We start from the raw sequence: 144,179 nt of genomic DNA on the forward strand, positions 1-144,179 counted from the left end.
TAAGGGAGTAAGTTTACTTTATTTATTAGTCACAAGTAGGCTTACATTAACACTGCAATGAAGTTACTGTGAAAATCCCCTTGTCGCCACACTCCGGCGTCTGTTCGGGTACACTGAGGGAGAATTTAGCACGGCCAATGCACCTAACCAGCATGTCTTTCAGACTGTGGGAAGAAACCAGAGCACCCGGAGGAAACCCATGCAGACACGGGGAGAATGTGCAGACTCCGCACAGACAGTGACCCAAGCCGGGAATCGAACCCGGGTCACTGGTGCTGTGAGGCAACAGTGATAACCACTGTGCCACCGTGCCGCCCCAGAGTAAAATTAATGAGAGAATTTCTTTTTCACCCAGAAGGTGGTCAGAATGAACTCCCAAGAGAGTAGTGGAGGCAGGTTTGATCAAGGTATTTGATAGGGAATCTGAAAAGAAAGGATGTGCAAGGTTACAGGGACAGGGTCGGGAGTGGGATTGGGTAGAATATGCTCTTTCAGCCATCCAGTGCAGACTCGATGGACCGAAAGGCCTCCGTCTACACTGTAAAGATCCTGTGAAATCACTGAGCTATTCCGCATTCCTCTTCCATTCAGACTATCAACCGAGTAAAAGAAAAACTCAGAACCCAGGCAGAGGCTGGGGCATCCAGACAGAAAGGGAATTGGAGAGAGAGCAAGAAGTGGGGAGTGAATAGGATTGGATGGGGGAAATGAAATGAACACATTAACCCGATGGGGGAAAGAAGGAAGGGGAGGGGAGATTGCAGCTGGGATGGGAAATTGTCCAAGTTGGTTTGCAAAGCAACAGGGCTGCTAAATAACTGCAGCATTGGGAGAATGAAGGTGCACCAAAAGGGGTGAGGCAGAGTGGGGTTAGAATGGGATGATGGTGTTAGGGAGAAGGCTGGAGGATAGTTAACTTAATGCAGTTTGTAGGAGGATGGATATAAAGGCAACTGACCAGTTCTCTCTCGGCGGATTCGCTGTGTTTTGTACTTGGGTAGTCTTCTGTCGCCTCTCTGGACTGTCCCTGGCAGTGTAGGAGTGGGAGAGCAACGCATACAAGAAGCAGGAGGAAGCCGGAACTCTCCATGGTGCTGAAGCGGCCGCTGCACTTCCAGTTCCAGCCTCTGGGTAGTCTGTCTCGCCCTCTCTCACTCACACACACACACTGAACTTCTCTGGATAGAGACATCGCTTCCTCCACCTTTTATAGTCACCAACTTGCCCCCACGCCTCGCTAATGAGTAGGAGGGCGGTATCCCAACGGGTTTCTCGACTTTCCACCAAATGTGGGTGGAGAATGCACATGTAACTTTCAACTCATGCATTTGACAAAGTAACTCAGTAGGCGTTATGGAAATAAATAGAACTCCTTCAGTTTCTCCTTTATTTATTAAGCCAACCGTGGTGAGATTAATCGCAATTGAATCCAATCACTGACAGAATTTTATTAGCCAAATCAATCTCTTAGATTTAAATACCATAATCATTTGAGCAAAATGGTGATATTGAATCCCTATAGTGCAAAGTGAGGCCATTCAGCCCATCGAGGCTGCCCCGACTACAATCCCACCCAGGCCCTAACCCCGTAACCCCATGTATTTACCCTCACTAGTTCCCCTGACACTAACGGGCAATTTATCATGGCCAATCCACCCGACCCGCACATCTTTGGACGGTGGGAGGAAACCCACGCAGACACGGGGGAGAATGTGCAGACTCCGCACAGACAGTGACCCGAGGCCAGAATCAAAGCCGGGTCCCTGGTGCTGTGAGGCAGCAGTGCTAACCACCGTGCCACCGTGCCGCCCACTTTAAGTAGGGGACATGTCCTTCACTCTGAGCTGTCATTGTTTGTATCAATCTTGGAAAAATAGCTATGTAACTTCACCTTTTTATTAAAAGTCAGCTAGGGTGGCATAGGGTGGCAATGTTGCCTCACAGACCCAGGGACCTGGGTTCGATTCCCAGTTTGGGTCACTGTCTGTGCATTCTCCTCGTCTCTGCGTGGATTTCCTCCGGGTGCTCTGGTTTCCTCCCACAATCCAAAGATGTGCGGGTTAGGTGGATTGGCCATGCTAAATGGCGCCATAGTGTCCAAAGGTGTGTAGGTTAGGTGGATTGGCCATGTCAAATTGCCTTCCTCCAGGTGCTCTAGTTTCCTCCCACAGTCCAAAAGACGTGCTGCGTAGGTGCATTGGCCATGCTAAATTCTCATTCAGTGTCACCAAACAGGCACCAGAGTGTGGCAACTAGAGGATTTTCGCAGTAACTTCACTGCAGTGTTAATGTAAGCCTACTTGTGACACTAATAAATAAACTTTAAACTTAAGCATCGCGGTGGCACAGTGGTTAGCACTGCTGCCTCACAGCACCCGGGACCCGGGTTCGATTCCTGGCTTGGGTCACTGTTTGTGTGGACGTTGCACATTCTCCCCGTGTCTGCGTGGGTTTCCTCCGGGTGCTCCGGTTTCCTCCCACAGCCTGAAAGATGTGCTGGTTAGGGTGCATTGACCTGAACAGGCGCCGGAGTGTGGCGACTAGGGGATCTTCCCCAGTAACTTCATTGCAGTGTTAATGTAAGCCTTACTTGTGACACTAATAAATAAACTTTTAAACTTAAGCGTCAGTGTGAGCTCACAATCGGAGCCAGTCCCTGTGATAACACTGAGGGAAAGCAGTAACACATCTCCAGTGTTCAGCTTAATTCCAAGCATCACCAACCCCAGAAAAGTTGAACAGCATCCAGTAGCCCTGGTTAAAACGGGCAATGAGGAACACAGAGATGCTATAAGATCCTGAACACTTCTCTCAAACTCTTTGAGAGAGATTTTTATTGAGTCTGAATCATCTATGCCCCAAACAATGCATTGCCATTACAGCATAACCTCAAATCGCACTTAAGAGTTGATAGCAATCAGTTGAGCAAGAGTGACAATGCGATTTGGAGAATTACATTTATTGCCCGGAAAGTGATGCTTCCACTGGCACGGAAAATGAAAGGGAGCGGAGAAATAATAATTCCCACTCCATTCTCCATTCTGTGGCAGCTGCACAGAACGAAACTTGTAAAGACCAGCAATTATAATCAGTTCACTTGCGGATCAGTGCGGCTGCTAATTCATGCAGTGGGATTTGTAAAGCCATGGTCTGGCTCTTTCATCTCTCCGACTTCTTTGCTTTCTTTGTCTCCGACTGGTTAATTTGACATGGGATGCTCAGTAAAGCTAATTGCCACAGTCTGAGCCTCAGTGTTGTCATGTCAGAGTGCGGGGATACAAGAAGCTGCCGCAACAACGTTCAGCAGTTAAGGCAACAGATCGGGCTTTGATGATAGCTTGTTTTGACAGTAATAAGATCTTTGGGGATCTCTATTCTTCCTTGCAGATGCTAAACTCGAGAATCTTCGCCTGATTGTTCCCAGCTGCAACTGAAAGGGAAAACTTGAAATGTCCATTTGCGATTAACAGTCATTATTCCCTGTTCTCCCTCCCTTTCCCCTACTTATCTGGAGTTCTTTGCCGAAGGAAATGTCTCGTGCACCCCACCATCTTCAAGGAGCTGTGTTTCTTTAAGCTGAGGGAGCAAGAGATGGGGCTGGGGGCTTTCGATTTTATTTCTTCCAGCTTTCTGTCTCCTGCTCTGACAATCCTCAGAGATTCACAGAAGATGGCCACACCCTCTGGGAGGCTAGACCAGCATGCTCTCCCATATCTCACTCTTCCTGTACGGGTCTAGACGCACAATGCCCAACCATTGACACTTGAGCCAAGCTTCTCTCAGAACCCATCATTCACACACCCATGCACTGGAGCAGTTTGGGGCGGCACGGTGGCACAGTGGTTAGCACTGCTGCCTCATAGCGCCAGGGACCCGGGTTCCATTCCCGGCTTGGGCCACTATCTGTGCGGAGTCTGTACGTTCTCTTCGTGTCGGTGTAGGTTTCCTCCGAAAGACGTGCTGGTTAGGTGTATTGGCCATGCTAAATTCTCCCTCAGTGTACCTGAACAGGCACCAGAGTGTGGCGACTAGGGGATTTTCACAGTAACTTCATTGCAGTGTTAACGTAAGCCTACTTATGACACTAATAAATAAACTTGAGCTTAGTTCTGTCTGACCATCGCTTGTACATAGATATGATTATTATTGGTTAGAAACCCTTCTTAACTTGAAATCGCAACAAGTCGCCTTCCAAGTTATTACAAAAGGCAAATCTTTCCAACACATGTGAATGGCAAGCTGTATGAGAGAGAGTGGGATAAAGAGGAAGTAAAAACCATTACCATCTGTCGTTCCACACTGCAACATGCAAGTTAAAGTACATGATACCACAGCAACTCCCTGAGTGATCTGTAACCCACCATCTTATATTCATGAGTTACATTTCAAATTTGCTGACCTTGTCTTTACTCCAAAGATGTGCGGGTTAGGTTGATTGGCCATGGTAAATTGACCCTAGTGCCAGGGGATTAGCAGGGCAGATATGTGGGATTACGAGAATAGGGCCTGGGTGGGATTGTGGTCGGTGCAAACTTGATGGGCCGAATGGCCTCCTTCTGCACTGTAGGGATTCTATGATTCTAACTAATGCTATTTCTTAATAAATTCCGATACTAAGCTTAATAATTTCTCAAGAGGAGTCATACAGACTCGAAACATTAACTCAGGTTTTCTCTCCAAAGGTGCTGAGTTTTATCCAAGAATTTTGAGTTTTAGAATGATTCACCCGTTTATCTTTTGAACCCTTCAGTGGAGTTGACCTTTGACCTCTCCCACAACCTCTGCCCAGTTCTTGGTGTATTTGTCTAGACTAATGGTATTTTTCTATCTGAGCTGTGTACACACCTGGCCCCAATTCCCTTGCTTTCCTGCTCTAAGCTTCAGCAGTTTTAACTGTAAATTGTGTTCTGAACTTTATTTCAGACAGTGGGTGGGATTTTATGGCCTCACTCATCCCGAAACTGTAAAATCCCACCTGAGGTCATGGACCTTTCCGTTGTCCGCCCCTCACCCGCTCCGAACCTCATGGCGGATGGGATGGTAAAATTCCGTCCAGTGAGCCCTACTGTACAATACATTAAACCCAGTTTGCTTGCCTTCTCTGATTCATTCTTTCACAGAAGCTCAAACCTGTGCAAAACCCTGCATTTATATAGCACCTTTCACAATCTCAAGACTTCCCAACATGCTTTGCAGAAGTGTAGTCACAGTTGCCATGAAGGAACTTTTTAATCTCTCATAAACCCTAACTTTGCATTCCTAAACAATGCTTCAATAATTGTTAATTTGACACATGTGCATGCAGCCATGCGTGTGCACATGTGCACACATGAATGTACCCACACACGTGCAGACAAGCACATGTGCATGCAGCCACACATGTGCAGCCACACACACACATGCATGTACCCACACATGTGCAGACATACACACGTGCATGCATCCACACATGTGCAGACATGCACATGTGCATGCAGCCACACATGTGCAGACATGCACATGTGTGCACACATCGATGTGAAGATGAGCATGCACAAACATGCATGCAGCCACACATGTGCAGACATGCACATGTGTGCACACATCGATGTGAAGATGAGCATGCACAAACATGCATGCACCCACACATGTGCAGACATGCACATGTGCATGCAGCCACACATGTGTAGACACACACACATGCATGCACCCACACACTTGCAGACATGCACATGTGTGCACACATCGATGTGAAGATGAGCATGCATCCACACATGTGAAGACATGCACACGCACATGTGCCCACCCACGTGCAGATATGCACACATGAATACAAGCACCAGGCATACATGTACACATTCACTCCAGCAGTAGTTCCTGGAGAGTGAACAGAAGCCGGGAGCACTGAATCATTGCTCTTTGCTGTTCCTTAACTCGTGGTCAGGTGTACCACACCAACCCCTGCCCCCACGTGGATCACCAAGAGTTCACTTGTAAGTTTCTAGAGGCTGATGAGGTTTTGGTGGGCGGGGTTAATGAAGGCTTCGCGAGAGGGAGCACGTCTGTGACCTTTGGGACCCTGCCCGATGGATGAAGATGGTCTTTTCCAGTCCACTGTAGTCCTGAGGACAATGGGACATTTCAGCAAGCTGGGTGAAAAGTGGGAGGATGGAGGCAGCTCAGTCAAGTGATTACACCACGAGTAACTGAAGTTACCCAAAGTTTGCTTGCTGCTCTTGTCTTTTCTGGCATTTATCTTGCATTAGTCCAGGAAATGTGTTTCACACTCACACATACGCAGACACGCGTGCACATGCGTGCACACATCGATGTGCAGATGTGCATGTACCCACATATAATTCGTTCTCACTGTTGCCATGAAGAACTCTTTAATCTCTCTTAAACCCTAACTTTGCATTCCGAAACAATGCTTCAATAATTGTTAATTTGACACACATGCATGCACCCATGCATGTGCAGACAAGCACATGTGCAGACACATGTGTCAAATTAACATTTATTGAAGCATTATTTCGGAATGCAAAGTTAGGGATTAAGAGAGATTAAAAAGTTCCTCGTGGCAACAGTGAGAACTAATTATTCAAAATACTAAGGGCGGCATGGTAGCACAGTGGTTAGCACTGCTGCTTCACAGGGACCTGGGTTCGATTCCCGGCTTGGGTCACTGTCTGTGTGGAGTTTGCACATTCTCCTCGTGTCTGCGTGGGTTTCCTCCCACAGTCCAAAGATGTGTGGGTTAGGTTGATTGGCCATGCTAAAATTGCCCTTAGTGTCCTGGGATGCGTAGGTTAGAGGGATTAGTGGGTAAATAGGTAGGGATAGGGGGGTAGGGCCTGGGGTGGGATTGTGGTTGGTGCAGACTCGATGGGCTGAATGGCCTCTTTCTGTGCTGTAGGGTTTCTAAGATCTAAGATCTAATTCCTGCAGTTACAGATATTTTTATTGTGTGGTGACATATTAGTGCTATGAACTAATGTGCTATGGGGGAATAGTGGTGGGATATTGGAATTGTCACTGGACTAGCAATCTCGAGAGCCAGTGTAATGTTCTGGTAGACAGGTGTTCGAATCCCATCGTGGTAGGTGATGAAATTAAATTCAATATAAACCTGGAAATATGAATTGATTGTTGTAAAAACCCATCTGGCTCACTAGAACATAAGAACTAGGAGCAGGAGTAGGCCATCTGGCCCCTCGAGCCTGCTCCGCCATTCAATAAGATCATGGCTGATCTTTTTGTGGACTCAGCTCCACTTACCCGCCCGCTCACCATAACCCTTAATTCCTTTACTGTTCAAAAATCTATCTATCCTTGCCTTAAAAACATTCAATGAGGTAGCCTCAACTGCTCCACTGGGCAGGGAATTCCACAGATTCACAACCCTTTGTGTGAAGAAGTTCCTCCTCAACTCAGTCCTAAATCTGCTTCCCCTTATTTTGAGGCCATGCCTCCTAGTTCTAGTTTCACCCGCCAGTGGAAACAACCTCCCTGCTTCTATCTTATCTATTCCCTTCATAATCTTATATGTTTCTATAATATAACATATAATTAATGTGGCTCGCGTCCAAAAGACGTGTTAGTTAAGTACATTGGCTGTGCTAAATTCTCCCTCAGTGTAGCCGAACAGGCGCCGGAGTGTGGCGATTAGGGGATTTTCACAGTAACATCATTGCAGTGTTAATGTAAGCCTACTTGTGATACAGATAAATAAACTTTAATGTCCTTTAAGGAAGGAAATCTGCCATTCTTACTTGGTCTGGCCTATATGTGACTACTGACCCACAGCAATGTGGTTGACTCTGAAATGGCTGAGCGCGACACTCAATTCAAGGGCAATTAGGGATGGGCAATAGATGCAGGTCCTGCCACTGATGCCCATGTCCCATGAATACAAAAAAACATTTGCTTAATGCCACTTTTGGCTTTGCATCAGAACTCGGAAACCTTTTGCTCTCATTGGGATTTTACTCAAATAACACCAGGTAAGCAGTTTTTAATTCATATTTATTGGGTATCAGTGGCGGAGAATGGCTTCCTACAGAACATTACTCTCATATGAAGCACTTGGTCATTTGACGATAACTGAGTGAGACTTTTTTTTATTCATCGATGGGACATGGGCGTCACTGGCTGGTCCAGCATTTATTGCCCATCCCTAGTTGCCCGAGGGCAGCTGAGAGTCAACCACATTGCTGTGGCTCTGGAGTCACATGTAGGCCAGACCAGGTAAGGACAGCAGGTTTCCTTCCCGAAAGGGACCAGATGGGTTTTTCCGACAATCGACAATGGTTTCATGGTCATCAGTAGATTCTTAATTCCAGATATTTTTTATTGAATTCAAATTCCACCATCTCCCGTGGCGGGATATGAACTCTGGGCATTAGCTGAGACATTAGCTGAGTTTCTGGATTAATAATCTAGCGATAATGCCACTGGGCCACCACCTCCCCCTAGAATAAACACTTTTACTCTTCATTGGAAGTTCCTTGTTGTGCTTTTCGATATGCTTATTGGACTGGACTTTATATCCTCAGTCGTCTGTTTTTGACTAGATTAAGGAGCACAGAGATGATAGTTAATATATTGAATGTTCTATCCTTAATGACCTTAATTAGATTTTAGTAGTTTCAGGTCATAGTTCATGGTAGACTTGCCAGAATGGGTTCGTTTGCAGGTAAATTGATCCTTCGTGTATTCAGAATTGATTGAAGTCATGCAGGCCAAGTTCTGTTTTGATTTAAACAGACTGCAGAACATACTGAGAGGTTTCTCCTGTCAATGAATTGTGATGACCCCAAGACGAGGAACAGAAAAACAGACACATTAACATTAAATTGGCACCAATATTGGCACCTTCACGCAGCAAAACAAAGTGGGCATGCATCCATACACAGTCTATAAAGTTGATTTATTTATTAGTCACAAGTCATCATACATTAACACCGCAATGAAGTTACTGTGAAAGTCCCCTAGTCGCCACACTCCGGCGCCTGCTCGGGTTACACTGTGGGAGAATTTGGCATGGTCAATGCACCCTAACCAGCACATCATTCCGACTGTGGGAGGAAACCGGAGCACCCGGAGGAAACCCACGCAGACACGGGGGGAGAACGCGCAAACTCCACACAGACAGTGACCCAAGCCGGGAATCGAACCCGGGTCCCTGGCGCTGTGAGGCAGCAGTGATAACCGCTGTGCCACCCGTGCCACCCGACGGGTAGCACAGAGGGTATGGGGAGGCAGTGGCATAGTGGTATTATCATTGGATTAGATACCTAGAGACACAAGGGCTGGAATTTTATCATCCCGCCCACCACGGGAATCGGAGCGGGCGAGGGGCAGACGATGGAAGGGTCCGTTGACCTTGGGTGGGATTTTATGGTTTCAGGACAAGTGAGGCTATAAAATCCTGCCCAAGATCTGGGGAACCTGGGTTCAAATCCCACCATGGCAGATGGTGAAAATTGAATTCAATTTGAAACAAAAAATCTGGAACTGAAGGTCAAATGATGACCTTGATTGACCTGTCTGGTCCCTTTGGGGAAGAAAATCTTTGCTTTTATTCATCCATGGGATATGGACATCGCTGGCTGGCCAGCATTTATTGCCAATCCCATTATTTCTAGAGTCACATGTAGGCCAGACCGAGTAAGGACCGCGGATTCCCTTCCCTAAAGGACATTAGTGAACCAGATGGGTTTTTCCAACAATCATAGAATCCCTACAGTGCAGAAGGAGGCCATTCAGCCCATCAGGTCTGCACAGACCACAATCCCACCCAGATCCTATCCCCACGTATTTGCCTTTCTAGCCTCCCGAAACTAAAGGGCAATTTAGCCTGGCCAACCCACCTAACCGGAACATCTTTGGAATGTGGGAGGAAACGGGAGCACCCGGAGGAAACCCACGCAGACACGGGGAGAATGTGCAAACTCCACACAGACAGTGACCCGAGGCCAGAATCGAACCCAGGACCCTGACACTGCGAGGCAGCAGTGCTAACCATTGTGCCATCCTGGTTTCATGGTCATCAGTAGATTCATAATTCATGATTCTTTTTATTGAATTCAAATTCCACCATCTGCCGTGGCGGGATTCGAACCCAGGTCCCCAGAACATTAGCTGAGTTTCTGGATTAATAGTCTAGCGATAATACCACTAATCACCTCCTTGCTGGCCCACAGACCTACAGCAATGTAGTTGACTCTGAAATGCCAGCCCTCTTCCTCAATCTTCTCTCTTGCTTTCTTTAAAAGTAAGTGTTGGCCTGCCTTATATATCCACATCTAAGATAAAAAGGCCCTGATTAGGCAAACTCTTCCTCCATTATATCATCAACATCCTGTTCTCCCTGCGTCAACATATGAGCAAGATATACATTTTTCAGTAATAGTAATTACTATAGTAACTATAGGGGTGGTATGGTGGCTCAGTGGGTTAGCACTGCTGCCTCACAGCGCCAGGGACGTGGGTTCGATTCCTGGCTTGGGTCACTGTCTGTGCAGTCTGCACGTTGTCTGCGTGGGTTTCCTCCGGGTGCTCCATTTTCCTCCCACAGTCTGAAAGGCGTGCTGGTGAGGTGCATTGGCCATGCTAATGAAATCCCATTATGCCAAAGGGTAAGGTGTAATTGGCTAAAGTCTATGACAGGTATTATTATTGATTTGTGTATATTGAAGATGATCGATTTCAAGCTAATGAAAGGTGGGAATAATTGATAAGAAAACCTATGATTGATCTGTTTTGAATTGTATACATCAGAATTCATTAGAGCGGTCTATCTCAGAAGCTGCCCCTTCCCTTTGGTGATTTTTCCTCATGGTCGCTGGTCAAAATAAAGGTTACGTCTTTAAACTGAGACACTGTCTTGTATTGTCTGAAATTTCTGTGATACACGTCCACCTTGGAAACCCCGCCAACAATGAGAAAAGGTTGCTGATTCTTTGGAAGTCAATTCAGCATCATTTTCTCATACGGTATAAATTGTTTCTTGCTTTGAGACTTGACATTCTTGCAAATCTGTCCTGATGAGTGCAAAATGAAAAACTTCAACAGCATGTTTCTTTTTTCAGCAACACTTGATTATGTAAATCCATCCCTTTCTAAAACAAAATCCAATCACATACCTGTCAGAAAGGCAGTGGAGGGGGGGTGGGGCCATCAAAAAATGTTCATGGGTTTTCACAAATCTCTTCTTCTTCAGTCACCCGAGGCCAGAATCGAACCCGGGTTCCCTGGCGCTGTGAGGCAGCAGTGCTAACCACTGCGCCACCATATCGCCACTTCTGTGATAGCAAGGGAATTGCATAAGGGAATTACAAGGGAATGACATGCCCATGTCCTTCCCAAGTGGGTCCCCGAGAACCTGCGTTAGGTGTGACACACCGCGCCCCCCCACTCCCATCCTGATTCCCACTTACCACCACCATGATCATAGAAACATAGAAACATAGAAAACTACAGCACAAAACAGGCCCTTCGACCCCACAAGTTGTGCCGAACATATCCCTACCTTTTAGGCCTACCTATAACCCTCCATCCTATTAAGTCCCATGTACTCATCCAGGAGTCTCTTAAAAGACCCTATTGAGTTTGCCTCCACCACCACTGACGGCAGCCGATTCCACTCGCCCACCACCCTCTGTGTGAAAAACATCCCCCTAACATTTCCCCTGTACCTACATAGAAAAACTACAGCACAATACAGGCCCTTCAGCCCACAAAGTTGTGCCGAACATGTCCCTACCTTAGCAATTACTAGGCTTACCTATAACCCTCTATCTTACTAAGTTCCATGTACTTATCTAAAAGTCTCTTAAAAGACCCTAAAAGATTCAATTTATTATTGTCACGTGTATTGGTAAATAGTGAAAAGTATTGTTTCTTGCGCACCATCCAGACAAAGCATACCATTCATAGAGTACATAGGTGAGAAGGAAAGGAGAGGGTGCAGAATGTAGTGTTTCCGTTTATTAATGTCACATGTATTGGGGCTACAGTGAAAAGTGTTGTTTCTTGCGCGCTATACAGACAAAGCATACCGTTCATAGAGTAAAAGCAAATAACTGCGGATGCTGGAATCTGAAACCAAAAGAAAAAATGCTGGAAAATCTCAGCAAGTCTGGCAGCATCTGTAAGGAGAGAAAAGAGCTGACGTTTCAAGTCCAGACGACCCTTTGTCAAAGCTCTGATACAGAGGATGAAATGAAACTGGGGACAAGGACAGCTTTGAGAGAGAGTAAGATGGTGTTGCTGGAGAGAGATGTTGAGTGTCTTTATGTGGCGGCGCAGGGCACTGAGTGTGGCTTTCAGGATGCGGCGAGAACAGCAGTTCGAAGAATGTTGTATATCCTTGGAGGTACCTGTAATCCTGGAGGTTACACGCGGGGTGGAATTTGAGTTGAAATCTGGGTGGGGTAAATCGGAGACGAAGGCAGTCACTGAGGAAGGAAATGTGGCTGTGGAAGCGAGCCTTGGTAAATACCTTGTCCAACACTAAGAGAGAAATGGAAAGCTTTGACAAAGGGTCCTCTAGACTTGAAACATCAACTCTTTTCTCTCCATTCATAGAGTACATATGAGAAGAAGGAAAGGAGAGGGTGCAGAATGGAGGGTTACAGTCTGATGTAGGGGGGCTAATTAGTCGAATAAACACACAACCATAGATTTAGGAACACTAACACAGTACTAACTTTAGAATGAATGATCTTGGACTATGGGAACCTAAGCCAGCCAGGGCTGTTGCCATAGAAGACAGCTCTGTATGATTAACACATATTTCTCATTTAAAACATGTATTTTGAATTTACAAAATGGACGCGTTTTGCTTTTGGTTACATTTTGCGAAACTCCAGTCAGTGACAAAATACAGCAGGTCCTGGTGGAAGCGGACAAAACAATAAACCTACTGAAGGCAGTAATGCTATCAGCAGTGGTCGGGAACGAGATGGCTACCGATGCCAGCCTCAGGAGTAGGGTCATACAACAAGATGATGCAGGTGGCGAGCAGACATAAAGAATTTCTCAGGGTCAGACGAGAGTCACGTGGGTTCAATTCAGTGGGAATCATTTCACTGTCCAGCGTCCCGTATTGCTGGGCAACAGAAGGGAGGTAACATCCGTAATTAATGACAAATGAAATCCCACGAGGTCAGGATGTGTATTGTTATTGGCTGGAGTTAATGACAGGATGATTATTGACTGATTTGTATTAATGATTATTGGATCATGTCTACTGGAAAGGTGGGCCGTATGTTTTGGTAAATGTATAATTGCCTTCACGGGGGCATTGTTCTTCAGACTGATATCCAGCTGCCCGCATTCTATACCTTGAGTGCAGAGCTTCCTCATATCATTCTCCCATTCGATCGTTTGGTTAAATAAAGTCACGTCTCCAAAATCAATGCACTGTATTTTGAGTCTTTTGTATTAGTTTAAGTTTGAGCAAATACGTAGCCTCGAGAGGCAACCCCTGTCTACACAGTCATAGCTAGGGTGTAGAGAAAGATCAACTTAATATAAGGTAGGTCCATTCAAAAGTCTGACGGCAGCAGGGAAGAAGCTGTTCTTGAGTCGGTTGGTACGTGATCTCAGACTTTTGTATCTTTTTCCCGAAGAAAGAAGATGGAAGAGAGAATGTCCGGGGTGCGTGGGGTCTTTGATTATGCTGGCTGCTTTGCCGAGGTAGCGGGTAGTGTAGACAGAGTCAATGGATGGGAGGCTGGTTTGCGTGATGGATTGGGCTACATTCACAATCTTTTGTAGTTTCTTGTGGTTTTGGGCAGAGTAGGAGCTGTAATACAACCAGAAAGAATGCTTTCTATGGTACATCTGTAAAAGTTGGTGATAGTCGTAGCGGACATGCCAAATTTCCTTAGTCTTCTGAGAAGGTAGATGCGTTGGGGGCTTTCTTAACTATAGCATCGGCATGGGGGGAACCAGGACAGGTTGTTGGTGATAAGAGAAGGTTAAGTGGAGATTTGATAGAGGTGGTTAAAACCATGAGGGGTCTGGACAGAGTCGAAAGAGAGAAACTAGTCCCATTGGTGCAAGGGTCAAGAACCAGAGGTGTAGATTTAAGGTGATTGGGAAGTGGTGAGGGATTTCTCCTGTTAGAAAATTGCCATGAGCTCAAAACTAGGAAAAGGAAAACAGACCCAATAAAATTAAATTGGCTGGGATAAACTGGGATAAAGCCAAACAAAATGGGCATGCACCCATACACAAGCAGACAGCATGGAAACAGACTATTCAATCCACCTGTCCAAACAAGGAAAAACACCCTTATGCAGAGAATGGTTAGGAAGTGGAATGGACTGGCTGAGGGTGTGGTGGGGCAAATTGAATTGAGGCCTTTGACAGGGAGTGAGATGAGCAATAGAACAGGAATAAATTCACAGCATCACAGGGAGCAGGGCAAGAATGTGGGAATTGGCAGAGTTGCTCTTGTAGAGAGCTAGCATGGATCAGGCAGGCCGAATGACCTCCATCTTCTTATTCATTCGTGGGACATGGGCATCGCTGGCTGGCCAGCATTTATTGCCCATTCCTAGTTGCCCTTTGAGAAGGTGGTGGTGAGCTGCCTTCTTGAATCGCTGCAGTCCGTGTTCTGTGGGTTGACCCACAATGCCGTTAGGGAGGGAATTCCAGGATTTTGACCCAGTGACAGTGAAGGAACGGTGATATATTTCCAAGTCAGGATGGTGAGAGGCTTGGAGGGGAACTTGCAGGTGGTGGTGTTCCCATGTTTCTGCTGCCCTTGTCCTTCTAGATGGAAGTGGTCGTGGGTTTGGAAGGCTCTGTCTAAGGATCTTTGGTGAATTGCTGCAGTGCATCTTGTAGATAGTACACACTGCTGCTACTGAGCGTCGGTGGTGGAGGGAGTGGATGTTTGTAGATGGGGTGCCAATCAAGCGGGGCTGCTTCGTCCTGGATGGTGTCGAGCTTCTTGGATCTTGTTGGAGCTGCACCCAGGCAAGTGGGGAGTATTCCATCACACTCCTGCCTTGTGCCTTGTAGATGGTGGATAGGCTTTGGGAAGTCAGGAGATGAGTTACTCGCCATAGTAAAGTAAAGTAAAAAGTAAAGTTTATTTATTAGTGTCACAAGGAAGGCTTACATTAACACTGCAATGAAATTATTGCGAAAATCCCCTAGCCGCCACACTCCGGCGCCTGTTCGGGTACACTGAGGGAGAATTTAGCGTGGCCAATGCACCTAACCAGCACGTCTTTTGGATTGTGGAGCACCCGGAGGAAACCCACGCAGACACGGGGAGAATGTGCAAACTCCACACAGACAGTGACCCAAGCCGAGAATTGAACCCGGGTCCCTCACTGCTGTGAGGCAGCAGTGCTAACCACTGTGCCTAGCATTCCTAGCCTGTGACCTGCTCTGTGCTGTATCCATCACCCCTCTGAAATTCCTGCCCCCCCATTCCCCCCCACACTCACTTGCAAAATGGCAAACGGTGTAAAAAGAACCCCAGGCAGCGAACACTAAGTTTAATTTATTCGAATGTTCGAGGTGTCGTTAGTCTCTCCGCTTTAATGAGCTCGATCATTAAGCCAAAGGAATGGTAAAAGGGAATGAACAAAACATCCGGGGGTTTTTCACTAAGTGCGACATGCAAGAAACAGCAAAGGGTGTTGATTCAGCCTGCCCTCAGTGGATCAATTATTCAACAATGTGATCGCTTACGGAAAGGTCGAGAGAAAGAGAAGACACTTTTGAGCCGAGGCATCATTAGAGTACCAGGTGCTTCCGTTAACATTATTAACAGTTGTAATTTCTAGACAACTCGAGAGTGTGTTAATAAGGCATCAACACATTCAAGCCAATTAACTACCAGAGATGTTATTCCCGTCTTCGAAAAGTTAAATTATTCCTCAAATCTCCGACGGAACAAATGCCTTTGCGTCATCGTTAAAAACCCTCATGTTCTGGGCGACCCAACCCAATGTCTGTTCAGTGGCTTTGCTGACAACGGAAGTGTTTATTGGAACACCTTCCTCCCAGAAATCATTCCAGGACATTTGTTGACGTTCCAGATTAATTGGGAGCTGCCACCTTCATGTCGCTCCCATGTCTTATGACATGTGAAGAAGGCCAACCATACGCTTGTGTTTGGTTGCATGGCTAATCTTCTCTGCAGGTCACTATCCTGTAGCTTGAGGGGTGTCACTTTGACCAAGAGACTCTCCCACTCTTACTACCCTGCCATAGACATTTCGGAATGACAGATTTATAGGTTGATAATCAATCTGTTTGGCTGTTTTACAAACACACCTTCCGTACCCGTCAAGTCCTAATGTGGGACTTGGACCCAAGGCGTCTGGCTCAGAGGTAAGAACACTACGCACTGCACCCCACAATTTGAAGCTTTCTGTTATATAATTATAGAGGACATTATGGCCATAGAGGTCATAGAGGTTTACAGCATGGAAACAGGTCCTTCGGCCCAGCTTCTCCGTGCCGCCCAGTTTTTACCACTGAGTTAGTTCCAATTGCCCGCATTTGGCCCATATCCCTCTATACCCATCTTACCCATGTAATTGTCTAAATGCTTTTTAAAAGATAAAATTGTACCCGCCTCTACTACTACCTCTGGCAGCTTGTTCCAGACACTCACCACCCTCTGTGTGAAAAATGCATTGTAAAGCAGCGTATAGTCTGATTCCATAGAGACAATCGCAGAGTCCTGACAATGCAGAAGGAGGCCATTCAGCCCATCAGTTAGCACCGACAGAGCATCTTATCCAGGTCTTTCCCTGTAACTCAATGCACTTACCCCACTACTCTCCCTAACCTACACATTTTTTGACACTAAGGGGCAATATAGCATGGCAGATTCACCTAACCTACACATCTTTGGACACTAAGGGGCACTTTAGCGTGGCCAATCCCCCCTAACCTACTCATCTTGGGACACTAAGCAGCAATTTAGCATGGCCAATCCACCTAACCTATACATTGTTAGACTGTGGAAGGAAACTGGAGCACTCAGAGGAAACCCACACACCCTCTCCAAAACATTCACATCTTTCTGGCAGTGTGGTGATCAGAACTGCACGCAATTCAAATGTGGCCTAACTAAAGTTTCATACAGAATTTAGAATTAATTAAATAGTTAATTAATTAGAGGCAAGAGAAGTTGATCATCACCCAAGGGGAAGAAATTGCAAGGCTCCGGGGGAAAGAAGGGGAGAATGGGTTTGGCTGAGATGCTCTTGCAGAGAGCTGGAACAATCATGATGGGCTGAATGGCATTCTTCTGTGCTGTAACCATTCTCTAATTCTATCACAGGGGCGGCACGGTGGCACAGTGGTTAGCACTGCTGCCTCACAGCGCCAGGGACCCGGGTTCAATTCCTGACTTGGGTCACTGTCTGTGTGGAGTCTGCACGTTCTCCTCGTGTCTGCGTGGGTTTCCTCCGGGTGCTCCAGTTTCCTCCCACAGTCCAAAGATGTGCGGGTTAGGTGGATTGGCCATGCTAAATTGCCCCATACTGTCAGAAGGGGGGGGGGGGATGTGCGGTGGGGGCGGGTGGTACATGGAAAGGTCCGTTGACCTCGGGTGGGATTTTCCAGTCTTGGGGTGAGCGTGGCTGGAAAATCCAGCCTAATGTTTTCGACAAGCAGTGAGATGTAGCATTTGAGGTGAAGGGGATGAAAGGCTATGGGGGGATGGCGGGATTAGGCTATTGAGTTGGATGATCAGTCATGATCATGATGAATGGCGGAGCAGGCTCGAAGGGCAGAATGGCCTCCTCCTGATCCTATTTTTTATGTTCCATGTCTATGGTTCTCTGACCAGCACAATTCTACGGTTTTATGTCACGGCAGAGGTGACCCTGTTGTGCTTGGTACCTGGAACACATTCCTGGAGAACACAGAGGGAGCTTTCCTCTACATCCGACTGGGCCAAAACTGATCTGGGATTACTTTGATTGCCTGAAAGGGAAGCGGTTGCAGCCCGCAACATCCTGATCCCTCATATCACAGGGGCGGCACGGTGGCGCAGTGGTTAGCACTGCTGCCTCACAGCGCCAGGGACCCGGGTTCGATTCCAGCCTCGGGTCACTGCCTGTGTGGAGTCTGCACGTTCTCCCCGTGTCTGCGTGGGTTTCCTCCGGGTGCTCCGGTTTCCTCCCACAGTCCAAAGATGTGCTGGTTGATTGGCCATGCTAAAATTGCCCTTTAGCGTCAGGTGGACTAGCTAGGGTAAATGCATGGGGTTATGGGGATAGGGGCCTGGGTGGGATAGTTGTCGGTGCAGACTCGATGGGCCGAATGGCCTCTTTCTGCGCTGTCGGGATTCTATGATGATATTGGTGAGCACGGAACAAAATAAAAGCAAAAGCATCACTTGGGCGCGGCAGAATCTATGGAGCAGGAATTGTTTCCGTGACCATCAGGGTTGTGACCCCAGCGCTGAAACAGTTGCCATGGCTGCATCGCAGCAACGTGTTAAAATCACTCGCAAACCTTGTTATTTCTGTGCAATTATAAACACATTTGAAAAGGATAATTTTCCAGCAGAAATACCATCCCAGATTTACAGTGTTGTTATCCGTAACCTGCTCCACTGAGTTTGCAGCTCAGATTGGAAAGTTAGACCCTTGTCAAATATATTGCATGTTTCCCCGTTACCCAAGGGCATATTTCAGACACACAACATTGGAAAGGGACACAACCACTCAGCGGCTCCAGTGAGTCTAATCAGCAGATGCTGATATATTTTATCTTCTCTTCAAATCCTAACAGGAACATTGATGATTCTAATAACAGTGTCCCGTTCTTAATAAGTTTGTGCAGTTCTTGAAGGCTGATCCTTGGCTCACTGCGGCTAATTTTCTTTTTGGCAGCTTTTAGAATCCGACAGTGCAGAAGGAGGCCATTCGGCCCATCGAGTCTACACCGGCAACAATCCCACACAGTCCCTATCCTGTAACTCCATGTGTTTACCCTGCTAGCCTGCCTGACACTAAGGGGCAATTTAGCATGGCCAATCCACCGTATGGCGTATCTTTGGACACTAAGGGGCAATTTAGCATGGCCAATCCACCTAACCCGCACATCTTTGGACTGTGGGAGGAAACCGGAGCACCCGGAGGAAAAACACACAGACACGGAGAGAATGTGCAAACTCCACACAGACAGTCACCCGAGGCCAGATTTGAACCTGGGTCCCTGGGGCTCTGAGCCAGCAGTGCTAACCACTGTGCCACCGTGCCTTGCCTGCCACCCACAGCGGCGGGGGCGAGGAGGGTGGAGTCCCTAGTCACGGCAGCACAGTGGTTAGCACTGCTGCCTCACAGCGCCAGGGACCCGGGTTCGATTCCCGGCTTGGGTCACTGTCTGTGTGGAGTTTGGACATTCTCCCTGTGTCTGCGTGGGTTTCCTCCGGGTGCTCCGGTTTCCTCCCACAGTCCGAAAGACATGCTGGTTAGGGTGCATTGACCCGAACAGACACCGGACTGTGGCGACTAGGGGAATTTCACAGTAACTTCACTGCAGTGTTAATGTAAGCCTTACTTGTGACTAATTAATAAACTTTAACTTTAGTCTACCTCAACCCTGACGGGGAATTGAACCCACACTCCTGCTGTTATTCTGGACCACAAGCTCACGTTCTTAGCCAACCTGCCCCTTAATAACACTTCAAATGCCCTTAAACCAATGTTGTTGCAAAAGAGGCATGCTATCAAAGTTTCCCTTCTTGTACTCAGCAGGACAGAGGCAGGAGTACCAAAGCACAAAGGGAACAACAATTTACACTGCAGGGCTCTGATTGCTCGCCAAGTGGACTCTGATTAGTGGGAGGCGTCGTACATCGTGAATGTACCAGGGAACGTCAACTGTCAAGCTTTCAATTAAATTCAAATCAGGAAGGTCGATTCTGATTGGTCAAGACATTGCCATGAGGAATGAACCAGGCTGTCCAATGAGTTTTGTTTAGTTGAAAAAGTTGCAATGCATTGACGTGATCTTTTTGTTTGCAAGGGGCAGGGTCCTGTGTGTGAATATATGAAGCTTCTAGCACACACAAGTGAGCCATACTGCAAGCTCGACTGGTCATCTTAAACTGGTTGTTAGTATTAAGAAAGCCCACCAACCTCTCTACTTTCTCAGGCGGCCAATGAAATTTGGCATGTCAGCTACGACTCTCACCAACCTTTACAGATGCACCACAGAAAGCATCCTTTCCAGATGTATCACAGCTTGGTATGGGCTCCTGCTCTGCCCAAGACCGCAAGAAACTACAAAGAGTCGTGAACGAAGCCCAGTCCATCACTCAAACCAGCCTCCCATCCATTGACTCTGTCTACACTTCCTGCTGCCTCGGCAAAGCAGCCAGCATAATTAAGGACCCCACGCACTCCAGACATTCTCTCTTCCACCTTCTTCCCTCGGGAAAAAGATACAAAAATCTGAGATCATGTACCAACAGACTCAAGAACAGATTCTTCCCTGCTGCCATCAGACTCTTGAATGGACCTACCTTATATGAAGCTGAACTTTCTCTACACCCTAGCTATGACTGTAACACTACATTCTGCCCCCTCTCCTTTCCACCCCGCCTATGTACTCTATGAACGGTATGCTTTGTCTGTAAGAAACAATATTTTTCACTGTATCCAAATACATGTGACAATAATAAATCAAATGCAAAGTGTAATTCTTAGCACAATCTGGATTGTTTTGCATTAATGAGAGCCAAGACATGCATCAGTCTGTGGAAACAGCTGTGGGCAAAGGAAAGCATTGCTTAATTTGCAGTTCTTTCCCTGTGGGCATTTCTGTCACTTGCAAAATGTTTATTTATACAAGATTAAGAGGTCTCAAGTGCTTGCAGTTTCTGCTATGGTTACTTTAAAGGGGCTGGATGATTGACACGTGCATAGGGTTGTGATAAAAGGCATTTTTCTTACAGGAAGTACAAAGTTATGAATGAATGGCTGTGTTTTAAATTCCTTTTCCCACATGCTGCTGTTACTGTAGGGTTCTGTACAGAGTGTACACTGAACAATTGGACATGGAAGTGCCATAGGTTGGCGTGGAGGGCATGGAGGGCCCATTATGAGTGGAGAGGTACAGCTAAACATGGAGGGTATAAGGAGCAATGGGATTTGTGTGGGATATGGGGATTATTTAGGGGGCAATGGATGAGGGGGGGGTGAGGGATGAGAGGGCTGTTTTTTTTTTTGGTTTTCTTCACTCATTCATGGGACATGGGCGTCGCTGGCTGGTCCAGCATTTATTGCCCATCCTTTGTTGCCCGAGGGCAGTTAAGAGTCAACCACATTGGCTGTGGCTCTGGAGTCACATGTAGGCCAGACCGGGTAAGGACGGCAGATTTCCTTCCCTAAAGGGACATTAATGAACCAGATGGGTTTTTCCGACAATCGACAATGGTTTCATCAGTAGATTCTTAATTCCAAATATTTTTTATTGAATTCAAATTCTGCCGTGGCGGGATTCGAACCCGCAGAACATTAGCTGAGTTTCTGGATTAATAGTCTAGCGATAATACCACTAGGCCATCGCCTCGCCCATTGTATTGTTGATTTGATTGGGCCTGGGGTGATGGTGGGCCTCATAATCAGCCCGCTTTGACACCTGGCACTGGCTGCTTCCGAACTGATCCAAGGGCCCGATTCCAGCTAATACCTGCACCACCGCCCCCCCCCCCCCCCGCCCCCCTCCCATTATGAAAGGATCCGCATTTGAACAAAGAAAAGTACAGCACAGGAACAGGCCCTTCGGCCCTCCAAGCCCATGCGGATCATGATGCCCTAACTAAACTAAAACAAAACCTACTGCCCTTACTCGGTCCGTATCCCTCTATTCCCTCCCTATTCATGGACCCATCCAGATGCCTCTTAGTTGTTGCTAATGTTCCTGCTTCCACCACCTCCTCTGGCAGCACGTTCCAGGCACCCACCACTCTCTGTGTGAAAAACCTCCCCCCGCACATCTCCCTTAAACTTTCCCCCTCTCACCTTGAACCTGTGCCCCCTTGCAATTGACAATTCCACCCTGGGAAAAAAGCCTCTGACTATCCACCCTGTCTGTGCCTCTCAGAATTTTGTAGACCTCTATCAGGTCTCCCCTCAACCTCCGTCTTTCCAGTGAAAACAATCCTAGTTTATTCAACCTCTCCTCATAGCCGACACCCTCCAGACCAGGCAACGTCCTGGTGAACCTTCTTTGCCCTCTTTCCAAAGCTTCCACGTCCTTCTGATAACGTGGTGACCATAACTGCACGCGATACTCCAAATGTGCCCTAACCAAGGTTTTAGATAGCTGCAACATGATTTCCTGAGTCCTGTACCCAATGCCCCAGCTGATGAAGGCAAGCATTCCTCGTGCCTTCTTAATCACCTTGGCTACCTGTGTTGCCAGTTTTAGGGAACTGTGGAACTGCACGCCCAAATCCCTCTTCCTGTTCTCCCGAGGTGGGCCAGCTGAGCAGCTGAAATCTCCTGACATCTTCTCCCCAACCTCCAGGGTTAAAATCCAGCCCGAGACTCCAGCCGAAGTTAACCCCGTGTTTTATATGTCAGCGTGGAGGGGTTCTCCCCCAGCTCCCACTGGGATGGCCAACTTTGGTTGAATACGTCCCAAAGAGCTTGGATTCCATCCAACATTCAACAGCCCCCAGTCCCATCCGCTGCGTCGGTCCGTCCTACACATTCGTCCTCAAAAAGTTAAAGTTTAGTTACTAGTGTCACAAGTAGGCTTACATTAACACCGCAATGAAGTTACTGTGAAAATCCCCTAGTCGTCACACTCCGGCACCTGTTCGGGTACACTGAGGGAGAATTTAGTATGGTCAATGCACCCAACCAGCATGTCTTTAGGAGGAACCCAGAGCAAACCCACACAGACATGGGGAGAACGTGCAGACTCCGCACAGACAGTGACCCAAGCCAGGAATCGAACCCGGGTCGCTGGCGCTGTGAGGCAGCAGTGCTAACCACTGGGCCACCGTGCCACCCAATCAACCAGAATGTTCCTCGCAAAGTCTGTCTGGTGAACCCTGGTGGCGTTTGTTGTTCATTCTCTGAATATCCGTCCTGACAAAGGGGGAGGTTGGAGCCAGTCTGTCGTCAACACAGCCAGGTTTGACAAACCTTTGTAATGTGATTGTAAACTGGGTCTTAAATCTGTGCCCGAACCTCTCCCCAATTAGTCTCAGTTGCTCTTAATTGCAATTCGAGCATGCACTCCATTTGTGACATTATCATTTGCGTGGAGATTAATCTTCTAATAAAAGTTTATTTTATATTCCTAAATCTCAGAAACCGTGCCTCGCTCACTTACTCTCCATTTGTGTAACAATGCTACCCCCACGTGGCCATAGCTGGACACTGCATGTGAATTGCAACACAACACACTGGTTTTTCAGAGGAACATGACAAGTATTGGACTTTAAAATATGTTTGGATGGATCAGAACATTCTGTGCTTGCTGTTAACCTGAGGCCACATTTTTACCCACTCCGCCAGATGTAAAAGAGTCCGTGGCACTAATTCAAATACGGGAAAATGGTGGTAATGTCATAGAACCATAGCATCCCTACAGTGCAGAAGAGGCCATTCAGCCCATCGAGTCTGCACTGATTCTCTGACAGAGTACCTTACCCAGGCCCTCTCCCTATCCCTGTAACCCCACTCATTTACCATGGCTAATCCATCTACCTGCACATCTTTGGACTGTTGGAGGAAACCGGAGCACCCGGAAGAAACCCACGCAGACACAGGGAGAACGTGCAGACTCCACACAGACGGTGACCTGACGCCGGAACTGAACGCGGGTCCCTGACGCTGTGAGGCAGCTGTGCTAACCCACTGTAAAACAAACTGTAAAACAAAACTTTTTAAAAAGCAAATTGCAAAAACTGGCTAACACACAACAGATCTGCAGGTTAGGTGGATTGGCCATGCTAAATTGCTTCTTAGTGTCAGGGGGATTAGTGGGGTAAATAGGTGAGGTTAAGGGGATAGGGCCTGGGTGGGATTGTGGTCAGTGCAGACTCGATGGGCCGAACGGCCTCCTTCTGCACTGTAGGGATTCTATGATTCCATGTACTCTGGAGGTACAACTATCTATCCCTTTGTAAAATACCCCAACATGCACACGCGCACACACGCGCACACACACGCACACGCACGCACACAGACATCAAACAGATAGGGTCTTGGAGGATAGGCTTTATATAATAAAGGATAAAGTTTGCAGGGTTTCAAAACTGTCAATCTGAAGCTACGACATTTGAAGATTGGGTCATTGGTCCTGGTAGATATGTGGTGCTTCTCACCAACGAAGATTTGGCATGGACACACAAACATGTGAACATAGGGGCGTACGAGTTAGGAGCAGGAGTAAGCCACTCAGGCTCGGGAGCCTGCTCTGCCATTCAAGAAGACCATGGCTGATCGGGGCAGCACGGTGGCACTGTGATCAGCACTGCTGCCTCACAGGGCCAGGAACGTGGTCTCGATCCCCGTCTTGGGTCACTGTCTGCGCGGAGTCTGCACGTTCTCCCCGTGTGGGTTTCTTCCGGGTGCTCCGGTTTCCTCCCACAGTCCGAAAGGTGTGCTGGTTAAGTGCATTGACCCGACATGTGGCGACTAGGGGAATTTCACAGTAACTTCATTGAAGTGTGAATGTAAGCCTTACTTGTGACACTAATAAATAAACTTTAGCAATGACTGTAACACTACATTCTGCACCCTCTCCTTTCCTTCTCCCCTATGAACGGTATGCTTTATCTGTATGGCGCGCAAGAAACAATGCTTTTCACTGTATCCCAATACATGTGACAATAATAAATCAAAATCAAAGCACTTAGGCCTGTGAACGTTTATATATCTATTTTATATCAGTCTTTTGAAATATAATGTCCCCCTTTCCTATATTTTGCAGGTATTAACAAGCCCTGGGTCCCATTCACCTCTTCCTTCACATCCCCCCTGAGAGCCATCTGAGTCTGCACTGGGGGTTTTACCTGGGGCAGGTAGACCCCGCCCCCTCCCTGCAGCCATTGGTCCATTCTGTGGACCAGCAGCGCCCTCCTTTGCTGTGATTGGCCGGGCCTTGACTGATTGACAGCAACCTGGGGCCTAGTGCGTTGCTATGGGCAAAGTGAAGCCTGCCTGGGAGTTGTTGTTGTTGTTGTTGCTGCTGTTAATGTGCTTTTCTGCAAATACTACTTGTCCTCAGCTCACCCAGACAGTGAATGTGAAGCCAATCTTGTGCATTGTGCATAAATAGCACCTTTAAAATAATTTAAGGAGTGTGGGACTAGTGATTTTCTGTTTATTTACAGGGCAGAGTTAAGTTCAGCCATGGAGGAGGATTTAGAGAGTGAAGCATCTTCAAGAATATTCTCAGCAGAAGAGGAGACACAGTGAGTTTGTGCCAAAAATATTTTTAAAATCCTGTTTGGAGCTGTTTGCCTCTTCAAAGTCAAAGTTCATTTCCTTCTTTAACAGTCATTTTGTTTGATGTTTTGCTTTTCTTTTGCAATTTGCAGAAATGTGTTTTAACAAAATAGCTTCAGGTCAGATGCTGATTGCCACATTCCTCCTGCAAAACTGTTTGTTTCCACTTTAACATTTTACGTCTGTTTATATTATTATTTGTCATTTAATTATATTAATGGTTCGGATGAGAATTTAGGAGGCATGGTTAGCAAGTTTGCACATTACACCAAAATTGGTGGCATAGTATACAGTGAAGAAGATTATCTCGGATTGCAACGGGATCTTGATCAATCGGGCCAGTGGGCAGATGGAGTTTAATTTAGAGGCAGGTACAATTTTGTCTTTTAAAAAACGTTTAGACAGTTACAGGGGTAAGGTGGGTATCGAGGGATATGGGCCAGGGTAAGTAAGGTTTTGATGAGTTCTTGGCCAATGTTGACCTTGCTGGCTTGAGTTCAAGAAATTTCTGCACTTGATCACTTCATGTACAATTCTACACAGTCCACTAGAAAGAGTGCAAAGAGATTTACTAGGATGCTACCGGGACTTGATGGTTTGAGTTATAAGGAGAGGTTGGATAGACTGGGACTTTTTTCCCTGGAGTGTAGGAGGCTTAGGGGTGATTTTATAGAGGTCTATAAAATAATGAGGGGCATAGATCAGCTAGATAGTCAATATCTTTTCCCCAAAGTAGGTGAGGCTAAAACTAGAGGGCATAGGTTTAAAGTGAGAGGGGAGAGATACATAAGGGTCCAGAGGGGCAATTTTTTCACACAGAGGGTGGTGAGTGTCTAGAACAAGCTGCCAGAGGTAGTAGTAGAGGCGGGTACAATTTTATCTTTTAAAAAAGCATTTAGACAGTTACATGGGTAAGATGGGTATAGAGGGATATGGGCCAAATGCGGGAAATTGGGACTAACTTAGTGGTTAAAAAAAGGGGTGGCATGGACAAGTTGGGCCGAAGGGCCTGTTTCCATGCTGTAAACCTCTATGACTTTGTATTCACACTGTTTACCTAACTTTATAACGTCATAGCCAGATAATCCGATTATTTGGGGCGACACGGCGGCACAGTGGTTAGCACTGCTGCCTCACAGCGCCAGGGACTGGGGTTCGATTCCCGGCTTGGGCCACTGTCTGTGTGGAGTTTGCATGTCCTCCCCCGTGTCTGCATAGGTTTTCTGCTACCAAATTCTGCTACCATTTGCTACCAAATAAACCTGTTGGACTTTAACCTGGTGTTGTTAAAACTCTTACTAGGTTTTCCGCCACAGTCCAAAGATGTGTGGGATAGATGTCGGGGGATTAGCAAGGGTAAATATCTGGGTTTACGGGGATAGGGCCTGGGTGGGATTGTTGTCGGTGCAGACTCGATGGGCCGAATGGCCTCCTTCTGCACTGTCGGGATTCCATGAGTCTGGATAACCCAGACCCGAAACGTGGCTCTATTCTCTCTCTCCTCAGATGCTGTCAGACATGCTTGAGATTTTCCAGCATTTTCTGTTTTTTGTACTGTAATAAGTTCTTGGAGGCAGAGGTCCCTTCACTAAAATCCCTTCACTTACAAGTCTGACAGCAGCATACAGAGTGCTTTCAGTTCGCAGTCTGCACTCGGAGTCCCAGAGGAACTGACACGCCTGGTTAAATACAGGGTAAGAGGCTCCCTGATTGGCCCATCAAATTGGCCCTCAGTGAGGGAGTTCATATTCTAACAGGCCCACCTCAATGGCCTGATTAAAGTTGTGACAGTACGCAGACGCCAGCTTTTTTCTTCCTCTGAGGGAGGCAAACCAATGATGACGAGGGCATAAAACGATTTCACACGAGCGTCAGTGCCTTGAAGGTGGAAACTTGTAGCGTCGCAATTCTAATTTTCGTCCCTCAGGTCCGGATTGTGCGACACCAGCAGGAGTTCAGGGGGAGCGGGGACCCCCAGCACCCTGAACGGGAGTGCTCGAATCCGGCGGAAACACAGAAACGACATGAAGGAAGCGGCAATCATGGCATTGCCCGAGGAGAGGCTGGCACAAGCGGAACAGAGGGCAAGGATGCACGCTGCTAGCCGAGAGGTAGGGTGACAGCGAGAGGGCAAAGGAAGGGCTCTCGGTGAATTGCTCATTTAGAGAGACGGCACAGACACGATGGGCCAAATGGCCTCTTCTGCACTGTAACAATTGCAATTAATCCTTACCTTTTTGGAGGCTAGGGGTTAGGTCAGTGTAATCAAAGCAGGCAACATAATCAAGGACCCCTAACACACACGCTCTGGATGGTGAGTGGCATGGTGGCCCAGTGGTTAGCACTGCTGCCTCACAACACCAGGGAGCCCGGGTTCGATTCCTGGCTTGGGTTCTGCACGTTCTCCCCGTGTCTGTGTGGGTTTCCTCCAGGTGCTCCGGTTTCCTCCCACTGTCCAAAAGACGTGCTGGTTAGGTGCTAAATTCTCCCTCAGTGTATCCGAACAGGCGCCGGATTGTGGCGACTAGGGGATTTTCACAGTAACTTCATTGCAGTGTTGATGTAAGCCTTATTTGTGACACTAATAAATAAACTTTAAAACATACTCCCTCCTTCATCCGTCGGGATAAAGATACAAACGTCTTAGGACACCCAATCGACTCAAGAACAGCTTCTTCCCTGCTGCCATCAGACTTTTGAATGGACTTAACCTGCATTAAGTTGATCTTTCCCTACACTCGAGCAATGACTGTAACACTACATTCTGCACTCTCTCCTTTCTCCCTTATGTTCTCTATGAATGGTATGCTTTGTCTGTATAGCACGCAAGAAACAATACTTTAAACTGTATCCCAATACAAAAGTTAAATAGTGTCCACTCATGAAGATGTCAATAGCTCCGGGTTCAAGGCTCACACCAGGGCTTGTTGACCACGGAAAGAGCATTTATGACACAGTTTGACCGATGAATTAGTCAGCTAATCTTTCAACACGTGGCACAGTGGTTAGCACTGCTGCCTCACAGCGCCTTAGGCCACTGTCTATGCAGAGTCTGCACGTTCTCCCCATGTCTGCATGGGTTTCCTCCGGGGCTCCGGTTTCCTCCCACAGTCTGAAAGGTGTGTAGGTTAGGTGGATTGGCCATGCTAAATTGCCCCTTAGTGTCAGGGGGATTAGCTAGGGTAAATTCATGAGGTTATGGAAATAGGGCCTGGGTGGGATGGTGGTCGGTGCAGACTCGATGGGTCGAATGGCCTCCTTCTGCACTGTAGGGTTTCTATGACTTCCTCACTGTTTGCCCACGGGGAAAAAACTGTGTGTGGAAGGGTTAAAAATCACTGTGTGATGCAGAATTCCCCAGTGAATTGAGGAGAGCAAAGTTCCCCGGGAATCTGCTGTGAAGTTGTTTCTGTGAAGTTCCCACAGCTACAGAAGGGCTGCACATACAAGGTTAAGTTTATTTTAGTTAAGTTTATTTATTTATTAGTGTCACAAGTAGGCTTACATTAACACTGCAATGAAGTTACTGTGAAAATCCCCTAGTCGCCACACTCTGGCGCCTGTTCGGGTACACTGAGGGAGAATTTAGCATGGCCAATACCCCCTAACCAGGACGTCTTTCAGACTGTGGGAGGAAACCGGAGCACCCGGAGGAAACCCATGCAGACACGGGGAGAACGTGCAGACTCCACACAGACAGTGACCCAAGCCGGGAATCGAACCCGGGTCCCTGGCGCTGTGAGGCAGCAGTGCTAACCACTGTGCCACCGTATAGTATTTGTGTACTTAATTGTTGAGAATTGTGCAATCCTTTTATTATTTTATACTTTAGATTTATTTTAATGATTGTCTATAACTACATTATAATCATAGGGTCATAGAGGTTTACAGCATGGAAACAGGTCCTTCAGCCCAACCTGTCCATGCTGCCCAGTTTTTACCACTGAGCTAATCCCAATTGCCCTCATTTGGCTCATATCCCTCTATACCCATCTTACCCATGTAACTGTCTAAATGCTTTTTAAAAGGCAAAATTGTACCCGCCTCTACTACTGCCCCTGGCAGCTCGTTCCAGACACTCACCACCCTCTGTGTGAAAGAATTGCCCCTATGGACCCTTTTGTATCTCTCCCCTCTCACCTTAAACCTATGCCCTCTAGTTTTAGACTCCCCTACCTTTGGGAAAAGATGTTGACTATCTACCTTATCTATGCCCCTCATTTTTTTATAGACTTCTATAAGATCACCCCTCAGCCTCCTACGCTCCAGGGGAAAATATGGGCGGCTCGGTGGCACAGTGGGTTAGCACTGCTGCTTCACAGCGCCAGGGACCTGTGTTCGATTCCCGGCTTGGGTCACTGTCTGTGTGGAGTTTGCACAGTCTCCCCGTGTCTGCGTGGGTTTCCTCCGGGTGCTCTGGTTTCCTCCCACATTGCGAAAGACGTGCTGGTTAGGTGCATTGACTCAAACAGGCGCCGGAGTGTGGCGACTAGGGGAATTTCACAGTAACTTCATTGCAATGTTAATGTAAGCCTACTTGTGACACTGATAAATAAACTTTACTTTACTTTTAAACTCCCAGTCTATCCTGCCTGTCCTTACAACTCAAATCATCAAGTCCCTGTAGCATCCTAGTAAATCTTTCCTGCACTCTTTAGTCACTTGTTTTATGTATATCATCATCATACTTTCACAATCTGCACCCAAGATGATTTTTTAACAAACCAATTGTCCATCTTGCGGATTGCACTCGCAACATAGAAAGATAGGAGCAGGAGGAGGCCATTCGGCCCTTCGAGCCTGCTCCACCGTTCATTACAATCATGGCTGATCGTCCAACTCAATAGCCTAATCCTGTTTTCTCCCCATAACCCTTGATCCCATTCGCCCCAAGTGCTATATCCAGCCGCCTCTTGAATACATTCAATGTTTTGGCATCAACTACTTCCTGTGGTAATGAATTCCACAGGAAGTCATGTTCTCCCGACTGAGACGTTGAAACGGTCATTTCAGATCCTGATGGGAATGTTGTGTATCTTGACGTGGAGTTGCCAGCGTTGGACAGTAAGTAGTCTCAACCAACAGGTTTATTTGGTAGCACGAGCTTTCGGAGCACTGCCCCTTCATCGGGTAAGTGTATTTTGAGCATTTTCCACCTGTTCGTCCCTTGAGTTTGTGGTGCTTCTTTTTCTGTAGGGTGTTCCGGCACTCCAAGAGCTGATACGCTGCGTGGCGCTGGCCAGGATCAGCTTTGGGGACCTGCACTGGAAGATGGCACGGGCACATGTCAACCTAGCGGAAGGCTATCTGGAAATCAAAGGTAGGCAAAGGGCTAGAGACATCTCGGAAAATCCTCGGGTATAGATAGGCTGGAAATTTGGGCAAAGAAATGGCAGATGGAATTCAATCCAGATAAATGCGAAGTGATGCATTTTGGTAGAACTAACGTAGGAGGGAACTATACGATAAATGGCAGAACCATAAAGGGTGTAGATACGCAGAGGGGCCTGGGTGTGCAAGTCCACAGATCCTTGAAGGTGATGTCACAGGTGGAGAAGGTGGTGAAGAAGGCATATGGCATGCTTGCCTTTATAGGACGGGGCATAGAGTATAAAAGTTGGGGTCTGATGTTGCGGTTGTATAGAACGTTGGCTCGGTCGCATTTGGAATACTGCGCCCAGTTCTGGTCGCCACACTACCGGAAGGACGTGGAGGCTTTAGAGAGAGTACAGAGGAGGTTTACCAGGATGTTGCCTGGTATGGAAGGGCTTAGTTATGAGGAGAGATTGGATAAACTGGGGTTGTTCTCACTGGAAAGACGGAGGATGAGGGGTGACCTAATAGAGGTGTATAAAATTATGAAAGGAATAGATAGGGTGAACGCTGGGAAGCTTTTCCCCAGGTCGATGGTGACGTTCACGAGGGGTCATAGGTTCAAGGTGAGGGGGGGGGAGGTTTAACACGGATATCAGAAGAACGTATTTTACGCAGAGGGTGGTGGGGGTCTGGAATGCACTGCCAGGCAAGGTGGTGGAGGCGGACACACTGGGGACATTTAAGACTTATCTAGATAGCCACATGAACATAGAACATAGAACAGTACAGCACAGAACAGGCCCTTCGGCCCACGATGTTGTGCCGAGCTATATCTGAAACCAAGATCAAGCTATCCCACTCCCTATCATCCTGGTGCGCTCCATGTGCCTATCCAATAACCGCTTAAATGTTCCTAAAGTGTCTGACTCCACTATCACTGCAGGCAGTCCATTCCACACCCCAACCACTCTCTGCGTAAAGAACTTACCTCTGATATCCTTCCTATATCTCCCACCATGAACCCTATAGTTATGCCCCCTTGTAATAGCTCCATCCACCCGAGGAAATAGTCTTTGAATGTTCACTCTATCTATCCCCTTCATCATTTTATAAACCTCTATTAAGTCTCCCCTCAGCCTCCTCCGCTCCAGAGAGAACAGCCCTAGCTCCCTCAACCTTTCCTCATAAGACCTACCCTCCAAACCAGGCAGCATCCTGGAAAATCTCCTCTGCACTCTTTCCAGCGCTTCCACATCCTTCTTATAGTGAGGTGACCAAAACTGCACACAATATTCCAAATGTGGTCTCACCAAGGTCCTGTACAGTTGCAGCATAACCCCACGGCTCTTAAACTCCAACCCCCTGTTAATAAAAGCTAACACACTATAGGCCTTCTTCACAGCTCTATTCACTTGAGTGGCAACCTTTAGAGATCTGTGGATATGGACCCCAAGATCTCTCTGTTCCTCCACAGTCTTCAGAACCCTACCTTTGACCCTGTAATCCACATTTAAATTAGTCCTACCAAAATGAATCACCTCACATTTATCAGGGTTAAACTCCATTTGCCATTTTTCAGCCCAGCTTTGCATCCTATCTATGTCTCTTTGCAGCCTACAACAGCCCTCCACCTCATCCACTACTCCACCAATCTTGGTGTCATCAGCAAATTTACTGATCCACCCTTCAGCCCCCTCCTCTAAGTCATTAATAAAAATCACAAAAGCAGAGGACCAAGCACTGATCCCTGCGGCACTCTGCTAGCAACCTGCCTCCAATCTGAAAATTTTCCATCGGAGGGGAAGGCACTCACCACCCTCTGTGTGAAACAATTGCCCCTATGGACCCTTTTGTATCTCTCCCCTCTCACCTTAAACCTATGCCCTCTAGTTTTAGACTCCCCTATCTTTGGGAAAAGATGTTGACTATCTACCTTATCTATGCCCCTCCGAAGGCCTATAGTGTGAACGGAGTGGGAATGGAGGGATACAAAAGAATGGTCTAGTTTGGACCAGGGAGCGGCGCGAGCTTGGAGGGCCGAAGGGCCTGTTCCTGTGCTGTATTGTTCTTTGTTCTTAACTCCGTAGCCATTTGTCTAGAAAGAAAGATTTTTTGCTTTCACAACCCAGCACGCCCAAGAGTCGCACTTCTGAAGAGTTGTAAAAGGCGCTGTATAAATGCAAATCGCAAAAAGTCAATATGCAGGTACAGCATGTAATAATATAGGCAAATGGGATGGTGGTATTTATTGCAAAGGGACTGGAGTATAAAAGTAGAGAAGTGTTGTTGCAGTTGTATAGAGTGTTGGTGAGACCACATAGAGTCATAGTCATAGAACCCTACAGTGCAGAAGGAGCCCATTCGGCCAATCGAGTCTGCACTGACCACAATCCCACCCAGGCCCTATCCCCACAACCCCATGTATTTACCCTGCTAATCCCCCTGACACTAAGGGGCAATTTAGCATGGCCAATCCACCTAACCCGCACATCTTTGGATTGTGGGAGGAAACCGGAGCACCCGGAGGAAACCCATGCAGACACGGGGAGAACATGCAGACTCCACACAGACAGTGACCCAAGCCGGGAATCTAACCCGGGTCCCTGGAGTACATCTGCAGTATTGTGTCCTGTCTTGGTCTCCATATTTAAGGACCAAGTGATGGCATTGGAGGCAGTTCAGAGGGGGTTCACCAGATTGATTCCGGGGATGAAAGGGTTGACGTATGAGGAGAGATTAAACAGTTTGGGTTTGTACTCACTGGAGTTTAGAAAGATGAGAGGGGATCTGATCGAGGTATATAAAATTTTAAAAGGGATTGATAAAATAATCTGGAACAGGAGGTCACAGGTATAGGTCGAGAGGCGGTAGATTTAAAACTGAGATGAGGAAGAACTACTTCTCGCAGAGGATGGTTAATTTGTGGAACTCGCTGCCCCATCGCGCGGTGGAGTCTGAATCATTGAATGGGTTCAAGAGGGAGGTAGATATATTTCTAATAAGACAAAGGATAAGGGGATATCGGGAGCAGGTGGGGAGGTGGATTTGAGACCAGGGAGGCTACTTCTGCTCCTAATTCCTACGTTCCTATGTTTTGTGTCCCACTGCTTTCCCTCGCCAGTAATGCAGCCTTCAATTCTTCTGACGTGTTAGTGTTTATTGGCAATTTATCACCAATGTGTACAAACGATACTAAAGAGAGTGCAGTAATGACTGTGTGCCTTACCAGCTCATATAATCCCTACAGTGCAGACGGGGGCCATTCAGCCCATCGAGTCTGCATCGACTCTCTGACAGAGCATCTTATCCAGGCCCTATCTCCCGCCCTATCCCCATAACACCACACATTTACCATGGCTAATCCATCTGACCTGCACATCTTGGGACACTAAGGGACAATTTAGCATGGGCCAATCCGTCTAACCTTCACATCTTGGGACACTAAGGACAATTTAGCATGGCCAATCCGTCTAACCTTCACATCTTGGGACACTAAGGACAATTTAGCATGGCCAATCCGTCTAACCTTCACATCTTGGGACACTAAGGACAATTTAGCATGGCCAATCCGTCTAACCTTCACATCTTGGGACACTAAGGACAATTTAGCATGGCCAATCTGTCTAACCTACACATCTTGGGACACTAAGGGACAACTTAGCATGGCCAATCCCCCTAACTTATACATCTTGGGACATTAAGAGCAATTTACCATGGCCAATCCCCCTAACTTATACATCTTGGGACACTAAAGGCAATTTAGCATGGCCAATCTGTCTAACTACACATCTTGGGACACTAAGAGCAATTTAGCATGGCCAATCTGTCTAACCTACACATCATGGGACACTAAGGGACAATTTAGCATGGCCAATCTGTCTAACCTACACATCATGGGACACTAAGGGACAATTTAGCACGGCCAATCCACCTAACCTAATCTTTGGAGTGTGGGAGGAAACTGGAACACCCGGAGGAAACCCACGCAGACACAGGGAGAGCGTGCAGACTCCACACAGTCACCCGAAGCCGGAATTGAACATGTGTGTGTGGGTGTGTGGGCGTGTGCAAGTAATGTTACCCTCCCACAGTTGAATAGTCCACTATGACTTTTAAACCTCACATGTAGGTGACACCTGTGTAATGATACCAAAACATGACACCCCGCCCAATGATAACTGTTCCATCTGGAAAATTAAAGCTCTTCTAATAAGCGTGATGTTCCTATACCTTCATTCCTGCCTTTTGTTAGTTTCCTGAAATAAATCATTGCTTTCCCGTCTTAACGACAAACAATTCACCATCTAATTATAAAACGTGACGGTGATAATGTTTTGGAGCAGTGCGTTGTGGGCTGCTGCTAGTTTTCTGACAGTAAGAAGTCTCACAGCGCCAGGTTAAAGTCCAACAGGTTTATTTGGTAGCACGAGCCACAAGCTTTCGGAGCGCTGCCCCTTCAGTTTTCAGTGTCAGTTTTCTGACAGACAGCAGGGGGCGAAGCAGAGCCAGCCAAACTGCTGCTGGCATCTCGCTGGACTTTATCCAGCGCAGACTGGCAGCTGTTTATCTATTGGAGCGCTCCGCGTTGGGGACCTGCCACACAGAGAACAGTTCTTGGGGGAAGCAGTGGGTGGGAGAGTGAAGGATGAACCCACTGCACCCACAGAAACCTTTGCATTGGATTGAAAAATAAACTTTTTGAAAAAAATACTTGAAAAATAAATACAGCTGGGGCACTCCGCCCCATTTGTGTTCACAAGTCCACATTGCACGTTGCTCATCCTGCTTTAAGCCATCAGTCTCAATCACGCTCATGATTTTAAGAACCATTCTTAGCTTGGTTTGTAATTGAACAGGAGACAAGGTCCCCAGTTCAGTTCCAGGCCTGTGCATTGCTAGCTGGGCCTCAGGCGGTTTCAGGCTAGGTCAGCTGAAGGGATCAACTAAAGCAACCTCATGCTTTCCCCAGAGAATGTGAGTGTGGTCTGTTGTGATGCTCAGCAGAGTTGAATAGCCTGCTAGGCACTCACTGTCTCACCACACACACACACACACACACACATGCACACATTCACACTCAGAGCCTGTCAGGCATTCACTGTCTCACCACACACACACACACGCCACACTCACATTGCGCACTCAAACTGCGCGTGTACACACACACGCACACTCACACTGCACACACTCATACTCACTGCTCACACACACACTACGCACGCAGGCATGCGTACACACTGCGCACACATACATACACATATACTGCGCATGCGCACACTCACTGACACTGTGCGCACTCACACTGCGTGCGCACACACGCAGACATGCACACACACACTCACACTGCACACACACACTCACACTGCACACACACACTCACACTGCACACACACACTCACACTGCACACACACACTCACACTGCACACACACACTCACACTGCACACACACGCACGCAGATGCAAACACACTCACCCAATCACAAACATGTGCAGACATGGAGACGTATAAGATCCTGAGGGGTCTTGGACAGGGTGGATTTGGAGACGTTGTTTCCCCTTGTGGGAGAATCTGGAGCTAGGAGAGGCAGACAGACACGCCTGTACACACAGACACGCCTGTACACACAGACACTCCTGTACACACAGACACGCCTGTACACACAGATACGCCTGTACACACAGATACGCCTGTACACACAGACACTCCTGTACACACAGACACGCCTGTACACACAGACACTCCTGTACACACAGACACGCCTGTACACACAGATACGCCTGTACACACAGACACGCCTGTACACACAGACACTCCTGTACACACAGACACGCCTGTACACACAGACACTCCTGTACACACAGACACGCCTGTACACACAGATACGCCTGTACACACAGACATGGCTGTACACACAGACACGGCTGTACACACAGACACGGCTGTACACACAGACACGCCTGTACACACAGACACGCCTGTACACACAGACATGCCTGTACACACAGACACCCCTGTACACACACACACTCCTGTACACACAGACACGCCTGTACACACAGACACGGCTGTACACACAGACACGCCTGTACACACAGACACGCCTGTACACACAGACATGCCTGTACACACAGACACCCCTGTACACACAGACACGCCTGTACACACAGACACGCCTGTACACACAGACATGGCTGTACACACAGACACCCCTGTACACACAGACATGCCTGTACACACAGACACCCCTGTACACACAGACACGCCTGTACACACAGACACGCCTGTACACACAGACATGGCTGTACACACAGACACCCCTGTACACACAGACACGCCTGTACACACAGACACCCCTGTACACACAGACACGGCTGTACACACAGACATGCCTGTACACACAGACATGCCTGTACACACAGACACGGCTGTACACACAGACATGGCTGTACACACAGACATGCCTGTACACACAGACACGGCTGTACACACAGACACCCCTGTACACACAGACACCCCTGTACACACAGACACAGCTGTACACACAGACATGCCTGTACACACAGACATGCCTGTACACACAGACATGCCTGTACACACAGACACGGCTGTACACACAGACATGGCTGTACACACAGACATGCCTGTACACACAGACATGCCTGTACACACAGACATGCCTGTACACACAGACACCCCTGTACACAGACACCCCTGTACACACAGACACAGCTGTACACACAGACACGGCTGTACACACAGACACGGCTGTACACACAGACACTCCTGTACACACAGACACGGCTGTACACACAGACACTCCTGTACACACAGACACGCCTGTACACACAGACATGGCTGTACACACAGACATGGCTGTACACACAGACACGCCTGTACACACAGACACGCCTGTACACACAGACATGGCTGTACACACAGACATGGCTGTACACACAGACACGGCTGTACACACAGACACGCCTGTACACACAGACATGCCTGTACACACAGACACGGCTGTACACACAGACACGCCTGTACACACAGACATGGCTGTACACACAGACACGGCTGTACACACAGACACGGCTGTACACACAGACACGCCTGTACACACAGACATGCCTGTACACACAGACACGGCTGTACACACAGACATGCACACAGACAGACATGCACACACGGAGAATGAAAATATGCGAAAGCTATTGGATGGCTGCTGACATATTCCGGAAGGGAGAAAATTGGGAACCGGGGGGTTGCTGAGTGGAAAATGGTGAACGCTAACGGTCTTTTTAATTGTTATGGATCATCCAGAAAGCAGTAAAAGTTAACAAGCTGCGGCAGTGTGCAAAAGTTGCACAACAGTTCTCTCACGTGCCATCCTGCTCCCACAGGACAGGCCCTGCAAGCGAAACAACACTGCGAAAAGGCCAAAGAGATCATGTACGCCAATACTCAGCATCCCGTTTCCGAGGAGGAGAGGAAAGATATCCTCGGATGTTTGATAAATATGTTCTTCACGCTGGGAAAAGCACTGACGGGACTTCAGCAATATCCTTTTCCAGCGCTGATTGTACCTTACCGACCAGCATTTGAGAGACAAAGCTTCAGTCTGCAAAAACCCAGCCAGTGCCACGTTATGACTTGAGGGTTCTATATTTGGAACTGACGCCTCCACCTTTTTCCCAGTGCTGACTGCTTCACAGTTCCATCAAAACAAATAGAAATTTATAGAACCTTAGTTAGGCCGCACTTGGAATATAGTGTTCAATTCTGGTCGCCACACTACCAGAAGGATGTGGAGGCTTTGGCGAGGGTACAGAAAAGATTTACCAGGATGTTGCCTGGTATGGAGGGCATTAGCTATGAGGAGAGGTTGGAGAAACTTGGTTTGTTCTCACTGGAGCGGCGGAGGTTGAGGGGCGACCTGATAGAAGTCGGCATGGTAGCACGGTTGCTTCACAGCTGCAGGGACCTGGGTTCGAATCCCGGCTCGGGTCACTGCCTGTGTGGAGTTTACACATTCTCCCTGTGTCTGCGTGGGTTTCCTCCGGGTGCTCCGGTTTCCTCCCACAGTCCAAAGATGTGCGGGCTAGGTTGATTGGCCATGCTAAATTGCACGGGATGCATAGGTTAGAGGGATTAGTGGGTGAATATGTGGGAATATGGGGATAGGGCCTGGGTGGGATTGTGGTCGGTGCAGACTCGATGGGCCGAATGGCCTCTTTCTGCACTGTAGGGATTCTATGATTCTAAGATTATGAGAGGCGTGGACAGAGTGGATAGTCAGAAGCTTTTCCCCAAGGTGGAAGAGTCAATTACTAGGGGACACAGGTTTAAGGTGCGAGGGGCAAGGTTTAAAGGAGATGTACGAGGCAGGTTTTTTACACAGAGAGTGGTGGGTGCCTGGAACTCGTTGCCGGGGGAGGTAGTGGAAGCGGATACGATAGTGAGTTTTAAGAGGCGTCTTGACAAATACATGAATAGGATGGGAATAGAGGGATACGATCCCCGGAAGGGTTTAGTTCAGTCGGGCAGCATGGTCGGTGCAGGCTTGGAGGGCCGAAGGGCCTGTTCCTGTGCTGTAATTTTCTTTGTTCTTTGTTCAAATGCCGCCCGGGCTCCAGCGATTACGAGTCCAGATTTAGCGCTCTGGTCTCTGCAGTGGGACTAGAACCCAGGACCTATTGGGAGACACGTGTGCAAAGACCTGGGAAAATGGACCGGAGTTTTACCGTCCCACCCATCACGGGAATCGGAGCGGGCGAGGGACGGACCATGGAGAGTTCCGTCGACCTCGGGTGGGATTTGGGGATGAGTGAGGCCATTAAATCCCACCCGTGGGCCCTGGTTTTACCGGCACGGCCATCCCGAAATCGGGGGCGGGCGAGGCTCGCAGGACGGCATTTCCCCTGTTGGCCCCGGGCATGAGCGGGCAGCCGAGCCGGTAAAATCAGGGCCATGGGGCACGATGTGGGAAAGCTTGAAATTGTCTGTTTTGGCAGGAAGAATAAAGAAGAAGCATATTGTCTAAATGGTGAGAGATTGCAGAGCTGCAGAGGGATCTGGGTGTCCGAGTGCGTGAATCACGAAAGGCTGGTGTGCAGATACAGCAAGTAATTAGGAAAGTTAATAGGATGTTATTGTTTATTGTGAGGGGAATTGGATGTAAAGTAGTGAGGTTATGCTTCAGTTAGGCAGGGAATTGGTGAGACCACATTTGGTTTTGTTTATTTATTAGTGTCACGAGTAGGCTTACATTAACACTGCAATGAAGTTACTGTGAAAATCCCCTCGTCGCCACACTCCTGTTCGGGTACACTGAGGGAGAATTTAGCACGGCCAATGCACCCTAACCAGCACGTCTTTCGGACTGTGGGAGGAAACCCACGCAGACATGGGGAGAACGTGCAGACTCCGCACAGACAGACAGTGACCCAAGCCGGGAATCGAACCCAGGTCCCTGGTGCTGTGAGTATTAACTGCCATTCCACCCCACATGCCCGTAATTTTGTTTGCCACACTGGAAAAGGGACATTAATTTCATTTTTGTTAAAAGACCCAAATTTTGTGGGCGCCACGGTGGCACAGTGGGTTAGCACTGCTGCCTCACAGCGCCAGGGACCCGGGTTCGATTCCCGGCTTGGGTCACTGTCTGTGTGGAGTTTGCACGTTCTCCCCGTGTCTGCGTGGGTTTCCTCCCACAGTCCAAAGATGTGCGGGTTAGGTTGATTGGTCTTGCTAAATTGTCCATCGTGTCAGAGGGATTAGCAGGGTAAATATGTGGGCTTGTGAGAATAGGGCCTGGGTGGGATTGTGGTTGGTTCAGACCCGATGGGCCGAATGGCCTCCTTCTGCACAGTGGGGATTCTATGGATTCTACCCCTGCAAGTAATGGTGACCCCCCTCATCAGGCAGATGTCCAACTGAATGGGCCGAGCCTCAAATCCTAACCCTGGTCACATTAGTAACACTAACCATTGGCACAGCCCTTAAGGCCTCACCTGATTAACCTGACCTCTGACGATGCTATTGACTGGATTCTGAACTCATGTCAGGCTCACCTACTCTCTGGACTGTTACTGCAGAAGTGTGGATTTGTCCAAGTTTGGTTCTGGAGAGGTAGGCCAAGAAAATGGCGTTGACTGAAATGGCCGGCCGTAAGACATAGGAGCAGAATTAGGCCACTCGGCCCATCGAGTCTGCCCCGCCATTCAATCATGGCTGATATTTTTCTCATCCCCATTCTCCTGCCTTTTCCCCATAACCCCTGATCCCCTTATTAATCAAGAACCTATCTATCTCTGTCTTAAAGACACTCAATGACCTGGCCTCCACAGCCTTCTGCGGCAAAGAGTTCCACACATTCACCACTCTCTGGCTGAAGAAATTCCTCCACATCTCTGTTTTAAAGGATCGTCCCTTTAGCCTGAGATTGTGCCCTCTGGTTCTAGTTTTTCCTACTAGTGGAAACATCCTCTCCACGTCCACTCTATCCAAGCCTCACAGTATCCTGTAAGTTTCAATAAGATCTCCCCCTCATCCTTCTAAACTCCAACGAGTACAGACCCAGAGTTCTCAACCGTTCCTCATACGACAAGCTCTTCATTCCAGGGATCATTCTTGTGAAGCTCCTCTGGACCCTTTCCAAGGCCAGCACATCCTTCCTTAGATATGGGGCCCAAAACTGGCCATAGTCTTACTGAGTGGCGGGGCAGGGCCGAGGGGTTGTGTGGGCCTACTCTTTCTCCTGTTTCTTATGTTCTTGAACAATGATGTGCCCGCACACACGGACCGCTTTCCCTTAACTCTTCTCATGCTGAAAGAGGCTGAACAAAATCTGCTCAAGTCGGAGAAAGTTGCCGAAGAGCTTCGCCAGGCCAAGGAGGCACCACAGGAAAAGTTTGGACGAGTAAACATCAAAATTAACTTGTCCTTGGGAAGGTAAGCACTGAGATTTGGAAATTCCTTTTCCTGATGTGTCTTTGTGCCGATATTTTTTTTGAGTAGGGTAGGTCTTATGAGGAAAGGTTGCGGGAGCTAGGGCTGTTCTCTCTGGAGCGGAGGAGGCTGAGGGGAGACTTAATAGAGGTTTATAAAATGATGAAGGGGATAGATAGAGTGAACGTTCAAAGACTATTTCCTCGGGTGGATGGAGCTATTACAAGGGGGCATAACTATAGGGTTCGTGGTGGGAGATACAGGAAGGATATCAGAGGTAGGTTCTTTACGCAGAGAGTGGTTGGGGTGTGGAATGGACTGCCTGCAGTGACAGTGGAGTCAGACACTTTAGGAACATTTAAGCGGTTATTGGATAGGCACATGGAGCACACCAGGATGATAGGGAGTGGGATAGCTTGATCTTGGTTTCAGATATAGCTCGGCACAACATCGTGGGCCGAAGGGCCTGTTCTGTGCTGTACTGTTCTATGTTCTATGAGTCCATTCGAATCTCCAATAATAACATTCCGAAAGGACTGTGAAGCCCAAGTCGCAGTGAAGACATAACTTGAGTGTTAAGGAGCTCTGCCGATAAGCTTTAGAATGTAGAAGAAATGCCTGAATTTATACACGGCCTTTTACGACCTCAAGATTTCCCAAAGCACTTCACCATATGAAATAAGAGGTGCAACTCTAAAGGGTTAAAAATTAAAGTTTATTTATTAGTCACAAGTAAGGCTTACATTAACACTGCAATGAAGTTACTGTGAAATTCCCCTAGTCGCCACACTCCGGCACCTGTTTGGGTCAATGCACCCTAACCAGCATGTCTTTCAGAATGTGGGAGGAAACCGGAGCACCCGGAGGAAACCCAGGACCTGGGTGTATATGTGCATAAGTCATTGAAGGTATGAGGACAGCATGGTGGCACAGTGGTTAGCACTGCTGCCTCACAGTGTCAGGGACCCGGGTTCGATTCCCGGCTTGGGTCACTGTCTGTGCGGAGTCTGCACGTTCTCCCCATGTCTGCGCGGGTTTCCTCCGGGTGCTCCGGTTTCCCCCCACAGTCCGAAAGACATGCTGGTTAGGTGGATTGGCCATGCTAAGTTGCTCATTAGTGTCCAAGGATGTGTAGGTTAGGAGGGTTAATGCACGGGGTTACGGGGATAGGGCAGGGGGTGGGATGCTCTGTCAGAGAGTCTTAGAAATATGGTAGCACAGTGGTTAGCACTGCTGCCTCACAGCGCCAGGGACCCGGGTTTGATTCCCGGCTTGGGTCACTGTCTGTGCGGAGTCTGAACGTTCTCCCCGTGTCTGCGTGGGTTTCCTCCGGGTGCTCCGGTTTCCTCCGAAAGATGTGCTTGTTAGGATGCATTGGCCGTGCTAAATTCTCCCTCAGTGTACCCGAACAGGCACGGAGTGTGGCGACTTGGGGATTTTCACAGCAACTTCATTGCAGTGTAAGTCTACTTGTGACTAATAAATAAGCTTAAACTTTGTCTTAGAAAAATAGAAGCTAGAAGCAGGGGTAGGCCATTCGGCCCTTCGAGTCTGCTCCGCCATTTATTTTGATCCTGGCTGAGACTTACAGCAGCAGCCGTGGCCAAGATTGTCTGATTGCGTGTGGATATTCCTTTAGGGAAGGAAATCTGCTGTCTTTACCCGGTCTGGCCTACATGTGACTCCAGACCCACAGCAATGTGGTTGACTCTTAAATGCCCCCTGAACAAGGGCAGTTAGGGCTGGGCCAATAAGTGCTGGCCTACCCAGCGACGCCCACATCCCACGCATGGACATAAAGACAAATGCCGGAATTGTACCGGCACGCCTGCCCGGAACGGCTTTCTCCGCTGGCCTCAGGCGGAATCTTACGAGCCTCGGGGCGGGCGGGCGAGGCGGTAAAATTCCGGCACAAGCCTCGGCTGCGATTCCCTCCACAGTCAAATAGCCCGCTGCTGGCTATGGCTCCCTCACAGAGGGCTGGGGCTGTTGCCACGCTTGGGACTCTGAAACCAACCGATGTCAGCGCCTGCTGGAGCGGTAGAGAGAAATTGGAGGAAATTGCTTAGTTTAAAAATACTTTTCTGTTTTTAAAATCTTGCCCTGAAGCCTCTGCAAACTTAACAAACTGCCGTTCCTGATCCAGCAACTCTGTTTTGTTGGATTCAAGAACAACCAGTCAGTGACCTTTGAAGTGAGTTTTAGGATACTGGATATTGTAACAGATATCACCATAAACATAAGACATAGTGATGGATTGGTATACACCCAGGCCCAAATTGGTTACTCACATGCCAAAAACTTTGCTTTAATTTTAGTCTTGCCTTCTGCACTTAGTAAATGTTACAAAAATAAAAGTTATTTTTAAAGTTGTTACCCGAGGGGGAGAGGGTTCGCACTTAAATGTTGTGTATTTTGATGATATAACTTCATTTTAAAACACTTTCAGGAGAAGGTTAAGTGGAGATTACTAAAAAAAATGTTCAAAATTATGAATGGAGTTGATAGGGAAAGATTGTTTACACGACCTGGACGAGAACCGGAGGACCCAGTTTTAAAAATAACTGGTTACAAAAATGAGAGGGCAGATAAGGAGATTTTTATTTACGGAGTGAGTTGCGAGCTGTAAGGTTCTGTCTGAAAAGGCAGGAGAAGCAAATCAAGGGAATTGGAGATTTGGAAAAAACATCCTTGAGGGGGGGTTTAACCACTGACCAGAAACTGAGCTGGATCCAGCCATATAAACACAGTGGCTACAAGAGCAGGTCAGAGGCTGGGAATCCTGCGGTGAGTAACTCACCTCCTGACTCCCCAAAGCCCTGTCCACCATCTACAAGGCACAAGTCAGGAGTGTGATGGAATACTCCCCACTTGCCTGGATGGGTGCGGCATGGTGGTGCAGAGCCAGGGACCCAGCTTCAGTTCCGGCCTCGGGTCACTGTCTGTGTGGAGTTTGCACGTTCTCCCCGTGTCTGTGCGGGTTTCCTCCGGGTGCTCCGGTTTCCTCCCACAGTCCAAAGATGTGCAGGTGAGGTGCAATGGCCATGCTAAATTGACCCTAGTGTCAGGGGGATTGGCAGGGTAAATGTGTGGGGTTATGGGGATAGGGCCTGGGTGGGATTGTGGTCGGTGCAAATTCGATGGGCCGAATGGTCTCCTTCTGCACTGTAGGGATTCTGTGATTCTAAAGACACTCAAGAAGCTCAACACCATCCAGGGCAAAGCAGCCCCGCTTGATTGGCACCCCCATGCCAATCCCCCTGACACTAGGGTCAATTTAGCATGGCCAATCAACCTAATCTGCACATCTTTGGAGTGTGGGAGGAAACCGGAGCATCCGGAGGAAACCCACGCAGACACGGGGAGAATGTGCAAACTCCACATAGACAGTGATCCAAGCTGGGAATCGAACCCGGGTCTCTGGTGCTGTGAGGCAGCAGTGGTAACCACTGTGCCACCGTGCCACCCATACATCACCAACCTGCAAGTTCCCCTCCAAGTCACTCAGCATCCTGGCTTAGAAATATATCACCGTTTCTTCCCTGTCGCTGGGTCAAAATCCTGGGATTCCCTCCCTCACAGCACCGTGGGTGTACCTACACCTCATGGGACTGCAGCGGTTCAAGAAGGCAGCTCACCACCACCTTCTCAAGGGGCAACGAGGGAGGGTAATAAATACTGGCCTAGACAGCGACACCCACCTCCCGTAAATTAATTTAAAAATCTTGCAACAGACACATTTGCGGAGCAGTGGGGATTGAGTGAGGAGAGTGGGGCTAAATGGACTGTTCTTCTCACAGTTGGCGAGGAGTGGGGGGGAGGGCGGTGGCTGGAAGCGGCAAGTGCTAAATTTGAACTCCAAATCCTGAGACAATGAAGGGAAGAACCTCCTCCCCACCCAACTTCCCATTCCAAGTGATTAGTCGATTGGCCTTGTTGCAGAGTGCATGGTTGGCACAGGATTCAGCGCATCTGTGATGCCACCTGTAGTTGAATACCTCTGCCAATATCTGCTGTCTACGTCAGGGTGTGATGCTTGGCCATTCAGGCATGGTCCCTGAGTGTGCCTGGTATACATAGAACCACTGGGTCATAAATTGCTTGTCGGGCCATGAGGTAAAAGATTCAGTAGATCATATACAATAACTTGTAGGTAAAAGGATGTGTGATATAATTAAGTCTATTGTTTTCATTTGATTTGATTTATTATTGTCATGTATTGGAATGCAGTGAAAAGTCTTTCTTGCACGCTACACATACCATTCATAGAGTACACAGGGGTGAAGGAAGGAGAGGGTGCAGAATGTAGTGTTACAGTCATAGCTAGGGTGTAGAGAAAGATCAACTTAATGCAGGGTAGGTCTATTCAAAAGCCTGATGGCAGCAGGGAAGAAGCTGTTCTTGAGTCGGTTGGTACGTGACCTCAGACTTTTTGTATCTTTTTCCCAATGGAAGAAGGTGGAAGAGAGAATGTCTGGGGTGCATGGCATCGTTAATTATGCTGGCTGCTTTGCCGAGGCAGCGGGAAGTGTAGACAGAGTCAATGGATGGGAGGCTGGTTTGCGTGATGGATTGGGCTACATTCATGATCCTTTGTAGTTTCTTGCGGTCTTGGGCAGAGCAGGAGCCCATACCAAGCTGTGATACATCCGGAAAGGATGCTTTCTATGGTGCATCTGTAAAAGTTGGTGAGAATCGTAGCTGACCTGCCAAATTTCCTTAGTCCTCTGAGAAAGTAGAGGCATTGGTGGGCTTTCTTAACTATAGCGTGGCGTGGAGGGACCAGGAAAAGTTAAAGTTAAAGTTAATTTATTAGCCACAAGTAAGGTTTACATTAACACTGCAATGAAGTTACTGTGAAATTCCCTAGTCGCCACATTCTGGCACCTGTTTGGGTTAATGCACCTAACCAACATGTCTTTCAGACTGTGGGAGGAAACCGGAGCACCCGGAGGAAACCCACACAGACACGGGGAGAATGTGTAAACTCCGCACAGACAGTGACCCAAACCAGGAATCGAACCCGGGTCCCTGGTGCTGTGAGGCAGCAGTGCTAAGCACTGTGCCACCGTGCCACCCAGGACAGGTTGTTGGTGTCCTGGACACCTAGAAACTTGAAGTTCCATTTCCACTTTATCACTGTTGAGATAGACAGGGGCATGTCCTCCACTACGCTTTGTATAGTTCTCACAGAAAACTTGTGGAACTTAACGTCCAAAATACTGTCAAGAATTCCATAAAGCAAAGGAGAAATAACGCAGTTTCCCTCATTCACCCATGATGGAATATGCTTGATAATGGTCCATTGTCCATTAAATGCCGCAGAATTCCTACTCTCATAAAATACCATATCCTGTGACTCAGTCTTTACTGATTCATCAGAAGTCATTCCAGTTGTCGACCATTCTTTACGTGAATAGAATTGTCCCGATCTCAGTAAACGTGCCTTTAGTCCGATCGAACGTACCTACAGCCCTGTTGTCCTACCTCTCGAGGTTTGTCCCGATTTTAGTGCTCCAGTTTTCTGTATTGTTTAAGCCAGAACAGCTCACTTAAGAGATTTCAAACAATGCAGTAGCCAGCAGCCAGAGGGAGCTGTGTCCGACTTCCACTCTCTGGCCCTCTGGAAGATAAGGCAATAAAATGTCATGTTTGGTTCCCTAGCAACAAGGGAAGCAAACATTTATACATGTGGAAATTGCATTTACTACAAAGTGTAATGTTAGAGGGCTGGTGGGAGACAGCCACTAATATTTCCCCCTAATGTTTCACCAACAATAGTTCGAATGCTTTCGATCTCGAATGGTGGCTGAAGTTTCTCTTTCCTCCAGCTCCATACAGATGCACCATAGAAAGCATTCTTTCTGGTTGTATCACAGCTTGGTATGGGGCTCCTGCTCTGCCCAAGACCGCAAGGAACTACAAAAGGTCGTGAATGTAGCCCAATCCGTCACGCAAACCAGCCTCCCATCCATTGACTCTGTCTACACTTCCCGCTGCCTCGGCAAAGCAGCCAGCATAATTAAGGACCTCACGCACCCCGGACATTCTCTCTTCCACCTTCTTCCGTCAGGAAAAAGATACAAAAGTCTGAGGTCACGCACCAACCGACTCAAGAACAGCTTCTTCCCTGCTGCTGTCAGACCTTTGAATGGACCCACCTCACACTAAGTTGATCTTTCTCTACACTCTAGCTATGATGTAATACTACATTCTGCACTCTCTCCTTTCCTTCTCTATGAACGGTATGTTTTGTCTGTATAGCGCGCAAGAAATAATACTTTTCACTGTATGTTAATACGTGTGACAATAATAAATCAAATCAAATGATCCCGGGATTAAAAGTTTGATATATGAGGAGTGTCTGAGGACTCTGGGTGTGTACTCAATGGGGTTTAGAAAGATGAGAGACGATCTCATTGGAACTTACAGAATATTGAAAGGCCTGGATAGAGTGGACATGGAGAAGGTGTTTCCATTAGCAGAAGAGACTGAGATCCAAGGGCACAGCCTCAGAGTAAAGCGGCGACCTTTAGAACCAAAGATTCTAAACCAGTCCAAAGATGTGCGGGTTAGATGGATTGGCCATGCCAAATTGCCCCTTAGTGTCAGGGGGACTAGCTAGGGTAAATGCATGGGATTACGGGGATAGGGCCTGGGTGGGATTGTGGTCAGTACAGACTCGATGGGCTGAATGGCCTCCTTCTGTACTGCAGGGATTCTATAACTGAGATGAGGAGGAATGTCTTTATTTTATTTATTAGTGTCACAAGTAGACTTTTATTAACACTGCAATGAAGTTACTGTGAAAATCCCCGAGTTGCCACATTCCGGCGCCTGTTCGGGAACACTGATCTGCATGGCCAATGCACCCTAACCCGCACATCTTCCGGACTGTGAGAGGAAACCGGAGCACCCGGAGGAAACCCACGCAGACACGGGGAGAACGTGCAGACTCCGCACAGACAGTGAGTGACCCAAGCTGGGAATCGAACCCGGGTCCCTGGCATTTTGAGGAGGAGGAATTTCTTCAGCCAGAGGGTGGTGAATTTGTGGAATTCATTGCCACAGAAGGCTGTGGAGGCCAGGTCATTTGAGTGAGTGCATTTATGACAGAGAAAGATAGGTTCTTGATTGGTAAGGGGATCAAAGGCTACGGGAAAAGGTGGGAGAATGGGGTTGAGAAACTTGTCAGCCATGATTGAATGGCAGAGCAGACTTGATGGGCTGAATGGCCTCATTCTGCTCCTATATTTTATGGTCTAAGTTTGAGGCATAGAGCGAGCTCATGAACTAACTTGTAGGAGATTGAGTGACACATATTTCATGCATAATTGGCCTTATTTTGGAGTACGTGAAGTGCCACACCACTTCAATAGATACTTGCACCCATAGATGGATCGCCACTACACAGTGTTCCTGTCCAGGGTGTCAACGAAAGAAGAATTTCGCCAGTTAGTCAAACTATTTCTGTACAAGTGCAGCACCAATGAGGTTGCTCACATAACAAAACAAAAACAGAAAATGCTGGAAAATCTCAGCAGGTCTGACAGCACCTGTGGGAGAGAGAATAGAGCCAACGTTTCGAGTCTGGCACCTCGGACGAAGGGTCATCCAGACTCGAAACGTTGGCTCGATTCTCTCTCCCACAGATGCTGTCAGACCTGCTGAGATTTTCCAGCTTTTTCTGCTTTTGTTCCGGCCACCACAGTATTTTGCCTTGAGCTCACATAACGAATGTTGCCATTTATTTAGTTCCCCTTCATCGAGCCATCATGTAATAACTCCACGGGGGCGAAAGTCCCGTCACCAAGTTACTTTATTTACACCATACATCCGTACACAGCCAGGTCTCCAGTTGCTCCCTGCTGGATGCAGGCAGAGAGACTGACACACCTGCTTTAAATAGGGAGCGTGAGGCTCCCAGATTTAACCATCAATTAGGACTCACCAGACAGTTCATACTCTCGCAAGCCAACCTCATTAGCCTGGCTGAAATCATCACACATCACAAAGTATTTAACACATTGGAAGAAAACCTCCGACCTTGCCCGCAGCTAGGATTCTCCAGTGCGAAAGTTAAAGTTTATTTATGAGTGTCACAAGTAGGCTTGCATTAACACTATGAAATTCCCCTCATTGCCACACTCCTGCACCTGTTCAGGTACACTGAGGGAGAATTTAGCACCTAACCAGCACGTCTTTCAGACTGCGGGAGGAAACCCACGCAGACATGAGGAGAACGTGCAGACCTCACACAGACAGTGACCCAAGCCGGGAATTGAACCCGGCTCCCTGGCGCTGTGAGGCAGCAGTGCTAACCACTGTGCCGCTCACCGTGCTGCTGTAGTGAATGGGGTTTTGGCTGAGCGCCAAATTCTCCATTCTCGCTGGCAGCGGGGCGGGAACAGACGCAATCGGAGAATCCAGCCCAGTGTTTCCCAAGTTGCAACAAGGCCCACACAGCTCCATAGTACGTCAACTGGCTGTAAAACCTTTCGGGATGTTCCGAAGTGGCAGGAGATGTTACATAAACATGTCCTCCCTTCTTTTACGTTGGGGAGTCATAGAATTATAGAATCCCAACAGTGCAGAAGGAGGCCATTTAGCCCATCAAGCCTGCACCAACCACAATCCTACCCGATCCACAGAACCCCACCTATTTACCCTGCTAGTCCCCCTGACATTAAGGGACAAGTTAGCATGGCCAATCCCCTTAACCTGCAAATCTTGGGACACTAAGGGACAATTTAGCATGGCCAATCTATGTAACCTACAAATCATTGGGGGCATGGTGGCACAGTGGTTAGCACTGTTGCCTCATAGCGCCAAGGAGCCGGGTTCAATTCCTGGCTTGGGTCACTATCTGTGTTCTCCCCGTATCTGCGTGGGTTTCCTCTGGGTGCTCCAGTTTCCACCCACAGTCTGAAAGATGTGCGGGTTAGGCGGATTGGCCATGCTAAATTGCCCCTTAGTGTCAGGGGTACTAGCTAGGGTAAATGCATGGGACTATGGTGATAGGGCCTGGGTGGGATTGTAGTTGGTGCAGACTCGATGGGCCGAATGGCCTCCCTCTGCCCTGTTGGGATTCTATGATTCTATCTTTGGACTGTGGGAGGAAACCGGAGCACCCGGAGGAAACCCACGCAGACACGGGGGAGAACGTGCAAACTCCACACAGACAGTGACCCGAGTTGGGAATTGAACCCGGGTCCCTGGCGCTGTGAGGCAGCAGTGCCAACCACTGCGCCACCCCAAGTAGAGGCGCTCGTGGGCTTTCTGAACTGAACTAATGTATTGGCGTGGAGGAGACCATGGAAAGTCTGTACAGTCAGTCACCCAAGGCCAGAATTGAACCCAGGTCCCTGGCGCTGTGAGGCAGCTGCGCTAACCACTGTGCCACCCAAGTCCTTTTGACTTTGGGCGCTAGTGAATCAACAACATGTTTTGCATCCTTTTTTTTCACAACTTCCATTGACTTACAAACATTCCTCCTACTCTCTGCCTGCCCGACCCAATGCTTCTCCCCTAACGTCTACCAGCGGACCACAGAGCCCAGATTGCATTAATCTGGTCAAAACCGTTTTCTTTCTCAATTGCAGCCGTCTATCTTTAAAGCGTTTGCCTGCTGATTGTGAGATCAAGTACAAGTTGTACGCAGTGATGTGAGAATGTTAGCATTTGTTCAGCAAGTTCTGCCCTCCACTTGAAGAAATGGCTGATGGTAAATTCCTTTCGAATGTGTTAGTGGAAATGGAGTCTGCCAAAGGAATGGGGAAAAGTAGATAAAATGGAACGTAAGTGATAGTGAGATTGTTTGGTGGTCTGTTTAATAAGGCTGTCACGCTGTGATAGCTGGAGTGTTTGTTTTTCTTAACCTATTCCTTGCTGCGTGACCTTTTGAAGGAGAGCATGCACTGTAAAGCTGTTCGTGATATTTTTACCTGTTCCCCCGTGCTATTGTCCATGTTCTCTCAAGTAGGCGGCACGGTGGCGCAGTGGTCAGCACTGCTGCCTCACAGCGCCAGGGACCCGGGTTCAATTCCAGCCTTGTGGCACTGTCTGTGTGGAGTCTCCCCCGTGTCTGTGTGGGTTTCCTCCGGGTGCTCCGGTTTCCTCCCACAGTCCGAAAGACGTGCTGGCTAGGTGCGTTGGCCGTGCTGAATTCTCCCTCAGTGTACCCGAACAGGAGTGTGGCGACAAGGGGATTTTCACAGTAACTTCATTGCAGTGTTAATGTAAGCCTACTTATGACACTAATAAATAAACTCTAAAACTTAGAGCACAACTGTCCTCCAGTTAAAGCTCGTTCCAGACACTTACCACCCTCTGAAACAAGCTAGCAGAGGTAATAGTAGAGGCTTTTGAAAATCATTATACAGTTATATAGATATGGAGGGATATGGGCAAAACGCGGGCAATTGGGACTAGCTCAGTGGTAAAAACTTGACGGCATGGACAAGTTGGGCTGAAGGGCCTGTTTCCATGCTGTAAACCTCTATGACTCTATGAACAACTTGGGTGTGGGTTGTGGGGGGAATGCTTTAGTTACCTTGAGCGAGATTCTTCGATACCTTCTATTGCTGCCAGTGAGAATGGAGAATTTGATGAAAAGAAAATCCACTTGAATCAATCACCCGCAACAAAAGTCCTGCCGTGTTCCCGGTACAATTTAGACATTGACCGTCACATTCTTTGGGCCACTTTCTGTACTTCAAACAGAGAGAAGGAACCATGCAATTGTGTAATCACCTTTCATGATCGCAAAGCTCTTGAGAGCCAGTGATGTCCTTTTGGTCTACACAGCAAGATCCCATAGATAGCAATGTGGCAATAGGAATTATTGGCTAATTTATTTCTGATTTCTCTCCCTTTCCATCTCCAGGCATAGAGTGCAAATCATCTCCCTCCAACTATTGCCCTTGTCAAGGTTTTGTTTGTAAATTTAGTAAATAATTTGATCTGATTTATTATCATAGAATCCCTACAGTGCAGAAGGAGGCCATTCGGCCCATCGAGCCTGCACCGACCACAATCCCACCCAGGCCCTATCCCCATAACTCCACATATTTACCCTGCTAATCCCCCTGACACTAAGGGTCAATTTAGCACGGCCAATCCACCTAACCCCCGCATCTTTAGAGTGTGAGAGGAAACCAGAGCACCCGGAGGAAACCCGCGCAGACACAGGGAGAACGTGCAAACTTCACACGGACAGTGACCCAAGCCAGGAATCGAACCCTGATGCTGTGAGGCAGCAGTGCTAACCACTGTGCCACATGTATTTGTAGACAGTGAAAAGTATTGTTTCTTGCGCGCTATACAGACAAAACATACCATTCATAGAGTACCCAGGGGAGAAGGAAAGGAGAGGGTGCAGAATGTAGTGTTACAGTCATGGCTAGGTTTTAGAGAAAGATCAACTTAATATAAGGTAGGTCCATTCAAAAGTCTGATGGCAGCAGGGAGAAAGTGGTTCTTGAGTCGGTTGGTACGTGACCTCAGACTTTTGTATCTTTTTCCCGACGGAAGAAGGTGGAAGAGAGAATGTCCGGAGTGCGTGGGGTCCTTGATAATGCTGGCTGCTTTGCCGATCAGCGGGAAGTGTAGACAGAGTCAATGGATGGGAGGCTGGTTTGCACGATGGACTGGGCCAAGTTCACAACCCTTTGTAGTTTCGTACTAGAAATCATAGAAACCCTACAGTGCAGAAGGAGGCCATTCGGCCCATCGAGTCTGCACCGACCACAATCCCACCCATATCCCTACATATTTACCCACTAATCCCTCTAACCTACGCATTTCAGGACTCTCAGGGGCAATTTTTAGCATAGCCAATCAACCTAACCCGCACATCTTTGGACTGTGGGAGGAAACCAGAGCACCCGGAGGAAACCCACGCAGACACGAGGAGAATGTGCAAACTCCACACAGACAGTGACCCAAGCCAGGAATCGAACCCAGGTCCCTGGAGCTGTGAAGCAGCAGTGCTAACCACTGTGCTACCGTGCCGCCCACTGTCTTGGTTGGAGCAGTAGCCATACCAAGCTGTGATATGTCAGGCTAACTGGTCTCCAAAGCGTTAACTTGAGTAGATTTGTAGCACGCTTTTCAAAAGGGGATTGCAAATTGGAAATACATTTTTTCAAGTTACACATTTGGGGAAAAGATGAGGTCATTCAGTGTCGGAAACTGCTTGTTAACCAGTGACTTTAACTGAAGTTGGAGAGACAAAAGATTTATTCACTGCATTTTTCCGTCGAGTTTTATTGCGTTTCCCCACAGGAGAACACTACCATTCCTGAGGTTGCATTTTGTTTCCCCAGTTCCACTTGCTGGGGATTAAATTATTTTTTTTGAAAGGAAAAGTTGGCGAGTGGGTGGAGGAGGGAAAGAAAGTGCAAAGAGCTCTCTTGCTGAACAAGTGGTTTCTTATATTCCCAGCACTCTGGCCTAATCCTTTCATTACGTCCTTTTGAGTGAGTGTGAATCTGTCAGATTGTTGGGCAAAGCCCAACTGACTCATTTTAATGCCCTTTTTAGGAAAGGGAATCTGCCACTCTTTACCCCGGCCTGACTGAGAGCCTGGCCAGCTGTTGGGAAGGAGAACAACATCTGGAGACTGGAGAGAAGGGAGGGAGAGATGATAGTATGAGGAAAGACAGTGGGAGCAGGGAGAGAGAGATTTTGATGGGGGGGTGGGGCGCTGGCATTAGAAACATAGAATCCCTACAGTGCAGAAGGAGGCCATTCGGCCCATCGAGGCTGCACCGACCACAGTCCCACCCAGGCCCTATCCCCATAACCCCATGCATTTACCCTAGCTAGTATCCCTGACACTAAGGGGCAATTTAGCATGGCCAATCCACCTAACCCGCACATCTTTGGATAAAAGCAAATTACTGTGGATGCTGGAATCTGAAACCAAAAGAGAAAATGCTGGAAAATCTCAGCGGGTCTGGCAGCATCTGTAAGGAGAGAAAAGAGCTGACGTTTCGAGTCCAGACGACCCTTTGTCAAAGCTTTGACAACCTTGGCTGGAGCTGTTGCTGTGATTCTCTGATGTCTCTGGGGCGGCATGGTGACACAGTGGTTAGCACTGCTGCCTCGCAGGGACCTGAGTTCATTTCCGGCCTTGGGTCGCTGTCTGTGTGGAGTTTGCACGTTCTCCCATATCCGTGTGGGTTTCCTCCGGGTGCTCCGGTTTCCTCCCACAGTCTCAAAGCTTTGACAAAGGGTCGTCTGGACTTGAAACGTCAGCTCTTTTCTCTCCTTACAGATGCTGCCAGACCCGTTGAGATTTTCCAGCATTTTCTCTTTTGGTCGCACATCTTTGGAGTGTGGGAGGAAACTGGAGCAACCGGAGGAAACCCACGCAGACACGGGGAGAACATGCAGACTCCACACAGACAGTGACCCAAGTTGGAAATCGAATGTGGGTTCCTGGCGCTGTGAGGCAGCAGTGCTAACCACTGCGCCACTGTCTACCCAATATTATATCCTCCTCCCCATATTATAATATGGAACAGGGGTCATTAGCATTATATCACAGAGGGCATGCTGGCACAGTGGTTAACACTGCCGCATCACAGCACCAGGGACCCAGGTTCGATTCCGGCCTTGGATGACTGTGTGGTGTTTGCACGTTCTCCCCGTGTCTGCGTGGGTTTCCTCCGGGTGCTCCGGTTTCCTCCCACACTCCAAAGATGTGTGGGTTAGGTGGATTGACCATGCTAAATTGCCCCTTAGCGTCCCAAGATGTGTAGGTTAGATGGATTAGCCATGGTAATTGTGTGGGGTTACGGGGATAGGGCGGGAGAGAGGGCCTAGGTATTGTCACATGTAGGCCAGACCAGGTAAGGACAGCAGATTTCCTTCCCTCAAGGAATATCCACACGCAATCAGACAACCTTGGCTGGAGCTGTTGCTGTGATTCTCTGATGTCTCTGGGGTAGCACGGTGACACAGTTAGCACTGCTGCCTCACAGGTCCTGAGTTCAATTCCGACCTTGGATCACTGTCTGTGTGGAGTTTGCACATTCTCCCGTGTCTGCGTGGGTTTCCTCCGGGTGCTCTGGTTTCCTCCCACAGTCCAAAGATGTGTAGGTTAGGGGGATTAGGCATGCTAAATGCATGGCATTATGGGGATAAGGTGGGTGGTGGGGTGAGTCCAGGTAAGATGCTCTTTTGGAGAGTCCAGTAAGAAGTCTCACAACACCAGGTTAAAGTCCAACAGGTTTATTTGGAACCACGAGCTTTTGGACCGCTGCTCCACTCACCTGATGAAGGAGCAGCGCTCCGAAAGCTTGTGATTCCAAATAAACCTGTTGGACTTTAACCTGATGTTGTGAGACTTCTTACTGTGCCCACCCCAGTCCAACGCCGGCATCTCCACATTTTGGAGAATCAGTACAGACTCATTGGGTTGAATGACCTCCTTCTGCACTGTAGGGATTCTGTGGTTCCAAGGGTGGGGGTCATGGCAGGTTTACCCCAGGGGGCCAGGGGCTGGCAGGTGAGAAATGAACTCCTTGCCCACAAGCAGTGCTGGAAAAGCGTGTAGCTGCTGAATGCAACTGTTGAATTTCCTGAGACCTGGGAAACCTCGCCCACCGCTATTAAATGCAAATGGCTGCTGAACTCCAAAGCCTGGCATCTCACTGAAATATTACCATTAATGACCCACATCTTGAGAGCGGGTGACTCGCCCAATCCCCAATTCACCCCTATTAATCTAGGAGGAGTTTCGGGTCAGTTTTCACACAATTGGATGAGAAAATGGAGAATGTCGCTGCTCTGTCATTGACACGCGTGTGGAAACTGACCTGCTTTTGGATGATGGCATCAAGGGGCAGAACAGCGGTGGGAAAAGGGGAGGCGATGGCCTAGTGGTGTTATCGCTAGACTATTAATCCAGAAACTCAGCTCATGTTCTGGGGACCCGGGTTCGAATCCCGCCATGGTAGAATTTGAATTCAATAAAAAAATATCTGGAATTAAGAATCTGCTGATGACCATGAAACCATTGTTGGAAAAACCCATCTGGTTCACTGATGTCCTTTAGGGAAGGAAATCTGCCATCCTTACCTGGTCTGGCCTACATGTGACTCCAGAGCCACAGCAATGTGGTTGACTCGCAACTGCCCTCTGAGGGCAATTAGGGATGGGCAATAAATGCTGGCCCAGCCAGCGACGCCCATGTCCCACAAGTGAATTAAAAGAAAAAGAAAGGAATGAGGTTCCATTTATATAGCGTCTTTCATGACTTCAGGATATGCCAAAATGCTTTATAATCAATGAATTAGAGTTTAAAGTTTATTTATTAGTGCCACAAGTAGGCTTACATTAACACTGCAATGAAGTTACTGTGTAGCCGCCATGCTCCGGCGCCTGTTCGGGTACACCAAGGGAGAATTTAGCACGGCCAATGCACCCTAACCCGCACATCTTTCAGGACTGTGGGAAGAAACCGGAGCACCCGGCGGAAACCCACGCAGTCACGGGGAGAATGTGCAGACTCCGCACAGTCACCCAAGGCTGGGAATCGAACCCGGATCCCTGTCGCTGTGGGGCAGCAGTGCTAACCACTGTGCCGCCATGCTGCCCATTTATCATTGAAATTTGAGGCAGCCTGGGATTCAGTTTGCACTGGACTCTTCTATTCGTAGAATCCCCAGAGTGCAGAAGGAGGCCATTCGGCCCATCAAGTTTGCACCGACAACAATCCCACCTAAGTCCTATCCCCGTAACGCCACATATTTACCCTGTTAATCCCTCCAACATCCCAGGACACTAAGGGGCAATTTAGCATGGCCAGTGCACCTAACCTGCACATCTCTGGACTGTGGGAGGAAACCGGAGCACCCGGAGGAAACCCACACAGACACGTGGGGAGAACGTGCAAACTCCACACAGACAGTGACCCAAGGCCGGAATCGAACCTGGGTCCCTGGCGCTGTGAGGCAGCAGTGCTGACCACTGTGCCACCGTGCTGCCCATTTACCATTGAAATCTAGTCCGTGTGCAACATTTCCACACTTCGTAAACCAAGCAACATACGTCTCTCTGAGTGGGATCACCAGTTTAAACCAAGTTAGGGACAGACTCAAACTATGTCCATTGGAACTAGGTTCGAGGCGGCCTGGGATTCAGTTTGCACTAGACTCTTCTATGGCCAGCCGACAGATGAGACCTCCCAATAGTCGGGGTTGCGTTTGATCCCAGATCCCACTTTAGTGTGTCTGTACAAGGGGACTGCAAGTCGAGACTTCATAACCTCCCTAATTCTACTTCTGATAGAAACGGCGAATTCTATTTCCGACACAATCGTGCCCCTGTGACAGGATGAGCAGTTTTGGTCTTCCTGTTCCTGTTTCCTCCTTGTGCTGCCGGGAGTACACTTTCTGTATATTTTTATAATGCTAAACTTGCAGGCGCAAGGACAAGTGCGGCAGTTGGAAATTTGAACCCGGAAAATGCGGAATTCGTCAGTTTGTCAGCATCTGTGGAGAGGATAGAGAGAGGCTCACATGTCAACTTTCTGTCCAGGCAGAAGGAAAGATTACATTGGCCTTTAGAAATGAGCAGGAAGACGTTGGGACAGGGGAAACACATCTGCTTTGTCACAGAAAAAGTTTGACAGGAATTTAACATGCAAATATAAAAATAAACACAGCAGGTGGGATTTTATGTTTCCCTTCCAAAGCTTTTGATTTGATTTGATTTATTATTGTCCCATGTATCACTATACAGTGAAAAGTATTGTTTCTTGCGCACTATACAGACAAAGCATACCGTTCATAGAGAACGAAAGGAGAGAGTGCAGAATGTAGTGTTACAGTCATAGCTAGGGTGTAGAGAAAGATCAACTTAATGCGAGGTAGGTCCATTCAAAGGTCTGACAGCAGCAGGGAAGAAGCTCTTCTTGAGTCAGATGGTATGTGACCTCAGACTTTATCTATGCACTGCCGCCGGGGACGGTTCTCCTGGTTCCCATTGGTCCAGGCCTGTTGTAAACCCTGTGACGTGACGCCACAGCAGCAGGTGGGGGAAGATTCCCCGTGTTGGGGGAGGATAACAGAGCGGGGAAGCCCGCTTGTGGTATTTAAATGTTTGGTAATGGAGTTCCCAACCTTCCATGGCAGGAACCCCATCTCGCCTTTGGCGGGACCCGGGGACAATGTCAGTGAGAAATCTGGCCGGTGTAAACACCGGGACTCCCATCGGATTCTCCACTCCCACTGGCTTTCCCGCCCGCCAAAATGAAGAGAGAGAGATAGGTAGACAGAGATAGATAGAGAGATAGAGATAGATAGGGAGATAGATAGAGACAGGTAGGGAGATAGAGATAGTTAGAGAGGTAGGGAGATAGATAGAGGGAGGTAGTTAGAGAGGTAGGGAGATAGATAGAGGGAGGTAGATAGAGAGGTATAGATAGATGTAGGGAGATAGATACAGAGAGATAGATAGTGGTAGGGAAATAGAGAGATGTAGGAAGATAGATGGAGAGATACAGAGAGAGGTTGGGAGATAGAGAGATGTAGGGAGAGAGATGGAGGTAGGGAAATAGAGAGGTAGATAGAGATAGAGATGTAGGGAGATGGATAGAGATAGGGAAATAGGATTGGTTAGAGAGGTAGAGGGACAAATAGCTAGGGAGATAGAGAGGGAAATATAGAGAGGTAGGGAGATAGATAGCAGTAAGAGATAGATACAGGGAGAGATAGAGAGAGAAATAAATAATTGGTTTTTGAAAAATCACCATGGCAGGATGTGTCAAATTGTGATGACAATGACCTAGTTATAGATAATCACCAAATATAAAGTATAAAGTAATAAAAGTTTCACAGTTGTGAACTTTTCAGCATACACATATACAGAATACAAATGAAAGGTCTATTGCTTTCTACATTTTGTATTAAAGTCCATAGATCAAAGGTTGCCAAGTTGAGTTTGGTAAATTGTCAATCATGTGCGTTATATTTGTGAATTTTATAAAGTAGGGGATTGAGCTGCCTTGTAGTCTATTTCTCAACCTCCTTTGTGGAATGGTGCCTTTATTCTCTAATTGTATCGCAGCATGTTTTGTTCCTACATGTTCTGAGCTCATACCCCCTTATCCTCTTATCCTGCCTTACATAGAATTTGCAGCTTAGAAACTATCCACCCCAGCTGGTCAGCACTGATGCCTGCCAAACTCCCTACCCTTCACCTGTAGACTACTCTTAATCTTAACTCCCCACTGTGCAACAGCACAGGGGATCAACAATGATTAAATCATAATTTTGCATACAATTTCTCCCCAGTTATTTTTATATATAGTCGTCTGTGAATGCACGGAAGAGAAGTTCAAAGCTATTCTTCATTGGAGACTCTATTTTGGAATGGTACGGATATTTGCAATCAATTGAATTAAACAATCGCAGCTGTTGGAATTGGATCCGTGCCCCGGTGCTGGAGTATAATTGTTTGAGTTTGAGACACAGTTAATTACATTTTGGCAGGACGAGTCCTAATTCACTTTAACCCTTACGAGCACCACAACAGCAGAACTTGTCACTGAATAAAATTTCACCCACTGAAATTCAAGGGGAGGCCACGGCCTAGTGGTATTATCGCGAGACTATTAATCCAGAAACTCAGCTAATGTTCTGGGGGACCCGGGGTTCGAATCCCGCCACGGCAGATGGTGGAATTTGAATTCAATAGAAAATCTCTGGAATTAAGAATCTACTGATGACCATGAAACCATTGTCGGTTGTCGGAAAATCCATCTGGTTCACTAGTGTCCTTAAGGGAAGGAAATCTGCTGTCCTTACTTGGTCTGGACTACATGTGACTCCAGAGCCACAGCAATGTGACTCTCAACTGCCCTCCAAGGGCAACTAGGGATGGGCAATAATTGCTGGCCACCCAGCGACGCCCGTGTCCCATGAATTAATGTAAAAAAAGAATGGGAAGGCAACTAGTCAAAGAACCATAGAAAGGTTGCCGCACAGAAAGAGACCATTCAGCCCATTGTACCTGTGCTGACTGGGGGAAAAAAACTAGCCACCCCTTCTAATCCCATTTTCCAGCACCCAGTTTGTGGCCTGGCAGCTGCAGATCTGGGTACCTTTCAATGTGTTGAGGGTTTCTGCATTAACTGCCAATACAAGACAGCGAATTCCAGACACCCACCACCCATGGTGTTTCCAACTAGCCCCTCTAATCCTTCTACCAATCACCTTAAATCTGTGCCCACTGGTCATTCATCTCTCTTAGTCACCACATTACAGGAAGGATCGCTCTGGAAACGTGCTGGTTAGGGTGCATTGACCGTGCTAAATTCTCCCTCAGTGTACCCGAACAGGCGCCGGAGTGTGGCAACTAGAGGATTTTCACAGTAACTTCATTGCCGTGTTCATGTAAGCCTACTTGTGACACTAATAAAAAACGTTTTAAAATATATAATATAAAATTGTACGTGCTTAGCCAGAATAATTTTTACTCTGCATTGGGCATCACTGTGTGTGTAATAGTGTAGTAAGAAGTCTCACAACACCAGGTTAAAGTCCAACAGGTTTATTTGGTAGCAAATACCATAAGCTTTCGGAGCGCTGCCCCTTCGTCAGATGGAGTGAAAATCTGTTCTCCAACAGTGCACAGAGACACAGAAATCAAGTTACAGAATACTAATTAGAATGCAAATCTCTACAGCCAGCCAGGTCTTAAAGGTACAGATAATGTGGGTGGAGGGAACATTAAACACAGGTTAAAGAGATGTGTATTGTCTCCAGACAGAACAGCCAGTGAGATTCTGCAAGATCAGGGGGAAAGCTGTGGGGGTTACTGATCATGTGACATAAATCCAACATCCCGGTTTAGGCCGTCTTCATGTGTGCGGAACCTGGCTATCAGCTTCTGCTCAGCGACTCTGCGCTGTCGTGTGTCGTGAAGGCCGCCTTGGAGAACGCTTACCTGAAGATCCAAGGCTGAATGCCCGTGACTGCTGAAGTGCGCCCCACATCATGTGTAATAGTGTGACAGACTGGCTATTGTCTCATGTCCCCACTCAGTCTGCATTGGAGATTTAAATTTTAGACAAGATTATTTATTTTTTTATTAATTATTAGTCACAAGTAGGCTTACATTAACACTGCAATGAAGTTACTGTGAAAATCCCCTAGTCGCCACACTCCTGTTCGGGTACACTGAGGGAGAATTTAACCAGCACGTCTTTCGGACTGTGGGAGGAAACCGGAGCACCCGGAGGAAACCCACGCAGACATGGGGAGAATGTGCAGACTCCGCACAGACAGTGACCTGAGCCGGGAATCGAACCCGGGTCCCTGGCGCTGTGAGGCAGCAGTGCTAACCCACTGTGCTACCGTGTGTAATGGATACTAGCGAATTGGCAGTCAGCTGTCCCAATTTGCAGTTCCGTCGTACAGAGTCGGGAAGGAAATCTGCTGTCCTTATCCGACCTGGCCTACATGCGACTCCAGAGCCCACAACAATGTGGTTGACTCTCAACTGCCCTTCAAGGGCAACTAGGGATGGGCAATAAATTCTGGCCCAGCCAGCGACGCCCACGAATAAATGAAAAATTACTCAAAACCACATCAGGTTGCGACTGGTCTGAAATGATTTTGCAACTGTAATAAGTCCTCAGAGGCAGAGGTCCCTTCACCAAAATCCCTTTATTTACAAGTCTGACAACAGCATACAGAGCGCTTTCAGTTCGCAGTCTGCACTAGGAGTCCCAGAGGAACTGACACACCTGGTTAAATATAGAGCACTAGGCTCCCTGATTGGCCCATCAATTTGGCCCTTAATCAGGGACATCTTTCGTTGTCCAACCAAATAAAGTCAACTTAATGTAGGGACGCCCTTAATCAGGGAGTTCGTATCCTCACAGGCCCACCTCAATGGCCTGATTGAAGTCATTACAACATCTGAATGGATTTTGCTGTAATTCTCCAGGTTGTACATGAAGCTGAGCAAGTCAGAAGAGGCTGCGACACGTTACGAAAAAGCGCTCCACATGGTCAAGCTCGACAAGGGTGAGAACAATGCGGAATGTGTCTCGATTTATCGGGAATTGGCAGCAGTGGAGCAAGCCCGAGGTGACCATGACGCGGGCTTGCAGCACCTCTTACAGGTAAGGGTTGAGGTGGCAATATGGGGCTGTTGGACTCCGCACCACTGGGCAAGAGCGGAAAAAAGATTGGTTAAAATGAATTAAAGGGGTCAATAGGGGCGGCACGGTGGCACAGTGATTAGCACTGCTCCATCACAGCACCAGGGACCTGGGTTCAAATCCGGCCTTGGGTCACTGTCTGTGTGGAGTTTGCACATTGTCCCCATGTCTGCATGGGTTTCCTCCGGGTGCTCCAGTTTCCTCCCACAGTCTGAAAGACGTGCTGGTTAGGGTGCATTGGCCATGCTAAATTCTCCCTCAGTGTATCCGAACAGGAGTGTGGCGACTAGGGGATTTTCACAGTAACTTCATTGCAGTGTTAATGTAAGCCGACTAATAAATAAAAGAAAATCCCCACAGCTGATTGCTATCCTTTGGCTCTGGCTAGCTTGTGCACATGGGGCCTAGGGGGGAAAATCGATCAGGTTTAGGTGCAATGAGATGAGTTGTGTCCCAATGCATAGGGTAATACTTTCTGGCAGAAGGCTGTGGGTTTAAGAGGAGGCAGTGGCATCGTAGTATTTTCACTGGACTCTTAAACCAGAGGCCCAGGACAAGACCCAGGGACGCGGGTTCAAATCCCACCAAGGCAGATGGTGAAATTTGAATTCAATAAAAATGTGGAATTAAAAATCTAATGGTGACCATTATAGATTGTCGTTATAAAAATAATCTGGTTCACTAATGCCCTTTAGGAGTATTCACAACTAATAAGTCCTTTTTGAAGTGTAGTCACTGTTGTATTGCAGGAAACACGGCAACCAATTTGCACACAGCAAGCTCTTTCAAACAGCAATGTCATTGTAACTAGTGAACCTGCTTTGGTGATGTGGATTGAAGGATGAATGTTGGCCAGAACACTTGGGATAACGTCCCTGCTCTTGTCCCGAATAGTGCAATGGGATATTTTACAACCACCTGAGAGAGCAACCGGGGCTTCAGTTTAACGACTCATCCAATAGACGGCACCTCTGAATATAGTGTTCAATTCTGGTTGCCACACTACCAGAAGGATGTGGAGGCTTTGGAGAGGGTACAGAAAAGATGTACCAGGATGTTGCCTGGTATGGAGGGCATTAGCTATGAAGAGAGGTTGGAGAAACCTAATTTGTTCTCACTGGAACGACGGAGGTTGAGGGGCGACCTGATAGAAGTCTACAAGATCATGAGAGGCATGGATAGAGTGGATAGTCAGAAGCTTTTTCCCAGGGTGGAAGAGTCAATTACTAGGAGGCATAAGTTTAAGGTGCGAGGGGAAAGGTTTAAAGGAGATGTTCGAGGCAAGTTTTTTACACAGAGGGTGGGGAGTGCTTGGAACTCGCTGCCGGGGGAGGTAGTGGAAGCAGATACATTAGTGAGTTTTTAGGGGCATCTTGACAAATACATGAATAGGATGGGAATAGAGGGATGCGGTCCCCGGAAGAGTAGGGGGTTTCAGTTCAGACGGGCAGCATGGTCAGTGCAGGCTTGGAGGGCCGAAGGGCCTGTTCCTGTGCTGTAATTTCCTTTGTTCTTTGTCCTCTGACACTGCAGCACACTCTCTGTACTGCACTGAAGTGTCAGCCTAGATTTTTGTGCTTGTGTCCCTGGAGTGGGATTTGAACCCACACGCCACCCCCTCCCCAATCCCAAACAACCTTCTGAGCTAAACATCAACGCGTGATGACTTTCCCTGATCAATGGTATGGGGGACCCACAGTCATACAATCATAGAATCTCTACAGTGCACAAATAGGCCATTCGGCCCATCAAGCCTGCACCAGCTCTTTGACGGAGCAACCCACCCAGACCCGATCCTTGTAACCCCACGTATTTGCCTCACTAATCCCCCTAACCTACACATCTTGCAACATTAAGGGGCAATTTATCATGACCAATCCATCTAACCTACACACCTTGCGACACGAAGGGACAATTAAGCATGGCCAATCCACCTAACCTACACACCTTGCGACACTAAGGGGCAATTTAGCATGGCCAATTCTCCTAACCTGCACATCTTTGGACTGTGGAAGGAAACCCACGCAGACACTGGGGAGAACCTGTAGACTCCGCAGTCTACAGGTTCGTCCCAAGACAATGACCCAAGGCCGGTATTGAACCCGGGTCCCTGGCGCTGTGAGGCAGCAGTGCTAACCACTCGGGATCATTCTGATTTTTGTGAAAAAAAGCAAAGAGCTGCCTTCAGTTTCTGATATATATCTTCAAGTTTTGCCATCACTAATTCCCAGTCTCCTTCCCTAAATGGACACGGCAAAACCACTGGCCACTCGCTTTTATAAACAAACTGAAAAACCACTGCCGGCTCTTAGAAATGGATTTATATGGTCAGAATAAAAATCAACTCCAGGAAATTAACATTTGGCACACCCTCTGTAGAATTAGCAAATTGCCCGAGGGAATGTGTAGGAACGTTTAATGTTCCATCTGTCTCCCAGACTGGTGAATACAGTTCTGCCCACACACCTTGATCGGTCATCTATTTCCATATTACTCCTGAATGCTTGGCTTGTAATAGATCACAATAAATATATCCATTCTATTCACTGAATCCACCCACTCACTTCTATTTGAAAACTGAACATTTAAAATGTCTTTCATCTGAATGCGTTCCCAGATCTGTTTGAATACAATTATATGGAGCTCTGCACTAAACGTATTCAGAGATCGGAATCTTTAACTTCAAATTGGTGCCCCAAGTAACTTCATTCAGCAATACCAAGAGTATGGAATCATAGAATCCCCACAGTGCAGAAGGAGGCCATTCGGCCCATCGAGTCTGCACTGACAACAATCCCACCCAAGCTCTATTTCCGTAACCCCATCTATTCACCCTGCTAATCCCTCTAACATTCAGGGGCAATTTAGCATGGCCAATCCACATAGCCCACACGTCTTTCGGACTGTTGGGAGGAAACTGGAGCACCCAGAGGAAACCCACGGGGAGAATGTGCAAACTCCACACAGACAATGACCCGAGGCCAGGAATTGAACCCTGGTCCCTGGCGCTGTGAGGCAGCGGTGCTAACCACTGTGCCGCCGTGCCGCCCATAATGCACTTGTTTTCATCCCCGAAGCAGAGGATATCATAGGGACATTGGAACAGGAGTAGGCCATTCAGCGCCTTGAGCCCGCTCCAGCCATTCAATCAGAGCATGGCTGATCTGCGGCCTAACTCCATGTACCTGGTCTAGGCCCATAGCCCTTGAGGCCCCTGCTCAATAAAAATGTGTCTATCTCAGATTTAAACCTAACAATTGAACCAACATTCACCGCAGTTAGAGGGAGAGATTCCAAACCTCCCCCACTCTCTGCGCGTGGAAGTGTTTTCCAACATCTTTCCTGAACCTCTTGGCCCTAATTTTTAGATTTTTGACCATGGCCCCTAATTCCAGAGTCTTCAACCAATGGAAACAGTTTATTGTCCTGATTTCAAAATGTCGCTTGCTCAGAATATTGGTGGGATGGGGTGGCAATTAGTTATCCACATCGGCTGATAATTAGGCTCAGTTGAACTGGCCCATTCAAAAGTCTCGGATCCACTCCTTGGACTGTGCAGAGTTAGTTGACCCAGAGAAGCTGGGAAGGACTCGTTTCCCACGGACTAGCTGGGGAAATGAATCCTGGTTCCTTATTCCAGGCAATATCCATCAGTGCAGGAGGTGATGGTGGCATAGTGGTAATTTTACTGGATGAGTAATACAGAGACCCAGGTTAATACTCTGGGGACATAAGTTCAAATCCCATCGTGGTGGTTCATATAGTTTAAATTCAATAACATCTGTAATTGGAAACTAGTCTGATGACTGTGGAACACTCATCAATTGTAATAAAATTCCATTGGTTTCCTAAGTTCCTTCCTAAGGAAGGAAATCTACTGTGCTTACCTGGTCTGGCTTTTATAAGGCCGGCACGGTGGCACAGTGGTTAGCACTGCTGCCTCACAGCGCCAGGGACCCGGGTTCGATTCCCGGCTTGGGTCACTGTCTGTGTGGAGTTTGCACTTTCTCCCCGTGGGTTTCCTCCGGGTGCTCCGGTTTTCCTCCCACACCCCAAAGATGTGCTGGTTAGGTGGATTGGCCATGCTAATTTGACCCTAGTGTCAGGGGGACTAGCAGGATAAATGTGTGGGGTTATGGGAACAGGGCCTGGGTGGGATTGTGGTCGGTACAGACTCGATGGGCCAAATGGCCCATAGGGATTCTATGATTCCATAGGCCCAAATGGCCCAAATAGGCCCAAATGGCAAATAGGGATTCTATGATTCCAATATGCGGTTGGAATGTGAGCTGTGGAATCAGCTTGGCTATGAAGGCCTCACATGGGAAGGAAAGCCTTTTGGAGGATCCATGGAATTGTACCCACTGAGCCACAGTGCCTTCGGAAAAGGGAGGGGAAAGGAAAATAGTGTCAAACATCTAGATGTTGCATTGATAGTAATAATAAACGTGCCCCGTGTGTTGTGACTTCCTTATTTGGTCTTCAGCATTCCTTCATGTCTCCAGGTGACCTCTCATTGGGATTTATCATAAAGCCACCCTATGTTACCACTGGATGAAGTTTCAGTTGCCAATCCCTGTGGGCACATTCTGCACACACACACATTCACTTTTACATTTGTTGGAAGGTGCAAAGGCAGGATGGGACTTGGCTGTGATGCCCCATGCAGCATAATAGTCTGCTGAAACTAACTCTGGACTGGCATCTTTTTTAAAGCTAATTTTTACGGGACATGGGCATTGCTGGCTAGGCCAGCATTTATTGCCCATCCTTAACTGCCCTCCATTTCAGAGGGCTTTTGAGAGTCAACCACATTGCTGTGGCTCTGGAGTCACATGTAGGCCAGACCGGGTAAGGACAGCAGATTTCCTTCCCTAAAGGACATTAGTGAACCAGATGGGCTTTTCTGACAATCGACAATGGTTTCATGGTCATCATTGGATTTTTAATTCCACCATCTGCCATGGGACAGCGCAGTGGCACAGTGGTTAGCACTGCTGCCTCACAGCACCAGGGACCCGGGTTCGATTCCCGGTTTGGGTCACTGTCTGTGTGGAGTCTGCACGTTCTCCCCGTGTCTGCGTGGGTTTCCTCCGGGTGCTCTGGTTTCCTCCCACAGTCCAAAAATGTGCGGAATAGGTGGATTAGCCATGCTAAATTGCCCCTTAGTGTCAGGGGGATTAGCTAGGGTAAATGCATGGGGTTATGGGGAGAGGGCGGGATTGTGGTCAGTGCAAACTCAATGGGCCGAATGGCCTCCTTCTGCACTGTAGGATCCTATGGTGGGATTCGAACCCGGGCCCACAGCGTTACCCTGGATCTCTGGATTGCTAGTCCAGTGACAATACCACTTCGCCATCACCTCCTCTCTCTACCTAAAGGGCAATGTTCCCAGAGCACTTGGCTGCCAGGGTTTGCAGTAAATCTGTACTCCTGAGTGAATTAGCACCTTTGTGAGAGGCAGAGCGAGTTGAGCAGGAATGCTGCATCTTAACGCTGAACGCCTGATCAAAAACCTTGTGAAAACAAACTTGGGCAGCTGTATTGAATGCCGTGCTTCCTGCTGCCTCCCCCTTTCCATTGTAAGAAAAAAGGCAGACATTCTCAGTGACGGTATTTAATATTTTGACACTGAGTGCCATTTTACTTCCATTTACAAAACACACTTAATGCTATCTGGAGTGTTGCTGCTGCATGTAAACATTTAGCAGCTTATGTGGCCATATGGGGTAGGGTTTTTCCCGTGTTCTATTGTGATCTGTTTCGGTTTGCCAGCTCTGCAGTGTCGCATTAAGAAACTGGCAGCTCCAACCCTGTGATATAAACTTGGATCTCTTGGTGTGTTACAGGCTCATTCCATCATGCTGACTAACGCTGTCTCGGGAGAGGAGGAGGGGCAAATAACTCTGGCTCTGGCAGAGGCCTACACTTCAACAGGCAAAGCTGAGCATCACCGTAAGTCTTCTAAAAGCAATTCTACGCCAGCCTGGAAGAGTTTGCAGATCCAAAAACTGTGCTACAGTTAAGAAAGCCCACTAACGCCTCCACTTTCTCAGGAGGATAAGGAAATTTGGCATTTTTTAAAAATTCACTTGTGGGACATGGGCGTCGCTGGCTGGGCCAGCATTTACTGCCCATCCCTAGTCGCCGTTGGAGGGCAGTTGAGAGTCAACCACATTGCTGTGGTTCTGGAGTCACACGTAGGCCAGACCAGGTAAGGATGGCAGATTTCCTTCCCTAAAGGACCAGATGAACCAGATGTGTTTTTCCAAACAATCAACAATGCTTTCATAGAGTCATAGAGGTTTACAGCATGGAAACAGGCCCTTCGGCCCAACTTGTCCATGCCGCCCTTTTTTTTAAACCCCGAAGCTAGTCCCAATTGCCCACATTTGGCCCACATCCCTCTATACCCATCTTACCCATGTAACTGTCTAAACGCTTTCTAAAAGATAAAATTGTACCCGCCTGTACTACTACCAATGGCAGCCTGTTCCAGACATTCAGCACCCTCTGGATCCTTTTGTATCTTTCCCCTCTCACCTTAAACCTATGCCCTCTAGTTTTAGACTCCCCTACCTTTGGGAAAAGATATTGACTATCTAACTGATCTATGCCCCTCATTATTTTATAGACATCTATAAGATCACCCCTCATGGTCGTCAGTAGATTCTTAATTCCAAATATCTTTCATTGATTTCAAATTCCATCATCCGTTGTGGTGGGATTCGAACCCGGGTCCCCGGCATATTAGCTGAGTTTCCGGATTAATAGACGAGTGATAATACCACGAGGCCATCACCTTCCTCCACTTGTCCACTACAACTCTCACCAATTTTTACAGATGTACCATAGAAAGCATCCTCTCCGAATGTATCTCAGCTTGGTATGGGGATCCTCCTCTGATCAAGACCAAGAAACTACAAAGGGTTGTGAACGAAGCCCTGTCCATCACACAAACCAGCTTCCCATCCATTGATTCTGATATAATTTTTTGTTTTTGGATTTCCAAAAGGCGTTTGATAAGGTGCCCCATAAAAGGCTACTGAAGAAGATTAGGGCACACGGAGTTGGGGGTAGTGTGTTAAAGTGGATTGGGGACTGGCTATCCGACAGGAAGCAAAGAGTCGGAATAAATGGGTGTTTTTCCGGTTGGAGGAAGGTAACTAGTGGCGTGCCGCAGGGATCGGTACTCGGGCCGCAACTATTTACCATTTATATAGATGATCTGGAGGAGGGGACGGAGTGTAGGGTAACGAAGTTTGCAGACGACACAAAGATAAGTGGAAAAGTGAATCGTGTGGAGGACGGAGAAGATCTGCAGAGAGATTTGGACAGGCTGAGTGAGTGGGCGAGGATATGGCAAATGGAGTATAACGTTGAGAAATGCGAGGTTATACACTTTGGAGGAAATAATAACAAATGGGATTACTATCTCAATGGAAACAAATTAAAACATGCTACCGTGCAAAGGGACCTGGGGGTCCTTGTGCATGAGACGCAAAAGCCCAGTCTGCAGGTACAACAGGTGATCAAGAAGGCAAATGGGATGTTGGCCTATATTGCGAAGGGGATAGAATATAAAAGCAGGGATGTCTTGATGCACCTGTACAGGGCATTGGTGAGGCCGCAGCTGGAATACTGTGTGCAGTATTGGTCCCCTTATATGAGGAAGGATATATTGGCATTGGAGGGAGTGCAGAGAAGGTTCACCAGGTTGATACCGGAGATGAGGGGTTTGGATTATGAGGAGAGGCTGAGGAGATTGGGTTTGTACTCGTTGGAGTTTAGAAGGATGAGGGGGGATCTTATGGAGACTTATAAGATAATGCGGGGGCTGGATAGGGTGGAGGCGGAGAGATTCTTTCCACTTAGTAAGGAAGTTAAAACTAGAGGACACAGCCTCAAAATAAAGGGGGGTCGGTTTAAGACAGAGTTGAGGAGGAACTTCTTCTCCCAGAGGGTGGTGAATCTCTGGAATTCTCTGCCCACTGAGGTGGTGGAGGCTACCTCGCTGAATATGTTTAAAGCGCGGATGGATGGATTCCTGATCGGTAAGGGAATTAAGGGTTATGGGGATCAGGCGGGTAAGTGGTACTGATCCACGTCAGATCAGCCATGATCTTATTGAATGGCGGGGCAGGCTCGAAGGGCTAGATGGCCTACTCCTGCTCCTATTTCTTATGTTCTTATGTTCTTATGTCTACACTTCCCGCTGCCTCGGCAAAGCAGCCAGCATAATTAAGGACCCCACGCACCCCGGACATTCTCTCTTCCACCTTCTTCCGTCGGGAAAAACGTACAAAAGTCTGAGGTCACGTACCGACTGACTCAAGAACAGCTTCTTCCCTGCTGACATCAGACTTTTGAATGGACCCACCTTGCATTAAGTTGATCTTTCTCTACAACCTAGCTATGACTGTAACACTACATTCTGCACTCTCTCCTTTCCTTCTCCCCTATGTACTCTATGAATGGTATGCTTTGTCTGTATAGCGCGCAAGAAACAATACTTTTCACTGAATCCCAATACATGTGACAATAATAAATCAAATCCAGTTTTTTAATTACCCCTGTATGTATCGCCATTCCCCTACTTAAACATATCTATAGTCCTGGGCTCTTCTGAATCCCAAAGTTCCTTCTCCCCACTACTGGTGCATCTGCCCTTCAGCTGCCTGGTCTCTAAGTTCTGGAATTCCCTCCCTAAACCTTTCCTCCTCTCTATCTTAGAATCCCTACAGTGCAGAAGGGCAGAAGGAGGCCATTTGGCCCATCGAGCCTGCACCGACTGCAATCCCACCTAGGCCCTATTCCCGTAACCCCACATATTTATCCTGCTAATCCCCCTGACACTAGAACATAGAACATAGAACAGTACAGCACAGTACAGGCCCTTCGGCCCTAGATGTTGTGCCGAGCTTTGTCTGAAACCAAGATCAAGCTATCCCACTCCCTATCATTCTGGTGTGCTCCATGTGCCTATCCAATAACCGCTTGAAAGTTCCTAAAGTGTCCGACTCCACTATCACAGCAGGCAGTCCATTCCACACCCCAACCACTCTCTGAGTAAAGAACCTACCTCGGTCATCCCTAGGGTCAATTTAGCATGGCCAATCAACCTAATCTGCACATCTTTGGATCTTTCAATCCTTTAAGATACTCTTTAAAAGCTACCACATTGTCCAAGATTTAGATCACTTGTCCTAACTGCTCCCTTGACTTGGTATCTGTTTTCTTCTTATAAACATGAGAAATAGGAGCAGAAGTAGGCCATTCAGCCCCTCGAGCTGCTCCACCATTCATTACAATCATGGCTGATCTGTTTATGTTTCAATTTCCACATTCCCATCCACCTTCAATAATCTTCGATTTCTTTGCCTAACAAGAATCTATCTACCTCTGCCCTCAAAAATATTAAGTTAAACCCACTTCCACTGCCTCCTAAGGCAGAGAGTTCCAAAGTCACAAAACTCTCCAAGAGAAAAAAATTCTCTTCGTCTCTGACTTACGAGGGTGACCCCTGATTTTGAAACAGTGCCCCCTAGTTCTGGACTCACTCACAAGAGGAAACATCCTTTCCACGTCCACCTTATCAAGACCGTTCGGGATCTTGTATACTTCAATCAAGTCACCCCCTCACTCTTAGATAGCGCGGTGGCACAGTGGTTAGCACTGCTGCCTCACAGCGCCAGGGACCAGGGTTCAATTCTCGGCTTGGGTCACTGTCTGTGTGGAGTCTGCACGTTCTCCCCGTGTCTGCGTGGGTTTCCTCCGGGTGCTCCGGTTTCCTCCCACAGTCTGAAAGACGTGCTGGTTAGGGTGCATTGGCCGTGCTAAATTCTCCCTCAGTGTTACCCGAACAAGCGCTGGAGTGTGGCGACTAGGGGATTTTCACTGTAACTTCATTGCGGTGTTAATGTAAGCTTACTTATGACACTAATAAATAATCTTTAAAACTTTCATAGAATCATAGAACCCGACAGCGCAGATGGAGGCCATTCGGCCCATCGAGTCTGCACGTCCACAGTCCCACCCAGGCCCTATCCCAATAACCCCGTGTATTTACCCAAGCTAGTCCCCCTGACACTAAGGGGCAAATTAGCACGGCCAATCCACCTAAGCCGCACATCTTAGGATCGTGGGAGGAAACCGGAGCACCCGGAGGAAGCCCACACAGGCACAGGGAGAATGGGCAAACTCCTCAGAGATTGTGGCCCAAGCTGGGAATCGAACCCAGGTCCCTGGTGCTGTGAGGCAGCAGTGCTAACCACTGTGTCACCTTTTTTTCCCCTTCTGTGACATCTCACTATCCTATATAATGGCTCCATGTAGGCTGCCATTATTCGAATTCTCTACCCAATTGGGCTGTGGAAGCTCAATCACTTCAAAAGGCGGTGAAGTAGAAAGGGTCGAGAGCTTCAGGTTTTTAGGTGTCCAGATCACCAACAACCTGTCCTGGTCCCCCCTCATGCTGACACTATAGTTAAGAAAGCCCACCAATGCGTCTACTTTCTAAGGAAATTTGGCATGTCAGCTACGACTCTCACCACTTTTACAGATGCGCCATAGAAAGCATTCTTTCTGGTTGTATCACAGCTTGGTATGGGCTCCTGCTCTGCCCAAGACTGCAAGGAACTACAAAAGGTCATAAATGTAGCCCAATCCATCACACAAACCAGCCTCCCATCCATTGACTCTGTCTACACTTCCCGTTGCCTCGGCAAAGCAGCCAGCATAATCAAGGACCCCACGCACCCCGGACATTCTCTCTTCCACCTTCTTCCATCGGGAAAAAGATACAAATGTCTGGGGTCATGTAACAACCAACTCAAGAACAGCTTCTTCCCTGCTGCTGTCAGACTTTTGAATGGACCTACCTCGCATTAAGTTGATCTTTCTCTACACCCTAGCTATGACTGTAACACTACATTCTGCACTCTCTCCTTTCCTTCTCTATGAACAGTGTGCTCTGTCTGCATAGCGCGCAAGAAACAATACTTTTCACTGTATACTAATACACGTGATAATAAATCGAACCAAAAGTGTTTTGCCGCCTTTATATTTGACAATACTTTGACATTTATTCATGCTTTGTTAACTCTACTTGGATCGTGAAAGTTGTTCCCATCTTTTTTTAGACACAGCAGAGGAATACTACAAACAGAGTCTGGAATGTTACCAGGCAGCAATGGGAAAAGAACATGCTTCAACTCTCTCAGTCCTGGACAATTACTGTCGATTCCTCATTACGATAAAGGATTACCCGGTAAGGTTAAATATTCAGATCTTAGTTGGAATTTTTTTTAAATGCAAACTTTTTTTTGTGGGACATGGGCGTCGCTGGCTGGGCCAGCATTTATTGCCCATCCCTAGTTGCCCGAGAGCAGTTGAGAGTCAACCACATTGCTGTGGTTCTGGAGTCACATGTAGGCCAGACCAGGTAAGGACGGCAGATTTCCTTCCCTAAAGGACATTAGTGAACCAGGTGGGTTTTTCCGACAATGGTTCCATGGTCATCAGCAGATTCTTAATTCCAGATACTGAAGTCAAATTCCGCTTTCTGCCAAGGCGGGATTCGAACCCAGGTCCCCCAGAACATTAGCTAAGTTTTTGTATTAATAGTCTAGCGATAATACCACGAGGCCATCGCCTCCCAAGCGAAGGTGCAAACTCCACAGAGACAGTCACCCAAGGCTGGAATCGAACCCGGTTCCCTGGCGCTGTGAGGCAGCAATGCTAACCACTGTGCCACCGTGCCGCCGGGAATGGAACCCGGGTCCCTGGCGCTGTGAGGCAGCAGTGCTAACTACTGTGCCACCGTGCCGCCCCATTGTGGGCATGGGGGCGGTTACAAGGGTAGCCAGGATGAGGCCATGGAGGGACTTGAAAACCATCACGAGAATCTTAAAGGGGAGGTGGGACTGGTTTATTCTGGTGTAAAAGGTCATTGTGTCTTTGCTACAGGCTGCATCGAGAATACTTCAAGAATCCCTCCCAGCCAAGTTCTCTACCTTTGGAGATTTCAGCACAGAGGTAGAGGAGACGTATCACCTGTTTGGAGGAATCGAGTTGGCTCAGGGACACCAGAAAGCAGCTTACAAAATGTTCAAAAAGGTGAGGACAGGGTGTGATGTGGTGGGAAATCCGCAGGTCAGTCAAAATAACCTCTCACCCCTCACTGAAAAACGGATTAACCGACCAATCAATCAGGTTGGCAAGTGTGGGATCTCGCTGTGCACAAGTTGGCTGTCACAGTTTCCTGCAATAAAACATTGACCACACTTCTAAAAAGCGTCACTTCATTGGCTGTGCGATGCTTTGGGATATCCCGAGGGTGTGTAAGGTGCTATATAAATGCAGGCATTTTTAAAATAACATACCATTGATTGAACTGTGGATAATGGAATACCGGTGGACTTGTTTCAGTGGCTGTTGACCAGAACGTATCGTGTAGACTTTTCCCCCCACCCCCTCCCCTCTTCAGTGGTTCCCTTCTGCCCTGTAGACAAGGAGTCGCACTTTGGTTAGGTTGCCTGGAAGCTTCACCCAGTTGAGCAGCCTCAGTGTGTCTGCCTCAGACAGTGATATTCAAATGGAGCTATCACAGCTTCAGGCCAACACGCTCGTTGTACCGGGACTCACTGCGGGGCGCGGACTTTACAATTTAAAGTCCATTCCATCACGCAAACCAGCCTCCCATCCATTGACTCCGTCTACACTTCCCGCTGCCTCGGAAAAGCAGCCAGCATCATCAAGAACCCCCACGCATCCCGGACATTCCCTCTTCCACCTTCTTCCGTCGGGAAAAAGATACAAAAGTCTGAGGTCACGCACCGACCGACTCAAGAACAGCTTCTTCCCTGCTGCCGTCAGACTTTTGAATGGACCTACCTTGCACTAAGTTGATCTTCCTCTACACCCTCGCTATGACTGTAACACTACATTCTGCACTCTCTCCTTTCCTTCTCTATGAATGGTATGCTTAGTCTGTATAGCGCACAAGAAACAATACTTTTCACTGTATCCCAATACATGTGACAATAATAAATCAAAGATTTTCGCCACAGAGGAGAGATTCCCTGTCGTTGCGAAAATCTTGGAAATGGCTGAAAATTCTAAATCCCAACTCCAAACTTGGCATTTTCCATCCTTGCGGATGCGGGACTGGAATCGGGCCAGAGTTCGCGCATGTGCGATTCTTGGAGGCAGCTGACGTTTAAATCACCAGCTACCTCAACTGAAGTGGGATTTTGTAAGAACTGGAGTGCAAAATTCAGAGTGTGCAGTTTAGAACAGGTAAGAGGCGATGGATGTGTTTGGATAGCCGGCGTACCCCCTTGGAAAGGAAAAGTCCCTCTTTAAATGGTACTTTTGGGAGAGGTAAGGCACTCTTTGGGATTGTTAAAAGTGAACATGATTGTGCACTTTGTACACACAAACACTTTAGAACTGTGCAGCTGTCAAGGAGCTGTCGCAGCTGTCCAGGAATTGTCAAACCTGTCAAGGAACTGTCCAAGGATACTAGGTGAGTTGGCTTGAAGGAGTTAAGGGCGTCAGTGGTGCCAGCCAATCAAATTCGCTGTCAGGCTAGGACTTCCTTCCTAGATGATGGCGGAAGTCTACCCCTGAGTTGATTAACGCCCTCCCGAGTGTAAAATGGCTGCAAGGCAGACAGTTTATGCATTGGTGGGCCGTGGACCGACCTTTTAGTTGGTGGGGCAGGAAACACAGCCACCCCTCTTATACACTATAAAACCTTTCACAGTTTTCCCTCTCTTTAGTTTTGAAGTAGAGTCACACGGGCTCGAAATTTTAACTCTGTTTCTCTCTCCACAGACGCTGCCAGGCCTGCTGCGTTTTTCCAGCGTTGTCTGTTTTTATTTCAGATTTTCAGCATCTGCAGTATTTTGGGTTTATTGCAGGAAACCAGACCGCGGTCGTACCCACATCACATGACTGCAGCACTACAAGATGGCAGCTCACCATCAGCTTCTCTCGACCAGTTAGGGATTTGTATTGTTTAATTCATGGGACATGCGCATCGCTGGCTCGGCCAGCATTTATTGCCCATCCCTAATCGCCCTTGAGAAGGTGGTGTTGAATTCATAGAATCCCTACAGTGCAGAAGGAGGCCATTCAGCCCATCGAGCCTGAACCGACCACAATCCTACCCCAGGCCCTATCCCCACAACCCCACACATTTACCCTATTAATCCCTCTAACCTACACATCCCGGGACACTAAGGGGCAATTTAGCATGGCCAATCTGCCTAACTCGCACATCTTTGGACTGTGAGAGGAAACCGGAGCACCCGGAGGAAACCCACGCAGACACGGGGAGAACGTGCAGACTCCACACAGACAGTGACCCGAGCCGGGAATCGAACCCGGGTCCCTGGAGCTGTGAAGCAACAGTGCTAACCACTGCGCCACCGTGCCGCCCAAGAAAAAATTCTTGGATGCTTGCAGTCCATGTGGTGTAGGTACACCCACAGTGCTGTTAGGGAGGGAGTTCCAGGACTTTGACCCAGCGACAGGGAAGGAACGGCGATATATTTCCAAGTCAGGATGGTGAGTGACTTGGAGGGGAACTTGTAGGTGGTGGCGTTCCCATGTATGGGTGGCATAGTGACACAGTGGTTAGCACTGCTGTCTCACAGCGCCAGGGGCCCAGGTTCGATTCTAGCCTCAGGGCACTGTCTGTGTGGAGTTTGCGCGTTCTCCCCGTGCCTGCGTGGGTTTCCCTCCGGTTTCCTCCCACAGTCCAAAGATGTGCGGGTTGGGTTGATTGGCCATGATAAATTGACCCTAGTATCAGAAGGATTGGCGGGGTGAATGTGTGGGGTTGCGGGAGTGGGGCCTGGGTGGGATTGTGGTCGGTGCAGACTCGATGGACCGAGTGGCCTCCTTCTGCACTGTAGGGATTCTATGATTCTATGTGCTGCCCTTGTCCTCCTAGATGGCAGTGGTCGTGGGTTTGGAAGGTGCTGTCTAAGGATTCTTGGTGGGTTCATGCAGTGCATCTTGTAGGTGGGGAAAGTGGCTGCCACTGTGCAATGGTGTTGGAGGGACTGAATATTTGTGGTTGTCATACCAGTCAAATGAGCTGCTTGGTGTCAAGCTTCTTGCGTGACGTTGGAGCTGCACTCATCCAGGCAAGTGGAGGGTATTCTATCACACTCCTGACTTGTGCCTTGTAGATTCGACGATAAGATTCAGCACCACTTCAATGTGCCAGCAAAGCCTTCAGTCACCTGAGGAGAGTGTTTGAAGACCAGGATGTCAGACACGGCACCAACCTCATGGTCTACAGAGCAGCAGTGATACTCACCCTCCTATATGGCTCACAGGGGAGGCGCTGGTGTCGTGGTATTGTCACTAGACTAGTAATCCAGAGCCTCAGGGTAATTCTCTGGAGACCTGGGTTCGAATCCCATGGCAGATGGTGGAATTTGAATTCAATAAAAATCTGGGATTAAAAGTCCATGGCCATGAAACCATTGTCGATTGTTGTAAAAACCCATTTGGTTCACTTATGTCCTTTAGGGAAGGAAATCTGCCATCCTTACCTGGCCTGGCCTACATGTGACTCCAGAGCCCACAGCAATGTGGTTGACCCTTAAATGCCCTCAGGGATGGGCAATAAATGCTGGCCCAGCCAGCGACGCCCACATCCCAGGAATGAATATATAAAATAAAATGTGGACTATGTACACTAGGCACCTCGGAATTCTGGAGAGGCGCCACCAACACTGTCTCTGCAAGGATAGGCGCACCAATGTCCGTGTTCTTACTCAGGTTGACAGCCCCAGCATCGAAGCATTGCCCCATCCTCGATCAACTCCACTGGGTGGGGTCACAGCGTCTGCAAATCTGACACGAGACTCCCAAAACAAACGCTGTACTCGGAGCTCTGACACAGCGAGCCAGCCCCAGGAGGGCGGAGAAAACATTTCAAAGCCTCCTTGACAAAGTGCAACCGGAATGCCTGGCCCAAGAACACCCAAAATGGAGGGGAAACATCCGGGAAGGAGCTAAACACATTCTGCCGGAATTCTGCCACCCCATCCGCCACGGAATCGGAGCGGGCGAGGGGCGGGAAACAGACATGCCCCCCCGTTGACCTCGGGTGGGAATTTCCGGTCTCGCACGAGCGAAGCCACTAAAGCCCGCCTACTGAGTTTGATCACCAGAGAGCAAGGTGAAGCCAAGCATCAACAGCGGAAGGAGCGAACGGCCACCTGGGCACCCCAGCCACCCGATCTGATTTGATTTATTATTGTCACATGTATTAACATACAGTGAAAAGCATTGTTTCTTGCGCGCTATACAGACAAAGCATACCGTTCATAGAGAAGGAAAGGAGAGAGTGCAGAATGTAGTGTTACAGTAACAGCTAGGGTGTCAAGAAAGATCAACTCAGCGCGAGGTAGGTCCATTCAAAAGTCTGACGGCAGCAGGGAAGAAGCTGTTCTTCAGTCGGTTGGTACGTGACCTCAGACTGTTGTATCTTTTTCTCGACGGAAGAAGGTGGAAGAGAGAATGTCCGGGGTGCGTGGGGGGTCCTTAATCATGCTGGCTGCTTTGCCGAGGCAGCGGGAAGTGTAGACGGAGACAATGGATGGGAGGCTGGTTTGCCTGATGCCCGCTCCTCCAACCACTGTCTGCCCCACCTGTGACAGAGACTGGAGCTTTCACGCTGGGCACCTGAGAACTCATTGTTAGGGTGGAAGCAAATGAACATCAATTCCGAGGGACTGCCCGATAAAACGGAGCGGAAGAGAAGGTGCCAGAACCTCCCGGGTGGGCAATAAATGCCGGCCTAGCCATCGACACTCACATCCCAAGGACAAATAAAACAAAGCAATTACAGTAATTGGAACCGAACAGAAGAAAAAGACCGGCCATATATTCCGAGATGGGCTCAGTTGCAAGACAGCTCCCTGTAGTCACACAGTCATTCTAATTATTCACGCCAACCGGTTAGAACATTGTCTCCATAACAGATCAATAAACAACCAATGTGGCAATTAGTCTTGCTTTGTCCTACTTCCAGAACATGTGAATGCACCTGACTAACAAATACACAAATTGGAATCAATAAACTTCCCTGTACAATTGATTAGAACTATTTGTTTGTTAAGAGCCGCCCAACATTTGACTCGATATTTCTGTGCACAAAGGGACTTTGTGCTTGCGCAGTCGGTCCATTTAGTTTAATGTCACATCAGCTGGAGCCTGATGCACATTTTGGCCCCTTTGCTGGAAGTGAAACTTGTCACAAGGTGCCCGTAATTCTCTCTCTCTGGAAAGACAAGACACTTTTCACGGGGAAGTTTAAATTGGATGATGCTGAGCAATCAACAATCTGCTGTTTGTCTTTCAACACCTGCATAACTAACCCCCGGGGTAAAAACGGCAGAGGTCCCACTTGTACTGTGTTAGCGTGGCTAATGTTTTAACCCCTGAGTCCGCTGTTTGTGGCCTCACTCCCACTTTTGAGACTAAGGAAGGCAATGGTCCAGTGAGGGCGGCACGGCGGCATGGCGGTTAGCACTGCTGCCCCACAGCGCCAGGGACCCAGGTTCAATTCCAGTCTTGGGCCACTGTCTGTGTGGAGTCTGCACATTCTTCCCGTGTCTGCGTGGGTTTCCTCCGGATGCTCCGGTTTCCTCCCACAGTCTAAAGATTGCAGGTTAGGTGGACTGGCCAAGCTAAATTGCCCCTTAGTGTCCAAAGATGTGCAGGTTAGGTGGATTGGCCATGCTAAATTGCCCCTCAGCGTCCCAAGATGTGTAGGTTAGGTGGATAAGCCATGGCGAATGTATGGAGTTATGGGGATAACCACAGTAAGAAGTTTAACAACACTAGGTTAAAGTCCAACAGGTTTATTTGGTAGTAAAAATAATTTGGCTTCCAAATAAACCTGTTGGACTTTAACCTGGTGTTGTTAAACTTCTTACTGTGTTTACCCCAGTCCAACGCCAGCACCTCCACATCACGTTATGGGGATAATGCAGGGGAGATGGCCTGGGTAAGATGCTCTGTCAGAGAGTTGGTGCATACTTGATGGGCCAAATGGCCTTTTCTGCACTGTAGAAATTCTTTGATGTTATCGCTAGGCTATTAATCCAGAAACTCAGCTAATGTTCTGGGGACACGGGTTCGAATCCCACCACAGCAGATGGTGGAATTTGAATTCAATTTTAAAAAGTTTGGAACTAAGAATCTACTGATGACCATGAAACCATTGTCGATTGTCGGAAAAACCCATCTGGTTCACTAATGTCCCTTGAGAGAAGGAAATCTGCTGTCCTTATCTGGTCTGGCCTACATGTGACTCCAGAGCCACAGCAATGTGGTTGACTCTCAACTGCCCTCCAAGGGCAACGAGGGATGGGCAATAAATGCTGGCCAGCCAGCGACGCCCATGTCCCACGAATGAATAAAAAAATAATTAGTGCACATAATTTGGGTGTATGATCCCAGTACTCGGAAAATGTATTATCGCTGAAGGTGATTTGTAGTTTTGGATTCGAAGCCAGTCCCAAGATGTGAGAGGTACCGTATCATTACACAAGAGCATGCCCTGGCTAATCATAGAATGGAATAGAATTATAGAATCCCGACCGTGCAGAAGGAAGCCATTCGGCCCATCGAGTCTGCATCGACCACAATCCCACCCAGGCCCTTTCCCCATAACCCCGTGCATTTACCCCAGCTAGTCTCCCTGACACTAAGGGGCAATTTAGTATGGCCAATCCACCTAACCTGCACATCTTTGGAGTGTGGGAGCAAACCAGAGCACCCGGAGGAAACCCGCGCAGACCACGGGGAGAATGTGCAAAGTCCACACAGGCAGCGACCCGAGGAATCGAACCCGGGCCCCTGACGCTGTGAGGCAGCAATGCTAACCACCGTGCCACCCTAACATTCTCCTTCATCTCAGTTTCTGCCTGGGGGACCGTAGCTTTGAGATACTTGTGTAGGCGCTCCACCTACATAAAGCAGTGATTGCGCATTTAAAGTGATTCCTGCAATGTCTTAGAGATATTCTGAGGATCGGACATCAAATAAATCCATTTTTCCTCCTGTGATCTTCCTGCTCAAGTGGTCAGTTTGTGAATCACCGAGAGGGGTTGTTTGAAGAGACAGACATGCAGAGTCAGCTCCACGCAAGAAACATCTCATCTGTAATTATTAAAAGAATTAATTGAACCAAGGCTACATTTTGCTTTGAGCTCTGATTAGAGAGATGGTCCTTTCCTTGTCCATGCATCTCAAATCCTTTTTGGAGTCTATGCCACTTAAGAGAAGCTCAACTTTCCTTTCTTCTCAGTCTCTCTTAATCGCTTGTCAAGTTTGTGGTCACTCACTGGATGCAAACCTCTTTGAGACTTTCTGAAGACATAGGCCAGGAACCATCGCCGTGGTTGGATTTCCGCAGCAGAGGCAATTTAGGGCGGCATGATGGCACAGTGGTTAGCACTGCTGCCTCACAGCGCCAGGGTCGAAAGCTTTAGGTTTCTAGGTGTCCAGATCACCAATGACCTGTCCTGGTCCCTCCATGCCAACACTATAGTTAAGAAAGCCCACCAACGCCTCTATTTCTCAGACGACTCTCACCAACGTTTACAGATGCACCACAGAAAGCATTCTTTCTGGTTGTATCACAGCTTGGTCTGGCTCCTGCTCTGACCAAGACTGCAATAAACTACAAAGGGTCATGAATGAAGCCCAATCCATCACGCAAACCAGCCTCCCATCCATTGACTCTGTCTACACTTTCCGCTGCCTCGGCAAAGCAGCCAGCACAATTAAGGACCCCACGCACCCCGGACATTCTCTCTTCCACCTTCATCCATCGGGCAAAAGATACAAAAGTCTGAGGTCGCATACCAACCGACTCAAGAACAGCTACTTCCCTGCTGCTGTCAGACTTCTGAATGGACCTACCTCGCGTTAAGTTGATCTTTCTCTACACCCTAACTGTGACTGTAACACTACATTCTGTACTCTCTCATTTCCTTCTCTATGAACAGTATGCTTTGTCTGTATAGCGCGCAAGGAACAATACTTTTCACTGTGTCCCAATACATGTTAAATCAAATCAAATCAGGGAAACCAAAGACATGTAGGTTAGGTGGATTAGCCATGCTTAATTGGCCCTTACTGTCAGGGGGATTGGCAGGGTAAATACGGGGATAAGGCCTTGAGTGGGATTGTGGTCGGTACAGACTCGATGGGCCGAATGGCCTCCTTCTGCACTGTAGGGATTCTATGATTCTACGTCATTGGCCGCCAAAATCAACAGCCATTTGCGTTGCTCGCCAGACGCACCAGTGTGGAACCCACCGCGAGGGCCGCCTACTCTCTGACAGAGTATCTTGATTTGATTTGATTTGATTTATTATTGTCACATGTATTAGTATACAGTGAAAAGTATTGTTTCTTGCGTGCTGTATCTTATTCAGGCCCTCTCCCTTGCCCTATCCCCATAATGGTGCGCATTTAGCATGGCCAATCCCCATTACCTACACATCTTTGGATTCTAAGGGGCAATTCAGCATGGCCAATCCACCTAACCTACACATCTTTGGACACTAAGGGGCAATTTAGCATGGCCAATTCACCTAACCTACACATCTTTGGACACTAAGGGGCAATTTAGCATGGCCAATCCACCTAACCTACACATCTTTGGACACTAAGGGGCAATTTAGCATGGCCAATCCACCTAACCTACACATCTTTGGATTCTAAGGGACAACTTAGCATGGCCAATCCACCTAAACTCCCTGTAGTAAGACTCTCTGCACTTACTGGATCCTGGACTCCAGGACTTAGAATCCAGTGACTGCTCCTAATCCCGGTGTCGTGGGCACTGCTGCCACTAACCCTGCTGTGATCGGAATGGCCGGCTGCTTTCTGAGGCAGGACGTTCACCCGTGCGAGAGATAGACACTCCGTCCCCAGCCAATTAAGGCGGGGAGATCCTGCCATCCAAAAAAAAACCCTGGCCCACGTTTCTGCTATATCTCAGCAAAGAAATGTTGTGACAGTGATCGATGCACAAGTGGCAAAGGCTGCTTATAGAATCATAGGATCCCTACAGTGCAGAAGGAGGCCATTCGGCCCATCGAGTCTGCACTGACCACAATCCCACCCAGTCCCTATCCCCAAAACCCTACTTATTTACCCTACTAACCCCCTGACACTAAGGGCCAATTTAGCACGGCCAATCCACCTCACCCGCACATCTTTGGACTGTGGGAGGAAATCGGAGCACCCGGAGAAAACCCACGCAGACACGGGGAGAACGTGCAGACTCCACACAGACAGTGACCCGAGCCGGGAATCGAATCCGGGTCCCTGGCGCTGTGAGGCAGCAGTGCTAACCCACTGTGCCGTTGTGCCGCTTGTTCTGCTAATGCTGTGTGTGTGCAGTGTGTGAGTGTGTCAGTAGAGGATTCTACGAGTGTCAGGAGATAAATCACAGGCCCACTCCCTGATTGCTAAGTATGTACCATGGAAGATGAGCTGGGTGCAGACACACTGCGCTATCTAATGTGCTATTTAGCTTTTTGAGATTTTGTTACCCACCAAGGCAGCAGCTGCAGACAGGGCAATATTTACCTCTTAGTAACCTGAGTAAGGTCTAAAGATGAGAGCTCTAATGCTTTCTCACCAACTTTTACAAATGCGCCATAGAAAGCTTCTTTTCTGGCTGTATCACAGCTTGGTATGGCTCCTGCTCTGCCCAAGACTTTTGAATGGACCTACCTTATATTGAGCTGATCTTTCTCTGCAACCTAGCTATGTCTGTAACTCTACATTCTGCACCCTCTCACCTATGTACTCTATGAACGGTATGCTTTGTCTGCATGGCGCACAAGAAACAATACTTTTCAATGTATCCCAATACATGTGACAATAACAAATCAATCGATACTTACAATTGTGTTCTACAATAATACCATATTTCTGTCTGATGGAAAGGATGATTTGCATTTATATAGCACCTTTCACCTCAGATATCCCAACTCACTTTACAGCCGATTAAGGACTTTTGGTGTGTAGTCTGCAAAAAAACTACAAAGGGTTATAAACATAGCCCAGTCCGTCATGCAAACCAGCCTCACATCCATTGACCCCATCTATGTGGCACGGTGGCACAGTGGGTTAGCACGGCTGCCTCACGGCGCCAGGGACCCGGGTTCGATTCCCGGCTTGGGTCACTGTCTGTGCGGAGTCTGCACGTTCTCCCCGTGTCTGCATGGGTTTCCCCCGGGTGCTCCGGTTTCCTCCCACAGTCCGAAAGACATGCTGGTTAGGGTGCATTGACCGTGCTAAATTCTCCCTCAGTGTACCCAAACAGGCGCCAGAGTGTGGCGACTCAGGGATTTTTACAGTAACTTCATTGCAGTTAATTAACTAATAATTAAACTTTAAACTACACTTCCTGCTGCCTCGGAAAAGCAGCCAGCATAATCAAGAACCCCACACATCCCGGACATTCCGTCTAACACCTTCTTCCATCGGGAAAAAGATACAAAGGTCTGAGGTCACATACCAACCGACTCAAGAACAGCTTCTTCCCTGCTGCTGGCAGGCTTTTGAATGGACCTACCTCGCATTAAGCTGATCTTTCTCTGCAACCTCTGCCCAAGACTGAGTACCCTCTTCCCTATGTACTCTATGAACGGTATGCTTTGTATAGCGCACAAGAAACAATACTTTTGACTATATCCCAACACGTGACAATAATAAATCAAATCAATCAATAATTAGAATTGTGTTCTATAATAATGCCATATTTCAGTTTGATGGAAAGGATGATTTGCATTTATATAGCACCTTTCACCTCAGATATCCCAACTCATTTTACAGCCAATTAAATACTTTTGATGTGTAGTCTGCTGTCATGTAGAAACGTAATAGGCAATTTCACACACAAACTCCCGAAAACAGCTCTGTGGTAGTAGCTGCATCATTTGTTGCAGTGATGTTGGTTGGGGGTAGATGTTGACCAGGACACTGAGGATCATTCTTAGGCCGTTCTTTGAACAGGAACATGGCATCCTTTGCTCCCGCTTGATAGGGAAGAGAGGATCTTCGTTTAATGTCTTATCTGAAAGACGGCACCTCTGACAGTGCTGTAATCCCACAGTACGGCATTGTGAGTGTCAGCCTGCATCTTGTGCTCTCAAGTTTCCCAATAGCAATGAGATGGTATCATGGGTGAATTTTCGAAGGACATGACTCAATATTGATGCTTTACATTAAGGAGCAAGAGCTTCACAAATCTTCGGCTTTATCACCCAGTAACCATGTACTGTGTTAAGAGTATTTCCCTTGGAATTAAAATCACAATTCTCAGCATGACCCCAGTTAGTGCAGACTCGACTCCACTAAACTACCACTACCAGCGTCTAACCCATATCACTACCAGAAAACTACCACTACACTACCACTAAACTACCACTACATGCACCCTCTAAACTACCACTACTAGCTTCTAACCCACTACACTACCACTATCACATCACTACCACTAAACTACCACTACTAGCATCTAACCCACTACACTACCACTATCACATCACTACCACTACTAACATCTAACCCACTACACTACCACTATCACATCACTACCACTACTAGCATCTAACCCACTACACTACCACTATCGCATCACTACCACTAAACTACCACTACTAACATCTAACGCACTACACTACCACTATCACATCACTACCACTAAACTACCACTACTAGCATCTAACCCACTACACTACCACTATCGCATCACTACCACTAAACTACCACTACTAACATCTAACGCACTACACTACCACTATCACATCACTACCACTACTAACATCTAATCCACTACACTATCACATCACTACCACTAAACTACCACTACTAACATCTAACCCACTACACTACCACTATCACATCACTACCACTAAACTACCACTACTAGCATCTAATCCACTACACTACCACTATCACATCACTACCACTAAACTACCACTACTAGCATCTAACCCACTACACTACCACTATCACATCACTACCACTAAACTACCACTACTAGCATCTAACCCACTACACTACCACTATCACATCACTACCACTAAACTACCACTACTAACATCTAACCCACTACACTACCACTATCACATCACTACCACTAAACTACCACTACTAACATCTAACCCACTACACTACCACCTCACTATCTCTATGCTACCCCACAATCAACATTTTAAACTCAGACTTCTGCTTACTTCTTCCTTAAGATGAAAAAACATTGAGTGAATTGATGGTCTGCTGAGGTTGTTGGCAATGTGAAGCCACATAGGACCGAGACGGGGAGAAATATTTTTATTCAAAGAGTTGTGAAACTTTGGAATTCTCCATCCCAGCGAGCTGTGTTTCAAGTAGAGATTAACAGATTTGTAAATACCAATGATATAAAGTGATGTGGGGTTAGTGTGGGGACAGGGTATGATCATATTGAATGGAGGAGCAGACTCGATGGGCTGAATGGCCAACTGCTGCTTCTATGTTCCTTAATTCCTATGTGTGGATGGAAAAGAATCCCTTCTATTTGAAACCATTGCCCTCATTCTGGTGATTGATGAAGTTGGCATTTACTTCGTAAGACTCCCGACTGCGGCAGAATCAGACAGGACATTGGGTTATGGCAGCACGGTGGCACAGTGGTTAGCACTGCTGCCTCACAGCGCCAGGGACCCCGGGTTCGATTCCGGCCTCAGGTCACTGTCTGTGTGGAGTTTGCACGTTCTCCCAGTGTCTGCGTGGGTTTCCTCCGGGTGCTCCGGTTTCCTCCCACATTCCAAAGATGTGCGAGTTAGGTGGATTGGCCGTGTTAAATTGCCCCTTAGTGTCAGGGGGACTGGCTAGGGTGAATAAATGGGGTTATGGGGATAGGGCCTGGGTGGGATTGTGGTCGGTGCAGACTCGATGGGCCGAATTAGGTTAGGTGCATTGACCCAAACAGGCGCCGGAGTGTGACGACGAGGGGAATTTCACAGTAACTTCATTGCAGTGTTAACGTAAGCCTTACTTGTGACACTAATAAATAAATTTTACTTTACTTTAAATGGCCTCCTTCTGCACTGTAGGATTCTATGTTATACACAATATTGTGAAGAGATTGTGTCAAATGCGGAGATGAATCTACATTCTTGCTTCAACCCATACAGTTCACTCCATTGTGGAATCAGTCACTAAATTAGTTGCTGTTGACATGTAGCTGATTGGAGCAACCCGGTGGTTTGCATCAGACTTTATATATGTACTGGGTTAATGTTCAAATGTCAAGTGAGATGGACCAGCAGGTGTGCTGTGTTCAGGAAATGTAAGAGCAGCCATTTTTAGACTGCTCCCATTGTGGAAGAGTTAACATTGATCAGTGTTTTTGGTCGTAGCTCCAGTTTTAGTCACTCCGTCATTGCCAGCTGTCCCTTCAGCTACCTGGGCCCCCAGCTTTGGAACTCCCTCCCTAAACCACTCTGCTCCTCTACCCTTTTACCCGGCCTCTAAGATGTTTCTTAAAACCGACCTTGGCTCCTCGCCTGTGCTGAGCTGGCATGAGTAGGAGAGACTCAGATCTGAGGCCACAGTCTCAGAGTAAAGACCCGAGATGGGGAGGAATTGCATCAGCCAGGGCGTGGTGAATCTGTGGAATTCATTGCCACACAAGGCCCTGGAAGCGAGGTCACTGAGTATATTTAAGACAGAGATGGATTGGTTCTTGATTGGCAAGGGGATCAAAGGTTACGGGGAAAAGGCGGGTGAATGGGGTTGAGAAACTTATCTGCCGTGATTGAATGGCAGAGCAGACTCGATGGGCCGAATGGCCTAAATTCTGCTGCTAAATCTTATGGTCTTATGGCAGATCTCAGCAAGGGCAAAATGGGAATTTCTAATAATAGAATCCCTGCAGTGCAGAATGAGGCCATTCGGCCCATCGAGACTGCACCGACAATAATTCCACCCAGGCCCTATCCCCCTAACCCCATATTTACCCTGCTAATCCCCCTGACACTAAGGAGCAATTTAGCATGGCCAAGCCACCTAACCTGCACATCTTTGGACACTAAGGGCTAATTTAGCATGGCCAATCCACCTAACCTGCACATCTTTGCACACCAAGGGACAATTTACCATGGCCAATCCACCTCACCCACACATCTTTGGACACTAAGGGCTAATTTAGCATGGCCAATCCACCTAACCAACACATCTTTGGACTGTGGGAGGAAACCGGAGCACCCGGAGGAAACCCACGCAGACACGGGGAGAACGTGCAGATTCCACACAGACAGTGACCCAAGCCAGGAATTGATGGATATCAACATCCATCCCCCAACTAACATCACTGTAACAAATGATCTAGCCATTATCACAAAGCTGTTTTCGGGAGTTTGTGTGTGAAACTGCCTGCTATGTTTCTATATTACAGCAGACTCCACCTCAAACGCAGTGCTAACTACTGTGCCACCATGACCTCATCCTCCTTCGATTAGGGAGGAGGCCACAGGCTTCCATTCCTAATTGCAAATGAGCTGGAAACTCAGTGTGCGTCTAGACATAGATTTGGCCTTGGCTGTGTGATATCCTCCATATTTGAATATTCTTCTGACCTTCACTTTCTGAATCAATGCAACAATCTTTTGCATTTATATTTTGCACCCACAAAGTGGCAAAACATCCCAAAGTGCTGCAAGAACTCAAAAAATGGGACAAGAAGTAGACCATTCGGCCCATCACGTCTGCTCCACCATTCAATCCGATCATGGCTGATCTTTGGCTTAAACTCCCTTTTCCCGTCTGCTTCCCATATCCCTTAATCCCCCGAGACCAAAAATCTGTCTACCCCAGTCCTCAATGTATTCAACGATGGAGCGTCCACAACCCTCAGGGGTAGAGAATTCCAAAGGTTCTCAACCCTCTGAGTGAAGGCATTTCTCCTCATAGAATCCCAACAGTGCAGAAGAGGCCATTCAGCCCATCGAGTCTGCACCGACTCTCTTGGCAGAGTATCTTACACAGGCCCAATCCCCGTAACCCTCCACCTTTCCCATGGCCAATCCACCTAACCTGCACATCTTTGGACTGTGGGAGGAAACCGGAGCACCCGGAGGAAACCCACGCAGACACGGGGAGAATGTGCAAACTCCACACAGACAGCCGAAATGGAACCTGGGTCCCTGGCGCTGTGAGGCAGCGGCGTCAACCACTGCGCCACCGTGCCGCCTTTTAAAGTTTATTTATTCGTGTCACAAGTAAGGCTTACATTAGCAGTGCAATGAAGTTACTGTGAAATTCCCCTAGTCGTCACACTCTGGCACCTGTTCGGGTCAATGAACCTAACCAGCACGTCTTTCAGACTGTGGGAGGAAACAGGAGCACCCGGAGGAAACCCACGCAGTCACACGGGGAGAATGTGCAAACTCCACACAAACAGTGACCCAAGCCAGGAATTGAACCCAGGTCTCTGGCGCTGTGAGGCAGCAGTGCTAACCACTGTGCCACCGCGCCGCCTATCTCACTCCTGAACGACCAGCCCCTTATCCTGAGACTGTGTCCCCGTGTTTTAAATTCCCTGACCAGCAGAAACAATCTCTCAGCCACTCTATCAAACCCTTTCAGGATCTTGTAGCTTTCAATGTGATGGCCTCTCATTCTTCTGAACTCCAGAGAGAATAGACCCAATCTGCGCAGCTTCTCGTCATAGGACAAGCAGAAAGGTTTAGCAAGGGAATCCCAGAACTGAAAGCCTAAGAAGCTGAAGCCACGTCCGCCAATGGTCGAGTGAAGGAAAGCTTTGACAAAGGGTCGTCTGGACTCGAAACGTCAGCTCTTTTCTCTCCTTACAGATGCTGCCGCACCTGCTGAAAGTTTCCAGCATTTTCTCTTTTGGTAGATAGAGTGAAAGAAGTTAGGATGCGTGAGAAGCCGGAATTGGGGGAGAGCGGAGATTTCTGAGGATTGCAAGATCAGTGGGGGTTGTGGTGATGGGGGTGGGTGTGAGGCCATTGGAGTACACTACTGCCATTAGAAAGACCCCCCCCCGCCTCACCTTCCCCCAGCAGGAGGGAGGTGACAGCCTAGTGGTATTATCACTAGAATATTAATCCAGAAACTCAGCTAATGTTCTGGGGACCTGGGTTCGAATCCCGCCACGGCAGATGGTGGAATTTGAATTCAATAACAAGAATCAGGAATTAAGAATCTACTGATGACCAGGAATCCATTGTCGGAAAAACCCATCTGGTTCCTTTAGGGAAGGAAATCTGCCGTCCTTACCCGGTCTGGCCTACGTGTGAGTCCAGAGCCACAGCAATGTGGTTGACTCTCAACTGCCCTCCATGGGGCAAGTAGGAATGGGCAATAAATGCTGACCCAGCCAGCGACACCCATGTCCCACGAATGAATTTAAAAAAGTCAGCACCTCCATGGGGAGCTGGTAAAAAAACGGGAGAACAAAAATTTTGTTCAAATTTGCGTTTGCCACCCAGTTGCAAGTGATAAATGTGCTGATCCAGTTCGACTGGTAGGAGTTGCTGATTGCAGAGTTCTAATTAAATACTTTAATCTCTCTGTTTGGCAGTGCCTGGGGATTCAGACCTTTCTGTACGGGTCACAGCACAAAAAGACAGGAGCCACTCAGCAAACAGTCCAACTCTTATCCAAGTAAGTGACGCCTCAGTGACCATCAGATCAATGACCTGAGCTAGCTGAAGCTATTCGGAACTTTCTAGCGAACTGCTCCTTTAACTGTTGCATTGCCACAGGGCCAGGAATAGTTGAAAAATTTAATGTGTTAGAGAGTCATAGAGTCATAGAGGTTTACAGCACGGAAACAGGCCCTTCAGCCCAACTTGTCCATGCCGCCGTTTTTTAAAAAAACCCCTAAGCTAGTCCCAATTGCCCGCATTTGGCCCATATCCCTCTACACCCATCTTACCCATGTAACTGTCTAAATGCTTTTTAAAAGACAAAATTGTACCTGCCCCTACTACTACCTCTGGCAGCTCGTTCCAGACACTCACCACCCTCTGTGTGAAAATATTGCCCCTCTGGACCCTTTTGTATCTCTCCCCTCTCACCTTAAACCAATGCCCCCAGGTTAGGTGGGTTGGCCGTGCTAAATTCTCCCTCAGTGTTCCAAGATGTGAAGGTTAGATGGATTGGTCATGCTAAACTGCCCCTTAGTGTTCAAAGATATGTAGGTTAGGGGGTAAATACGTGGGGTTATGCTGATAGGGCAGGGGAGAGTCTGGGTAAAGGTGCTCTGTCGGGGAATGGGTGCAGATCCTCAATGGCCCCCTTCCGCACTATAGGAATTCTCCTATAGTTTTGGACTCCCCTACCTCTGGGAAAAGATATTGACTATCTAGGTGATCTATGCTCCTCATTATTTAATAGACCTCTTTAAGATCACCCCTTAGCTTTCTACGCGCCAGAGAAAAAAGTCCCAGTCTACCCAGCCTCTCCTTTTCCTCAATGGCTCTGTGCTCACTAAGTCTACAACTGAACCCTGAAGTGCACGAGATTCTACCCCCTGGATCCATCTTAGAACCACTGGTCTGAGCCCAGCTGACATTGAGGGTATTGTAGTGACCAGCTCTGATATCTCTGGGCTCAGAAGGGGGGAGGAATCCGCCATGGTTCCAGCTCCTGATCTATCCAGTGCCTCCCACGGGGAACTGCCCGCCTTTTGGGATGATTAAAGTCAGCAGGATTGGATCCAGCTGTGGCCTACAGAGGAAAGTCTGGGGCCTGTGTGTGGCCCCTATCCCAACACTGGTCAGTGTCTGCGTGGGGGGAGTGCAGGAAACTGGAGGGGGGGGAAACATATAGAAAAACCACAATTTTTCACCAGGAAAACAGTCAGTGGTAGATTATTGGTAACAAATCATAGAATAAAATCATAGCATTCTTATAGTGGAGAAGGGGACCATTGAGGATCTGCACCCACTCCCCAACAGAGCATTTTTATCCAGGCTCTCCCCTGCCCTATCCCCATAACCCCACACATTTACCCCCTAATCTCCCTAACCGACATATCTTTGGACACTAAGGGGCATTTTAGCACGGCCAATCCACCTAACCTGGGGACGGCACGGTGGCACAGTGGTTAGCACTGCTGCCTCACAGCGCCAGGGACCCGGGTTCGATTCCCGGCTTGGGTCACTGTCTATGCGAAGTCTGCACGTTCTCCCCGTGTCTGCGTGGGTTTCCTCCGGGTGCTCCGGCTTCCTCCCACAGTCCAAAGACGTGCTGGTGAGGTGGATTGGCTATGCTAAATTCTCCCTCCGTGTACCCGAAATGTGGTAACTAGGGGATTTTCACAGTAACTTCATTGCAGTGTTAATGTAAGCCTACTTGTGACTAGTAAATAAACTTATTTATCTTACTGTGGGAGGAAACCGGAGCACCCGGAGGAAACCCACGCAGACACGGGGAGAACGTGCAGACTCCACACAGACAGTCACCCAAGGCCAGAATTGAACCCGGGTCCCTGACTCTGTGAGGCAGCAGTGCTAACCACTGTGCCACCGTGCCACTTGTATTGTAGCCTGTCTGACTGCCAGCATTCTCAAGTCGCGCTCCAGGACTTCAGCTGACGCTCCAGTGTTGCACTGTGAGACCTGCTGTTTTTAAACTTCCCATTCGGCTGGACAGCCGGATCCCATGGCAGTCGAGGAGGAGCAGGGCCGCTTTCCCGAGTGCCCTGTCCACCTCCCCTCCCGCCAACCAACCCCCCCCCCACCACCACCGCCCACTCCAGCCGCCCTTTGGAAACAAAAACAAATTTATCGGTTATTTTATCTCATGTGCTGTTTGTGAGTGTGCGCATTGGCAGCTGCATTCTCCCAAATGGCAATAAGGAATTTGATTTGATTTGAATTATCATTGTCACATGTATTAACATAGAGTGAAAAGTATTGTTTCTTGCTCGCTATGCAGACAAAGCATACCGTTCATAGAGAAGGAAAGGAGAGGGTGCGGAATGTAGTGCAGCATTATTACAAAAGTTGAAAAGGGTTAAGAATCATAGAAACCCTACAGTACCGAAAGAGGCCATTCGGCCCATCGATTCTGCACCGACCACAATCCCACCCAGGCCCTACCCCCATATCCCTACATATTTACCCACTAATCCCTCTAACCTACACATCTCAGGACACTAAAGGCAATTTTTAGCATGGCCAATCAACCTAGCCCGCACATCTTTGGACTGTGGGAGGAAACCGGAGCACCCGGAGGAAACCCACGCACACACGAGGAGAATGTGCAAACTCCACACAGACAGTGACCCAAGCCAGGAATCGAACCCAGGTCCCTGGAGCTGTGAGGCAGCAGTGCTAACCACTGAGTTTAAGAGTAAAAGATGGAATTTGGGGCTATGCTGGGGAGGGCTCGCAAGAAGTCTCCACGTTCCGGCGCCATCTTTACTCTGCAGAGCTAGAGAGCAAAGTGGAGGACAACAGAAAGAGGGATAGACCTGGGTTTAGTTGGAAGCCGGGCGTCACAGAGAGATTGCAGACGGGCTGAGAGTGACAGTGCATGTCGTAGCTATAAGCAGCGGCAGTAGCAAGTGTTTTTATTCGGCAGTGGAATGAGACTCAGAGCCGGGTAAAAGTTTCTTGAGTTATTTCATAGTGGCCTTGGACAAAGTTTGTTTCATCCCAGCGATCACGTTCCTCGCGTTTGGCTTCCACGCCTCCTATTGTTCAAAATTCAGTAGTTGGCGTGACACGATCAAGAGGAAAATGTTACAGGCTCCTGATGTTGCACATTGCAGATGTTACTGACCACCCAGAGAGAGACTCTGCTGATGTAGGCACTGCCTGAAACGACGCTTGGTCACCCAGATTCCCGTGTGTCGTAGCCTGGCTCCAGCTAGGGCACAGACTTGTGGTACTAGGATTGTGCCCAGATCTCGTGGGCCAGGAAACTTGCCAACCACTCCTGCTCAAAGTGCGGGAGCATGGATGTCAGAATGGACGGCAATGCCCATGCCAACCCCTCCCCTCCACCCCTCAGCCTGCCCAAGAAGAATAGCCCCTAGGCTCTCCTTCATGCGAGCTATAATTGACAGTAGCCACTTGTGAAGGGTTCAAGAGAAACTGCCATCAGACTTTGGGGAGGGTGGATTGGCCATGCTAAATTGCCCCTTAATGTCCAAAGATGTGCAGGTTTGGTGGATTGGCCGTGCTAAATTTCCCCTTAATGTCCAAAGATGTGCAGGTTTGGTGGATTGGCCATGCTAAATTGCCCCTTAATGTCCAAAGATGTGCAGGTTTGGTGAATTGGCCATGCTAAATTGCCCCTTAATGTCCAAAGATGTGCAGGTTTGGTGGATTGGCCGTGCTAAATTTCCCCTTAATGTCCAAAGATGTGCAGGTTTGGTGGATTGGCCATGCTAAATTGCCCCTTAATGTCCAAAGATGTGCAGGTTTGGTGAATTGGCCATGCTAAATTGCCCCTTAATGTCCAAAGATGTGCAGGTTTGGTGGATTGGCCGTGCTAAATTTCCCCTTAATGTCCAAAGATGTGCAGGTTTGGTGGATTGGCCGTGCTAAATTTCCCCTTAGTGTCCAAAGATGTGTAGGTTTGGTGGATTGGACATGCTAAATTGCCCCTTATTGTCCAATATGTGTAGATTAGGTGGATTGGCCATGCTAAATTGCCCCTTATTGTCCAAAGATTTGTAGGTTAGATGGATTGGCCATGCTAAATTGCCCCTTATTGTCCAAAGATGTGTAGGTTAGGTGGATTGGCCATGCTAAATTGCTCCTTAGTGTCCAAAGATGTGTAGGTTAGGTGGATTGGCCATGCTAAATTGCCCCTTAGTGTCCAAAGATGTGTAGGTTAGGTGGATTGGCCATGCTAAATTTCCCCTTAGTATTCTAAGATGTGTAGGTTAGGGGGATTAGTGGCGTAAATATGTGGGGTTACAGGGATAGGGTCTGGGTAAGATGCTCTAGCGGAGAGAGTCGGTGCAGACTCAATGGGCTGAATGGCCTGCTTCTGCACTGTAGGGATTCTCTATGAAATCATTCAGCACATGCAGGGAAATGAGAACGTTGGACTGGGAAGAATGCCTTCTGGCTTGTGTTGGGAATGTATTATTAAAATGTTTGTTGTTGGCATCTTTCAACAGGTCCCCCGAGGTGGCTGTGACAGAAGGGAAAACCGGGGCAGATCACTTAAAGCAGAGACCTGCATTTTGTGCTGTGGTTCCGACACACAGTATATCGGGAGGGACTAAAGCAAATATCTACGATTGACTGATGGATACAGAACGTTACACTCGGATGGAACCCAGCACCCTGGCCCTTTCCTGCCTCCCTGCAGAAGAACTTGGATGCCATTTCTTTGATCATTGTTGGCTGTGCTTTCAGCTGCCTGAGACCCAAGCTCTGAAATCGCCCCCTCCCCAAAAGCCTCCACCTGTCTACCGTCTCTCCTTTAAGGCACTCCCTCCGGTGGCACAGTGGGTTAGCACTGCTGCCTCACAGCGCCAGGGACCCGGGTTCGATTCCAGCCTTGGGTCACTGTCTGTGTGGAGTTTGCATGTTCTGCGTGGGTTTCCTCCCTCCCACAGTCCAAAGATGTGCTGGTTAGGTGGATTGGTGTCAGGGGTATTAGCTGGGCAAATGCACGGGGTTACGGGGATGGGGCCTGGGTGGGATTGTTGTCGGTGCAGGCTTGATGGGCTGAATGGCCTCCTTCTGTACTGTAGGGATTCTATGATTCTATTGACAAAGGATGCTGGCTCAAACTTTACTGTTCTTTGACTGTGCGGAGTCTGCACATTTTCCCCGTGTCTGCGTGGGTTTCCTCCGGGTGCTCTGGTTTCCTCCCACAGTCCGAAAGACGTGCTGGTTAGATACATCGGCCGTGCTAAATTCTCCCTCAGTGTACCCGAACAGGAGTGTGGCGATTCGGGGATTTTCACAGTAACTTCATTGCAGTGTTAATGTAAGCCTTACTTGTGACACTAATTAAAAAACTTGACCAAGCTATTCATCACCTGCCCTATTATTTCCTTAGGCTGGCCAGGCATCAGATTTTCTCCGTCAGCTCTCCTGTGGGACATTTTATGACACGGTGCTAAAAATATAAATGTTACTTTCATCTGTATATTTTTTTTTACATTTGCTGAAATTTATTACGTGTGTGAGCTCAGAATAAAACCTGAAAATTCACGTTGAAGGGAACATGAAGCAGTTTTGAATGAGGTTTAACATGCTTGTTTTATGTAGGAAGTCCCATGTTGGAATTCCGATGGTGGCTGAAGACAAGACCAGATGTGGCAATGGCAGGTTGTTAATGATGAATGAGAGTTGATGAAATGTAAGCCAAATGTTGTTAAGCATTTAACTCTACGCAGGTTCCTGATTATTTTACTACTGACTTCTACTTCTCACTTAACTCCCGTGCCAAGTAATGTACACAATTCAGTGAATGAAGAGAGGCACTTTGCAGCTTGCAGACACATAATTTACACAGAATACACAGCACAACTGATCCAGGCCCGCGTTTATCCACCACTCAAGTTTCCTCCCAGTGCAGCAGTGAGTTAGCACGCTGCCTCACAGCGCCAGGGACCCGGGTTCGATTCCCGGCTTGGGTCACTGCCTGTGCGGAGTTTGCACGTTCTCCCCGTGTCTGCGTGGGTTTCCTCCGGGTGCTCCGGTTTCCTCCCACAGTGCGAAAGACAGTGCTGGTTAGGGTGCATTGGCCGGGCTAAATTCTCCCTCAGTGTACCCGAACAGGAGTGTGGCGACTAGGGGATTTTCACAGTAACTTCATTGCAGTGTTTATGTAAGCTTACTTGTGACACTAATAAAATAAAATAAACACGCCTAACGCTCTCAGTAAAACCCGCATCCTTTCTCGCTCACAGGGTTAATCTCCTTTCCTCAATTGCATCCATGTGATTCATCCCCACCATCCCCTGCACGAGCAAGTTCCACATTCTCGCCACTCTGAGTAAAAAGGATTTTGCTGAATTCCAACAAAGAACAAAGTACAGCACAGGAACGAGCCCTTCGACCCTCCAAACCCGTGCCGATCATAATGCCCTAACTAAAAAAAACCTTGCCCTTACTCAGTCCATATCCTTCTATTCCCTCCCTATTCATAAGTCTATTCATTAGTGTGACAAGTAGGCTTACATTAACACTGCAATGAAGCTACTGTGAAAATCCCCTAGTCGCCACACTCCAGCGCCTGTTCGGGTACACTGAGGGAGAGTTTAGCATGGCCAATGCTCCTAACCAGCATGTCTTTCGGACTGAGGGAGGAAACCGGAGCACCCGGAGGAAACCCACGCAGACACGGGGAGAATGTGCAAACTCCACACAGACGGTGACCCGAGCTAGGAATCGAACCCGGACCCCTGGCGTTGTGAGGCAGCAGCGCTAACCATGCACCCATCCAGATGCCTTTTAAATGTTGCTAATGTGCCTGCTTCCACCACCTCCCCTGAGAGCAAGTCCCAGGCACCCACCACTCTCTGCGTGAAAAACATCCCCCCGCACATCTCCCTTAAACTTTCCCCCTCTCACCTTGAACCTGTGCCCCCGTGTAATTGACACTTCCACCCTGGGGAAAAGCCTCTGACTATCCACCCTGTCTGTGCCTCTCATAATTTTGTAGACCTCTATCAGGTCTCCCCTCAGCCTCCATCTTTCCAGTGAAAACAATACTAGTTTATTCAACCTCTCCTCATAGCCGACACCCTCGAGACCAGGTAACATCCTGGTGAACCTCTCTCCAATCTTCCCTGCTATATTTCTAAGCCATTATCTCATTGTCACTGGGTTGAATTTCACAGGGCCACATGCTGTTAAAGTTTATTTATTAGTGTCACGAGTAGGCTTACATTAACACTGCAATGAAGTTACTGTGAAAATCCCCTAGTCGCCACACTCAGGTGCCTGTTCGGGTACACTGAGGGAGAATTTAGCATGGCCAATGCACCCTAACCAGCACGTCTTTAGGACTGTGGGAGGAAACCGGAGCACCCGAAGGAAACCCACACAGACACGGGGGTGAACGTGCAGACTCCGCACAGACAGTGACCTAAGCCGGGAATCGAACCCGGGTCTCTGGGGCTGTGAGGCAGCAGTGCTAACCCACTGTGCTACCATGGCTTGGCATTTTAAATATTGTGATAAGTTTGCAAGCTTCATTCTTATTCAAGCTTTGAAATTAAACCGTGGACGACTGGAGTTCCTGAGCCTTGGGGAACCTGGCAGCTAAACCAGGTGGAGACTGACGCATCCCGGAGGTGAGTTCCTCTGCACTTACCGAACGATGCAGCGTGCAATACCTGGGAAAAAAACCCATTCATAGACACGGCCTGTCCCCAGCACGGTTCCTCTGCAGTTACCTGTGCGGGATCCAATCTGCTTACCTGGGAACAAACCCCATTAAAGGACATGCCCTGTCTTCAGTTCACAACTCTTCCAATTCTCCCCCAATTTTCACCATGAGGCTTCCATTTCCTCTTAATCTCCCCTGCCCCAAGTCCTCTGACCTCCTCCTCACCTCTGCTGTACAAGACATTGGTAAGGCCACACTTGGAATACTGTGTGCAATTCTGGTCACCCTAATATGGGAAGGATATTATTAAACTAGAAAGAGTGGAGAAAAGATTTACTCGGATGCTACCGGGACTTGATGGATTGAGTTATAAGGAGAGGCTGGATAGACTGGGACTTTTTTCTCTGGAGCGTAGGAGGCTGAGGGGTGACCTTATAGAGGTCTATAAAATAATGAGGGGCACAGATCAGCCAGATAGTCAATATCTTTTCCCAAAGGTCGGGGAGTCTAAAACTAGAGGGCATAGGTTTAAAGTGAGAGGGGAGAGATACAAAAGTGTCCAGAGGGGCAATGTTTTCACACAGAGGGTGAGTGTGTCTGGAACAAGCTGCCAGAGGTAGTAGTAGAGACGGGTACAATTTTGTCTTTTAAAAAGCGTTTAGACAGTTACATGGGTAAGATGGGTATAGAGGGATATGGGCCAAACGCGGGCAATTGGGACTAGCTTAGGGGTTTAAAAAAAAAAGGGCGGCATGAACAAGTTGGGCCGAAGGGCCTGTTTCCATGCTGTAAACCTCTATGACTGAATTTTCACCCCCCCCCCCCCCCCCCATCCTCCACCCCGAGGCTTCTGGCCACTTATTTCTCCCCACCCCCGTCCCACTCTTTGTGATAGAGTGCCAATAAATAAATTCTCCAATTTAAACCTTTTTTTGGCCATTGATCTTTTGCAATTTCTGTGCGCTTAATGAAAAGTAATTTCATAATGTTATACACGTGATTCGGGTTAGCTGATTGAATATTGTAGTTTACAACTTTTTATTTATTCATGGGACATGAATGCTAGGTCAACATTTATTGCCCATCCTAATTGCCCTGGAGAAGGACGTGGTGAGCTGCCTTCTTGAACCATTGCAGTCCATGTGGTGTAGGTACACCCACAGTGCTATTAGGAAGGGAGTTCCAGGATTTTGACCCAGCGACAGTGAAGGAACAGTGATATATTTCCAAATCAGGATGGTGTGTGTTGGAGGTGGTGGTGTTCTCATGCATCTGCTGCCCTTGTTCTTCTAGGTGGTCATGGTTGCATGTTTTGAGGGTACTGTTGAAGGAGCCTTGGTAAGTTGCCACAGTGCACCTTGTAGGTGGTACACACTGCTGCCACTGTGAATTGGTGGTGGAGGGAGTGGATGTTGAAGGTGGTGGATGGGGTGCCAATCAAGCGGGCTGCTTTGTCCTGGGTGGCGTCGAGCTTCTTGAGTGTTGTTGGAGCTGCACTCATCCAGGCAAGTGGAGAGTATTCCATCACACTCCTGACTTGTGCCTTGTCGATTGTGGACAGGCTTTGGGGAGTCCGGAGATGAGTTATTCTCCATAGAATTCCCAGCTTCTGACCTGCTCTCATAGCCACAGTACTTATATGGCTAATCTAGTTCAGTTTCTGGTCAATGGTAACCCCCAGGATGTTGATCGTGGGCAATGGTTAAATCTCCCTTGTTGAAAATGGTCATTGCCTGGCACCTGTTTGGCGTATGGGGTTTTCACTCTGGGTTTTCGCCTCTCCCTGGAGATCACATGGTCTGGAATGGGGGGGTGGGGGTGAGTTAATAGGTTGTGATGAACAAAGCATCGTAGCTGTGAGGGACAGCTCGGTGGATAGGATATTAGGTTGTAGATAGGCTGGAAAATTGGGCGGGGATCCTGGATTCAGGATTCAATCCTGGACCGGGGAGCGGCGCGGGCTTGGAGGGCCGAAGGGCCTGTTCCTGTGCTGTATTGTTCTTTGTTCTTTGTATGTGTTCCTCACTGCTTATTAACCCAAGCCTGAATGCTGTTTAGATCTTGCTTCATATGGACAAAGACTGATTCAGTATCTCAAGAGTTGCAAATGCTGCTAAACAGTGTGCAATCATCGGCGAACATCCCCATTTCTGATCTTGTTATGGAAGGAAGGTCATTGATGAAGCAGCTGAAGATGGTTGGGCCGAGGACACTACCCTGAGGGACTCCTGCAGTGATGTCCTGGAGCTGAGATGACTGACCCTCCATCCACCACAACCATATTCCTTTGTGCCAGGTAAGTAGTCTCACAACACCAGGTTAAAGTCCAACAGGTTTATTTGGTAGCACAAGCTTTCGGAGCGCCACTCACCTGATGAAGGAGTGGCACTCCGAAAGCTCATGCCACGAAATAAACCTGTTGGACTTTAACTTGGTGTTGTGAGACTACTTACTGTGCCCACCCCAGTCCAACGCCGGCAACTCCACATCATGGTATGACTCCAACCAGTGAAGAGTATTCCCCTGGATTCCCGTTTGCTTCAGTTGTTCTGGGGCTCCTTGATGCCACACTCGGTCAAATGTTGCCTTGATGTCAAGGGCAATCCCTCTCATCTCACTTCTTGAGTTCAGCTCTTCGTCCATGTTTGAATCAAGGCTGTAATGAGGTCAGGAGCTGGGCTTCCCAGGACAAAAAAGGTCTGAGAATGTACAGCTGATTATGCAATGAGGATTGAGTTGACTGAATACTCTGAAATTCTTTGCCTTCTCCAAAGTTTCAAGTTTATTTATTAGTGTCACAAGTAGGCTTACATTAACACTGCAATGAAGTTACTGTGAAAATCCCCTAGTCGCCACACTCCGGCGCCTGTTCGGGTAGACTAAGGGAGAATTTAGCACGGCCAATGCACCCTAACCAGCACGTGTTTCGGACTGAGAGAGGAAACCAGAGGCACCCGGAGGAAACCCATGCAGACACGAGAACAGTTCTGGTCACTATTATAGAAAGGATATTATTAAACTAGAAAGAGTGCAGAAAACATTTACTAGGATGCTACCGGGACTTGATGGTTTGAGTTATAAGGAGAGGCTGAATAGACTGAGACTTTTTTCCCTGGCCCGTAGGAGGCTGAGGAGTGATCTTATAGAGGTCTATATAATCTAATACATGATCCAATAGTGATATATATAATACAACCCATTACAATCTCCCTCTCCCCGATTTATTAGTGTCGCAAGTCGGCTTACATTAACACTGCAATGAAGTTACTGTGAAAATCCCCTAGTTGCCACACTCCGGCGCCTGCTCGGGGTACACTGAGGGAGAATTTAGCACGGCCAATACACCTAACCAGCAAGACTGTGGGGGGAAACCGGAGCACCCGGGGGAAACACGCGCAGACACGGGGAGAACGTGCAGACTCCACACAGACAGTCACCCAAGCCGGGAATCGAACCCGGATCCCTGGCGCTGTGAGGCAGCAGTGCTAACCCACTGTGCCACCGTGCTGCTTACAAGTGAAACTACTGCAAGTCTTAAATATTTGATACAACTTTTCCAACTTCTTCATACGAATTCTGTGGTGCTGCTATTCTGCAGAATTTCAAGGACGTACAGGGAACAGCTGGTACCTTTCAAATTACAGGGGCGGCACGGTAGCACAGTGGTTAGCACTGCCACTTCACAGTGCCAGGGACCCGGGTTCAATTCCTGGCTTGGGTCACTGTGTGGAGTTTGCACGTTCTCCCCGTGTCTGCGTGGGTTTCCTCCGGGTGCTCCGGTTTCGTCTCACAGTCTGAAAGACGTGCTGGTTAGGGTGCATTGACCCGAACAGGCGCCGGAGTGTGGCGACTAGGGGAATTTCACAGTAACTTCACTGCAGTGTTAATGTAAGCCTTACTTGTGACCAATAAATAAACTTTTAGATTTGAAATACTTCAAAGCCATTGTCTCCATGGTAACATGACATTATACTGCAGCCTAACCCATGAAGTACTCTTTGTAGCTTTCTGAACGGACATATTTTCCAATCTAGTAATCTAACAATATTCAGCAGTGGCCTTTCAGTGAAATAGCGGTGGATTAGAGGAAATGTCTTCACTTATAAATGAATTTCAATGGGCCATTTGTTCCACGCTAAACATTGCTGTCATCAAGGCGGGGCTCAGGAACGTAGCAGTGCTTGTGCTTCTCCCAGTCTCTCCCCAGAGTTACGTGCGAATGCTGGGAAAATCTCCATGGAGATTATCATAGAATCATAGAATCCCTACAGCGCAGAAGGAGGCCATTCGGCCATCGAGTCTGCACCGACCACAATCCCACCCAGGTCCTATTCCTGTAACCCCACACATTTACCTTGCTAATCCCCCTGACACTAAGGGGCAATTTAGCATGGACAATACACCGGTGGCACAGTGGTTAGCGCTGCTGCCTCACAACTCCAGGAACCCCAGTTCGATTCCTGGCTTGGGTCACTGTCTGTGCAGAGTCTGCACGTTCTCCCCGTGTCTGTGTGGGTTTCCTCCGGGTGCTCTGGTTTCCTCCCACAGCCCGAAAGACGTGCTGGTTAGGGTGCATTGGCCGTGCTAAATTCTCCCTCAGTGTACCCGAACAGGTGCCGGAGTGTGGCGACTAGGGGATTTTCACAGTAACTTCATTGCAGTGTTAATGTAAGCCTACTTGTGACTCTAATAAATAAACTCTTTTTTAATTTACCTAAGCCGCACATTTTTGGAATGTGGGAGGAAACCGGAGCACCCGGAGGAAACCCACGCAGACACGGGGAGAACGTGCAGACTCCACACAGCTACCTGAGGCCGGAATCGAACCCGGGTACCTGGTGCTGTGAGGCAGCAGTGCTAACCACTGTGCCGCTGTGCTGCTCCCTGAGTCGCAGTTAGATGTGGAGTTAAGCCAACGAGTTAGCCTCGACTGCATCAGTTGATAGCTTAACAATTCCTACACTCGTCGTCCCAACACCCCAGTGAGTTAGACTGCCAATTTCGTGTCTGATTTGGGACAGTTTTGGTTCATGTCTCGAACTATTCCATAAACTCGCAGTGAAGGGAAAAGCCCATGGCCTCAGTCTGGGATGCGTGGAGGATGAATCACTGAAAATATTTTTACATAGTTGCTGTTTGTGGGACATGAATGTGTAATACAACAATTCAAATTAAAATAACCGGATCCTAGGATTTGAAAAAAAATTGTGTTTTACTGCGGAATCAATACATTTTACAAAAAAGAATACAGAAAAAAAACTGCAAAGTTGTTAGCCAGAAAATAACTGTGGCCATAACATGCACATCAATCCTAAAATATCATCCTCAAGCTTAGCCATTCCTTAACCCGATGTTAATCATCTCCTCCATAACAAACAAGAGGATTTCATCCCCAATACTCTTCGCAATCTGCATTAGCTCTTAACTATCAGCATGGCTAGGTTTCTTACTTCCCCACACACCAATCTGTCCATAAACCTTACCATCAGCAAAAGTCGCATTATAACATAGCCAGCACAAACCAACTCTTTGGCTTGGCTTTATTCCAGAGAAAACAAAATCACAAATTTTCCATTCTGATGTTAGCACAGCTTAAGGATAAATGTGTCATTGCCAAAGCCACTAATGTTGTGTGGATCTTTCTTGGCCAGCTTGCTCAGTTCTTCCTCCATCCCTGCCCCTCATAAAGACTGTTTGTGGCCGGATTCTCCGGCCGCGCTCGTCCCGAAACTGGAAAATCCCGCCCGAGGTCAATGGACCTTTCCATGGTCCGTGCCCCCCCCCCCCCCCCCCCCCCCCGTTCCAATTCCCGTGGTGGGCAGAACGGGGCAATTTGCCCCTTGCACAGCGGTGTGTGGTTCCACAGTTCCAATCGCCATCACTGCATCCAAGGTTCTGCACACGTGAGCTTTGATAGTAGGCATGGGAAGGCTACACAGTGATGGGGTGCAGCTACACCAGGACCTGCGCACATTTATTTCTCGAGTCAGTAGGCTGTGAGTTCGAGTTCCACTTCTGTGACTTGAGCACAAAATTTAGACTGAGGCTTCCAGTGCAGTGCCGAGGGCGTGCTGCATTGTCAGGGGTGCCGAGACGTAAGCCGGAATTTTACCGGCACACCCGCCCCCCGATGCCGGGGGGGGGGGGGCAGGCGAGGCTCGGAGAACGGCATTCTCCGTTGGCCTCGGGTGGGATCGTGCAAACCTCGGGCAGACATGCCGGTAAAATTCCGCCCATAGTCTTCTGTGTCAGGTAATATAAAAGATCCCGTGGCGCTACCGGAAAGAGGGGCAGAGGAGCTCTCACTGGACACCTGGCCAATATTTATCCCTCAACCAATATCAATTAAAAAGCAGCTTGGTCGTTAGTGCATTGCTATTTGTAGGCACATTGGCTGCCACATTTCCTTCAACGGCTATACTTCAAAAACATTTCAGTGTCCTGAAGTCATAGGACGTGCTGGATAAATGCAAGTTTATTTCTTTACAGCTATAAGTCTGCCTCACGTCATTTTGTGATGCATCCGCCCACCACCCATTCCTTATTCTACATCATGCTTGACACATATACACTAACTTTCCCGTGACACATTACTGGTTAAACCTTATAACAAACTAGACCATTATTGAGTAGCTGTGATTCTTATTGATGTGCAAACTAATTTTGCTTATAATAATAGTTGTAGATTTGGCGCGATGTGCGTGAGTGGTGCTGATACAGTTCCAAGTTATATCTCCATGTCTGAGGGAGTTGAACAGGAAGCAGAAAACTAAAATTACCAGTGCTGTTCAGATGTTCCAAATGTGCTTGTTTGGGAGTTATCTGAGGGGGGGGAGGGAATTGTTGTAGGAGAGGTTGGATAAACTCGGTTTGTTCTCACTGGAACGACGGAGGTTGAGGGGGTGACCTGATAGAGGTTTACGAGATTATGAGTGGCATGGACAGAGTGGATCGTCTTTCCTAGGGTAGAAAAATCAAGTACTAGGGGACATAGGTGCATGGGGAAAAGTTTAGAGGAGATGTGCGAGGCGAGTTTTTTTACACAGAGGGTGGTGAATGTCTGGAACGCGCTGCCCGGGGAGGGGGTGGGGGCGGGTACGATAGCGGCATTTAAGGGGCAACTAGACGAATTCATGAATAGGATGGGAATGGAAGGATATGGACTCCGTAAGTGCATACGGTTTTAGTTTAGGCAGGCATCATGATTGGTGCAGGCTTGGAGGGCCGAAGGGCCTGTTCCTGTGCTGTACTGTTCTTTGTAACACATAAAGACCATTATAACTTCTAAACACTGTAAACTCATAGGAAATAAGGCACAAAACATGCAGGATCGCCCCAGATGGAAGACATATTTTATATTTGAATTATTAAAAGTTATTTTATATGGTAATCAGTTTATTTTCTCATTGATAGGAAGCAGAACTGGATTTGTATCCAGATCCAAATTAAAATTTGGATCTTGGGAATACAAAGCTTATTTCCCAAGCTGTGATCAGGCTTCTGATGGCGTTCATGCAGGATTTTCCAGCCGCGAGACCAGAAAATCCCGCCCGAGGTCGACGAACCTTTGCATGGTCCGTGTCCCGAACGCGGGCGGGACAGGAAAATTCCCATGGCGGGTGGGACAGGAAAAGTCCGCCCACTGTATTTGAAAGGGCCTGGGGACGTGGTGTGACAAGTCTGGCGAAGGAATTTGATAGGAATAGAGTTCTAAAAAAAATAGAGGGTAGGATTTTCCGGTTCTTTCTGCCAGTCAGATCTTCCAGTCCCGCCAAAGTATTCCCAAGCAGCGGGATGAGCGAGTCATGCAAAAATGGCGTAGATATTGGCGGGACTGGAAGATCCCAGTGGTGAGCCATCCTCACCGCCTGAAATACAACCATGGGGGGGAGGAGGAGGGACTGGAAAATCCCGCCCAGATGAAAAGGTAAAACTGGCTGAACATAAGTGTTTTACCAAAGATTATTCATGTTTAATTTCCTGAATGGGGGGGGGGCACGGCGGCACAGTGGTTAGCACTGCTGCCTCACAGCTCCAGGGACCCAGGTTCGATTCCCGGCTTGGGTCACTGTCTGTGCGGAGTTTGCACATTCTCCCCGTGTCTGCGTGGGTTTCCCCCGGGTGCTCCGGTTTCCTCCCAGAGTCCAAAAACGTGTGGGTTGATTGGCCATGCTAAATTGACCCTTAGTGTCCCGAGAAGCATAGGTTCGGGGATTAGCGGGGTAAATATGTGGAGTTACGGGGATAGGGCCTGGGTAGGATTGTGGTCGGTGCAGGCTCGATGGGCTGAATGGCCTCCTTCTGCACTGCAGGGATTCTATGATTTTGTTACTGTAATGGTGACTTCCTCATTACCACAAAAGCTAAAATACTGTAAATGTTGGAAATCTAACATTAAAAAAAAGAAATTGCTGGAGATACTCAGCAGGTTAGGAAGTATCTGTGGAGAGAAACAGAAGGTGGGATTCTCCATCCACCCATGGTGTGTTTCACAGTGGTAGATACGGCTCACCATTGGCCAGCGGTGAGATCTTCCAGTCCCGCCGCTGTCAATGGGGTTTCCCATTGTCTGCTCCCTTCACAGCTGGAGAACCTGTTGGCGGGACTGGAAGATCCCTGCTGACCGGAAAGTCCGGAAAATCCCGGCCAGAGTTAATGTTGTGCTAATCTAAAGGAGCCTTAAATTGTGTATAAATTAGACTGTCACTGCTGCCTCTAGTGATGCAGAGGGAAAATTTAATCTGTTTCCATGGCTAGTAATTCCTGGAACAAGTCGCTCGCCTGTCGCCAGAGGCTTATAGCTTGAGTGGTACAGTCAGAGGCTCACTGAGTGGAGTCTCTCCCGCTCTTACTGCCTGCCATTTGGCGTGTGTTGGAACTATATTGCAGGCTGATGCTCACCCAACCTGTTGGCTGCGTAATAGCCATCCAGTCCAGGGGTGGGACTCAAATCCGGAACCCACAGGCCAGGTCACAACTCACTGCGCCACACGAACTCCTGTTAAACTCTACAGCAACTTAACCGAGAGCTTGCTGTCTATAGGGAAATACTGCACAGGTGCAGCCTATACGCAACTATTTCACATCAAACCAGCGCTAAAATATTGTAAGACCTTTTAATTGCAACTACCTGTACACAGACGCTTCAGGTAAATCACTTTCAATGGCCCCTGTGCCACCCCTCTGAACAGCAATAATCCCTTCTTGAGCCTCTTCTGAAAAGTTAGTCAACAGAAATTATTTTATATCACACCGGCAAGATTATTTTTAAATAATTATTTTTCACTTGTTAGTGATTTCTGTGACATTATGAGGCCTTGGATAGGCTGAAGAGTCACAAGTTTATTTCTTTCAAAGCACTACACACATTGTGCGCCGGATAGACAACTGTTAAGCAGTATATTACCAAAGCATAAAAGCATCTGCTTTCACTGTGGCTGCATAGTCTAGACTCAGTGCCGGTTATTCTCCGAGTGTGCCTATATTGACTAAGTTCTGGTTCAAAGACTCAATCCTTTCTCTCGAAAGCTCTTCACTGTTCATCGGCAGACCCAGGGAAGTCGTCCGACTGACCCTCCTCGAAGGTCGTCAGCACAACTTTCTGTTCGCTGTGGACCACTTGTGCGACACCGCCAGACGCAACAATCCTGGGCTTTGTCAGGACACGAGTAGAGTACTGCATTAGTTCCGGATCAGAAGCTTGTAGATTCTTCCCTTCACCTGCATCAGTAATCCCCAACTCACTGGCGCCTCTGCTCCCAGATCCCCAATCTTCATACCAATATACATCACTCTCCGCCCTCCTTCCACCTGTTCCTTCAGCAAATTCCTGCTGCTGAGTTATGAATGTCATATCTCCCTCGCTGTCACCTCCAGTGGTACGTATTGACATCACTCTGTTTATATCCACGTGAAAGGCTTCCGATGAATCAACTGGGTCCGAGATTCTGTGAAAGAACTCTTCCTCATCCGTCTTACCTGTTGTCGACTGGAACCAAGTACTTTGATCAGAAGGGTAAGCTTCCATTTCGCTTGACTCATGGAAAGACGGGCCACCTGCGAGATCTTGAGAAGTTGTACATTCAGTGTATCCTTGTACTCTTGCACTGGGTTCTGACAATGTCACCAGTTGCTCACTAATACCCCTGACTTTCACATTGATTCCACCTCCGTCCTGTAAAGTATCAACGGTTTGGTGGCCTATCCCGCTCAGTAATTCCTGTATTTTCTCTTGAGTGTTGAGAAATTTTAGTCCTGAACCTATTTCATCTTCGTATTCTTCACCTCCTATGTACTCGTCCATTGTATAAAAGTCTTCTGGGTCAAGGCTTTGTGAGACATTCACCTCCGCCTCTATCACGACGACGCCACTCTGAGAAGATTGTTGGACGTTTTTAATATTAACTGAGACACCACCGTCTGTGTCCTCTTGGGTATCTCCAGTGAGTACTGAAAGCTCACCTCTCAGACTCTCTGGGACAACTCCTTTCAGCTGCTGTAGGGCTCCTTTCAGTTTAAGTTCGGGATCCTCAGCCCCCTCATTCAGCAGTTCCACGATGGACGTTTGAACACCTTGAGGAACTTCAATTGATTCTTCGATTATGCATGGTGCAGAGAGTTCTTTGGACAAGGAATCTAACAGAGTGACTTTGGTCTGGCTGACGTTTTCCGTACCTTCACTGTCTCGAAGGCCACGTAACCTCGTTTCTGTTTCATTTGCTCTAAACAACTCTGCTTTATTCCTGACCATTTCGTCTGCTTTTTCATTTGAAGGTGAAAGGTCAGGTGAACTCTCTGCGAGTTTCTGCAAAAGTGGTTCCGCGTTTGAGAGCATCGTTTTTCTAAAATCCGCAGCTGTCATTGTGATGTTTAAGACCTCTTCCTCTCTGACATCCTTTCCTTCGTAATCAGTCTCCTCGGTTCCTACTGGAATTGTGTCTTCGGGCACGGAGAAATCATCCGTTTCACCAAATCCCTCGCCCATCTCAACACTTACTGATACCTTCCCTGGAGCTTGTCTTCCTTGCATGCCTAGGCTAAGCAGTCCTTCTAAGGGATTCTCTGCCTTGGACCCTGTTAAATGTTCCAAAGCCCTTTTCAGTTGAAGCTCTGGGCCTTTTGTGTCCATATTCAACATCTCTTCCAGAGTGGACTGATCCTCCATGTCAACAGTCTCTTCTCTTCTTGACTGAATGATAATTTCTCTTTTGGTTGTGCCTTCATCCAGCATTTCCTTCTCTGTGATTTGGTAAGTGATTGCAGGTTCTGGCAAAATCTTGGTTTCTTCCAAATCAGTGGCTCTTGTGACTGTTTTAATAATGTCTTCAATTCCAATATTATTTGTCAAGATCTCTTCCTCTTTAGAGGCAACAGCTCCTTGATTATAATTTGGCTCCTCTGTCTTTGTCCACATCTCTTCCATTGTAGGTTCCTCATTGTTTTTCCCTGTGATGTTGTCGGAATGGAAATGTTGCGTTAATTCAGCACTTGACTCCTGATCTGTGGTATAGATATATCTGTCAGGACTGATGGGTGGCCACACATTATTGACATCAACTTTGACCTCCAAATCATTTGGAGCATGTTTGACTGTTGTCACACCTTTTGATGGAACCGTCTCATATTCTTCCTCATCGGTTGGCTCGGTGGACCCCCTGTTAAAATCGTAATCTTGCACCTCACTAAAAGACTGTGACGATTCATCTGGACTCTGAGATTTAACTTTCTTCTCTTCATTATACGAAACATGCCTTTTCTCATCATCGTCTGACTCCTTAACTACTACTGTGGATGTACGTGTGGTCCCCTCTGCAACGAGCTCTGCCCCAGCTAATGGTACTTTACTCTTGCTGTCAATCCTTTCTGGAAACACTTGCTGTTGAACAACAGTTCCCTTCATTGTGCTGCTTAGGGCAGAAGGTGTTGGCATGAACCTGGCACCATCTCTGTGGGCATTTATTGGCCTTGCTGAAGAAGACAATGTGTGCTTGGTATAAAGCAGATCCTCATCTGACAAAAAGCCATTAGCAGTCTTTCCTGCGGGTATTCTGGGTGGAGCAGGTTCTGGTCTTCCTCCCTTTTTGGTGATTATTGTATCTCTCTTGAAGCTCGAAGGAATACGTATGTTGGTTGGCTTCCATTTTCTTCCCTCTAGTGTGTCAAAGGCTGGTCGTACCACAGCACTGTACGAATGTGATCTTGTATCAAAGCCTGTTGAGAAACATACGTAATTTAATACAAGGGTCAGTTTCTACATTCAACCATGTACAGAAAGTATTAATGAATTCAGTGCCGAAACAGAAACAGGAATCAGACATTTAGGCCGGAATTTTACCGGCATGCCAGCCCCGATTCCGAGGGCGGGTAAGGCTCGGAGAATGGCATTCTCCATTGGCCTCGGGTGGGATCGTACGAACCTCGGGCAGGACGTGTTGGTAAAATTCCACCCTTAGTCTCTCGAGCTTGTTCCTCAATGAGATCATGGCTGATCTGCAACCTAAGGAAATTTGGTATGTCCGCTACGACTCTCACCAACTTTTACAGATGCACTGTAGAAAGCATTCTTTCTGGATGTATCACAGCTTGGTATGGGCTCCTGCTCTGCCCAAGACCGCAAGGAACTACAAAAGGTCGTGAATGTAACCCAATCCATCACGCAAACCAATCTCCCATCCATTGACTCTATCTACACTTCCCGCTGCCTCGGAAAAGCAGCCGGCACAATCAAGGATCCCATGCACCCCAGACATTCTCTCTTCCACCTTCTTCCGTCGGGAAAAAAGATACAAAAGTCTGAGGTCACGTACCAACCGACTCAAGAACAGCTTCTTCCCTGCTGCTGTCAGACTTTTGAATGGACCTACCTTATATTAAGTTGATCTTTCTCTATGCCCTAGCGATCACTGTAACACTATATTCTGCACTCTCTCCTTTCCGTATGCTTTTTCACTGTATCCCAATACATGTAAATAGTGAATAATTTCTGGCCAAGAACTGATCCCTGCGGTACTCCACTAGTTACATCTTTCTCTGAAAAGGACCCATTCATTCCAACTCTGTGTTTTCTACGTGACAGCCCATTTTCAATCCATGAAGGAAATCTGCCATCCTTACCCTGTCTGGCCGACATGTGACTCCAGATCCAGCAATGTGATTGACTCGTCACTGCCCTCTGAAATGGCCAAGCAAGTCACTCGGTTCAAGGGCAATCAGGGATGGGCAATACATACTGGCCTTGCTAGTGATGCCCACATCCCATGAAAGAATAAAGGAAAAAAAAAATTCCTCCAAGGCTAATGTACTCTTCCTCAGGTGTGGCGCCCAGAACTTCTCACAGTAACTCCAGGTGTTGGCTAGTCAGAGCTTAACCAGATTCAGATCTGGCTCTAACCACTGAGAGAAATCTGTAAAGTCTTCAGCACGGACTACAGGAGGAAAAGAATTGACCAACGCCACACCAAGCTATACAGATCAGAAAATCTCGGGTTTAATTCCAAGTATGCATTGAGAAGATAACCTGAGCTGGCTGATCCCAGCCAATTGGGCCACTAAAAATATCAACAGGAAACGGGGAGAATGCGTCAGCTTGGGTGAATAAATATTGATAAAATGGACAATTTTTAAACAGCTCCTTTTCTTAGAAAGGCGCTGATTCATGTTGGGGTACAGTCATCCTCCAACACTATCTCCCTGGTCATTGTGAGGTCAGACAATGAGCAGCAGCATCACAACTGAGCCTGAGTCTGGCCCCATCCAGTAACCGTTCTCCAATAGTACAAAAAACAAAGAACAGGACAGGAACAGGCGTCCGGCCCTCCAAGCCTACGCCGATCACGTCCTATCTCGACCAACCGCTTATGCCCCTCTATTCCCCGGTTTTTCATGTGTCTATCCAGATAAGTCCTAAATGTCACTAACGCGCCTGCCTCAACCACCTCACTTGGCAGTGCATTCCAGGCCCCCACCACCCTCTGTGTAAAAAACCTCCCCCCGCACATCTCCACTGAACCTTTCCCCCCTTATCTTGAACTTGTGCCCCCTTGTAATTGTCATTTCTGCCCTGGGAAAAAGCTTCCAACTGTTCACCCTATCTACACCCCTCATAATTTTATAAGCTTCTATCTGGTCGCCCCCTCAGCCTCCATCTTTCCAGGGAGGACAATCCCAGTTTATTCAATCTCTCCTCATAGCTAATACCCTCCATACCAGGCAACATCCTGGTAAACCTTTTCTGCACTCCCTCCAAAGCCTCCATGTCCTTCGGGTGGTGTTGGCGACCCAGAATTGGACACAGTATTCCAAATGTGGCCTAACCAACGTTTTATACAACTGTAACATAATTTGCCAACTTTTATACTGAGCAACGTTTCTCCAGTAAAAACAGAAAATGCAGGAATAGCTCAACACATTGGTCCTGTGATCACCCCTGGGCAGAGAGGGCTGGCCTTCATCAGCACCTTTCTCCAAACTCGCCCAGTCGCTGTTGGGGCCAATCCAAGGTTCCCCCAACCCAGTGTAGACTGTAGTGCAAACCAGTGACCTGTTCACCAGCCCGGCATTAACTGACTCAGCCAATGGCTGTTCCAGTCGACCGTCCCAGAAAATGGTACTTGCAGGCAGGGAGGTGAGATGCAAATCTATCGATACGAGTAGTCTGAAGAATACTTCTCAGAAATTCGCACTTGCGGCTTCGCTAAAAAGTAGAGATGCTGAAAAATCCAACTCAATAAATCCATTTTAGAAAAGAGCTTTACCTTGTTTGGGTTGTCGTAGGTGTAACTCTATCCCCTGATATTTGGGGTGTTCTCCCTCTAATAAGGCCCTGTAAAGACAAAGAATCTTATAGTGAAGGTAATTCATACTACTTACATTTATTCCAGACAGGGTAATCTGAGGTACCTAAGCATGACGTGATTATTGGACAAGGTCGAGGACACATGCACCTCAAATAAGACACACCTAGGCGTTTAATGAACTGCCCAGTACACAATGGAGTACAACGATTCAGGTTTCGCTTTGAGTCGGTGCTGCATTAGCTCATCTCAGCCTGAATGGCAGAGGGGCTAAAACAGTTATTTGATTTGATTTGTTATTGTCACATGTATTGGGATACAGTGAAAAGTATTGTGTCTTGCGCGCTATACAGACAAAGCATACCGTTCATAGAGAAGGAAAGGAGAGAATGCGGCATGGTGGCACAATGGTTAGCACTGCTGCTTCACAGCTCCAGGGAGTTGGGTTCCATTCCCAGCTTGGGTGACTCTCTGCGTTGAGTTTGCATGTTCTCCCCGTGTCTGCACAGATTTCTTCCGGGTGCTCCGGTTTCCTCCCACAGTCCAAAGATGTGCAGGGTAGGTACATTGGTTGTGCTAAATTGCCCCTTAGGGCCCAAGAATGTGCAGGTCGGAGGGATTAGTGGGATAAATATGTGGAGTTGCGGGGATGGGACCTGGGTGGGATTGTTGTCGGTGCGGACTCGATGGACCGAGTGGCCTCCTTCTGCACTGTTTCTTCAGCCCAGGCAACATACTGGTAAATCTTCTCTGCACCCTTTCCAGTGTGATCACATCCCTCCTATAATGTGGATTCCAGAACTGCATTGCCCCGGTACTCACTGACTTCAAGAAACTACAAAAGGTTGTGAATGTGGCCCAATCCATCACGCAAACCAGCCTCCCATCCATTGATTCTGTCTACACTTCCCGCTGCCTCGGGGAAAAGCAGCCAGCATGATCAAGAACCCCACGCACCCCGGACATTCTCTCTTCCACCTTCTTCCATCAGGAAAAAGATACAAAAGTCTGAGGTCATGCACCAGCCGACTCGAGAACAGCTTCTTCCCTGCTGCTGTCAGACTTTTGAATGGACTTATCTTGCATTAAGTTGATCTTTCTCTACACCCGAGCTATGACTGTAACACTACATTCTGCATCCTCTCATTTCCTTCTCAATGAACAGTATGCTTTGTCTGTATAGCGCGCAAGAAACAATACTTTTCATTGTATACTAATACATGTGACAATAATAAAATCAAATCAAATCAAATTAACACAGCAATTAAGTTACTGTAAAAATCCCCTAGTCGCCACACTCCGGCACCTGTTCAGGTACACTGAGGGAGAATTTAGCATGGCCTATGCACCCTAACCAGCATGTCTTTTAGACTGTGGGAGGAAACCGGAACACCCGGAGAAAACCCACACAATGTGCAGACTCCGCACAGACAGTGACCCAAGCATGGAATCTGGGACCCTGGCGCTGTGAGGCAGTTGTGCTAACCACTGTGCCACCGTATTTTGATGTGGTACCATTCCCTCTTTCACTGTCACCCCCTAACCCCAAATACAGGAATATCTTCTTTGATTTGATTTATTATTGTCATATTTATTGGTACAAAGCGAAAAGTGTTGTTTCTTGCGCGCTATACAGACAAAGCATACCATTCATAAAGAAGGAAAGGAGAGGGTGCAGAATGTAGTGTTACAGTCATAGCTAGGGTGTGGAGAAAGATCAACTTAGTGCGAGGTCGGTCCGTTCAAAAGTCTGACAGCAGCAGGGAAGAAGCTGTTCTTGAGTCGGTTGGTACGTGACCTCAGACTTTTGTATCTTTTTCCCAATGGAAGAAGGAGGAAGAGATGGAACTTTACCGGCACGCCCACCCCAGAATCGGGACGGGCGAGGTTCACAGAAAGGAATTCTCTATCGGCCTCGGGCAGGTCTTACGAGCCCCGGGCGGGCGGGCGAGGTGGTAAAACTCTGGCGTACGTCAGGGGTGCGTGGGGTCCTGGATTACGCTGGCCTCTTTCCCGAGGCAGCGGGGGTCAGCCAGGGTCCTAACAGTTTGGGCTGGGTTGAGGCAGATCAGGTTGCTGGAACTTGTATTTGGAAGCTGAATGGTCTGGTTGGTGAGGAGTGGCTGAATTGATACTTCAAATGTCAAAAGGGGTTGAGAGAAAGGAAAGAAAGCAGCGAACACAAACTGCATTTTTTGAAACAATGCGAGAGTGTTTTTGTTGCCGGGAGTCGGGATGGAACAGTTTGCTAAGAGCTGGCATTGCTCAATGAAACAGTTGACCCACTTGCTGGGGAGAAGTATGAAATCACCAGAAACTAATTCCAAGAAAAACACTTGATGCAGCATTTTGCAGGATAATGTAGCAGTGGGAACAACAACATTTTGACATTGTCATTTATATTGGATTCATTCTGTGCCCATTTTCCCTTTAGTTTTATCTCCTGGTTCTGGAAGCAATACATTGAATTTCACAGCACAGCAGTGTGTCATTCGGCCCATCTAGTTGATGCCGGTATCAATGCTCTACTGACTATATTAACAGAGTACGTTTTTTTTAATAGAACCCCTACAGTGCAGAAAGAGGCCATTCGGCCCATCGAGTCTGCACCGACAACAATCCCACCCAGGCCCTATCCCCATATATTTACCTGCTAATCCCTCTAACCCTCATATTTACCCGCTAATCCCTCTAATCTACGCATCCCGGGACACTAAGGGGCAATTTAGCTTGGCCAATCAACCTAACCTGCACATCTTTGGACTTACACTCCATAGAATCGTAGAATCCCTACAATGCAGAAGGAGGCCATTTGGCCCATCGAGTCTGCACCGACCACAATCCCACCACAGCGACTGAGGAATCCAAATTCAATTCATTCATAACGCTGGAATTAAATACCAATCTCATCCTCAATGATCTGGGATCGACCAGATAGTTGCACAATCCCATCTTTAAGGGAAGGAAGCTGTCCTTCCCCAGCCTGTCACCACCACCATCGCACGGGTGATAAACATGTCAGTGAGGCCCTCATCTCAAGAACAAATTTTTAAAATTGTCAAGGAGTACGGATCATAGAATCCCTGCAATGCAGAAGGAGGCCATTCGGCCCATCGAGTCTGCACCAACAGCAATCCCACCCAGACCCTATCCCCATAACCCCAGGTATTTACCCTGCTAATCCCCTTGACACGAAGGGGCAATTCAGCATGGCCAATCAACCTAACCCGCACACCTTTGGAGTGTGGGAGGAAACCGGAGCACCCGGAGGAAACCCACGCAGGCATGGGGAGAACGTACAAACTCCAGTCACCCAAGGCTGGAATCGAACCCGGGTCCCTGGTGCTGTGAGGCAGCAGTGCTAACCCACTGTGCCACTGTGCTGCCGATTCATGCTAGTTCATGCACTTCCAGGTCAGGACCAGGTTAGGCAAGATATAAAGCTCACTTTCTCTATTTCCCTTAGCAACGTGACAAAATAAAGCACCTCTTCCTGTACTCACGATATATTCCATTCCATACACGATTCTCTGTCACATCTCAAAGCGAGATTGATCATTCAATGCTAAGCTACGAGCTGTTCTGTTTTAAAGATTCAACCTCAGTATGATTGAAACTCTTGGGGCTAAAGAGATCAAGTGATATTGGGGGGAAGGGGGGGATCAGGATATTGAATTTGATGATCAGCCATGATCAAAATGAATGGTGTAGCAGGCTCGAAGGGCCGAATGGCCTCCTCCTGCTTCTAGTTTCTATGTTTCTCAACCACATTTCGATTCTGACTCCTGCAACCAGCAGTTCCGTTCCTGTTAGTCTGGACTGAATTTCAACCCAGGTCCCAGGAGGGAAAGGCCGGATTTGGAAGCCTCCCAGAGCAAACAATCTGTTAACGTGACAATTGGTGACATTTCTATTCTAGTATTTCCATGAGCTAACTAATATTTAAGATAATATATATGCTCCAGTTTTCATTCTCACTCCAATTTTTTGAAATTGTTCTGTCTTAAGTTTAATTTGATCTCTGATGGTCAGGTGTCGGGTGTCCCCGTATGGGTTGGCTTTGTGGGACCTTGTAGATGCTCACCATGGCACATCAGAGACCAAGAATAAATCCAGGTAGCCATTCAATTCCAATTATGTTGCTGAAACTGACTGATCTTTGTGTCTGCTTTAAGTTTTATTCACCAAATAAGGCAATGTTATACTTGACGATTCTTGTTGATAATTGTGTTTTAATGTTACAGATTGCAAAGAGGTGATGGCAGTCTTTTAGATTACTTTTAACATTTATGTAGTGACTCAGGAAGCCCAACTGGAAATGCAAAGTAAAGCCACTACTGTGGTGTATTGTAATAACTCCACGGAGGCGAAAGTCCTGTCACCGAGTTACTTTATTTACACCATGCATCTGTACACAGCCAGCTCTCCAGTTGCTCCCTGCTGAATGCAGGCTGGGAGTCTGACACACCTGCTTTAAATAGGGAGCGTGAGGCTCCCAGATTTAACCATCAATTAGAACTCATCAGGTAGTTCATACTCTAGCAAGCCAACCTCATTAGCCTGGCTGAAGTCATCACATGTACACACACTAGTCCCTGCCTGGGACTACAGTTCAGCAGGCCCAGTCCGGGGCCTGCCTTATAAAAGTCTCAGGTAATGAGTTCCTGGGCAGGCCACTGCCTGTTACCAGGGGGAATTCATACTCAACGAGCCCCACTGGGAGATCAATCAGGGATGGGGGTTATCACAGTTTCCCTCCAATCCATCAATCTCCTTTATTTCTGTAATGGGTGGAGTGATTCTGAGCTAGTCTGACAAGTATCTGACTTAACTCTCCATAAGTCCCAAATAAATCCAAAGTTTGAACAATTGTCTCCTAATAGGAAACTCTTCCAGCATCGCCCTCCCACTCTGCATGGGAATAACAGAAAATGTTGATATTTTGATAAGTAATATTTATTATGCCTCTGGTATCTCACTTTTTTGTTTCCATTGGGATCTTGCTTGTCCTTATTCCATTGATGCAGCAATTACTATTCCTCTGAACTGTTCTCGACTTGAAATGTTCTTCCTCATTCAAGTAACGTTGTTTATTTATTAGCCACAAGTAGGCTTACATTAACACTGCAGTTTGTAAGTTCATAAGATATAGAAGCAGAATTAGGCCACTTGGCCCATCAAGTCCGCTCCGTCATTCGATCATGGCTGATATGCTCCTCATCCCCATTTTCCTGCCTTCTCCCCATAACCCTTCAACCCATTCCCAATTAAAAATCTAACTCCTCCTTAAATTTACTCACTGTCCCAGCATCCACCACACTTTAGGGCAGCGAATTCCACAGATTCACAACCCTTTGGGAGAAGTAGTTTCTCCTCAGCTCTGTTTTAAATTTGCTGCCCCTTATCCTTAGACTATGACCTCTTGTCCTAGAATGTCCCACAAGAGGAAGCATCCGCTCCACGTCTACTTTATCCATATCTTTTATCATCTTGAATATGAATACGTGGTATGAGGAATGGTTGAGGACTCTGGGTTTGTACTTGTTGGAGTTTAGAAGGATGAGTGGGGATCTTATTGAAACTTACAGGATACTGCGAGGTCTGGATAGAGTGGACGTGGAGAGGATGTTTCCACTAGTAGGAAAAACTAGAACCAGGGGGCACAACCTCAGGCTAAAGGGACGATCCTTTAAAACAGAGATGAGGAGGAATTTCTTCAGCCAGAGAGTGGTGAATCTGTGGAACTCTTTGCCGCAGAAGGCTGTGGAGGCCAGGTCATTGAGTGTCTTTAATTCAGAGATAGATAGGTTCTTGATTAATAAGGGGATATGGGAAAAGGCAGGAGAATGGGGATGAGAAAAATATCAGCCATGATTGAATGATGGAGCAGACTCGATGGGATGAGTGGCCTAATTCTGCTCCTATGTCTAATGGTCTTATGAATACCTCAATTTGACCTCCCCTCATTTTTCTAAATTCCAGAGAGTATCGGCAATGAAGTTACTGTGAAAATCCCCTAGTCACCACACTCTGGTGCTTGTTCAGGTTCACTGAGGGAGAATTTAACACGGCTAATGCACCCTAACCAGCACGTCTTTCAGACTGTGGGAGGAAACCGGAGCACCCGGAGGAAACCCACGCAGACACGGAGAGAACGTGCAGACTCCGCACAGACAGTGACCCAAGCCGGGAATCGAACCCGGGTCCCTGGCGCTGTGAGGCAGCAGTGCTAACCCACTGTGCCGCCTCTAATAGAGGGATGAAGCTGTAGTCCAGGTTTGACGTTATTACATTCATTCCTGTTAACCAGGATTCAATCCTCCTGTCAGACAAACAGTGTAAGATCTAAACATTACCTGTAGGTGGAAAGTTCAAGGCTGAGTCCCATCTTCACCTTCATCAGCTGTTGCTGCTCTTCGAGATTGAGCGAAATGGTGGAAACAAGGTGTTGCTTTTCCTCCTCCAGCGAATCAATCGCCCTCTGTGCACCACAAGCAAGACACCGTTAGTCTAACGGACCCGCAACTACTCCAGTTCTTCATTCATTCTTTAACCTAATACCAAGGGCTTGTATTGTAGGTCTCGCAGGAGGTGGGAGGGTGCTAGCCCATTTCACCAGCTCCATCGTCCATCCAGGACATTTTCCTGGGGGGAGGAGCTGGGTGGAGTGTGGGGCCGGGGAGGTAGTGCTATCTGCCTGAAAACAGCAGGTAGCCAAATCGGCTCATTAAGGGCTGCTTACGATGTAGCCACGCTCTGGCCCAGATGGTTCAAGCCGATTTTGCTGATGTCGTGGGTTCAATTCCCCCTTACTGGCCACTGAGTCTTCCCGGTCTCTTGGCTCATCCATACGCAATACCCCATAGAATAGAATCCCTACAGCGCAGAAGGAGGCCATTCGGCCCATCAAGTCTACACCAACCACAATCCCACCCAGGCCCTGTCCCCGTAACCCCACGTATTTATCCTAGCTAGTCCCCCCGACGCTAGAAGGCAATTTAGCACCCAACCCCACACATCTTTGGAGGAAACCGGAGCACCTGGAGGAAACCCACGCAGACACGGGGAGAATGTGCAAACTCCACACAGACAGTATGGAATTGAACCCAGGTCCCTGGCGCTGAGAGGCAGCAGTGCTAACCACTGTGCCACCGTGCCGCCCCAATGTGAAAGAGGATGGTTGGGATTTTCCAGTCAGTCTCCAGGTTTCCAAAGGCCAACTTAATGCCCAGAGGTGCCCCCACCCCCAACCCCCCCCCCCCCAACCCCCCCCACCCCCCCCCACCACACTCCCCACCCCAGTGCCAGACCTGGGGGTCAGCAGGCCAGGTAGGCCTTGCCACCTGCCTTGCTCGTTCTGCAAGAATAATCTTAATTGGCTTTCACAAAACATATTTATCGAGTGATTTCATTAGAATCCTAGAGTGCAGAATGAGGGCATTCGGCCCATTGAGTCTGCACCGACCACCATCCCATCCCAGGCCCCATCCCCACAACTCCACACATTTACCCTAGCTAATCCCTCTAACCTACACCTCCCGGGACACTAAGGGGAAATTTAGCATGGCCAATCAACCTAACCCACACATCATTGGAGCGTGGGAGGAAACCGGAGCACCCGGAGGAAACCCACGCAGACACGGGGAGAACGTGCCAACTCCACACAGACAGTGACCCAAGCCAGGAATCAAACCCGGGTCCCTGGCGCTGTGAGGCAGCAGTGCTAACCACTGTGCCACCGTGTCATTCTCAATCAAAGGTTCTGACAGAGCAATGAGACTATGCCACATATTTCTTCCCAAGTAGAATAAGGATCTCACTGTCAAATGAGGCTATTATCTGTCTGAATTTGTATCCAGCTGTTGAAGAGATTAAAACATAGTGTTCAAACACTGTGCATCTCAGAGTCAGTCTGGGAGATGTTATTCAGGCAAACAGGTTTGGATTCGGGTGTCTGTATGTCTTTTCCCCAGCTTAAAGCTGCTGTCTTTTTGCGCCAATTTAACTTTCACCAGCCACAACCCCTCAACTTAATAACTACAGTGCTTTGTGCAACACTGAGTGAGATGGATCAGATCAGTCCCAGGTCCAATCCCCGGTCTCTGTGAGCTATTTCAGCTATGGGCGGCATGGCGGCACACTGGTTAGCGCTGCTGCCTCACAGCGCCAGGGACCCGGGTTCGATTCCCGGATTGGGTCACTGTCTGTGTGGAGTCTGCACATTCTCCCCGTGTCTGCGTGAATTTCCTCCGGGTGCTCCGGTTTCCTCCCACACTCCAAAGATTTGCGGGTTAGGCTGATTGGCCATGCTAAATTGTCCCTTAGTGTCAGGGGGATTAGCAGGGTAAATACATGGCGTTACGGGATAGGATTTGGATGGGAGTGTTGTCAGTGCAGGCTCGATGGGCCAAATGGCCTCCTTCTGCACTGATTTGATTTATTATTGTCACATGTATTGGGATACAGTGAAAAGTATTGTTTCTTGCACACTATATAGACAAAGCATACCATTCATAGAGAAGGAAGGGAGACCCTGCAGAATGTAGTGTTACAGTCATAGCTAGGGTGTAGAGAAAGATCAACTTAATGCGAGGTAGGTCCATTCAAAAAAAGAAGCTGTTTTTATGAATTCTATGATTCTAGAATTTTATAAGTTTCTATGAGAGCTCCAGTTATTGAGCAGAATTATTGTTGTTACGTGGGGGAAACAGAGCAGTTATTCTCAACATAACAAAGTTTCCCAAACAACTAGGTTCAGAATGGACAGGAATGGACAGGTGGCACAGCGGCACAGTGGTTAGCACTGCTGCCTCACAGCGCCAAGGACCCGGGGTTAATTCCTGGCTTGGGTCACTGTCTGTGTGGAGTCTGCATGTTCTCCCCGTGTCTGCGTGGGTTTCCTCCGGGTGCTCCGGTTTCCTCCCACAGTCCAAAGATGCGCAGGTTAGGTGGATTGGCCACGCTAAATTGACCCTTAGTGTCAGAGGGATTAGCAGGCTAAATATGTGGGATTACGAGAATAGGGCTTGGGTGGGATTGTGGTCGGTGAAGACTGGATGGGCCGAATGGCCTCCTTCTGCACTGTAGGGATTCTATGAATCAAACCCTGCCCGCGCCTGCTTTCTTTTAACATCCATTCAATTCCACATGGAGATTGCATAGCAACAGCACTTCTCAGCATCTGAATACTGAGGTCAGGGAATAGTTAGAGAAGTCCTTAATGATGGAACGTGCGAGACGTTGTTTGTTTAAAACTTTCATTGTTTTGGGTGCCCAGTAGGTTCTGAACTGCTGGACTCTTGCCGAGAAAACTCAACTCCGATGCCAGCCTGACTGATACTTGCAGCTCGAAGCATACTCCGCAGCCAAGGCTGTCTCTGTGGAGCAGAAACTGAACGAGAACACATTTTCCATTTTCTCATCTCCATCCTGAAAGTGCTGACCCTCGTTTGGGTACAGCACTCTTCCAGCCTGCCCACGTCAACAGTCCTCGTGGACGGTGAGTGTTGGCAGGTGTGGGGTGGCTGAGGTGTGGGGGGAGAGCAAAAGAGGAGAAGGGATTCACAGCCAAACCAATTCTGCCCTTTCCTGACACCCGTGCCTTCTGTAGCTGCCTCCTGTTCATAGAGATCAGGGCGAGGAACCCTGGCTGATTCATGTCACTCTCCGCTATTCCACAGAGAGTGATCGAAGGCCAGGATTGACCCCGGGTCCCTGGCGCTGTGAGGCAGCAGTGCTAACCACTGTGCCACCGTGCTGCCTGTGCGTTCCTGTCCATTCTGAACCTGAGTGTTTGGGAAAATTTGTTATGTTGAGAATGACTGCTCTGTTTCCCCCCATGTAACAACAATTACTGCTCATAACTGGAGGTCTCATAGAAACTTATAAAATTCTAACAGGGTTAGACAGGCTAGATTCAGAAAGAATGTTCCCGGTGGTGGGGGAGTCCAGAACTAGGGGGTCATCGTTTGAGGATGAGGGGTAAACCTTTTAGGACTGAGGTGAGGAGAAATTTCTTCACCCAGAGGGTGGCGAATGTGTGGAATTCACTCCCACGGAAAGTAGCTGAGGCCAAAGCATTGTCTGATTTCAGGAAGAAATTAGATATAGCTCTTGGGGCTAAAGGGATCGAGGGATATGGGGGTAAGGGGGGGATCAGGATATTGAATTTGATGATCAGCCAGGATCAAAATGAACGGCAGAGCAGGCTCGAAGGGCCGAATGGCCTCCTTCTGCTTCTAGTTACTGTGTGCTGTTACAGCGGGAGGGTTAAAACTGTACAAATGCAAGTACTTTCAATTTCAAAAGCTTTCTAAGAGAGGTTCTGTTCTCGAAATACACCAGTGAGATGTCACACTCGGAATGTATTTTGTGTCTGTGGAATCTGCTTCAGTATTTACAGAACAAATTCCTTCACTTTGCAGAGCGGTGTTAATGGTTATGAAGGGTTTTGATTAAATACCAGTGGCCGGTAACCAGAGGGCACAGGTTTAAGATCGTTGGCAAAAGAACCAGAAAGGAGTTGAGGAGAATTATTTTTCCACAGCGAGTTGTTATGACCCGGGATGCACTGTCTGCAAAGGTGTTGGACGTAAACCATAAAACCACAGGAGCAGAATTGGGCTAATCGGCCCATCGAGTCTGTACCCCCATACAATCATGGCTGATAAGTTTCTCAACCCCATTCTCCCACCTTTTCCCCGTAACCTTTGATCCCCTCACCAACCAAGAACCTATCAATCTCTGTCTTAAATACACTCAATGACCCGGCCTCCTCTGTGGCAATGAATTCCACAGATTCACCACCCTGTGGCTGAAGAAATTCCTCCTCATCTCGGTTCTAAAGAGTCGTCCCTTTACTCTGAGGCTGTGCCCTGGGATCCCAGTCTCTCCTACTAACAGAAACATCTACTCCACGTCCACTCTATCCAGACCTTTCAGTGTTCTGCAAGTCTCAATGAGTAGATTTGATAGTAACTACCAAAAAGGAATTGGACCAATACATGAAAAGGAAATATTTCAGGGCAATGGGGAAAGAGCGGGGGGAGTGGGACTATTCTTGCTCGACCAAAGAAGCATAGAGTCCCTACAGTGCAGAAGGGGGCCATTCGGCCCATTGAGTCTGCACTGACTCTCCAACAGAGCATCTTACCCAGGATTTATCCCCGTAACCCCACGTATTTACCCCGCTAATCCCCCTAACCTACACATCTTGAGACACTAAGGGGCAATTTAGCATTGTGAATCCCCCTAACCTGCAAATCTTTGGACTGTGGGAGGAAACTGGAGCACCCGGAGGAAACCCACGCAGACACAGGGAGAACGCGCAGACAGTCACCCGAGGCTGGAATTGAACTGGGTCCCTGGCGCTGTGAGTCAGCAGTGCTAACCACTGTGCCGCAAAGAGCTAGCATGATGGACTAAGAGGCCTCCCTCTTTGCTGTGTGATTCCTTGCTCTCTGGTGCTCTGTGGTGAAAGAGGAGAGGAAGTTCTGTGCTGAGTTAGGTCACCTTGTGTTACAATCATTCATGGCACCCTTTACGAGTTATGGAAAGGGTAAAATAAACAGCCACTGTTTCTTCAACAGATCACTATCCATAGAATCCTACAATGCAGAAGGAGGCCATTTGGCCCATCAAATCTGTGCTGACCAATCATGGTTCTAGGTCCACAACCACAATCCCACCCAGGCCCTATCCCCGTAACCCCATGCATTTACCCTAGCCAGTCCCCCTGATTCTAAGGGTCAATTTAGCACGGCCAATGCACCTAACCCTCACACCTTTGGACTGTGGGAGGAAACCGGAGCACCCGGAGGAAACCCACGCAGACACAGGGAGAACGTGCAAACCCCATACAGACAGTGACCCAAGTGCTGACCACTGTGCTACTGTCCCACCCTAATCCAATCGTTCCCACATTAGTGAATTCAGGATGAGGCTAAGATCTTACTCATGGGCCCCCACAGTTGGGAAGTCTGCCGACAATCATTGTTCTAGGTCCACGCATGAAAAATGACTTGGGCTTGATACTGAGAATTCTGACTGAAATTCTCCTCTCTGTGGCCCAAGGTTGCATCAATCTCTGGCACTGGCCTGATTAATTAACTTAACACAGCCCAAGGATTCAGCTTTAGGAACATTTACCCAAGGGTTGCTCAACTCTGCCTTAGAAAAATGAGTCATAACAGTTGCTAAAATGAAGCAGCTTTTGAAGATCTGAAGATCCCTCAACTCTGATATATGTGATCGAGATCGAGTGCCTTGGGGATTATTAACTCTTGAACTGAAATACTCATAGTTTGGATGCAGAAGCGAAGAATCCTAAATCTCTATCAATGTTCGATGGATTGTGCGACAGTAAAATGTATTTGATCACATATTCATCTTTCCTAATGAACTCTTCTCTGATAAAGGGTATGAGTTTTCAAAAGAAACTGCCACTGCTTTCTCCCCATTTCTCTGGGACATGGGTGTCGTTGGCTGGACCAGCATTTATTGCCCATCCCTAGTTGCCCTTGGAGGGCAGTTGAGAGTAAACCACATTGCCGTGGCTCTGGAGTCACATGTAGGCCAGACCAGGTAAGGACGGCAGATTTCCTTCCCTAAAGGGCATTAGTGAACCAGATGGGTTTTTCGACAGTAAAATATACAGTAAATGGCAGAACCCTTAAGAATATTGATAGGCAGAGGGATCTGGGTGTACAGGTACACAGGTCACTGAAAGTGGCAATGCAGGTGGAGAAGGTAGTCAAGAAGGCATACGGCATGCTTGCCTTCATCAAACGGGGCATTGAGTTTAAAAATTGGCAAGTCATGTTGCAGCTTTATGGAACCTTAGTTAGGCCGCACTTGGAATATAGTGTTCAATTCTGGTCGCCACACTACCAGAAGGATGTGGAGACTTTGGAGAGGGTACAGAAAAAAATTACCAGGATGTTGCCTGGTATGGAGGGCATTAGCTATGAGGAGAGGTTGGAGAAACTTGATTTGTTCTCACTGGAACGACGGAGGTTGAGGGGAGACCTGATAGAAGTCTACAAGATTATGAGAGGCATGGACAGACTGGATAGTCAGAAGCTTTTTCCCAGGGTGGAAGAGTCAATTACTAGGGGGCACAGGTTTAAGGTGCGAGGGGCAAGGTTTAAAGGAGATGTACGAGGCAAGTTTTTTACACAGAGGGTGGTGGGTGCCTGGAACTCGCTGCCGGGGGAGGTAGTGGAAGCGGATACGATAGTGACTTTTACAAATACATGAATAGAATGGGAATAGAGGGATATGGTCCCCGGAAGGGTAGGGGGTTTCAGTTCAGTCGGGCAGCATGGTCGGTGCAGGCTTGGAGGGCCGAAGGGCCTGTTCCTGTGCTGTAATTTTCTTTGTTCTTTGTTCTTTGACAATCAGCAATGGTTTCGTGGTCATCAGTAGAATCGCAAAATCATAGAATCCCTACAGTGCAGAAGGAGGCCATTCAGCCCATCGAGTCTGAACCGACCACAATTCCACCCAGACCCTATCCCCGTAACCTCACATATTTACCCTGCTAATCCCCATACACTAGGGTCAATTTAGCATGGCCAATCAACCTAACCCACACACCTTTGGACTGTGGGAGGAAACCGGGGCACCCGGAGTCAACCCGCACAGACATAGGGAAAATGTGCAGACTCCACACAGACAGTCACCTGAGGCCAGAATCGAACCCGGGTCCCTGGCGCTGTGAGGCAGCAGTGCTAACCACTGTGCCACTGTGCCGCCGTAGATTCTTATTTCCAGATATTTTTTACTGAATTCAAATTCCATCATCTGCCGTGGTCGGATTCGAACCCAGGTCCCCCAGAACATTAGCTGAGTTTCTGGATTAATAGTCCAGCCATAAGAGTCTAAGTGCGAGACCCTTCCAGCATCGCACCTAGGGGCGTTTTTTCTCTTGTGTGAGACTTCAAGCTATTTGAGTTTGGTTAGCTTCTCAGCAGAGCCTGATCCAGTTCCTATCTAACATGTGAACACCCCCATTTCCCAGCAGAAGCAACAATCCTGATTGCTTTTCCGCTCCCTCGTTGAGTCAATCCCAGAACCCCAGCTGTTACCCCAACTGACATCAGCTAAATCAATACAGCTAATGCCAGATTCCATGGCAATACTTTGAAGTAGAGGGTGGGAGCTTTGCCGGAACCCCAGCCAATTTGCTGACCCAAAATCACACAAAACAGAAGCGGGGTCATAGAAATCATAGAATCCCTACAGTGCAGAGAGAGGCCATGGAGTCTACACCGACCACAATCCCACCCAGACCCTATCGCCACAACCCCACACATTTACCCTGCTAATCCCCCTGACACTAAGGGTGGGATTTTCCCCTTCCCGCCCGCCATGGGAATCGTAGCGGGTGGGATACGGACCACGCAAAGAGCTCGGGCAGGATTATACAGTCTTGGGGCGAACTTGGATGGAAAATCCCGCCCACAGGGTCAATTGAGCAAGACCAATCAAGCTAACCTGCACACCTTTGGACTATGGGAGGAAACCGGAGCACCGAGAGGAAAACCCACGCCGGCACGGGGAGAAGGTGCTGACTCCACACAGTCACCTGAGGCCAGAATCGAACCCGGGTCCCTGGCGCTGTGAGGCAGCAGTGCCTCCATGCCACCGTGCCGCCCAACAATGGCGCACAACATGGGTCATTGGACTCGGAACATTAACTCTGTTTCCTCTCCCTATGGATGATGCCAAGCCTTCTGAATTAGTCCAGCTACCTCTGCTTTTGTTCCAGTTTCCAGCATCCGTAATATTTTGATATTTCACTAGAAACAGATTATCTGGCCACTATCATACTCCCGTCCTTACTGTGCGTAAATTGACTACACACTTTCCAAGAGTGAGTGCACTTCAAAAAAAAATTGATTGCGCGTCAAGTGCTTTAGGACATCCATATTGTAAACTTAAAGTTTATTTATTAGTGACACAAATAGGCTTACATTAACACTGCAATGAAGTTACTGTGAAAATCCCTGAGTCGCCACACTCCGGCGACAGTGTTCGGGTACACTGAGGGAGAATTTAGCACGGTCAATGCACCTAACCAGCACGTCTTTCAGACTGTGGGAGGAAACCGGAGCACCCGGAGGAAACTCACGCAGACACGGGGAGAACGTGCAGATTCCACACAGACAGTGACCCAAGCCGGGAATCGAACCCGGGTCCCTGGCGCTGTGAGGCAACAGTGCTAACCACTGTGCCACCGTGCTGCCCTCAGTAACCAGTATAGAGAGAGATTACGGCTCCGCCCAAATCCATTCCCTTGCGAGTTCAGTGTAATGCGCAGAGTTTCCAAATGTACTCACCTGGTATTCCTCCAAATCCATTTCATGTTTCTGTTGAAATGTTAAAAAATCTTCTTCCAGTTGGTTCTGGAGGTTAAACTGATCTCCAAGTTCCTTCTTCAGTGCCTCTATCTCCCCGATCAAAAGGATTCTCTCCTCGTTCAATTCTTCGCCTCTCTCTTTGTCCTGTTGGACGGCAGTTTCAAGTTCCTCAATCTTCCTCTTGTAGATGACAAAGCTCTCCTCCCACATTGCTGAAACGGCGAGGGCGTGCTGTTCGTAATCCTCTCCCGTCGGTGGGGCTGCGTGGTACCCCTGAGTAACAAGGACTTGGGGGGCTCGCCTCAGCTGTTCCCCCATTTCTCTTTTTGCCCGCTCATGCTGATCTTCCAAGGTTTGACATTCTGCCCGCAGCTGGAAGATGTACTCCTCGAGAGAGGCGTTGGTGCTTTCAGTCTCTTGGAGGGCCGCCTCATGTTCGGCCAGCTGTTGGCTCACACTTCTAAAAACCGTTTGTTCACTGGCATGATGCTCCTGTAGCTCTTGGATCTCTTGCCACAGGTTGCGCCGTTGCAGTTCGGCTCTGGATTTCTCGAACATCAGCTCCTCCAGCTCCCATCTCATTTTATTCATCTCATCCACATAAATGTTCCTTTCGTCTGTCCTCCTCTCACTCCTGAGGTGCTGAATCTCGGTGATGAGGAGTTGGTTTTCCTGCTCCAGCAGTCGGACCTTGGATAAGTAAGACTCCAGGCGATGGTTGAGGTCTTGGAGTTGGGATTTCTCCTGGAGAATCGTGGATTTGAAGGGAAACATTATTCCGGATTGTATTTCTACTCCTGCTCCTCAAGCCGGCTCTCCCCACTCAAACTGAATACACTGTTCAAATGTGTGTGTTGCTTAAGCCCCTTGTTTTGTGATTCTCCTGCAGTAAGGAGAGAGACTGCTTCTGTGCACGTCTCTCTTTCTCTCTTCAAGTACTGACAGGTGGTACCAGCTATATAGGGGGAGGTACAAACTTTCTCTGAGTCATTGGGAACTCTTTTTAACTCAATCAGAACTTCAACAACAGTCTCAGCCGACCCCTGGTGGCCAGAAATCATTTTATGAACACATCGGTTGGAACGTGAGCATGTTTCTGCAACCACCAGACTGAAACCCTCGACATTCAATAGTTCTTGGCATGAACTGTGCAAAGCTTAAGCCTCAAAATAAAATAGATGCTTAAAGTTTAGGAGCACTGTGGACGGCACTGCTGCCTCACAGCGCCAGGAACCCGAGTTCGATTCCAAACTGTGTGGAGTCTGCACGTTCTCCCCGTGTCTGCATGGGTTTCCTCCGGGTGCTCCGGTTTCCTCCCACCATCCGAAAAACGTGCTGGTTAGACGGATTGGCCATGCTAAATTGCCTCTTACTTTCCAAAGATGTGTAGGTTAGGAGGATTGGCCATGCTAAATTACCTCTTAGTGTCCAAAGATGTGTAGGTTAGGAGGATTGGCCATGCTAAATTGCCTCTTAGTGTCCACAGATGTGTAGGTTAGGTGGATCAGCCATGCTAAATTGCCCCTTAGTGTCCAAAGATGTGCAGGTTAGGTGGATTGGCCATGCTAAATTGCCCCTTAGTGTCCAAAGATGTGCAGGTTAGGTGGATTGGCCATGCTAAATTGCCCCTTAGTGTCCAAAGATGTGCAGGTTAGGTGGATTGGCCATGCTAAATTGCCCCTTAGTGTCCAAAGATGTGCAGGTTAGGTGGATTGGCCATGCTAAATTGCCCCCTTAGTGTCCAAAGATGTGCAGGTTAGGTGGATTGGCCATGCTAAATTGCCCCTTAGTGTCCAAAGATGTGCAGGTTAGGTGGATTGGCCATGCTAAATTGCCCCTTAGTGTCCAAAGATGTGCAGTTTAGGTGGATTGGCCATGCTAAATTGCCCCTTAGTGTCCAAAGATGTGCAGGTTAGGTGGATTGGCCATGCTAAATTGCCCCTTAGTGTCCAAAGATGTGTAGGTTAGGTGGATTGGCCATGCTAAATTGCCCCTTAGTATCCAAAGATGTATAGATTTAAGTTTAAGTTTATTTATTAGTGCCACAAGTAAGGCTTACATTAACACTGCAATGAAGTTACTGTGAAAATCCCCTAGTCGCCACACTCCGGCGCCTGTTTGGGTACACTGAGGAAGAATTTAGCATGGCCAATGCTCCTAACCAGCACGTCTTGTCGGGCAATACAGCAGGATATAGATAGGCTGGAAAATTGGGCGGGGAGGTGGCAGATGGAGTTTAATCCGGATAAATGCGAAGTGATGCATTTTGGAAGAAATAATGTAGGGAGGAGTTATACAATAAATGGCAGAGTCATCAGGAGTATAGAAACACAGAGGGACCTAGTCCACAAATCCTTGAAGGTGGCAACACAGGTGGAGAAGGTGGTGAAGAAGGCATATGGTATGCTTGCCTTTATAGGACGGGGTATAGAGTATAAAAGCTGGAGTCTGATGATGCAGCTGTATAGAACGCTGGTTAGGCCACATTTGGAGTACTGCGTCCAGTTCTGGTCACCGCACTACCAGAAGGACATGGAGGCGTTAGAGAGAGTGCAGAGAAGGTTTACCAGGATGTTGCCTGGTATGGAGGGTCTTAGCTGTGAGGAGAGATTGGGTAGACTGGGGTTGTTCTCCTTGGAAAGACGGAGAATGAGGGGAGATCTAATAGAGGTGTACAAGATTATGAAGGGGATAGATAGGGTGAACGGTGGGAAGCTTTTTCCCAGATCAGAAGTGACGTTCACGAGGGGTCACGGGCTCAAGGTGAGAGGGGCGAAGTATAACTCAGATATTAGAGGGATGTTTTTTACACAGAGGGTGGTGGGGGCCTGGAATGCGCTGCCAAGTAGGGTGGTGGAGGCAGGCACGCTGACATCGTTTAAGACTTACCTGGATAGTCACATGAGCAGCCTGGGAATGGAGGGATACAAACGATTGGTCTAGTTGAACCAAGGAGCGGCACAGGCTTGGAGGGCCGAAGGGCCTGTTTCCTGTGCTGTACTGTTCTTTGTTCTTTGTTCTTTTGTCTTTCGGACTGTGGGAGGAAACCGGAGCACCCGGAGGAAACCCACGCAGACACGGGGAGAAGGTGCAAACTCCACACAGACGGTGACCCGAGCCGGCATTCGAACCTGGGTCCCTGCTGCTGTGAGGCAGCACTGTGACACCATGTCCAAAGATGTGCAGATTAGGTGGATTGGCCATGATAAATTGTCCCTTAGTGTCGCTGGATGTGTAGGTTAGCGGGGGGGTGCGGGGGGGGGGGGGGGGGGGGGGGGTGGTGGGGGGATTGGCAGGGTAAATACGTGGGGTTACGGGGAAAGGGTCTGGGTGGGATGCTCCATGGGAGAGTCGGTGCAGACGCGATGGGCCAAATGGCCTGCTTCTGCACTGTAGGGATCCTTTGATTCTATGAACATGTCCCTTCTTCAATAATCCAACTGTGCTCTGAATCAAATATAAAACCACACAGGGTCTGCTTTGCAAATGTTTAAATCCAGTGGCAAAATAGCCAACAAATTCCCAGTAGCTGCTTTGTGTTTAATTGCTGGAACTGTCTGCCCCACCCTCCTCAGTGTACATCTCATTGGAGAGGGTGCTGGGGTGGGGTGTGGGCAGGAAAAGCTAACGTCATCCAGTTCCTTCACTGCTATCCCAGTGTTACGTTATATCTGACCAGTGGGCAGCAGCATTCCTTTCCTGCTACTGCATCCCAGGCCGTGTTCTCAGTTTCCTGCTCCTAGCCATTTCACAGAGGTTGCATACCTTAAATTTATAAAAATACTTTAGTTAATTGTTCCTAATGTAAATTCATGATGGAATTTCCAATGGAAGTCTTTCAACAACCAATTATATCTTATTATTCATATAAAGTGGCACAGTGGTTAGCACTGCTGCCTCACAGCGCCAGGGACCTGGGTTCAATTCCCGGCTCGGGTCACTGTCTGTGTGGAGTTTGCACGTTCTCCCCGTGTCTGCGTGGGTTTCCTCCGGGTGCTCCGGTTTCTCCCCACAGTCCAAAGATGTGCAGGTTAGGTGGATTTGCCATGGGAAAAGCATGGGGTTATGGAGATAGGGCAGAGGAGGAGGCCTGGGTAAGATACGGTGAGTCAGTGCAGATTCAATGGGCCAAATGGCCACTTCTGCACTGCAGTGATTCCATAAATGTTGCATTGTAATGTGGTTTTGAGGATTTCATTGCTACTTACAAACGCAGAACAATACAGCACATGAACAGGCCCTTCGGCCCACCAAAATATCTTTAGGGTTTATTTATTAGTGTCACAAGTAGGCTTACATTAACACTGCAATGAAGTTACTGTGAAAATCCCCGAGTCGCCACACTCCAGCGCCTGTTTGGGTACACTGAGGGAGAATTTAACACGGCCAATGCACCTAAGCAGCACATCTTTCAGACTGTGGGAGGAAACCGGAGCACCCGGAGGAAACCCATGCAGACACGGGGAGAACGTGCAAACTCCACACAGTCACCCGAGGCCGGAATTGAACCCTGGTTTGATCTGATTATTGTCACATGTATTAGTGTATGTTGAAAAGTATTGTTTCTTGCGCGCTATACAGACAAAGCATACCATTCATAAAGAAGGAAAGGAGAGAAGGTGCAGAATGTAGTGTTACAGTCATAGCTAGGGTGTAGAGAAAGATCAACTTAATGCGAGATGGGTCCATTCAAAAGTCTGATGGCAGCAGGGAAGAAGCTGTTCTTGAGTCGGTCGGTACGTGACCTCAGACTTTTGTATCTTTTTCCCGACGGAAGAAGGTGGAAGAGAGAATGTCCGGAGTCCGTGGGGTCCTTGATTATGCTGGCACTGTGAGGCAACAGTGATAACCACTGTGCCACCCCAAATATCATATCCAAAAACATAATACCGACATGTAATTTAAGTTTCCAATCCACCAGTGTAAACAGTAACTGTACGAATTAGAGTCTAATTTTACTGTACTTTCTGAAATCAGATCACAATCAGTCTTACGCTGCCCCCTCATGTTCAACTGTTGAATAGTCTGTTGTGTGAAATATTTTTCTTAATTTCAGAAAGATGAAAGGACAGGAAGGGAGAGACAGTGAGGAAATGTTTTGGCAGGTGAATTACTTGTGTTTTGGATTGATAGTGGTTAAACAGTTTTAAAGAAATGACCTGCCAGTGTAAAGTCTAATATTTCCACAACTCCACCCACAGTAAATGTCCATTATTATATCACTATTATTTATTTAAATGTATTGTTCTATATCAGTTTAAATTTATTTATTAGTCATAAGTAGGCTTAGATTAACACTGCAATGAAGTTACTGTGAAAATCCTCGAGTTGCCACACTCTAGCTCCTGTTCGGGTCAATGCACCCTAACCAGCACGTCTTTCAGAATGTGGGAGGAAACCGGAGCACCCGGAGGAAACCCACACAGATACGGGGAGAACGTACAGACTCCGCACAGACAGTGACCCAAGCCGGGATTGGAACCGGGCTCCCTGGCGCTCAGCAGTGCTAACCACTGTGCCACCCACTACTATTTATATTTATTCAAATATCTTGTTCTACATCAGACCCTGAAGGATTTACTTTAGTGCAGTTCTCCAAAGTATATTTAAATAAAATTGTTTCCTGTATAAGTTTCAGCAGACTAATGCAATAACACATTGCCTGCATCCCTGTGGTACAACTAGAAGTCCCTGGTGAGGCCACAGAGTACCTGTTTAACAAGATGCAATCATTGTAATGGAAAATGCCCGACACACATACTTCATGTGGATATATTTATTGAACAAATGTTTACCATTATTCAGTAATCATAGAATCATAGAATCCCCACAGTGCAGGAGGCCATTTGGCCCATCGAGTCTGCACCGAGTCTCCAAAAGAGCATCTTACCCAGACCCTATCCCCTGCCCTATCCCTCTAACCTCACACATTTACCATGGCTAATCCCCCCTAACCTACACATCTTTGGACACTAAGGGGCAATTTAGCATGGCCAATCCACCTAACCTGCACATCTTTGGACACTAAGGGGCAATTTAGCATGGCCAATCCACCTAACCTGCACATCTTTGGACACTAAGGGACAATTTAGGACGGCCAATCCACCTAACCTGCACATCTTAGGACAGTAAGGGGCAATTTAGCATGGCCAATCCACCTAACCTACACATCTTTGGACACTAAGGGGCAATTTAGCATGGCCAATCCACCTAACCTGCACATCTTTGGACACTAAGGGACAATTTAGGACGGCCAATCCACCTAACCTGCACATCTTAGGACAGTAAGGGGCAATTTAGCATGGCCAATCCACCTAACCTGCACACCTTAGGACAGTAAGGGGCAATTTAGCATGGCCAATCCACCTAACCTACACATCTTTGGACACTAAGGGGCAATTTAGGACGGCCAATCCACCTAACCTGCACACCTTAGGACAGTAAGGGGCAATTTAGCATGGCCAATCCACCTAACCTACACATCTTTGGACACTAAGGGGCAATTTAGGACGGCCAATCCACCTAACCTGCACACCTTAGGACAGTAAGGGGCAATTTAGCATGGCCAATCCCCCTAACTTACACATCTTTGCACCCTAAGGGGCAATTTAGCATGGCCAATCCCCCTAACTTACACATCTTTGGACACTAAGGGGCAATTTAGCCTGGCCAATCCACCTAACCTGCACATCTTTGTAATCAAGGAAGTAAAGCATTTATTGATTAAATTGAGTTTTTCGCACTCTGCATTTTTGTCTTATGTTACCAAGACACTAAAAAGTGAAAGTTCACCTGCATTCACTGCAAATATGAGTATTGAGACCACCTGCTCCATGAAGCTGCCTGTGACTTGTTATTTTATTAATCAGAAATGCCATTAGCCTCATCTGGATTTCCAATTAGCCAAGTGTGGCTGACATATTGGATAACACTGGACAACATGGCCAGATTATCGTCACCTGTCACGCTGCATCTCTGGTTGCTTTTCTAAGATGTGAGTTCATTCTTAACTTACTGCAGGATTGCTGTTTCCTTCACGGTGCTGTCATCCCCCATTGCCTCGCTTTTGGCATGAACACGATACGGTAACTGAGACGGTTTCTGAGCCTTCGACACCATTGGGAAGTGTTATTCCCCTGAATCACCAGCTGCCCAGTCACAGTGACAGCGAACAGGGACAGCTGCCCTTCTCCTTTTCATTCGGCACGGTGGCACAGTGGTTAGCACTGCTGCTTCACAGCTCCAGGGACCTGGGTTCGATTCCCAGCTTGGGTCACTGTCTGTGTGGAGTTTGCACATTCTCCTCGTGTCTGTGTGGGTTTCCTCCGAGTGCTCCGGTTTCCTCCCACAGTCCAAAGATGTGCGGGTTAGGTTGATTGGCCATGTTAAAATTGCCCCTTAGTGTCCTGGGATGCGTAGATTAGAGGGATTAGTGGGTAAAATATGTAGGGATATGGGGGTAGGGCCTGGGTGGGATTGTGGTCGGTGCAGACTCGATGGGCCGAATGGCCTCTTTCTGTACTGTAGGGTTTCTATGATTTCTATGATTCTATGATTTCTATGATTTGGGCTTCTCAACATGCATTCAAGAGAGAGAGAGAATTAACGCACATTTCAATAGCGCGGGGCGGCACAGTGGTTAGCACTGCTGCCTCACAGCGCTAGGGACCCGGGTTCGATTCCCGGCTTGGGTCACTGTCTGTGCAGAGTCTGCGCGTTCTCCCCATAACTGCATGGGTTTCCTCCGGGTGCTCCAGTTTCCTCCCACGGTCTGAAAGATGTGCTGGTTAGGAACATTGGCCGTGCTAAATTCTCCCTCAGTGTACCCGAACAGGCGCCGGAATGTGGCGACTCAGAGATCTTCACAGTAACTTCATTGCAGTGTGAATTGTTGTACCTGTAAAACCTGATACTTTCGACCAGTTTACTGTCTGGAGAATTCGCCCACTGTCTTACTAACATTGCAGCTTCAAAAGAATGTTAAAATGTTTTGGAAGGCACTTCAGAAGGAGACCTGTGTGATTTGACAGCTGTTTTAGAGCGCACACAACCTTTCCTTCTAGATTACAACCTTTTTCCTAATTTCTCTTCCCTCTTTGGAAGGTGCTCACTGATACTGGGGCTCCAGTGTTTATCTTCTGACAGTTCTGAGAGTTCTATGGAATCTTTAATGTTAACCTGAACCAGCGGAACAAGCAGAAATGGTCTTGGTTTCAATGACTCATCTGATCAGGATTACAGATTGATTTGTTATGGTAACTGGCTCTACATAACACAGAGAGCTCTGCTGGCACAGGTCACGTATAATGACCAGAGTCTGAACAGAACAAGCTCTAATAAATTTGTTTTCTACCTCATATCAAGTATTCACATATATTTTGGGGGGTTGGTGGCATTGTGGTAATGTTAAGGGAGCTAATAATCCAGGGGGTGGCACAATGGGTTAGCACTGCTGCCTCACAGCGCCAGGGACCCGGGTTCGATTCCTGGCTTGGGTCACTGTCTGTGCAGAGTCTGCGCGTTCTCCCCGTGTCTGCGTGGGTTTCCGCCGGGTGCTCCGGTTTCCTCCCACAGTCCAAAGATGTGTGAGTTAGGTGCATTCACCTAAGCTAGTCCCCCTTAGTGTCAGGGGGACTAGTTTAGGTGAATGCATGGGTTTATGGGGATAGAGCCTGGGTGAGATTGTGGTCGGTGCAGACCCGATGGGCCGAATGGCCTCCTTCTGCACTGTAGGATTTTATGATTCTCTGAGGTCCAGGTTAATTCTCTGGGGAGCATTGGTTCAAATCCCACTATGGCAGCTGGTGGAATTTAAATTCAACTCATAAAACTGGAATTGAAAAGCTAGCCTCAGTAATGGTGACCATGGCAACTATCATTAATTGTTGTAGAAACTCCAATTGGAGTTTGAGGTGTCATCCAGGAAATATGTCACCATAAATACTCACAAAGGACTGTATGAGTATACTCTTTAATTTGATTTGATTTATTATTGTCATATGTATTAGCATACAGTGAGTATTGTTTCTTGCGCGCTATACAGACAAAACATACTGTTCATAGAGAAGGAAACAAGAGAGTGCAGAATGTAGTGTTACAGTCATAGCTAGGGTATAGAGAAAGATCAACTTAATGCAAGGTAGGTCCATTCAGAAGTCCAACGGCAGCAGGGAAGAAGCTGTTCTTGAGTCGGTTGGTACGTTACCTCAGACTTTTGTATCTTTATCCCAACGGAAGAAGGTCAAAGTGAGTATATCTGGGGTGTGTGGGGTCCTTAATCATGCTGGCTGCTTCGTCGAGGCAGTGAGAAGTGTAGGCAGAGTCAATGGATGGGAGGCTGGTTTGCATGATGGATTGGGCTACATTTACGACCTTTTGTAGTTTCTTGTAGTCTTGGGCAAAGCAGGAGTCAAGTCAAGCTGTGATACAACCAGAAAGAATGCTTTCTATGGTGCATCTGTAAAAGTTGGTGAGAGTCGTGGCTGACATGCCAAATTTCCTTAGCCTTCTGAGAAAGTAGAGGTGTTGGTGGGGCTTTCTTAACTATAGTGTCGGCATGGGGGGACCAGGACAGGTTGTTGGTGATCTGGACACCTAAAAACTTGAAGCTTTCGATCATTTCTACTCCATCCCCATTGATGTAGACAGGGGCATGTTCTCCTTTACGCTTCCTGAAGTCGATGACAATCTCCTTTGTTTTGTTGACATTGAGGGAGAGATTATTGCTGCCGCACCAGTTCACCAGATTCTCTATCTCTTTCCTGTACTCTGTCCCGTCATTGTTTGAGATCCAACCCACTACAGTGGTGTCGTCAGCAAACTTGAAAATCGAGTTGGAGGGGAATTTGGTCACACAGTCAGAGGTGTATGAGGAGTAGAGTAGGGGGCTGAGAACACAGTCTTATGGGGCACTGGTGTTGAGGATGATCGTGGAAGAGGTGTTGTTGCCTATCCTCACTAATTGTGGTCTGAGGGTGAGGAAGTTTGCCCTCACTTGTCTTTGGGTTGTGCCATTTTTCAAAGGGGTGTTGGAGAACATCCTTCAAGGGGTGCCCAGAGTGGCATTGGATGACGTTTTAATCTCAAGCGCTACTGCAAAGGAACATTTGGATAATTTGGAGAAGTTTTTTCCAATGCTGGCATCCGATTAAAAAGGGAAAAGTGTGTGTTGCAGATCAGTGAGGTGATGTACCTCAGGCACAGAGCTGACAAGGATGGATTACACCATGTTAAAGAGAATGTGAAGGCCATAAAAGGGACTCCAACTCCAAGGAACAAAACGGAGTTGAAGTCTTTCCTCGGTCTCATAAATTACTATGGAAAATTCAGAACGGACTGGGCAGCCCTGCCGGCATCCTACCACCCGTCCTCAAACAGCCTGGCTGAGCGGGCGGTGCAGAGATTCAACACTGGCATGAAGAAACAAACCACAGGTCCTCTAGAAACAAAGCTCGCACGTTTCCTTTTGCCACATATGACTCAAGAGCTATTCACCTGGACGATGAAGATTCTAGCATGGACATGGAGACAGAGGCAGCAGACACGCAGTCAGAGGTCACCACCGAGGATGAGCTCCCTTAGTTGCTCTTCTACACTCTTCATGGAAGAGGCGTTCACCTATCTGTTACGCGCCAAATCCGACCAGACCCTACCAGCAATGGAGATGAGGTCACGGGCAAAGAGATGGAGAAGGCCCCATTATCATGGGAGCGAGGGGGGAACACTCGCACTCGGAGGGGAAGGGGTGTGATAACCCCCACAAGGTCCATGAGGAACTACTGATCGATCTCCCTGTGAGGCTCATTGAGTATGAGTGCCCCTGGTAAAAGGCAGTGGCCTGACCAGCTGGAACTCATTATCTGAGACTTTTATATGACAGGCCCAGGACTGGGCCTGCTGAACTGTGGTCCCAGATAGAGACTAGTGTGTGTACATGTAATGACTTCAATCAGGCCATTGAGGTTGGCCTATTGGAGTATGAACTCCCTAATTAAGGATCAACAAAAGATGTCCCTGATTAAGGATCCAACTGATGGGCCAATCAGGGAGTCTTTGCCTTGTACTTATTTGGGAGTGTCAGTTCCTCTGGCACTCCTGATGGTAGGCTGCTGACTGATAGCACTCTGTGTACTGCTGTTGGAATTGTAAATAAAGGGATTTTGGTGGAGGACTTCTGCCTCCGAAGACTTATTACAGTACACCACGGGGTAGTGGTTTTACTTTGCATTCTATAATAAACAATGTTACTTTCCAGTTGGACTTCCTGAGTCATTACAGGCCTTTTGTGGTATTTAAAACATGAAGTATTGACTGAAAGTCTACAACATATCGGAACATGACAATGGGAGAAGGTTCATGGGGAGCACAGAACTTACTGGGGCCGAATGGCCTGATTCTGTGCTGTCAAATTCTATGCAATTTAAGGAGTAATTTTTAGTACAAGCACAGAGTTGAAAAAGTGAAGTTTAGCTTTATAGAACATAGAACAGTACAGCACAGAACAGGCCCTTCGGCCCACGATGTTGTGCCGAGCTTTATCTGAAACCAAGATCAAGCTATCCCACTCCCTATCATCCTGGTGTGCTCCATGTGCCTATCCAATAACCGCTCAAATGTTCCTAAAGTGTCCGACTCCACTATCACTGCAGGCAGTCCATTCCACACCCCAACCACTCTCTGCGTAAAGAACCTACCTCTGATATCCTTCCTGTATCTCCCACCACGAACCCTATAGTTATGCCCCCTCGTAATAGCTCCATCCACCCGAGGAAATAGTCTTTACCTAACTGCAACTGCTATGAACAATGTGTTAAGAGGAAGGGAGTGGTGAAGGGGAGAGTGGGCCTATTAAAGGCTGATGCAGCTGAGATATAACATGATAATTGCAGAACTGTTAAATGTGTACTTTATGTCAGCAGAGGGCACAATGTTAATTCAATTTGGACTGAAATTCTAAAGCACTTTTCCCTCGAAGGGGAGTGAAAAATCCAAATGATGTGGGTGCTGGGACAACAGATATCTTTGAGAACTGAGATTGATGGATTTTTCTGAGGTAAGAGTATCAAAAGATATGGAAGAGGTGGATAACCGGGATTGGTGCCCTCAATCATAAGAACCTATAGAAACAGAAGGTGGCCATTCAGCCCCTCAAGCCTGTTCCTTCATTCAATGCCACATGACTGGTGCGCATTGTAACAGCTCCATTTACCCGCCTTGGCTTAATATCTTTTAACACCACTGGCTCGCAAAAAAATGATTAATCTCAGATTTTAAATTATTAATTGATCTGGCATCTGCTGGGCGCCACGGTAGCACAGTGGTTAGCATTGCTGCTTCACAGCTCCAGGGACCTGGGTTCGATTCCCCGGCTTGGGTCAGTGTCTGTGCATGGTCTGCACTTTCTCCCCGCGTCTGCGTGGGTTTCCTCCGGGTGCTCCGGTTTCCTCCCACACTCCAAAGACTTGCGGGTTAGGTGGATTGGCCATGCTAAATTGCCCCTTAGTGTCCTGGGATGTGTAGGTTAGAGGGATTAGCAGGGTAAGTATGTGGGGTTACTGGGATAGGGCCTGGGTGGGATAGTTTTTGGTGCAGACTCAAAGGGTCCAATGGCCTTCTTCTGCTCTGTAGGGATTTTATGATCTGCTGCCTTTTAGTGTGAGGGAGTCATACTTCTACCAGTCTTTGCAGGTAGAAGTCTTTTCTAGCCTCTCTCCTGAGTTGTCTGGTGTTGTTTTATGGTCCAATTGCCTTGTCCCAGACTCCTCAATGACTGAAGACGTTTCTCTCCATCTACCCTATCCATTCCTTTCAAAATCCTAAAAGCTTCAGTCACATCGCCCTTAGCCCTCTAAATTGCAGGCAATGTAAGTCTAGTTAATGTAATCTCTCATAACTAAACCCTTGGAGCCCTGGTAACATCATCTGATTTGAGTAGCAGAACAGATTCGAGAGGATAAATGGCCTAGAATCATAGAATCCCTACAGTGCAGAAGGAGGCCATTCAGCCCATCAGGTCTGCACCGACCACAATCCCACCCAGGCCCTAACCCCATAACCACATGTAGTTATCCTACTTATTCCCCCGACACTAAGGGGCAATTTAGCATGGCCAATCCACCTAATCTGCACATCTTTTGACTGTGGGAGGAAACCAGAGCATCCGGAGGAAACCCACGCAGACACGGGGAGAACGTGCAAACTCCACACAGACAGCGACCCAAGCCGGGAATCGAACCCGGGTCCCTGGCACTGTGAGGCAGCAGTACTAACCACTGTGCCACCATGCGCACTGCTGTCCCTATGACGTTGTAATCTGTTGTATAAAGTCAATGCTCACAGCATCATTTCGCAAATTGCTTTAGCTTCTCCTCCCCATTTTCCCACTTTGCCACGATGGTGATGATGGCTCAGATTGGGGAATGAGTCCACTAACATATGGGGCCCATGTCAATAGGCTACATTTGATTTGATTTATTATTGTCACATGTACTGGGATACAGTGAAAAGTATTTTTTCTTGCGCACTATACAGACAAAGCATACCATTCATGAAGTATGTAGGGGTGAAGGAAAAGGATAGGGTGCAGAATATAGTGTTGCAGCTACAGATAGGGTGAAGAGAAAGATCAGCTTAATATATGATAGGACCGTTCAAAAGTCTGACGGCAGCAGGGAAGAAGCTGTTCTTGAGTCGGTTGGTACGTGACCTCAGACATTTGTATCTTTTTCCTGAAGGAAGAAAGTGGAAGAGAGAATGTCTAGGGTACGTGGGGTTCTTGATTATGTTGGCTGCTTCTCCGAGGCAGCAGGAAGTGTAGACAGAGTCAATGGATGGGAGGTTGGTTTGAGTGATGGATTGGGTTACATTCACGACCTTTTGTAGTTCCTTGCGGCCTTGGGCAGAGCAGGAGCCATACCAAGCTGTGGTACAATCAGAAAGAATGCTTTCTATGGTGCATCTGTAAAAGTTGGTGAAAGTTGTAGCTGACATGCCAAATTTCCTTAGTCTTCTGATAAAGTAGAAGCGATGGTGGATTTTCTTAACTGTAGCATCAGCATGGAGTGACCAGGTTGTTAGTGATCTGCACATCTAGGAACTTGAAGCTCTTGAACACTTCCACTTCATAAGGGCTTCCATTATGCTTCCTGAAGTCGATGACCAACTCCTTCATTTTGTTGACATTGAGGGAGAGATTATTGTCATCACACCAGTTCACCAAATTCTCTATCTCTTTCCTGTACTCCATCTTGTCATTGTTTGCGATCCAACCCACTACAATGGTGTCATCAGCAAACTTGAAAATGTAGTTGGAGCAGAATTTGGCCACATAGTCAAAAGTGTGCCTGTCCTTACTGATTGTGGTCAATGGGTTAGGAAGTAGGTGAGCCTCTTTCAACATTCATACATGTTCAGTTTCAGCACTGGTCAGAATCCCTTCCCATTCACATTACTCTAGGGAGACTGAATCAATCAGGGCACCTATACCAGCTCGCTGAACACAAACCGGATCCAAAAAAGATCTAGGGCAGTGGGATGGGATGTTAGAGTTGCCCTCTGTCCCCAATCTAATCAGCCAAATTTCCTGATCCTAACCGGGAACCAGCAACCCCCTGCTGGAAACTGATGGAGATGGATGAGAAAAAGATGGCCCAGTGGTATTATCGCTAGACTATTAATCCAGAAGCTCAGCTAATGTTCTGGAGACCTGGGTTCGAATCCTGCCACAGCAGATGGTGGAATTT

General features: G+C 47.8%; 3 protein-coding genes across 3 annotated transcripts in view; 1 reads left to right on the forward strand and 2 right to left on the reverse strand.

The window, feature by feature from the left end:
* LOC144480395 (cocaine- and amphetamine-regulated transcript protein-like) overlaps window positions 1-1,090 on the reverse strand; it is an 8,512-nt gene extending 7,422 nt beyond the window's left edge. Inside the window, exon 1 of the mRNA XM_078199800.1 lies at window positions 959-1,090. Within this exon, the coding sequence (XP_078055926.1) occupies window positions 959-1,090 (132 nt within the window). The remainder of the gene's footprint in view (window positions 1-958) is intronic.
* A 24,099-nt stretch (window positions 1,091-25,189) lies between these two features.
* Window positions 25,190-97,534, forward strand: ttc23 (tetratricopeptide repeat domain 23). Its single transcript, XM_078199998.1, has 12 exons — window positions 25,190-25,248; window positions 25,337-25,417; window positions 27,379-27,562; window positions 30,648-30,771; window positions 38,167-38,323; window positions 41,591-41,716; window positions 62,678-62,855; window positions 68,744-68,849; window positions 74,036-74,163; window positions 74,862-75,011; window positions 91,549-91,631; window positions 96,112-97,534. Coding segments are annotated over exons 1-12 (1,446 nt in total). The 5' UTR covers window positions 25,190-25,246; the 3' UTR covers window positions 96,239-97,534.
* A 6,943-nt stretch (window positions 97,535-104,477) lies between these two features.
* On the reverse strand, window positions 104,478-130,384 carry synm (synemin, intermediate filament protein). Its single transcript, XM_078199956.1, has 4 exons — window positions 129,418-130,384; window positions 120,433-120,557; window positions 114,038-114,105; window positions 104,478-111,494 (listed from the first exon to the last, which is right to left on the reverse strand). Exons 1-4 carry the CDS (start codon window positions 130,210-130,212, stop codon window positions 108,817-108,819), a joined length of 3,666 nt encoding a protein of 1,221 aa, XP_078056082.1. The 5' UTR covers window positions 130,213-130,384; the 3' UTR covers window positions 104,478-108,816.
* Between the last annotated feature and the right edge of the window lie 13,795 nt (window positions 130,385-144,179).

The sequence above is a fragment of the Mustelus asterias genome, chromosome 29 (genome assembly GCF_964213995.1).
Source record: "Mustelus asterias chromosome 29, sMusAst1.hap1.1, whole genome shotgun sequence".
NCBI classification, from domain to species: Eukaryota; Metazoa; Chordata; class Chondrichthyes; order Carcharhiniformes; family Triakidae; genus Mustelus; species Mustelus asterias.

Bases quoted from the DNA above. Each gene is read 5' to 3' on its own strand.
- ttc23 (XM_078199998.1), top strand. The intron at 25,418-27,378 runs GTGAGTTTGTGC...TTCGTCCCTCAG, and splicing joins TCAGCAGAAGAGGAGACACA to GTCCGGATTGTGCGACACCA. The intron at 91,632-96,111 runs GTAAGTGACGCC...ATCTTTCAACAG, and splicing joins ACAGTCCAACTCTTATCCAA to GTCCCCCGAGGTGGCTGTGA.
- synm (XM_078199956.1), bottom strand. From the start codon at position 130,212: ATGTTTCCCTTCAAATCCACGATTCTCCAGGAGAAATCCCAACTCCAA. The intron at 114,106-120,432 runs GTAATGTTTAGA...TTGTCTTTACAG, and splicing joins CTTGAACTTTCCACCTACAG to GGCCTTATTAGAGGGAGAAC. The intron at 111,495-114,037 runs GTAAAGCTCTTT...GTTTCTCAACAG, and splicing joins CCTACGACAACCCAAACAAG to GCTTTGATACAAGATCACAT.